Source organism: Mobula birostris, unplaced genomic scaffold (genome assembly GCF_030028105.1).
Source record: "Mobula birostris isolate sMobBir1 unplaced genomic scaffold, sMobBir1.hap1 scaffold_877, whole genome shotgun sequence".
Lineage (NCBI taxonomy): Eukaryota > Metazoa > Chordata > Chondrichthyes > Myliobatiformes > Myliobatidae > Mobula > Mobula birostris.
Genome location: NW_027278594.1, coordinates 1 through 132,500, shown reverse-complemented (window position 1 = coordinate 132,500; position 132,500 = coordinate 1). Strand labels below are relative to the sequence as shown.

Below are 132,500 nucleotides of genomic sequence, written 5' to 3'. Positions count from 1 at the left end.
ACTCAGGGAAAAGTGCCGGCCAAGTGCAAGTGCAAACTGCATTTGGGTCCAAGTCATCCTTGTCAAGGGCTCTTGTCACAGAAAGCTCAATGAACACAATCTCGTTCTTTTCTTCCCAGAGTTTATTTGTTTTTGGAATTTACGGTAATTTTGTCCGTTTTTTACTGAATTGCTACCATAAAATAACAAATTTTATATCAGGTAAGTTATTGATAATAAATCTCATTCTGTGTCTGGCCCAGTGAGGAATCTCTTTGTTGGATTTGGTTCCGGGGAAAGAGTTTGACCAAGTTATGCATCTGTCAGTGAGGAGCATCCAGTAACCAGCGATCATAATATCATAAAGGGTTTGAATGGCAATGGAAAGGGACAAGTCAAGTCAAGTCAATTTATTGTAACTTAACTATGTAGATGTATATAACATACAGTATATAACCATATAATGTATATAGAAATGAAACAATGATTCTCTGGACCAGGGTGTAAAGCGTAGAGGTACACATGTAACACCTGATAACTTATGAAGGTAGGGATAAATTCTACAGATGAATCATGCATGAATAACAAACCAAACTGTATAAAGTGAATATTGGAAGGTACGGAACAGATGAACCAGGGACACTTCAAATGCAATGTGGGACCACTCTAGGATTCAAATAGTCAGTTGAAGTAAGATTGATCCAGGTAAACTAGAAAGACAGCTGGGCTAAGAAACCCATGTGTGCATAATGGGAGGACTTTGCAGTGGAGATGTTTCACCTACAGTCTGGGTACATTCCTGTAGAGGGAAGGGAAACTAATGCCAGAGCTCCCTAATGCCAAAGGAGAAAGTCCATGCACCCCAGATCCCTCCATTCATTCACTATGTCCCTTCAAGCTCACATCATACCTTTTGAAATGTAACATGACTCTTTTCCCAGGATTAAATTTCATCCACAACCTCTCCATCCATTCCCCCGCCCTCTTATCAATTTCTTCACAATCCACACCATTCAGTTCTGTACAGACTGCAGATTGGGCCCCAGTGACCACGGACCACCTGTTAGATCTGGCCCAGTCCCTGCTTGTACCCATGGGGTTTGTCCCCCAGGTAGAGTACCACAGTCTATTCCCTCAGTGTCTCTGCCCCCAATGTCTCTGCCCACAGGCCACCATCAGGGTCCTTATCGCAGGGTATGTGCCCTCATGGTCAGTACCTCTCTTTATCAGTGCTACATCAGCTTCCATATCCAGCATATTATCCGTCGTCATTTCCATCAGCTGCCGTGGAATACCACCTCGTCACACCTTCTCCTCATACTTCACTTTCGGCTTCCTGTAGGGACCACTCCCTTTGTGACTCACTGGCCCACTCAACCCGTCCCTCTACAGGCGCCACAGGTGTCCCCATACCCTCTCTACCGCCACCATCTAGGGACCTGAACACCCATTCTAGGTGAATTTATATTCATCTTCACCACTTCCAAACTCCTCCACTGTTTTCAGTACCCCAGCCTGATTTACATCAGCGAGATCAAGGGGCAGCCATTTAGTTGTCTTGTGTCCTGTCCCCGCCAATGCCCTGACCTTTCACCTTATACAACCCATTGGTCTGTACATTCTACTTTCAGATTTCAGGTAATTAGCACCCTTTGTGTTCTCTCTAGCTTACTCCCCACCCCTTTATCCAGTTTGCTTCCCTCCCCAACACTCACTCTGACCCCACCTGCCCATTTGATAATAAATAGGTTTAAATACACCGATTTCCCCGAGGTTCTCCTCCCGTCTGTTCTGCCATCTGGATCCATCTGCCAATCAACCCTCTGGGTCTACCTATTACCCACAGAGTCTGTCTCTGAACTCCCTCGGCCCTCACCTGGTTCTACCCATCACCTGCCATCCCTGACCCCTCGCCTTCACCTCTCTGATCTGTTTCACAGCCCTGTACACTCAATCCCACGGCACTGACCATCACTCTAATTCTACAAATGATTCTCGCCGTACTGAATTTCTTTAGCAGGTTGTCTTTCTCCTTCTGTGTAATTTTCCCCGGGGTCTGGCCCCCAGGATCTGTGACATCAGGACCCTGCCTCTCCCTCCCGTTCCCATACTTTCAATTTGTGATTCCAAACTCCGCTCACTCCACCCTTCCCGGCAACTGATGACTCACACATCAGCTCTTTTTCTGATTGGACGGATGCGGATGTTTGTAATTTTATTTCCAAGCGACTTAAACTTCTAAGAACACTTCTGCCCAGAGACCAATGACGGTGAACAGAGGCAGATTATGACTGGGCTGCGCTATCTCGCGGACCAATCAGCGTGCAGTTCGGGGATGAACTTGCCGGACATCGCCCGGAGTCCGCAGACTTTGGGGAGCGCTGATCCGAGTGGTACTGGTATTGTGCTGTGCAGTGGCGGAGCACTTGGGAACTCGAAATAGTTCTGATAGAGAGGGAGTAATGATGCTGCGTCTACTCTTGCTGGCCCTCCTCTGTGGAGGGGTCTCCGCAGGTGAGTGAAGAGTCAATGGTCAGCGGGACATTCAGTGAGTGAGCGAACGGACACAGGGTCCCGTCCCCAGTCGAGGTGTGAGGGTCCCACGCCCCGCAGTCCGAGGACAGGGGCGATCGGTTTGGGAGTGTTGTGTGTTCTGAGCCCCTGCAGAAACTGCACACGGGAGGCGAGGTGCGGACAGATGGGTTAACACCTTCACTGACCTGGGCAGGAACCGGACAAGTGGACAGTGGGACCGGACAAGTGGACAGTGGGACACCAGATGGCTGGTTACACTGGGGTTTAGAGGATGGCGAGGGAAGAGCCAATTCAGTCCTGTAGATCCGTGCTGGAGTACTGCTTCCTCCCGACACGTTAATGTGAGGTAAGGGTGTGCACGGGCATTTACACAGGACAGAGAGAGGTTCGGACTGGGTGGTGGGAAGCAGGTTAAATGTGTTACAGTAGGGTAATGAGTTGAGGCATCTTCGTGTTGTGAAGGAGAGGTTATTAATCTGTTAACCAGACGGTCTATGTACTGGCCAGCGCTGACCACCCTATCAGAGACAGAGTTTTGTCCAATCCCTCCCTCCTCCCCACCCACTCATTTCCTCACTTTCCCAGTTCTGGACCTGAAACATTAACTATGGCGCTGCCTGGGCTGTTCAGAGTTTCCAGTTTAATGGTGCAGCCTATTTCGTGTCTTCCTTCCTCTCCCGGGGATGAAATCTTTGGAGTTTCCGTAGCTCTGTGTTTTTACACGATCGGGTTGCTAGCCTCGTGCCCAACCCTCCTCCTTTCCCATCCGGTCCCGGAACCGTCCGTGGCTGAGTTTTTCCGATTGAAGTGTCCAAATGTCTCTTTAATGTAGTGTTAGTATGTGATTGCACCACATCCCCGGCAGTGAGTTTCAGATATCAGACACCCTCCGTGTAAAAACACCAGATCACCGCCGGTAAAACTCCTTCCTCTCGCCTTAACATCTGACCCCGTGTTTTACCCCGATGATGGGGGAAGGAATTTGACGTTCTTCCGAACTGCACCTCTTACATATCGGGTCACCCCTTGGCCTCCCATAGCGTACTGAGCAGAAATGCTCACAGTACTCAGTGCAGACTCACCGCCGTTTTATGTAGTTCCATTATTGGGAGAATGAGATCTTCTTTACCCTCTCTGTCAAGGATAATCCGAAAATCATCTGTATATCAAGAACAAAGGGGTGATTGGGAAGAGCAGATGTCCCTGAAGGATCAGTGTGGCTGTATATAGGTGGAGCTGGAGGTCTCAAATAAATACTTCTCATCTCCACTTACTGGGGAGAAGGACATACCCAAGCTGGGGAATTCAGGAAAGACTACAGAGACATCCTGAAACATTTCAATATTACAAATGAGGTGTTGGTGTTCTTGAGGTGCATAAAAATGGATAAATCCATGGGTCTGAATGAGAGTATCCGAGGATATTATAGGAATGAAGGCAGAAATTGGTAGGGCCCTGGGAGATCAGTTTCTTCAATAGACAAGGGTATGGTACCAGAAGATTGGAAGATACCTGATGTCGTCCTTTCATGCAAGAAAGATTGCATGGGCAAGCTGGGGAATTACGAGCTGTTGAGCCTAATGTTAGTGCTGGAAAATGTACCAGATGGGATTCCGAGAAACTGGATCTACCTGTATTTGGAAAGGCAAGGGCTGTGAAACTGTTTCTCACGAATGTGATCAAAGTCTTTGGAGGGGGACCAAGAGGCTTGACAAGGGATGGGCCGTAGATGTTGCCAACATGGACTCAGGAAAGGCTTTTGATAATGTCCTACATGGTTGGCAGGTCCAGAAAGTGAGATCAGATGGGATCCAGGGTAAGCTAGCCAAATCGATACATACTTGGTCCAGTGGTAGATTGTGACAGTGGACAGTAGATTTTTCAGATTGGTGGTGTATTGCAGGCATCGGTTCTGGGACTCCTGTTGCTTGTTATTTGTGTTAATGATTTGGATGAGAATGTGGGTGGCGTGTTGGGAAGTTTGCAGGTGACAACAACACTGGTGGTGTAGTGGACAGTCAGTAATTTCTCTGAAGGTTAAAGAAAAACAAACTGCTGGAGGAACTTGGTAAGTGTAGAGGGAAATGGCAGTCAAAAGTTTGGGCCGAGGGCTTCCATCTGGAATGACCTAAGGTTGGAACAGCAAATGTATTTTAACTTGGAGGTAGGTCATTTTGGGACTTTAAACCAGGGAGAGATTTGCACTACATATGTAATTTACTGAGGACTGTGTAGCAGGAGTACAAATGCATTGTTCCCAGGTAGACATACAATTGTAACAAGGGTGGTTTCCAGGTTGGGTTTGAACCGGGGTTGTTATGGTGAAGTTCCATACCTTTAACCAGTGGACCTCCAGGAGAGACTTGGATCAAATGGAAGGAGTTAAAGGATGGAGTTGAACAAAGAATTGTCACTTGAGGTTTGGTTTGTAGAGAACCCAGTCTAGGACTTGAGAATTACTGCACACAGGGTAGGTAAACTCTAGACTGAGCAATGACAAATAAAACAGAGGGAACTTAACTAAAGAAACAGAACAAGGCATGGTGCACTGATAAATAAAATAAGATACATGTGAAAATACTGTAATCAATAATCAGGGGAGGAGCAGCATCAGAACTTGGAGGATTCTGGTGCCCCCTGGTGATCGGATTGAAGTATGACAGGTAGTGAATAAAGAGATTGGCCTAGTTGCCTTCATTGGTCATGCTACTGAGTCAAGACTTGAGATGTCATGTTACAGTTGTACAAAACATTGATGAGAGTACACTTGTAAATATTCTGTGCAGTTTTGGTCACATAGCTATAGGAAGGATGCAACTTTTTTTAGAAATGGTGTAGAAAAGATTCATGTGCGGTTACCAGAACAGGAAGGCTTGAGTTATACGGAGGATTTGGAGAGGCTGTGACTGTTTTCCATGGAGCGAAGGAGACTGAGGGGTGACTTTATTGTACATTGCAAATAAGAGATGTCACGGCACTGATCTGTGATACATCACTACTCACAGACTTCCAATCAGAAAAGCATCCTCCTACCTTCACCTTCTGCCTGCCATCACCCAGCCAGTTTGGACTCGTGTAGCCAGTTTCCTGGATCTCATGTGCCATGTTGTTCTGGTCCAGACCACCATGGAGTCCTTGGAAACTGCTGACTCAGGTTATATTGTCATCATTTCTCACCGTGCCTTCCTAGTCTTCTTGAAAAACCACCTGAAAAATATTAAAATTAGTGATGCAGGACTTCCTCCACACAGAGCCATGTTAATTATTCCTGATCAGCCTCTGACTTTATAAATTTGCATAATTCTTGTCCTTTTTTTTTTGTCTGGAGCTTCCCTGCTATTGATGTGAGACTGACTGCTTGTAGTTACCTGGACACCCCCTATTCTCCTTCTTGAACAAATGATAAATAATTATTCAGAACCACACCTGTAGTTCACAAAGATACAAGATCTTTGTCTCTGCCCCATCAATTTTATCTCTTGTCTCTCTCAATAACCCAGGTATATCCAATCAGGCCCCATGGACTCATCCACTGTCATGTTCTTGAAGAGATCTAACAGACTCTTTCTTTAAATCCCCAGCATTGTAGCATGTTGCACAATGATCGATTGGTGCTGGGTACTGTGATTGTGTATCGGTTCGTGTGATATTAATTACAGCTCAGAGTGTCAGAGTTTGGAGTTCAGTCCTAGTGTCCTCCCCATGGAATGCCTGGGTTTTCTCCGGGTGCTCTGGTTTCCTCCCACAGTCCAAAGACGTACTGGTTAGTGGGTCTCACAACTCGCTGGAGGAACTCAGCAGGTCGGGCAGCATCCATGAAAAAGATCGGTCGACGTTTCGGGCCGGAGCCCTTTCTCAGGACTGTAGGGGGAAGGGGCAGAGGCCCTATAAAGAAGGTGGGGGGAGGGTGGAAAGGAGAAGGCTGGTAGGTTCCAGGTGAAAAACCAGTAAGGGGAAAGATAAAGGGGTGGGGGGAGGGAGGCCGGGAGGGGATGGGCAGGAAAGGTGAAGAAGGAATAGGGGAAAACACAATGGGTAGTAGAAGGAGGCAGAACCATGAGGGAGGTGATAGGCAGCTGGGGGAGGGGACAGAGTGACATAGGGATAGGGGAAGGGAGTGGGGGGAATTACCAGAAGTTGGAGAATTCTATGTTCATACCAAGGGGCTGGAGACTACCTAGACGGTATATGAAGGGTTTTGACAGATTGGCCTTCATCAGTCAAGGCAATGAGTATGGAAGTTGATTTATTATTTGTGGGACATTAGTGCAGTTTCATTTGGGGTATTGTGATCTGTTTTGGTCAATTTGCTCAGGAAAGAAGCCATTAAGTTCTAATGCACCAGAAGTGAGTTATCAGCATGTTCCTCGGGCTGGAAGGACTGTGATGGAGAGTGGTTGTGCAGCTTGGGACTTCCGTCATTGGAGATGAGGAGAATGAGGGATGATCTTGTCAAAGTGTGTAATGAACAGGATAGAGAATTGGTGGATGCTGTGTACATGAATTTTCATAAGTCCTTTGACAAGGTACCTCACATGAGGCTGTTTAACGAGAGCCCATGGTATTGCAGGCAAGATATCACATGGATTGAGCATTGGCGGATCGGCAGGAGGCTAGGAGTGGGAATAAAAGGAGCCTTTCCTTATTGGCTACCGGTGCCTAGTGTTGTTCTGTAGGGGTTGGTGTTTGGACCACTTCTTGTTACATTGCATGTCAGTGATTTTGGTAATGGAATTGATGGCTTTGTGGCCAAGTTTGCAGACGATATGAAGATAGGTGAAGGGGCTGGTCGTGTTGAGGAAGAAGGGAGGCTGTAGAAGGACTTTGCTGAGGAGAATGGACAAAGAAGTGACAGATGGAATACAGAGTCGGGAAGTGTACGGTCATACACTTTGGTAGAAGGAATAAAAGCATAGACTATTTTCTAAATAGAGAGAAAATTCAAAAATCTGAGGTGGAATGAGACTTGGGAGTCCTTGTGCAGGATTCCCTAAAGGTTAATTTGCAGGTTGAGTCACTGGTGAGGAAGGCAACTGCAAAGTCGGTGTTCATTTCAAGAGAACCAGAACATAACAGCAAGGATGTAATGCTGAGCATTTATGAATCACAGAGGAGGTCTTATTTAGAGTTCTATGAGCAGTTTTACACCCCTTGTTTAAGAAAGGATGTATTGACATTGGAGAGGGTTCAGAGGAGGTTCACAAGAGTGATGAAATGGCAGAGCAGACTTGGGCCGAATTCTGCTCCTGTGTCTTATGGTGACATCTTGAGGGTTAATGCCCACAGTCTCTTTCCTGGGGTTGGGTAATCACGATCTGAGGGCAAAAGTTTAAGGTGGGAGTGAAGAGAAGTTGCCAAAGGGCAGCAACGTCCCCCAGTAGGTGGTTCATCTTTGCTGAAGGTGGTCCCAGGTGAAGTGGTTGAGGCAGGTACATTAACAACATTTAAAAGGCACTTTGATAGAAACATGGATGGAAAATTTCAATGTGAAAGAAGTAGTTTTGTGAACCATCTGGAGGATGTTGCCCCTGGTCGAGTTGTTCACTGACATCATCTTCTTTCGAGGGAGACGGAAAACGCTGATGAATGGGACACTTGGATAGGAGTTTTAGTTGGGCTGAAGGGCCTGTTTCTGAGATGTGTGACTCTCCGACTCCTCGGCCACACATATTCCGATTTCTACCCTCACTGGCACAGAGTAATTCACTACAACTCTAGATCCTGCTTTTTGTCTTCAGCCACACCCCCATAAATACTCTCTGCAGGACCACACCTCTCTGCCTATTTCTTTGGTACCAACACCTACCATGACCTCTGACTTTTCAACCTCCCCCTTCAGAACCTCTGTACCACTCTGACCCTTCCCTGACCCTGGCACCAGGGAGGCATCACACCTTCCTGGGCTCAGCATGAGGAGCACGTGTCTTTACCCCTCTGTAACGATTCCTCGACCACCAACACTCACCATGACTTTTCCCTCCCCTGCTGTGGGTCACAGCCAGCAGTGGTACCACAATCTCAGCAGTTGTTACCATTTCCCTATGAGAGATTATTCCCCCAGCAGTGTCCGATACCGTATACGTGTTTGAGATTATTCCCCCAGCAGTGTCCGATACGGTATACGTGTTTGAGATTATCCCCCCAGCAGCGTCCGATACCGTATACGTGTTTGAGATTATTCCCCCAACAGTGTCCGATATGGTATACGTGTTTGAGATTACTCCCCCAGCAGTGTCCGATATGGTATACGTGTTTGAGATTATTCCCCCAGCAGTGTCCGATACGGTATACGTGTTTGAGATTATTCCCCAGCAGAGTCCGATACGGTATACGTGTTTGAGATTATTCCCCCAGCAGTGTCCGATATGGTGTACGTGTTTGAGATTATTCCCCCAGCAGTGTCCGATATGGTTACGTGTTTGAGATTATTCCCCAGCAGTGTCCGATATGGTTACGTGTTTGAGATTATTCCCCAGCAGTGTCCGATATGGTATACGTGTTTGAGATTATTCCCCAGCAGTGTCCGATATGGTATACGTGTTTGAGATTATTCCCCAGCAGTGTCCAATATGGTTACGTGTTTGAGATTATTCCCCAGCAGTGTCCGATATGGTATACGTGTATGAGATTATTCCCCAGCAGTGTCCGATATGGTATACGTGTTTGAGATTATTCCCCAGCAGTGTCTGATATGGTATACGTGTTTGAGATTATTCCCCAGCAGTGTCCGATATGGTTACGTGTTTGAGATTATTCCCCAGCAGTGTCCGATATGGTATACGTGTATGAGATTATTCCCCAGCAGTGTCTGATATGGTATACGTGTTTGAGATTATTCGCCCAGCAGTGTCTGATATGGTATACGTGTTTGAGATTATTCGCCCAGCAGTGTCTGATATGGTATACGTGTTTGAGATTATTCCCCAGCAGTGTCCGATATGGATACGTGTTTGAGGTTATTCCCCCAGCAGTGTCCGATACGGTATACGTGTTTGAGATTATTCCCCAGCAGTGTCCGATACCGTATACGTGTTTGAGATTATTCCCCAGCAGTGTCCGATATGGTATACGTGTTTGAGATTATTCCCCAGCAGTGTCCGATATGGTATACGTGTATGAGATTATTCCCGAGCAGTGTCCGATACGGTATATGTGTTTGGCAGGGTAGTGACAACTGCGTGTCCCAGACACGAGCTGCCTGTCCTTACTGTCCTGTCTGGTGTCACCCACCTCCTCCTCCTGGACCTGTGATGTGGCCAGATCACTAAGTGGACTTTTTACTGCATTCTGTGCATCTAAAATGCCCCAGAGTCCAGCCAAGAGCTGTGGCTGGACACATGTCCTGCAGTGCTAGTTAGTGGTGAGTGGAAATGTCTCTATACTCGCACGTCCTGCAGGAGGGACAGACCAATGTCCTCAGCTCCCCCATCTCCATTCTGTGGAGAGAAAATAGTCACCTGAAAGAACAGGTGAGTGTTTGCTCCAGTTGTCACATCACAGTGCATCGAAACATCTGTGAAATGTGTCATTTGCATCAATGAACAACACAATCTGAGGATGTTTTGGGGGCAGCCTGCAAGTGTTACTTTGCTTCTCGTCAGTGTCCCCTCTGATTTGTAATGACCAGTGTGGTCAAAAACCTTGTGCTGGGCACGTTTTTGCCCTGTGACAATAACACTGAATTTTTCAGTGGAAGTAAACCTGAAGCTATTCTGAGGATAATAAATTCTGTTTGTTGTTCAAAGGAAATAAAATAATACACATCAGTGAGTTTTATTTCTCATATGCAATAGCCAGTTCTGAAATCGGCAGACAAATCATCGCAAACTCCAGGTTGTCAACACCATCCACATCAGAAACCGAAAAAGGAAATGTGATTGTGTACGATTGTGAAATATACTTAACATGCCAACAAGGTCGAGGGTGACAACCCTTTGTGCACAGTGTAAATTCTTTTGTGTGCGAGTAGCAAAATCAGACCTTGGAGGGATCAGTGCTTCTGGTGCCAACATAGCATGCCCAAACGTCTAACCCGTACAACTATGGCCTGTGTAGGAAACTGGAGCTCCTGGATGAAACCCAAACATTCATGGGGAGAATGGACAAACACCTTGCAGACGCAAACATGAGATTTTTTTTATGGGGGATATGCGTTTGAGGGCAGCATTGATGGTGGAGGAAGGGAAGCCCCTTTCTTTGAAAAAGGAGGACATGTCCCTCGTCCTTACAGAGTTTGGCTGGAATTGAACCCAGATCCTTGCCACTACAAGGTGCTATGCTAACCACTACATTACTGTGCAATCCCTTCACTAAAGGCCAAATGTTATCTCACAGAATGGCCTCTCCCTCTTTTCCTGCCCTTCCTATCGCTTTCCTCCACCAGTGATCCCACAAATTCCTCCTGTCCCACTGTTGCCTCTGGTTCTGTCGACTGAGCGACGTCCTGACCATCAATGGAGAATGTGTCGGACAGTTAGATCCTGTCTCTGCTTTGAATGTTCCCCTTGGGGTGAGGGGTCAGTCCTGATTCTCTGGTTTTAGGACTCTGATTCTCTCAGGGGGTTGGGGGTGATGCCCGGCATCTTGGGTCTCAGGGTGCTGGTTTCAGGTATAAGTTCTTCTCTAACTCTCCACTCCAATTCCAGGCTCTCACTCTCTCCGTTATTTCCATACGGCGGTGACCCCCGGGTTGGGAGTCCCTGAGTTCATTACGGTCGGGTATGTGGATGAGGAGCAGATCGTTTACTACGACAGCGAGTTGGGGAAGAAGGTGCCCCGTCAGCAGTGGATGGCGGAGAGTCAGGGAGACGACTACTGGAAACGGGAGACACAGATCTCTCAGGGATGGGAGCAGTGGTACAAGGCCAACATCCCAATCGTCATGAGCCGGTCCAACCAGAAGCGGGGTGAGTGGTGAACAATGTGGGGAACGGGGTGATGGGAGGGACCGGGTATGGAGGGTGTAATGGGGAGCAATGGTAGGGATTGTGGGGGGAACGGAGTGACTGGGGATTGTGGGGGGAACAGGGTGACTGGGGATTGTGGGGGAATGGGGTGACTGTGGGGATTGTGTGGGGGAGGGGTGACTGGGGTTTGTGTGGGGCAATGGGGTTTGTGGGAGAGATGGGGATAATTGTGGGGGTGATGGGGATAACTGGGGATGGTGGGGGGATGGGGTAACTGTAGGGATTGTGGGGGAATGGTATAACTGTGGGGATCATGGGGTGATGAGGTAAATGTGTGGAATGTGGGGGGATGGGGTAACTGTGGGAATTGTTGGGGGCTCTGGGTGACTGGGGAGTGTTGATTATTGTGGAAATTTGACCTTAGTAGGGTGAAAATAATTGACTGCAGTGTCTCGTTTCAGGATCTTTATTTTACTTGGGACCAAGGAGAGAGAGAGCTGGTCTCCACCAGCACCCGACTCTACTCTCCTGTTAGAATAGTGTCCTTTTGTACAGTTCAGTGTAGTAATGGCAGACTTATTATTATATATCCAATTATTGTATAGGAATATTACCACATTAACAATATGTTACCCTCCACTAATTAAAGTTAGAGTGAAAGGAGCAGTTACAAGTTAAACTATCTTGCAGAGCTCAGCACATTAGAATGGCCACCATTCTCCCCCAGGTGGGTTATAGTTGTGGAACTGCCCGCCCACCTGTTTTATTTTAGTCACTGATTTCTTTATGTAGTCTGCAATATTAGTGATGTTTTCCGATTTGTCTGGTATATATGTGCAACATCTCTGCCCTGCGATAGCGCAAGTCCCCCCTTTCTCGGCCAGCAGGGAATCCAGGGCCATTCTGTCCTGAGGAGCCACCTTTCTCAGGGCTATGGTCTCCGCCGTGACAGCCTCTGGAACCTGTCGGGTTGCATCTCGCCCCTCTGCTGTTGCCTTCGCCAGTTTCTCAGGGGCAGCGGCGATATTCATCAATTCTGTGGCCGTCTTCGTGGCCCCATAAGAGGGAACTGCTATCATCCAAAATGGCTCTGTTTCGGAGATTGCCGTCTTCTTGTTTCCGCTCTCCTCTTTTTCCCTTTTTTTGTGGGGGGTCTGTTAAAGAGGAGCACTTTCTAACCAGGGGTACTGCAAACCCAGGGTACCAGTCATTCTTTAGCCATGGGTAAACTCGCTCCCCACAGATCTAAATGGTGTTGTTTGGCAGAGGGGGAGGGGGGAGGTAGTACTACAGTGGCCAGTCCAATTACTTTCTTTTCTCGCACTTACTCCATCCTGCTTTCCATAGTCCATTCTCCATACACCAACAGTGTCTCCTCTCTGTCTCTATACCACCATTGGGGGGGGGGAGTGAGTGTGAAATGTCAGGGTAACATGGAATCCATTTAGCAGACTCGCTGGTCCCCTCAGTCCCATTCCCCGTTCCCCTGTGCCATCGCTGCCTCGCCGACAAGGTGTCCATCCTCCAGAGCTGCTGTCGGTGGTACCGCTGAGGGTAAAATTGTATCCCCACAACACAGGGCCTGCTCCTCCATCCAATTCCTGTAAGACCTCCCCTCTAGTTTTGGTGAAGGGTACAGTCACTCAGGGCATCTTCCCAGCTCCTCCGGTGTGTGCTGGTATCACCACACAGACACAACAGCTTGTATGGGTCGTGCTATTCACAGAATCCTATGCCAACCGGAGGAAGGTATTCTTGCATTCAACTCCGATTCCTGATTACGATGGTTAATAGCCCAGTGATTAACAGTGAGTGGGACCCCATGGTGGTGTGGCTCTGTTCACTCTGCTCGGCAGCTGAACGGGTGCTGTTCACTCCAGTCTGCTGTTCCTCTCCTTTCTCGTACTGCCGTTTGCCCCGAGTGGCTTGTATCCAGTCGGGTTTCCCTTCTGCCTTCACTGCGGTCCGAGTGACCCACCGGACTTGATGGGGTCCTCTCCACCTGGGAGAGAAAGATTCTCTTATCACAGCTCGAACATGTACCCAATCCCCTGGTTTGAAGAGGTGCACATTTCCTTCAGTCAGGGGAATCTGTGTGTCCCTCACTTGGCTGTGTATCTTTTCCACCTCGTGACACAGTGCTTGCGCATATTTTAGTGTTTTCCCATCGTTCCAGATCAGAGCCACTCTCTCCGGTGTCATCGGGGGGCTTCAGCCCCGTTGTCACTGGTCTACCCATGAATATTTCGTGTGGGGTGAACCCCGTACTCCTATTCTTCCGGTTTCGTAAAGCATACATTACCAGAGGCAAAGCCTCTGACCATTTAAGGTCATTCTGCTGACACACCCTGCCTGGTGCATTTCTTATTTCTCCATTTACCCTTTCCACCATTCCCGAGGATTGGGGTTGATAGGGGATATGTAACTTCCACTGAAATCCCAGGGCGACTTTCAGCCCTTGCACTAATCTGTTAGTAAAATGAGTTTCCCTGTCACTATTAATGCACAATGGAATCCCAAATCTTGGTAGGATTTCCTTCATTAGGGCGTTTACTACTGTCCTAACGTCATCCTTCCTGGCCGGGAATGCCTCCACCCACCGAGAGAACACATCTATTACCAACAATATATACTTGTGGCCTTTCTCCAGTGGCAAATGCACAAAGTCTATCTGTACGTTTTCAAACAGCATTTCTGGCTGGGGCAAATGATCATACTTTGCCGAAGTCTTCCCTTTATTGTTCTGCTGACATATCAAGCATGTTGGTGCTGCCCTTTCCACTGTGACAGTTATCCCAGGGGCTTACCATTGCTGACTAATCGCACGCTGCATCCCTGCCTTGCCCACGTGAGCCTGGCCATGGGCCAAGCAGGCCAGGGGTGGAAACAGGCTTCAGGGACAAACAACACGCCCGTCAGGGTGGCAGCTTTTGTCCACGCGCACTTTTCTTGTGGGGTGGCAAGATCGTGGGGTTGTCGTGATCTGTCGGTACTGATGGCAGTGAGGAGCTCTCCCTCTCCTGTTTCCACCCGGGGGTGTGGGTGGGTGGGGGTCTGTAATATCGACTGCTGCTGGAGCACCCCTGCTTCGCTGCTGTGTCAGTGAAATGATTCCCTTTGGAGACCCCGTCTCCTGCTGAGGTCTGTGCCTCACATTTAACTATGGCTCAGGCTGTGGCATCTGGATGGCCTCTAACAAGTTAATAACCGGTTGAGAATGTTTACTAGGTTTCCAGAGGAGGTGATGAATCCTCTGTTCTTCCAGAGCTGTTCAAAGTCATGGGCTGCTCCAAAGGTATAACGGGAATCGGTGTAAACGTTCGCAGTCTCGCCTGAGGCCGGAAGGTTCTGCTGCCTGTGCGGACGTTCCGTTTGGCGGGGCGTGAGCCTCTACAATCTGACGGGCAAAATGCCGTGTGGCGGCGGAATTGAGGGGCAGGGTCACGGCACGGGCTACCGACACGGCCCGGGGCTGATCAATGAATGGGGCTGCCACCGCTCGGAGGGAGGAGGCCATATTCCCCTCACTACAGCAGGTAGGGAGGCCGAGTAATAGGCCACTGGCCGCTTGCCACCCCTGTATTTTTGGCACAGGACTCCGGTAGTGAATCCTCACTTCTCGTTAATGTACAGTAGAAAAGGCTTGTCATAGTCAGGTCGGCCCAGGGCTGCCCCTCACGAAGGGCATCTTTTAGGGCTGTAAATGTCCATCCCTCTGGTCAGTCCACCGTAGAGTTACTCGCTGGTCCTGCAGGGTGGCCATCCGGAGTACAGCAGCCATTTCCCTCTCCTCCGGTATCCACTGTCGACAGTCCCCAACCATTCCCAGGAAGGAAAGAATTCCCTTCTCTGTCTTTGGTATCGGGATGTGCTGGACAGCCAATACACGGTCTTTTCCGAGTCCTCTCTTTCCCTCGGTCAGCTCGAACCCGAGACACTGCACAGTGTCCTGGCAACACTGTAACTTTTCCAGGGAAACCCGGTGTCCCCTGTCAGTCAGATGCTGTAACAGCTGAATTGTACCAGCTCGGCAGCGAGGGCCCGGGTCCGAAGCTGTCAGGGTATCGTCAGCATGTTGGATAAGGGTGGTGTGATCGGACAAGGGGCTCTCATCCAGGTCAGGCTTTACGGCCGCCGCACACACTGCTGGGCTTTCCGTGTATCCTTGAGCAATCGGGAACAAGTATACGGCTGGTTCTTGTAGGTGACAGCGAGTAGATACTGGCTGTCAGCAGGTGGAGGTGTAGAGAAAACCCCGAACATTAGTCTGTGACGGTGAAGGTACTGGCGGAGACGATTATAGAGGTGAGGATGATGTTGGTATTGGGGACCAGTGGGGCAATGGGAATAATGATCTTATTTACTGCTCTTGGGTCCTGCATGGATCGCTATTCGTTCTTCCTTCCTGGTTTTGGAATCGGAAGGATGGGGGTGATGCAGCCCCCCCTGTTACAGGAGGGACTGTGTTACAGTGCGATGCCTTCCTCTGCCTGAGCTGTCAGGCAATATTGTTTCACGCAGGGCAGGAGGGATCCCTTCTCAAGGGTCACCCGTTGTTCTGGTGTTGTGTGCACCATACCGACACGGTTCTTGTGTTGGGCCCACAGTCCCGTGTTAACACCGGTGAGAGCTTTCGGGTAGAGCAGGGGCCATGTCTGGGGCGGGCACTGTTGCTGGAATAATGCACTTAACATCATAGGTTTTACGGTAATCCTTCCTGTCTGCCTGTCAAAGATCTCGATGGTGAGCATAGCTGCACCCAGGATTAGAACAGAGATTGTATGAGCTGGGTGTGAAATTTGTGACAGATGGTGCACCATAGATCCAATGCGCTTTGGTTTAGCGAGGGGGGACAGTGCTAACAGCCACTGTGAGGTGGGGGTCTGCAGGTCTCCTGTGAGAGAGTCCCTCTGTTTTCTATCGGTCTCGCTGTTGGTTGTTTAGTTCTACTGCTATTCCCAGCCCTTTGGGGCTGAAGAACAGAAGGATCCCGGTCCCGGTTCTCAAGGTCTCCGTGTCTCCAACACAGGGGGCTGCCTGCTCATCGTAGGTGGGATCTGCGCCCTGCCCGTACAAAGCGGTGCAGTGAAGCATCTTGCTTTCCCAGCTGGTTTCCAGGAGCTATTGTAAATACTGTCCTTGCAAGTCAGAGGAATCCCTCAGGGCTGTGCATGGTTGTTGTACGAGGGGGGAATAAGGTTTGCAACCCAGTTGCCAGCAGTACGATACCGGAGTATCACAACAATCATTCACTCCTCCAGTGAGCTTTAACATCTGCGGGAGATCCACATAAATGCCATTAGGTCGACGTACAAATTCGCACCTAACTTACAGAGAGTCTGTCTGTCTAACAAGGGGAGGGGCTTGTCTTTAGAAATTATACAGGTATCAGTAACATCCACGTTATCTATTGTCAGCGAGGGAGGGGTCGAAAGGGTTTCTGTCATCGGGACGCTGGCTATCCCGATGGTGCTAATCGACTGTCCTTTCGCTTGCGTGTCCGCGGGGGTGGGGGGGGGGCACAGAAGACAGAGTAGCTCCATATCAATCAGACAAGACCCCTCACTATCTCCTGTTTTTACAACCATCATGGGCTCTTCTCTCATCCTTCTGGATAGTCTGATGGCTGCTGCCCGCACCACCGGTTCTCCGTGGCGCCCCTATTGCTGAGGCGAGGGATGAATAAAAGGGAAAGTGGGTGACTGTCGGTCCTCTGAAGCCCGGGGAGGGGGACGGCAAGGGGCGGGGGTGACAGTTCCGGGCCCACTGTCCCTTTTCCCGCAATTTCGGTATGTAGTTTGGCAATCTCGGGCCCAGTGCCACTTCTCACCACAACTACAGCATTGGTCGCTTGGGGAATCAGGGAGATTTCTTCGAAACCCCGAATTCCCTCCCCTTCCCCACCCCATCCCTGAGATGGGCACCCTTTGCTTTGGGAGTACTGGCCTACTGGCATTTTCCCTCTCTCGTCTGTTTCCTGAGAAAAGAGTCCCTTCCGATCCATATGTCCAAAGCAGATTCTGTAATTTATATCCTTGGGCTTGCAGCGGCCACATGCAGTTTAACAAAGTCTGGATGGCCAAGGGACCATTCCCCTCTTCAAGTGTCCCAACACTCTCTCCCCACTTCTGCTTAAACCTTGCTACGAAATCTGGAATCGTTTCACCCTTCCTCTGCGAGCACCGTGTCACCTCCCCTTTACCGCTATGTCTCCGTGCTCCCCCATTATAGCAGTTTTCCTCCATTCTCCAACCAGTGTGACATTGTCTCATTACTGGGCACCGTGTCATCCTGTCCCCAGTCCCCAGGGGCGAGTATTTAGCATCTGGATCAACCAGTTGTGGAAGGTGTTTGGTTTCTTTAAGGGGTCAGGCATCTCCGTGACCATGACACGTACTTCGGTTGGGGTCCTGGGTTTTAATACAGGGATGTCACCTATCGTGATATTTGGGGCCTGAATTGTGGGGTTTGTCCCCTCCTTTTCTTCTCTCTCTCCCTTCGTCCCCGTGTTCGCTGTCGAGTCCCGCGGCCTCCTGCATCACCTGTGGTGCTGCTCACTTCGGTCTCATCTCCGGCAGCCCTCGCGCCTCCCGGAGCCGTCACGGCCCCGTCCTCACAGAGTGGGGGCTGATACTGTGGCCGGGGGCCTGGCTGTCTCTGCCTCTGGCCTCGCCCATAGGGGGTGGCCATCTGTGTCAATTCCTCTGTGTCCCCCTCCGGGGGATCACTCAGGGTCGACCTGAGATACTGTCCCAGCGGCAGTTGGGAGGCGGGGGGATTATTCTTATGCGGTCCTTTATCTTTGCAAGGAGGCTCAGGGGGCCGGAGTCTCTTGGCTACCTCCTCCCTACCTCGGCCTTAGTGAAAGGCAAGATCGACCTACTAAATTGTTTAGTCACACGCATGCGCACTGGGGCAGAAAAGACCGGAAGTAAAACCCCGTAACCTGGAAACAACATCTCTTTACAAACAGCTTTCCGTGTGGGAGTATTGCTATATTACCATTATCTTAATTAGTGTCACTTACTTTTATAATGCTCACATTACAACACCTAGAATTCTATGTTTCATTATTTAATTTTATTTCAACATGAAAGATAAATGGATAAAAACTGGCTGTTGCACTCAGTGTGATGACGGGGGCCGAATACTTCAGCTTTTCGACCACACTTTGACTCAGACTCGCTATCACGGCCATATATCCTTTCTTCGAACATGCCTCCGTCGCCAACTTACTCCAGTTGGCTTTAGGATTCGTTTCCAAGCCTCTCAGTTTGGACCTTCTGAGGATCCCAGGTGCTCATATTTTATTGACTCTGCCTCTCGCCGCTTCTCCCGTCAAGCTCTGAAGGCGACTCTCTCCGCCATGAGGAGGTACTTGGTGTCTCTATCCCAGACCCTTCCACCCCTTCGGGACACTTTCTTCGTCGTCTGTAATGGTCCTACCCGTTATTTCATCCTCCGTCGGATTCACGCCTGCAATCGCCGCTTTTTTGACTTTGTCATGTTAGGCAAAGATCGCAAGATCCTATATCTGCGGACTCCAGAGCCTGCTGGCCATGAAACTAGCAGGCATGAACTTCAGATTGCGGCCCCTGCCACTGATCTCACTGGCTGCAACACCTCAGGGCATATTCAAAACCCAGACTCCAGCAACGACCATGGCCACCTTCACAGCGATTGTGCAACCACCAACTGCGACTCCAGCCTTGAACTCCAGGCCGGGTCTTTATGTACTGCTATTGTGACTCCCGTCTCCCCTTCCCCCACCACCACTCTGCAACTCCGTCTCCCTCAGATCCCACCATCAACTCCTGGGTACTCAGAGGCTCCATCTTCCTCTCACCCCAACCATCCCCTCTCCACTGACACCCCCAGCCTCCCCCCTCCCCCCTCTGATCCCAGCTCTCATCCATGCCGGGTCTTTACCATCCCCTCTGACCTTCAACCGTCGGAGGCAGAACGCTCTGTCCTCAGTAAGGGCCTCACCTTTGTCCCCCTTCACCCACACCTCAGCGAGTTCCACGTTCGCCATGATGCGGAACTCTTCTTTCTCAGTCTCCGAGCCTACTTCTTCGGCAAGGACTCTTCCACCCCCACCGATGACCCCTTCTCCCGTCTTCAACCCTCCTCTTCTTCATGGACACCCCGCTCTGGTCTTCTGCCTGCTCTGGATCTCTTTATCGCTAACTGCCAACGGGACATCAATCGTCTCGACTTCACCGCACCTTGTCCCCATTCCAACATCACTCCTTCGGAATGCTCTGCTCTCCACTCCCTCCGCACTAATCCTAACCTTATTATTAAACCCGCCGATAAGGGGGGTGCTGTTGTAGTCTGGCGTACTGACCTCTACCTTGCCGAGGCACAGCGACAACTCGCGGATACCTCCTCTTATTTACCCCTCGATCGTGACCCCACTGAGGAGCACCAGGCCATTGTCTCCCACACCATCACTGACTTTATCCGCTCAGGGGATCTCCCATCCACTGCTACCAACCTTATAGTTCCCAGACCCTGCACTTCCCGTTTCTACCTCCTACCCAAGATCCACAAACCTGCCTGTCCTGGCCGACCGATTGTCTCAGCTTGCTCCTGCCCCACCGAACTTGTTTCTGCATACCTCGACACGGTTTTATCACCCCTTGTTCAATCCCTTCCGACCTATGTTCGTGACACTTCTCACGCTCTTAAACTTTTCGATGATTTTAAGTTCCCTGGCCCCCACCGCTTTATTTTCACCATGGATGTCCAGTCCTTATATACTTCCATCCCCCATCAGGAAGGTCTCAAAGCTCTACACTTCTTTTTGGATTCCAGACCTAATCAGTTCCCCTCTACCACCACTCTGCTCCGTCTAGCGGAATTAATCCTTACTCTTAATAATTTCTCCTTTGGCTCCTCCCACCTCCTCCAAACTAAAGGTGTAGCTATGGGCACCCGTATGGGTCCTAGCTATGCCTGCCTTTTTGTTGGCTTTGTGGAACAATCTATGTTCCGTGCCTGTTCTGGTATCTGTCCCCCACTTTTCCTTCGCTACATCGATGACTGCATTGGCGCTGCTTCCTGCACGCATGCTGAGCTCATTGACTTTATTAACTTTGCCTCCAACTTTCACCCTGCCCTCAAGTTTACCTGGTCCATTTCCAACACCTCCCTCCCCTTTCTAGATCTTTCTGTCTCTCTCTCTGGAGACAGCTTATCCACTGATGTCTACTATAAGCCTACTGACTCTCACAGCTATCTGGACTATTCCTCCTCTCACCCTGTCTCTTGCAAAAATGCCATTCCCTTCTCGCAATTCCTCCGTCTCCGCTGCATCTGCTCTCAGGATGAGGCTTTTCATTCTAGGATGAGGGAGATGTCCTCCTTTTTTAAAGAAAGGGGCTTCCCTTCCTCCACTATCAACTCTGCTCTTAAACGCATCTCCCCCATTTCACGTACATCTACTCTCACTCCATCCTCCCGCCACCCCACTAGGAATAGGGTTCCCCTTGACCTCACCTACCACCCCACTAGCCTCCGGGTCCAACATATTATTCTCCGTAACTTCCGCCACCTCAAACGGGATCCCACAACTAAGCACATCTTTCCCTCTCCCCCCCTCTGCATTCCGCAGGGATTGCTCCCTACACAACTCCCTTGTCCATTCCCTCCCCATTCCTCCCTACTGATCTCCCTCCTGGCACTTATCCTTGTAAGCGGAACAAGTGCTACACATGCCCTTACACTTCCTCCCTTACCACCATTCAGGGCCCCAGACAGTCCTTCCAGGTGAGGCGACACTTCACCTATGAATCGGCTGGGGTGATATACTGCGTCCGGTGCTCCCGATGTGGCCTTTTATATATTGGCGAGACCCGACGCAGACTGGGAGACCGCTTTGCTGAACACCTACGCTCTGTCAGCCAGAGAAAGCAGGATCTCCCAGTGGCCACACATTTTAATTCCACATCCCATTCCCATTCTGACATGTCTATCCACGGCCTCCTCTACTGTAAAGATGAAGCCACGCTCAGGTTGGAGGAACAACACCTTATATTCCGTCTGGGTAGCCTCCAGCCTGATGGCATGAACATCGACTTCTCTAACTTCCGCTAATGCCCCACCTCCCCCTTGTACCCCATCTGTTACTTATTTTTATGCACACATTCTTCCTCTCACTCTCCTTTTTCTCCCCCTGTCCATCTGAATATACCTCTTGCCCATCCTCTGGGTTCCCCCCCCCCTTGTCTTTCTCCCCAGACCTCCTGTCCCATGATCCTCTCGTATCCCTTTTGCCTATCACCTGTCCAGCTCTTGCTCCATCCCTCCCCTCCTGTCTTCTCCTATCATTTTGGATCTCCCCCTCCCCCTCCAACTTTCAAATCTCTTACTCACTCTTCCTTCAGTTAGTCCTGACGAAGGGTCTCGGCCTGAAACGTCGACTGTACCTCTTCCTAGAGATGCTGCCTGGCCTGCTGCGTCCACCAGCAACTTTGATGTGTGTTGCTTGAATTTCTATTGGCTAGTCTGCCCTCATATTTCATCTTTTCCCTTATTGTTATTTTTAGTTGCTTTTTGTTGGATTTTAAAAGCTTCCCAATCACTTTTGCTACCTTATTTGCCCTCTCCTTGGCTTTATACAGTCCTTAACTTCCTTTGTCAGACACGGTTGCCTATCCCTGCCATTTGAGAACTTCTTCCTCTGTGGGACATATCCATTCTGTGCCTTGTGAACTATCCCCAGAAACTTCAGCCACCTCTGCTCTGCCATCATCGCCACCCGTATCCTTCTCCAACCCACCTGGGCAAGCTCCTCTCTCATGTCTTTGTAACTCCCGTTATTCCATTGTGATACTGATACATGTGATTTATGCTTCTCCTTCTCAAATTGCAGTATGAATTCAATCATATTATGATCACTGCCTCCTAAAGGCTCCTTTACGTTAAGCTCCCTAATAAGATCTGGGTTATGACACAACACCCAATCTAAGATAGCCTTTCCGCAACGCGGCTACGGAAAGCCGTTTGTAAAGAGAGGTTGCTTCCGGTTGCGGGGTTTTTACTTCCGGTCTTTTCTACCGCGGCGCATGGCGGGGGTAGCTACAGACATGCGCACTGGGCAGAAAGAACGGAACTAAAACCCCGCAACCCGGAAACAATCTGTCTTTACAAACAGCTTTCCGTAGGTGGAGTATTGCTCAGTTACCACGATCCGAGTCGGTATTACTTGTGTTTATAATGTTCACGTTGCAACAGCGTCCGTGTATCTATTTACTTTTCATTTATTTCGGGATCTACTGGGAAAGTCTGGAAGGTGTCGGGCTCGGTGCTGATGGCAGTGAGGAGCTCTCCCTCCCCGGGGGTGGGGGCTGTAATATCGGCTGCTGCTGCAGCAGCCCCGCTTCCCTTTGGAGAGCCCGTCTCCGGCCTCGCGTGTAACCGTGGCTCAGGCTGCGGCGTCTGGGTGGCCCGCAGCGGGTTAGTGGCCGGTGAGGGTCCGGAGGAGGGGATGAGTCTGTTCTTGGCGAGCTGTCCCGAGCCACGGCTATCCCGGGGAGGGGTGCAGGCGGCCTGCGCCCGGACGGTTCTGCTGCCTGCGCCGACGTGCCGTTCGGCGGGGCGGCCCCTACGGTCTGACGGGCCAAGTGCCGTGTGGCGGCGGAACTGAGGGGCAGGGGCAGGGTCACGGCCCGGGGCTGGCCAGCGCTCGGAGGGAGGAGGCCATTCCCCTCACTGCAGCAGCTGGGGAGGCCGCCGGCCGCCTGCCACCCCGGTATTGTTGGCACTCAATCCTCGCTGCTGCTTAACGGACAGCAGCAAAGGCTCCTCACGGTCAGGTAGGCCCAGCGCTGCGCCTGACGAACGGCATCGTTTGCGGCTGTAACGCCCGATGCCTCTGGCCGGTGACCGGCTGCTCCTGCAGGGTGGCCGTGGGGGTTACCGGGGCGCTGGGGTCACGGTGCGGGATCTCGGGGTGCGAGTGTGATTTCAGCCTCACTTCACAGATATGAACCCCCCCCCCCGCCCCGGGTTGTTGCAGGGAACGACACTCTCCAGCTGATGTACGGCTGTGAGCTCCGTGACGACGGGACCACCGCCGGGTTCATGCAGTTGGCCTGGGACGGGTCAGACTGGATCAGCTTCGACAAGGAGAACATGGTGTGGGTGACCCCTGTGCCCTGGGGTCAGATCACCAAGAACAAGTGGGACCAGAACACGGCCATGAACCAGGGTCTGAAGGGATACCTGGAGCAGGAGTGCACCGAGTGGCTGAAGAAATACGTCAAGGCCGGGGAGAGTCAGCTGAAACCCAGTGAGTGAGAGGGGGGGATGTGTGTCTGAGAGTGACCTCCCCCCCCGTCCACCCCCTCCCCCCCCGTCCACCCCCTCCCTCCCCGTCCACCCCCTCCCTCCCCGTCCACCCCCTCCCCCCCCGTCCACCCCCTCACCCCCCGTCCACCCCCCCTCCCCCCCGCCCATCCCCCTCCCCCCCGCCCATCCCCCTCCCCCCCTCGCCTACCCTCCGTCTCCTCTCTCCCCCCCTCGCCTCCCCTCCGTCTCCTCTCTCCCCCCCCTCGCCTCCCCTCCGTCTCCTCTCTCCCCCCCTCGCCTACCCTCCGTCTCCTCTCTCCCCCCCTCGCCTACCCTCCGTCTCCTCTCTCCCCCCCTCGCCTCCCCTCCGTCTCCTCTCTCCCCCCCTCGCCTCCCCTCCGTCTCCTCTCTCCCCCCTCGCCTCCCCTCCGTCTCCTCTCTCCCCCCCTCGCCTCCCCTCCGTCTCCTCTCTCCCCCCCCTCGCCTCCCCTCCGTCTCCTCTCTCCCCCCCTCGCCTCCCCTCCGTCTCCTCTCTCCCCCCCTCGCCTCCCCTCCGTCTCCTCTCTCCCCCCCCTCGCCTCCCCTCCGTCTCCTCTCTCCCCCCCCTCGCCTCCCCTCCGTCTCCTCTCTCCCCCCCCCTCGCCTCCCCTCCGTCTCCTCTCTCCCCCCCCTCGCCTCCCCTCCGTCTCCTCTCTCCCCCCCCTCGCCTCCCCTCCGTCTCCTCTCTCCCCCCCCTCGCCTCCCCTCCGTCTCCTCTCTCCCCCCCCTCGCCTCCCCTCCGTCTCCTCTCTCCCCCCCTCGCCTCCCTCCGTCTCCTCTCTCCCCCCCTCGCCTCCCCTCCGTCTCCTCTCTCCCCCCCCTCGCCTCCCCTCCGTCTCCTCTCTCCCCCCCCTCGCCTCCCCTCCGTCTCCTCTCTCCCCCCCCTCGCCTCCCCTCCGTCTCCTCTCTCCCCCCCCTCGCCTCCCCTCCGTCTCCTCTCTCCCCCCCCTCGCCTCCCCTCCGTCTCCTCTCTCCCCCCCCTCGCCTCCCCTCCGTCTCCTCTCTCCCCCCCCTCGCCTCCCTCCGTCTCCTCTCTCCCCCCCCTCGCCTCCCCTCCGTCTCCTCTCTCCCCCCCCTCGCCTCCCCTCCGTCTCCTCTCTCCCCCCCCTCGCCTCCCCTCCGTCTCCTCTCTCCCCCCCCTCGCCTCCCCTCCGTCTCCTCTCTCCCCCCCCTCGCCTCCCTCCGTCTCCTCTCTCCCCCCCCTCGCCTCCCCTCCGTCTCCTCTCTCCCCCCCCTCGCCTCCCCTCCGTCTCCTCTCTCCCCCCCCTCGCCTCCCCTCCGTCTCCTCTCTCCCCCCCCTCGCCTCCCCTCCGTCTCCTCTCTCCCCCCCTCGCCTCCCCTCCGTCTCCTCTCTCCCCCCCTCGCCTCCCCTCCGTCTCCTCTCTCCCCCCCCTCGCCTCCCCTCCGTCTCCTCTCTCCCCCCCCTCGCCTCCCCTCCGTCTCCTCTCTCCCCCCCCTCGCCTCCCCTCCGTCTCCTCTCTCCCCCCCCTCGCCTCCCCTCCGTCTCCTCTCTCCCCCCCCTCGCCTCCCCTCCGTCTCCTCTCTCCCCCCCCTCGCCTCCCCTCCGTCTCCTCTCTCCCCCCCTCGCCTCCCCTCCGTCTCCTCTCTCCCCCCCCTCGCCTCCCCTCCGTCTCCTCTCTCCCCCCCCTCGCCTCCCTCCGTCTCCTCTCTCCCCCCCCTCGCCTCCCCTCCGTCTCCTCTCTCCCCCCCCTCGCCTCCCCTCCGTCTCCTCTCTCCCCCCCCTCGCCTCCCCTCCGTCTCCTCTCTCCCCCCCCTCGCCTCCCCTCCGTCTCCTCTCTCCCCCCCTCGCCTCCCCTCCGTCTCCTCTCTCCCCCCCCTCGCCTCCCCTCCGTCTCCTCTCTCCCCCCCCTCGCCTCCCCTCCGTCTCCTCTCTCCCCCCCCTCGCCTCCCCTCCGTCTCCTCTCTCCCCCCCCTCGCCTCCCCTCCGTCTCCTCTCTCCCCCCCCTCGCCTCCCCTCCGTCTCCTCTCTCCCCCCCCTCGCCTCCCCTCCGTCTCCTCTCTCCCCCCCTCGCCTCCCCTCCGTCTCCTCTCTCCCCCCCTCGCCTCCCCTCCGTCTCCTCTCTCCCCCCCCTCGCCTCCCCTCCGTCTCCTCTCTCCCCCCCTCGCCTCCCCTCCGTCTCCTCTCTCCCCCCCTCGCCTCCCCTCCGTCTCCTCTTCCCCCCCCTCGCCTCCCCTCCGTCTCCTCTTCCCCCCCCTCGCCTCCCCTCCGTCTCCTCTCTCCCCCCCCTCGCCTCCCCTCCGTCTCCTCTCTCCCCCCCCTCGCCTCCCCTCCGTCTCCTCTCTCCCCCCCCTCGCCTCCCCTCCGTCTCCTCTCTCCCCCCCCTCGCCTCCCCTCCGTCTCCTCTCTCCCCCCCCTCGCCTCCCCTCCGTCTCCTCTCTCCCCCCCCTCGCCTCCCCTCCGTCTCCTCTCTCCCCCCCCTCGCCTCCCCTCCGTCTCCTCTCTCCCCCCCCTCGCCTCCCCTCCGTCTCCTCTCTCCCCCCCTCGCCTCCCCTCCGTCTCCTCTCTCCCCCCCCTCGCCTCCCTCCGTCTCCTCTCTCCCCCCCCCTCGCCTCCCCTCCGTCTCCTCTCTCCCCCCCCTCGCCTCCCCTCCGTCTCCTCTCTCCCCCCCCTCGCCTCCCCTCCGTCTCCTCTCTCCCCCCCCTCGCCTCCCCTCCGTCTCCTCTCTCCCCCCCCTCGCCTCCCCTCCGTCTCCTCTCTCCCCCCCCTCGCCTCCCCTCCGTCTCCTCTCTCCCCCCCCTCGCCTCCCCTCCGTCTCCTCTCTCCCCCCCCTCGCCTCCCCTCCGTCTCCTCTCTCCCCCCCCCTCGCCTCCCCTCCGTCTCCTCTCTCCCCCCCCCTCGCCTCCCCTCCGTCTCCTCTCTCCCCCCCCCTCGCCTCCCCTCCGTCTCCTCTCTCCCCCCCCTCGCCTCCTCTCTCCCCCCCCTCGCCTCCTCTCTCCCCCCCCTCGCCTCCTCTCTCCCCCCCCTCGCCTCCTCTCTCCCCCCCCTCGCCTCCTCTCTCCCCCCCCTCGCCTCCTCTCTCCCCCCCCTCGCCTCCTCTCTCCCCCCCTCGCCTCCTCTCTCCCCCCCCTCGCCTCCTCTCTCCCCCCCCTCGCCTCCTCTCTCCCCCCCCTCGCCTCCTCTCTCCCCCCCCTCGCCTCCTCTCTCCCCCCCTCGCCTCCTCTCTCCCCCCCCTCGCTCTCTCTCCCCCCCCTCGCCTCCTCTCTCCCCCCCCTCGCCTCCTCTCTCCCCCCCCTCGCCTCCTCTCTCCCCCCCCTCGCCTCCTCTCTCCCCCCCCTCGCCTCCTCTCTCCCCCCCCTCGCCTCCTCTCTCCCCCCCCTCGCCTCCTCTCTCCCCCCCCTCGCCTCCTCTCTCCCCCCCCCTCGCCTCCTCTCTCCCCCCCCTCGCCTCCTCTCTCCCCCCCCTCGCCTCCTCTCTCCCCCCCCTCGCCTCCTCTCTCCCCCCCCTCGCCTCCTCTCTCCCCCCCCTCGCCTCCTCTCTCCCCCCCCTCGCCTCCTCTCTCCCCCCCCTCGCCTCCTCTCTCCCCCCCCTCGCCTCCTCTCTCCCCCCCCTCGCCTCCTCTCTCCCCCCCCTCGCCTCCTCTCTCCCCCCCCTCGCCTCCTCTCTCCCCCCCCTCGCCTCCTCTCTCCCCCCCCTCGCCTCCTCTCTCCCCCCCCTCGCCTCCTCTCTCCCCCCCCTCGCCTCCTCTCTCCCCCCCCTCGCCTCCTCTCTCCCCCCCTCGCCTCCTCTCTCCCCCCCCTCGCCTCCTCTCTCCCCCCCCTCGCCTCCTCTCTCCCCCCCCTCGCCTCCTCTCTCCCCCCCCTCGCCTCCTCTCTCCCCCCCCTCGCCTCCTCTCTCCCCCCCCTCGCCTCCTCTCTCCCCCCCCTCGCCTCCTCTCTCCCCCCCCTCGCCTCCTCTCTCCCCCCCCTCGCCTCCTCTCTCCCCCCCCTCGCCTCCTCTCTCCCCCCCCTCGCCTCCTCTCTCCCCCCCCTCGCCTCCTCTCTCCCCCCCCTCGCCTCCTCTCTCCCCCCCCTCGCCTCCTCTCTCCCCCCCCTCGCCTCCTCTCTCCCCCCCCGCCTCCTCTCTCCCCCCCCTCGCCTCCCCTCCGTCTCCTCTCTCCCCCCCCCTCGCCTCCCCTCCGTCTCCTCTCTCCCCCCCCCTCGCCTCCCCTCCGTCTCCTCTCTCCCCCCCCTCGCCTCTCCTCCGTCTCCTCTCTCCCCCCCCTCGCCTCCCCTCCGTCTCCTCTCTCCCCCCCCCTCGCCTCCCCTCCGTCTCCTCTCTCCCCCCCCTCGCCTCCCCTCCGTCTCCTCTCTCCCCCCCCCTCGCCTCCCCTCCGTCTCCTCTCTCCCCCCCCTCGCCTCCTCTCCGTCTCCTCTCTCCCCCCCTCGCCTCCCCTCCGTCTCCACTCCCTCTCTGCCTTCACCCTCTCCTGTCACCCCACTCCACTTCTTGCTCCCATTCACTACCTTCTCTCTCTCCCCCCCCCCCCCAGATCCCCTGAAGTCTCATTCACCGCCTCGAAGGAAAATGGCCGCCACCTCTCCTGTGTGTCCACTGGCTTCTACCCTCAGTCCATCGACGTGACTATTCTGCGGGACGGCCGGATCCTGGAGGAGACCCATTCCCACGGGATCCTCCCCAATCACGACAGCACCTACCAGCTGACCAGGACGGTGCGGGTGGAGCCCACGGACACAGCAAAGTTCTCCTGTCGGGTGGAACACCGGGGTCTCCATGAGCCCCTCGTCCTGTTGCTGGGTAAGAAACACTCACTGGTGGGGCGGTACACGGGTATTGAGAGTGAGGGGGCTTGGCTGACCACAGGCCCAGGGCTGGGACACTGTTGACCTCTGGTCCAAGAGCACAGTGAGGGGTCACTGTTGACCTCAGGCCCAGGAGAGGACAGAGGGAGGAATCAATGATTCTCAGACAGGATGGTTGGTGGGATGGGAGAGTGTGGGTGGGGTTGGTGAAGGAGAATCGGGGTTGACACTGTCTCTGTCACTGATGTGACTGTTTCTCTGAATCACCAATAGATCCGAAGCCCAACTCCATCCCGATCTTGATCATCGCTATAGTTGTGGTCCTGGTGATCCTGGTGGTGGTCATCGCTGTTGGTGTTGCCTACAAAAAGAAAGGTAGGACAGAAGGGAGTTGGACTGTTCCCCTGGGGAAGGGGGCTTGGGAAGGGTGTATTCCTCAGCGAACCCCATCCCAGTACCCTTGCGTTTCTACACCCAAGGGTGCCCACATCCAACCCCACCATTCCCCACCACGTTTCCTCCTCCCATTATAACAGTTTCTTCCTCTTAACTGTCGGTAATGTGTCAACCTCGACCACCACCCCCAGCAGTGTTCCACTCACCCCCCTGACATTCACCCTCTGTACTTTCTTTCAATCAACCTCACAGGGATGTTCTTTGGTATTAGACGTTGCTTTCCTGCTTAAAGCCAAAGCTGTTGTCCATGTTATCTAAACCTCTGATCATCTTATAGAGTAACGGTCACAATTCCCCAGTTCGAGAGCCGTTGGGTCAGACTGCAAGGATTTAGTCCCTTCAACACGACCTGCCATTGCTGATCACATGCTTGCACACTCTGATCCCATTTCCTTGCCCTCTCTACCTTGGTGATTCAGATGCCTGTCTAGATCTATCTTCAATGTTGTGAGAGTCTGTCTTCACTGCTCCGTCAGTGTGTTTGATTCCAGCCATCTTCTGGGGCAGGGTGCGTGAAATATTCTTTCCTCTGGTCACTCCCAGTGATCTTGCTCCTCACTGACCGATTCTGATCTTGGACTCCTCTGCTCCAGGAAATCAGTTCCTCCTACCTGCCCCACCTGAGCCTCTCATTACCGTGTGCATCCATACCTGGTGGACCTGACCAGGGTCAGGGTCAGTATTAAAGTGGTCACTCCAAACCTCCCATTGACCACTCTGTCACACACCAGCTTTGTTCCGTCTCATGGCCTTACAATGAGTTCGGGCACCTGGTGATCCTGTTGGATGTGTCTCCTTTCACAGCTTGTGCCTTGAGTTCTGTTTGATTGGAATTCAGAGCTCACTGGGCAGGAGATGAATCTATCTGGTTATATTGCTGGGGATGTGGGACCATTCTCATTGACTGTCTCTGTGTCTTACAGCAGGCTGTTTTTCATCAGGGAACAAAGGCTACAATCCCACCAAAGTAAGTTCACTGTAAATCACAGCTGGGTGGTTATGTGACATTGTTCATGTTCGCTGGGTCTCATCAACAGAACAGGGGTTCTGTGCGTGTGTGTGTCTCTGTGTCTGTGTGTACAACACCTTTGTGCATGTCTCTGTCGGTGTGTGTGATTATCCGTATATACCTGTGTTTGTGCAGTGGTGTATTGTGTGCATGTGGCTGTCTTTGTTGCTCTGTGTCTGCACTGCATTGGTAGTAAATGCTTTCCTGCCTGTCCTTCCATTCACAGCTTCTGACAAAGGAGAATCCTCCTCCAACTCCTCTGCCATGGCCTGAGGTAGGAACCGTGTTGGGCTCTGGTCAATGCTGGGCTTCCCAGCTCTTGTCACTGGAGCTGGAGCTGGTCATTACAGCACAGTCTGGGCACTGAGAAACTCCGGTCCGGAACCAGAACTGTGAGATGGGCTGTAACCAGTCCCCACAGCACCTCACCCTGGGAATGGCCTCCTGCTCTGTTCCATTCCAGAGATCCAGTGCCCAGTTTTCATGGTTTGTCATTGGAATTGCTGCTTTCCCAGGGTTGCCCAGTGTTTTGAGGTGGGGGTGAGGGAGGGCTAGGGAGAGTTTGGGGTATGGGGGTGTTGTGGGTGATTTATGGTGGTGGGGGGAGATGGATTTTGTGGGATGTGTTACGGTTGTGATGTGGTGGGGAATGGGTTGAATGTATAGATTATGTTGTACTGTTTATTGGGAATTGGAATCACTGGACATTATTCCCAGTGTTGTGTGGGGGGTGGTTTTAGTCAGTTTCATTGTCAGTGTTGGAGAGGTTTACTGCTGATGCCTCACTCTATCACCATCTCTCCTCGCCTCTCTCCCCCTCTGCAGGAAATTCAGTTCCCAGCAGGATATTGATGAAGAAATCTATGGGAACAGAGTGTAATCCTGGGACTCTGGGTGATTAACGAGATATTCTCCGGGGAAAACTATGATTTATGCTTTGATCTTTGTGCTTGGGAATACTGATAATTTGCTGATTCACTGCAGGAGACGGACTGTAATGTTGCTTTTCAAAGAAAACTGAGTCACTTTAATGTGTTTGGGATGAAGTGAAGGGGCTTAGTGGGGAACAGCTCTGACCCACAGCTCAGTCCTGGTCAGCATCTGGAGACTCACAGTGGGATGAATAGCTTTACTCATTCAGTCAATTTGACTGTTGACCGAGAGTGGCTTCTGGCCCCTGTGGGATGGGAGGATGGCAGGTGCTGAAGTTAAAGTGAGACTTAAACCATGGGCTGTGGGAATGTTACAGGGAGACCTGGAAACGTGATTTAATGCTGATGTGGGGAGGGAGAGAGGGAGGGAAGGGTTCATTTGTGCTTCATTGTCAAGGCTTTTTAATACTGAATCCAAATAAAATCGATGTTTACTCTATCTCCCTGTCTGGCAGTGTTTGTGGTGGTGGGAACATTGGGATTTGAAGGATGCAGCCACTAGGACTCTGGACAAAGTGGGAATGATGTGGATTATGGATTTAAGGAGAATCTACATTTGTGGGAGGGTGTGGGAGAAGACATGAGGAGTGGTTTCTGTTGAGGCAACAGTGACCAGGGAGAGATCTGGCAAGGCCCAGTAAAACGGTGTCTGGTACAGTAGTGACTATGTTTTTGAGATGCTCCCAGTTACCTTCTGCAAAGTTGGAAGCCAAGGATTTATGTAATCGCACCATCATACAGAATAAGGTTTACTATCAGTGACAATGTTGTGAAATTTGTTGTTTTGTGGCTCCATCCAGACTGTGCTCTGTTCCTGCTGCTGCCATCAGGAAGAAGGTACAGGAGCCTCAGGACTCTCACCACCAGGTTTAGTAACGGTTATCACCCCTCAACCTTCAGGCTCTTTAACCAGAGGTGGTAACCAACAGGTTTTCATAAGACCATTAAACTTTGGAACAAAATTAGGCCATTTGGCCCATCAACTCTGCTCTGCCTTTAGATCATGGCTGATCTCTTTTTCTTCTCCTCAGCCCCACTCCCCAGCCTTCTCCCCATAACCTTTGATGCCGTGTCCAATCAAAAATCTGTCCAGTCTTCCTTAAATACACCCAATGACCTGGTCTCCACAGCTGCCTGTGGTAATGAATTCCACAAATTCACCAACCTCTGGCTAAAGAAATCTCTGTATCTCTGTTTTAATGGGCACCCCTCTATCCTGAGGCTGTGCCCTCTTGTCCTACACTCCCCCACCATGGGAAACATCCTTCCACACTACTCTGTCTAGGCTTTTCTTTTTTTTTGGCGTGTGCCTGCGTGCGTGCGGGTCTATGCGTGTGCGTGTATGTGTCCGTGATGATGGATTTTTCATGATTTTTTTCCAAGGTGCAGAGCGAGAGAGAGAGAGAGACTGTGGAGCGCCACTCCTCACACAGACATTTTCACAGTATTTTCCGTTTGTTTTACGTGGTCTCGACACTCGACCCAGCACGGATGGAAAACATGCTCGGGGGTGGACCTGACTAGTTTCGAACTCGGGAGCCTCCACTCCCAGGTCCGGCACTGATGTCATTGTGCCACCAGCTGGCCCCTATCTAGGCTTTTCAACAAGATTTCAATGAGGTCCCCCCTCATCCTTCTAAATTGCAGCGAGTACAGACCCAGTGCTATCAAACACCTGACCCCAAGGCCACTTATATTCCAAGCCCCAAGATGGGAATCAGGTACCTATGATTAACTCAACCAAAACAAGGGACAGCTGGAAGCTGGCTCGGGTTCAGAGCTACAACCTGCATTGTTCTATGATTTCTGCCCCCCAGCCTTGTGTATTTGTTCCTTTCAACTCTCAATGGTTCAGACTAGTCAAACTAGGTGACCCAGACACTGAGTCTAATGAGATTGCAAATTGCTTCTTCGGTAGGCCTGGCACTTTACACTGAGAATTGTTTTAGGTTTAGCAGGTCAATACCTGAAGCTCCTTGTGTCCACACTCAATTGCTCTGATTAGATTATCCCAGAGCAAGAATCAGTTCAGAGTCCACAAATGGGGAGGTGACAGGGTGGGGGGGGGGGGGTCGTGGGGGAGACTGCAAGGACAATCTCACAAACTGGGCGTCTCCATCCCACTGTCCTTCAAGTTCAACATTTTCTTCCATATTACAAACTCACCATGGCCAAGACTAGATCCTCAAAAATGTTAACCAAGGATTTAAAAGTTGCTGGCCCTCTCCATCTCTGATTCCCTGATGAGTACTGGCTCATAGACCACAGTTTCCTCCTCCTGAAACCAATAAGCAGCTCCTTGGTCTCGCTGACACTGAGTGAGAAGTTGTTACTGTGGCACCACTCAGGCAGATTTTAATCTCCCTCTAATCTGCTGATTTGCCGCCACCTTTGATTTGGCCAATGGCAATGGTGGTGTCAGCATATTTAAATATAGTTTTGGAGCTTTGCTTAGCCTCAAAGTCATCAGTATAAAGCGAGTAGAGCAGGGGCTAGGCACACGGCCTTGTGGAGCACCTGTGCGGATGGAGACTGTGGAGGGGATGTTGTTGCAAATCCCAACTGACTGGAGTCTGCAAGTGAGGAAGTGGAGGGTCCAATTACACAAAGAGATATTGAGGTGAAGGTCTTGAAACTTATTCATTATGGAATGATATGAAGTGAAGAATTTGAATTAGGGGATTGATTTGCAGGGGAGAATTAGAAAGAGAGGAAAAAGGAACTGGAATAGTGCAGGAGCAGAGACAGGTTTATTTGATGGAATTGAGTTAATTTCAGAGTCAGTATGAACACCAGAGAAAAGGAGAAACGTGGGGAGGAAGGTAAACAGATGCATACGGAAGTCAGTGTCAGGATTGATGTACTGCTGTGATTGTAGAACAGCATTTGGCATTAGATAAGAGTTTTAAATAGATGGAGAAGCTGCAGGCACAACTGAGAGGAGTCGGATGTGTATTTTGGGTGAGGACATGTGGTGGTGATGTTATAGATTGAGGTGATTTGGCAATTGAGGCTACACACTACAACAATGAGCATGTTTGGAGGAATGGTTCAAAGCCCTCTGGACCTCTCCATTAGGAGGCAGAGTTTTCAGCCCCAGAAACCCCAGCAGTCCCCAGTGGTGCCTGCCTTAATGGAGAGAGTTCAGGGAACACTGCAGCCAGGGGATCTGCCTCTTATGATGTAGACTGATTAAGTGTTACAGGTGCAACTATACCAAAGCATGAGCTGAGAAATGATCATGGAGAACTTTTCCAGTATATTTGGCAGCGCAGGGCAAAACATGGTATCAATGAAGGGCAGGAGTTAAGATTAACCCTTTATGTCTAACTTCAGCACTACATTCATCTGGAGCTGGAACAAGGCCAGGGAACTCAGGGTGATATTAGATGCAGGGATTAATGAGGGTGACCTGGTGGAGGCTCTACATAAGTGGTAAATAGTGAAAAGAGGAGCTCTTGTGAAGTTTTTTTTTTAAGTATTTACTGTCCTATTTTGGATAAACAGATTTTAAGTCGAGAGCAAAGTAGTAACTGGCTTAGGACCCTAGTATTGCAGTGTTAAGAAGCATTCTGGAGTTATGTGAATATAACAGATATTAATTCAAACAACCAGATTTCAGTTCTTATTTTAAATATAAATAAGTTCAGGAAGCTTGCAATTAGTTTTCAGTGTTTATTATAAATTGTAAGCAGTAAATTGAACTTAAAAGCCCACAGACTAAGAAATATGGTTTGCAAAATGGTGAACATGAGGCTTTAGCATAAGCATGAGCCAAATGTTAAGACAATGGGGTTGTGTTAATTGGCCTGCACCAATCCAGGCAACATGGGCTAAGTTACCATTGTGACCATTGTGACTGAGTTCAAGCTGACAGACCAGATAGATGTTGTCACTTAGCATATAAAACATGGTCACAGGTAAAGGCTGTTGTGTATTTAATATTTCAATAATATTTGAGTGATCTTGTGTATATATATATTGTTTGAATAAGCATTCTTGATTTTTAAATAATTACGGGTTGTATGTAAAAATACTTTAATTGCATGTGTCATCACACTACCATGTGATACATTTGCGCCTTGCTAAAAGTAAACTTAAAATTAGACACACATTTTGGATTCCTGTCTCTTCCTTTGAACTAGTTTAATGTTTTGAAGTTGCAAGACATAATTTTGGTGACGAGATATGTTTAAAATGAACCTGAGATGGCTACTGACCCACTCAAGCACAGCAGGACATTCACACCAAAAAAAACGTGCACAGCAAGCAATGGTTAAGTTCAAATGTTTTCTTCAGAAGGAAAGACATAATTGAGTTGATTACACAACAGATAATTGGTTCATGTATACTGAGCTATTGGAAAAAGCCAATGAAATAGCCAATGAGAAGTGAGTGCCAATTTTGCTAAGTACATTGGGTTTAAAGCCATACAGTTTGCTTCAAGGTTTGACTGCTCCAACCAAACTTGTAGAAGTTAGCTTTGTTGATATTGTGAAAGTAACCAACACCATTGTTGGTTGCCGAATGCTTTAGCTTTCATAAGTGGAATCAAAAGGAAGGGGAATCCATTTCAGCCTACATGGCTGAATTGAAGAGATTGCCTGAGCATTGTCAGTTCGGTAATGGGCTTAATGATACAGTAAGAGATTGCTTAGTTTGTGGAATCTTACAAGAAATCATTTAAAACAGCTCAGCTGAAGCACAGTGTATATTTAAAAGAGCAGTGGAAATCATTGTTTCAATGGAACCCACAGACGGAGACACATTTGAGTTGCAGTCAGGAATGAAAGTGAGTGTGAATAAAATTGCAGCGTCTCAACAGAAAACAGCCTGGCCAAACAAATTGTGTTACTGTTTGGTTCCCATTCACCAAAAAAAAAAAATGCAGGTCCAAATGTGAAACTTGCAGGCCACATACAAAGAACATGTCTGCAGACAAAAATAACTGGACTGCACCGGGAAGAGAAAAAGCTAAAAAGGCAAGTTGCAGTTTCTAAAAGAGCACTAATCTACACGGTGTTGATGAAAAATCTGATAATGATGTGAGTGACCCAGGACTGTACCCTTGAGATCTACAATGTGAAATTTAACAACAGACAAGCAATATGGCTGATCTAGAAGTGAACGGCAGATTAATTAAAATGGAATTGGACACTAGCTCAGCTGTTTTAGTTATTCCACAAAATGAGTTTAAATGGCATTTCAAAGATACTAAACTAAAGCCTGAAGATGCCCAAGTGAGAATTTTTACTGGAGAAAAGATGACTCCTGTGGAAATGTCATAACAGTGAGATACAGCAACCAACAAGCCAGATTAAGCTTGTATGTGGTAAAAACAGGAGGACCAGCAATGTGGGGGCATGATTGGTTGACACAACTCAACTTGATTGGAGATTCATCAACAATTTGCATGACACATTCCCTGCAATGAAGCCGTATGAAAACAAATTAAGAAAGGTATTGTACGATGCCACAACTGTCTCAATGCTGAACACCATGAACCGTTGTCCAACAGAGGACAAACAGGTGTTGCTGCAAACCTCTGCGCTTCTCTTTGCAAAACATATGGGACCGAGGAAGGACCATACTGCTTAGAGAAAGCTTGAAAATGATGAAAGCATTGGTCCAACCATAATAGGTTTTGTAGAAAACATATTTTAGAAAACTTCTGATATGTTAATCAGGTAGTTACTTGCAAAATGTGGCTTGGTTTTAAGCTGGAAGAGAGTTCAAGGAGCTTCAGTAAAGTTGCAAGCGTTCAGCTTTTGTGAGTATAAAGAACCAGAATCTACTCTGTGTGCATTAAGGTTATTCCATGAACTTCAATGGGGGAGACAAAAGCTGCTTTTAAAAGTAGATGCAAAGACCAAGGCCCAGCTGGATGAATGGAAGGCCAAAAGAAAAGGGGTCAATAGAGATACGAAACAGAGAATTCGTCAGATGATATTGTGGATGAGGAAGTGAAGAGGAGAGATCAGATAGTAAAGGCAGCAATAAAAGGGTTAATAAGAGAATACTCCAGTGAACAAAATGCACCTTCCCAAGCTGAAGGTGCTCAAACTAGAAGAGCAAAAAGGAGGGAAGAGATGGAGAGAAAGAATATGAACAAAAAAGAGAAAGGTGTGAAAGAGAGAAGGAACGTGAGAAAGAAAAAGAAAGGGATCAAAGAAGATCCAGAGAGAGAGAAAAAGAAGAATGGTGACCAAAACTGTCAGAACCGCTTCCTGGAGCCTCAGAGTGAACTCCTACAACCACCATGGAGGAGGCCCTGGATCCTGTGATTGCTTTCACAGCCACAAGTCTCACTGGCCAGGCTTGTCAGGAAAGATGCTATCCCACAAGAGGAAGGAATCCTTCAAAGCTATTAAATCTTTAGGCTGGAATGGAACAGTTTAAAATTTATTTACTATGTTGTTGATGTCTGTTTAGAAGTTGTATTTTATACTATACTGTGTATATAGTTGAGATGCGTTCTATGTTGAGTTAAAGTGTATATCTAAGCAGGAAGAAGTTCTGTGTATTTAATATTACAATAACATTTGAGTGATCTTGTATATATATTGTTTGATTAAACATTCTTCCTTAGTTAAATAATTCATTGTGAGTTATATGTAAAAATACATGAATTGCATACATCATCACACTACCACGTGATATATACTCACCTCAAGATAGAAACATAGAAAATAGGTGCAGGAGTAGGCCATTTGGCCTTTCGAGTCTGCACCGCCATTCAGTATGATCATGGCTGATCATCCAACTCAGAACCCTGTACCTGCCTTCCCTCCATACCCCCGATCCCTTTAGCCACAAGGGCCATATCTAACTCCCTCTTAAATATAGCCAATGAACTGGCCTCAACTGTTTCCTGTGGCAAAGAATTCCACAGATTCACCACTCTCTGTGTGAAGAACTTTTTCCTAATCTCGGTCCTAAAAGACTTCCCCTTTATCCTTAAACTGTGACCCCTCGTTCTGGACTTCCCCAACATCGGGAACAATCTTCCTGCATCTAGCCTGTCCAATCCCTTTAGAATTTTGTATGTTTCAACAAGATCCCCCCTCAATCTTCTAAATTCCAGCAAGTATAAGCCTAGTCGATCCAGTCTTTCATCATATGAAAGTCCTGCCATCCCAGGAATCAATCTGGTGAACCTTCTTTGTAGTCCCTCTATGGCAAGGATGTCTTTCCTCAGATTAGGGGACCAAAACTGCACACAATGCTCCAGGTGTAGTCTCACCAAGGCCTTGTACAACTGCAGTAGTACCTCCCTGCTCCTGTACTCGAATCCTCTTGCTATGAATGCCAACATACCATTCGCCTTTTTCACCGCCTGCTGTACCTGCATGCCCACTTTCAATGACTGGTGTATAATGACACCCAGGTCTCGTTGCACCTCCCCTTTTCCTAATCGGCCACCATTCACATAATAATCTGTTTTCCTGTTCTTGCTACCAAAGTGGATGACCTCACATTTATCCACATTAAATTGCATCTGCCATGAATTTGCCCACTCACCTAACCTATCCAAGTCACCCTGCATCCTCTTAGCATCCTCCTCACAGCTAACACTGCCGCCCAGCTTCGTGTCATCCGCAAACTTGGAGATGCTGCATTTAATTCCCTCATCTAAGTCATTAATATATATGGTAAACAACTGGGGTCCCAGCACTGAGCCTTGCAGTACCCCACTAGTCACTGCCTGCCATTCTGAAAAGGTACCATTTATTCCCACTCCTGGCTTCCTCTCCGCTAACCAATTCTCTATCCACAACAATACCATACCCCCAATACCGTGTGCTTTAAGTTTGCACACTAATCTCCTGTGTGGGACCTTGTCAAAAACCTTTTGAAAATCCAAATATACCACATCTACTGGTTCTCTCCTATCCACTCTACTAATTACATCTTCAAAAAATTCTATGAGATTTGTCAGACATGATTTTCCTTTCACAAAGCCATGCTGACTTTGTCCGATGATTTCACTGCTTTCCAAATGTGCTGTTATCACATCTTTGATAACTGACTCTAGCATTTTCCCCACCACCGATGTCAGGCTAACTCCCTGGTTTCTGTCTCACTCCTTTTTTAAAAAGTGGGGTTATATTAGCCACCCTCCAATCCTCAGGAACTAATCCAGAATCTAAAGAGTTTTAAAAAATTATCACTAATGCATCCACTATCTCTTGGGCTACTTCCTTAAGCACTCTGGGATGCAGACCATCTGGCCCTGGGGATTTATCTGCCTTTAATCCCTTCAATTTACCTAACACCACTTCCCTACTAACATGTATTTCCCTCAGTTCCTCCATCTCACTAGACCCTCGGTCCCCTACTATTTCCGGAAGATTATTTATGTCCTCCTTAGTGAAGACAGAACCAAAGTAGTTATTCAATTGGTCTGCCATGTCCTTGTTCCCCATAATCAATTCACCTGTTTCTGACTGTAAGGGACCTACATTTGTTTTAACCAATCTTTTTCTTTTCACATATCTATAAAAGCTTTTACAGTCAGTTTTTATGTTCCCTGCCAGTTTTCTCTCATAATCTTTTTTCCCTTTCCTAATTAAGCCCTTTGCCCTCCTCTGCTGGACTCCGAATTTCTCCCAGTCCTCAGGTGTGCTGCTTTTTCTGGCTAATTTGTATGTTTCTTCTTTGGAATTGATACTATCCCTAATTTCCCTTGTCAGCCACGGGTGCACTACCTTCCTTGATTTATTCTTTTGCTAAACTGAGATGAACAATTGTTGTAGTTCATCCATGCGATCTTTAAATGCTTGCCATTGCATATCCACCATCAACCCTTTAGGTATCATTTGCCAGTCTATCTTACCTAATTCATGTCTCATACCTTCAAAGTTACCCTTCTTTAAGTTCAGAACTTTTGTTTCTGAGTTAACTATGTCGCTCTGTCACAAAGATCAGCACTCTAACGCTGTCCACTCTGATGATTTCCACATTCCTTTAACTTGCTCTTGCTAATCAATCCCAAATGTCAATTGCTCAAATCTTTATTCACACTGCTGCGGCTTGCTGCTGCCTTTTTCTACTCTGTCAGTGGACCCGAGTGAAATCTCCTCCTCTCAATCTTCTGATATCGGGATTAGTCACTGCTCTAAGCTCAATTTTGGTCACTGATCAAAGCTCTATTTTGATGAAAGATTTATAAACAGCCCATGAATGTTGTGGCAAAACCATGCCCTCCCACCGAAGTAAGGGGACTGAGCTTGTTTCTGGGTTTGCTATTGTAGAGACCACATAGACGGCTTCTCTGGTTATGGAACTCTTGGAAAAAGTTGTTCTGTGATATTGGAAACCAGAACACATAAAGGCAGTATCAGATCTTAAAACTACCCCAACACCTTCTGATCCATTCTCTTTCGAGGTTGCTGTCACCAGTAACACAGTATCAGCTTTGTTACACAGGAGGCACGTGAGTGGTGTATGCATCTTGAACGCTTACTCCAGCAGAACACGCATATACGATAAATGAACTTCATCTGCTCGCAGTCCTTTGGGAGGTTAGCCATTTCATGTTTAGTCAAAGGCAAAGTCAAAATAAATTTATTTTTGAAGTCTATACACCACCTTGAGATTCAACTTCTTGCAGGCGTCCACAGTAAAACAAATAAACACAACGGAATTCATGAAACACTACAAAGACTGACGAACAACCAATGTTCAAAAGAAGACAAATTGGGCAAATAAAAAAATCACACTGAGAAAATGAGTTGTAATGCCCTTAAAAGTGAATCTGTTGGCTGTGGGATCAGTTCAGAGTTGTGGTGAGTGAGGTTATCGGCACCATTTCAGGAGCCTGGTGGTGGTGGGGTAATACCTGTTGCTGAACCTGGTGGTGTGGGACCGGAGGCTTCTGTACCTCCTGCCTGATGGTAGGAACGAGAAGAGGGTCTTAATCTCTCTCCATTTTAACAGAGCATTCCCAAATTCAGCCGATGCTGGATGGGTGTACTAAGTATGGGACAGTCAGTCAAAGTCGTATAGCTCAGTGGACATTGCTATTGCAGGTCACGTTATCATGGATAAAAGGTTAAAGACTAGAACTATGCTCACTGACAACCTAACCCATCAAAGAGAACCCCACAGGTGTCAGGTGACCGTAGCACAGGAATGGGAGGGGCCAATCATTCCCATCTTAAATTCAGGGAAGAGGAATAGAGTCATGCAACCAGAAAGCTCCTCTGTAAGGATCATCTTCAGTTCAGAATGGAAAGAGGCTTACAGGACGTGGTATGTATGTAGAGGGCAAGGAAGGAGCAGAGCCGGACAGGGTCACAGTCAAGTCGCCTGAGACAACGAGTAGACAGGAGGCAGAGCTTGCTTCAGCAGCTCCTGTTGTTAGCGTGCCAACAAGTATCCTTTGGAAGCGATAGCATGTACTGTAGGTTTGTAATAGCCTGAATGAATAGCTACCATTATGGAAAGCCAGAGGGTTTGTTTCAGTAGATTATAAACTTTTACCGTCAGCACCCTTTTTGAAGTATACAGACATCCCACCCTGCAAAAACTCATTTCAGGGAGGTGGCACCATCAATTTGCGGGAGACTTCCGGGAGAGGTGGGATGTCTGCAACAGAGTAGCTCCTTAGCAGCTGGCCAGCCAGTTTAAATAACGTTACCTATGCTAATGAATGAATGACACCCGTTAAACTCACCTCAGCATGTCTTTTACAGTCTTAACCCACCATGGGCAATAGAAAAGTCACTGTTGCAAACAGTGCAGCGAGCAACACTGTCATTATTTTTGACCCCTATTAGGCAGGGGTACACTTTAGTGTAGTCTGGGGTGACGTACGGTTTATATTTTCTTTTTTTGGAACACTCTGCCATGGCGTGCTCTCGCTTTCTCTCTCTCGCTCGCGTGCTCTCGCTCTCTCTCTCTCCCTCTTGCGCTCTCTCGCTCTCAAAAAAATTGATTTCCGTGATATTGTATATAATTTGCGGGCATCAGGGAGCCACTATTAATATGCGGGAGACTCCTGGAACTTCCGGGAGAGGTGGGATATCTGAGTATATATTTGAGAATAGAGAAAAAAACATGGAATGAAGAAATTATGAATTGAGATAATGAGGAAATGGGAAGGAATAATGCTTTAGGCAAGCCCTCTTGTGACATCCATAAGATTGAATGAGTACTTTTCCAGCCAAACATGTCTTCCACCGTTCTCTACTGTCAAGTTCTCAAAACATGGCTGTGGACTGATTCTCAAAACATTCTCACATCCATGGTACATGGAGCTTAGAAAAATAGAGGGCTATAGGTAACCCTAGGTAATTTCTAAAGTAAGTTCATGTTTGGCACAGCATTGTGGGCTGAAGGGCCTGTATTGTGCTGTAGGTTTTCTATGTTTCTATCTCAGACTAACACCATTTTGTCTTACAAACTTTCATTTTGTGTTACACATCTTAGCATATACCAAGGAGGAGTCAAATTTAATTCTTTCCTTACAGATGGAAGTTTAGATGCTTGTTTGCAAAGTGCCATTCCAAGTCTCTTTTTAGAATCAGAATCAGGTTTAATATCTTTGGTGTATATCATGAAATTTGTTGTTTTGTTGCAGCGGTACATTGCAATACATAATAAAAATAACTAAAGTCAATATTATTACAATAAATATACATATATAAATTTTGAAGCAAATAAGTACAGTAATACAAAAAGAGAGTAAATAAAGAACAATATAGTGAGATAGTGTACATGGGTTCATGTCTGTTTAGAAATCTGATGACGGATGGGAAGCAGCTGTATATTTTCAGGCTCCTGCACCTCCTCCTTGATGGTAGCAATGAGAAGAGGGCAGGTCCTGGGTGATGGGGTCCTTAATGATGGGTACTGACATTTTGAGGCATCGCCTTTTGAAAATGTCAACGATGCTGGGGAAACTCGTGCCCATGACGGAGCTGACTGAGTTTGCAATTTCCTGCAGCTTTTTCTGATCCTGTGCAGTGGCCCCTCCATACCAGACAGTGATGCAAACACTTAGAATGCTCTCTACAGTACATCTGTAGTAATTTCTGAGTGTCTTTGGTGACATGTTAATTCTCCTCAAACTCCTAATGAATACAGCCACTGTCGTGCCTTCTTTGTAATTGCATCAATATGTTGGGCACAGGGTAGATTTCAGAGATGTTGACACACAGAAACTTGCTCACCTCTTCCATTGCTGGTCCTTTGATGACGACTGGTGTGCAATCTCCTGACCTCCCTCCCTGAAGTCCACAATCAATTCTTTGGTCTTACTGATGTTGAGTGCAAGGTGGTTGTTGTGATACCACTCAAGCAGGTAACCTATCTCGCTCCTGTATGTCTCTTCGTCGACAATTCTGCCTACGATAGTTGTGTTATGTCATTGACAAATTTATAGATGGCATTTGAGCTGTGCCTAGCCACACAGTTGTGGGTGTAGAGAGAGAAGAGTGGTGGGCTAAGTGTGCATCATTGAGATGTGCCACTGTTGATTGTCAGTGAGAAAGAGATGTTAACACCCAGGAACTGGAAACTCTCCCCCTTTTCCACTGCCGACTGTGGTCTCCTAAATGAGGAAGTCAAGGATCCTGTTGTAGAGGGATGTACAGAGGTCCAGGTTTTGGGGCTTTTTGATCAGAACTGAGGGTATGATGTGTTGAATGCTGAGCAGTAATCAATAAACAGCATTGTCCAGGTGATTCAAGGCCGAGCGGAGAGCCAGTGAGATTGTATCCGCTGTAGTCCAATTGTGGCAATAGGCAAATTGCAGTGGGTCTGGGTGTTCAGGCAGGAGTTGATTCTGGCCGTGAGCAACCTCCCAGCACTTCATCACAGTCGATGACTCTGACACTGGACAGTATGTTTTGCAACCTCAATTATGTGAAGTGTTTGTGAACTAGCTTTGCTCAGAGATAGCTGGAACAAAGCAATGAAAAGTGTACATAATGAGGCTGCTGCTGATAATCTGCTAAACTACAGACAATTTCCAAACAACTTCATAAGGACTGATGAAAGGTCTCTGTCCAAAATGTTGACTGTTTACTCTTTTCATAGAGGCTGCCTGACCTGCTGAGTTCCTCCAGCACGTGTTGCTTTGGATTTCCATTATCTGCAGACTGCCTCATGTTTGTGGAGGCCAGGTCACTGGGTATATTTAAAGTGGAAGTTGATAGGTTTTTGATTAGTCAGGGTGTCAAAGGTTATGGGGAGAAGACAAGAGAATGGGGTTGAGGGGGATAATATATCAGTCTTGATGGAATGACATAGCAGACTCAATGGGCCAAATGTCCTAATTCCGCTCCTATCTTCTGGTCTTAATGAACAATTTTAAATCTTGAACATCTTCATTCTTTACCAGCGATCTCCCCATTTCACTTTAAATCCTGATGTAGCATTTTGACCTGAAACATTGACAATCTTCGCTATCCTTTTAGAACTTTTCCCAGGGCTCGAGCTATCATGAGCAGTCGTTTATTTGGAGGTGGGTAAGTGAGTGCAAGATTTACAATGTGAGTTCAGAATCTTTCTGTGTGATTGCGATATTGCAGATTATTAGGCACTAGGAAAGGCCTATAAAAAGGAGTTAGGTTTCAAAAGAGCAGCCATTATGGGAGTGGAGAGTGATAGAGTGGAGAGCTTGAGACTTTGGCTCAAGATGCTTCAGTGAGGAGAGGTGGAGGCTAAAGTATGTTTCCGGTAAGTTTTTTTCTTTTGTATCTATCAGGCCTAGCTAGACTAGTGAGAATAGATCGAGGCTAGGTGGTGTTCGAAGTTCAAAGTAAATTTATTATCAAAGTACATATATGTCACCATATACAACCCTGAGATTCGCTTTCTAGTGGGCATACTCATTAAAGTGTATTCTTCATGTCAAACATGGGACTTTCAGAACTCCCACTTGTTATAAACTGTGTTAGGGAACTAGAGCTGCACCTGGAAGACTTTCAGCTCCTACAGGAGAATGAGGAGGTGATAGATCGGAGCTACAGGGTGGTAGTTGCAGGTGACCGTCAGGAAAGGGGGAGGGAATAGGCAGGTAGTGCAGAGTATCCCTGTGGCTGTTTCCCTCAATAATAAGTTGGGGGGAGGTGAGCTAGTGAAAGCTGCAGTGACCCGTTCTCTGTCACTGAGTGCGGCTCTGTGACTCAGAAGGGAAGGAGGGAGAAGAGAAATGCAGTAGTGATGGGAACTGAATAGTTAGAGAAGCAGACAGGAGATTATGTGGATGTGAAAGAGATATCAGGTGGTATTTTGTCTCCCAGGTGCCAGGGTCCAGAATGTCTCAGATCATGTCCACACTATTCTAAAGGTGAAGGGTGAGCAGCCAGAAGCTGTGGTACATATTGGTATCTATGATACAGGTCGGAAAGTGAATGAGTTTCTGCAGAGAGCATATAGGGAGATAGGTTGGAAGCTGAAAAGCAGGGCCTCAAGGGTAGTAATCTCTGGCTGCTGCCTGTGCCACGCACCAGTGAGGGCAAGAATAGGGAGATTCGGCAGATGAAAGTGTGGCTGAGGAATCGGTGCAGGGGACAGGTTTCAGATTTGTGGATCATTGGGATCTATTCTGGTGAAACTATGACCTGTACAACAAGGATGGGTCACACCTGAACTTGAGGGGACCAATATCCTTGCAGGCAATAGACAAGTAATATGGCTTACACCAGAAGTGAACGGTAAATTAATTAAAATGGAATTGGGCACTGGCTCAGCTGTTTCAGTTATTCCACAATGCAATGGAATTATAGAGAAGTGAGTCTTACTCAGTGATAGCCAAATCATTGGAGAAGATTATTAGAGAAAGATCTACAAACATTTGGAGAAGTATTGTCTGATGGATAGTCAGCCTGGCGTTTTGAAGGGTTCATGGTCTGAGTGAGTAATGTACAAAGAGAAATGTACAAAGTGGCCCTGATATTTGTGTCAAAACAATAAAGTCCAAGTTTTTCATTAATTAAGATTAATTTAATGATTTGCCTAACCTAAGTCAGTTTTCTACAGATTATTAACTTGACCCATATTCATTTAAAGTGTCATATGCATGAACCTGTCAAAATGTCTTTTAAATGTTCAAATTGAGTCCCACACTCAACATCCACAAAACGAAAGCTCTCTGCTGTTATCAGTCGTCTTGTATATGAAAACCACTCCACCTTTGTTCCCTCTCTTCCCCCTCCCCTCTCTCCCTCACTCTCTCTCCCTCACTCTCTCTCTCTCTTCATTGTTCTTGTGACATTTAATAAATGATCATAAGCAATGTGTTTTATACCTTCTTCTTGACTTCCCAGGAACCTCGGAACCAAATCATTAGGATCCAAAATACTTTATTAAACACAAACAACATCATATGTACATTAGTCTAAATTACATTCAAGACCACCCGACTGCCTGAGTAGATACCAGCAGGTCATCTCGCTGTTCACGACTCCACCTCCGTTTCCACCAGCCCCTCCTCCGATTGCTCACTCCCTGCATCCGGGCTGTGCACCTGGAGCAGCCGGTGGTAGCTGCTGCCCTTCTCCTGCAGCTGCTGGGGCGTCCCCTCCTCTACCACCTTCCCCCCCTCCAGCACCACGATCCGATCGGCTCTCTCTATCGAACTCGGCCGGTGTGCGATTACCAGCACGGCACGCCCCTCAGCTCGACTGTACACCGACTGGTGGACCTGCGGTGACAGAGAGACGGGTTAGAGGCGGGGAGCGGAGGAGAAAGGGGGGAAGAGTAGAGGCCGGGAGGGGGCAGGGAGAGAGCTGGGGAGAGGAGTGTGAGAGTGGCAGGAAGGAAGGTACGGGGAGAGTGGGGCATAGAGAGAGGCATGGGGATAGTCTGGAGGGACAGTGGGGTGGGGAGAGAGTGACAGAGGGAAGGAGTGACATGAGGAAGAAAAGGAGTAGTCAGAGAATGGCGAGAGAGTGAGGCAGGCGGTGAGAGAGAGAATGAGGTATGCAGGGTGGTGAAAGTGACAATGGTCTCAGTGTGTACAGGATGAACAGACCACCATGTACACAAAGTGGGCAGGGATTAGAGAGACAGGATGGGAAAGAAAGTCAGGAGAGAGAGCAATGGAGATAAGGAAACAAAAGCAGATGCTGGAAATCCAGAACCACACACACAAAATGCTGAAGGAACTCAGCAGGTCAGGCAGCATCTGTGGAAATGATGTTACACACTGTCCTTACACATCTGGAGAAGAAGGATGCTTACGTGAGAGTGCTGTTCTTGGATTACAGTTCAGCATTCAACACCATAATTCCCTCCAGACTCGACAGGAAGCTCAGAGACCTCGGCCTTCACCCTGCCTTGTGCAGCTGGATCCTGGACTTCCTGTCAGATCGCCGGCAGGTGATAAGAGTGGGTTCCCTCACCTCTGCCCCTCTGACCCTCAACACAGGAGCCCCTCTGGGCTGTGTACTAAGCCCCCTCCTTTACTCTCTGTATATCCATGATTGTGTCGTCACCCACAGCTCCAATCTGCTAATTAAATTTGCTGATGACTCTACATTGACTGGCCTAATCTCAAATAATAACAAGGTAGCCTACAGGGAAGTCATCACATTGACACAGTGCATCAAGAAAACAACCTCTCCCTCAATGTAGCAAAAACAAAGGAGCTGGTTGTGGATTACAGGAGGAATGGAGATGGGCTAACCCCTATTGACATCAGAGGATCTGGGGTTGAGAGGGTGAATGGCTTTAGGTTCCTCAGCATAAACATCACCCAGGATCTCACGTGGTCTGTACATACTGACTGTGTGGTGAAAAGAGCACAACAGCGCCTCTTCCACCTCAGACGGTTGAGGAAGTTTGGTATGGGTCCCCAAATCCTAAGAACTTTCTACAGAGGCACAATTGAGAGCATCCTGACTGGCTGCATCACTGCCTGGTATGGGAACTGTACCTCCCTCAATCGCAGGACTCTGCAGAGAGTGGTGTGGACAGCCCAGCGCATCTGTACACAAGAAATAGGAGCAGGAGTAGGCCATCCAGCCCATCGAGCCTACCCCACCATTCAATAAGAACATGGCTGATCTGTCCGTAAATTCAGCTCCATCTACCTGCCTTTTCCCCATAACCCTTAATTCCCTTACTATGTAAAAATCTATCTAAATGTATCTTAAATATATTTAGTGAAGAAGCCTCAACTGCTTCCCTGGGCAGAGAATTCCACAGATTCACCACTCTCTGGGAAAAACAGTTTCTCCTCATCTCTGTCCTAAATCTTCTCCCCTCAATCTTGAGGCAATGTCCCCTAGTTCTAGTCTCAGCTACCAATGGAAACAACTTTCCTACTTTTATCTTATCTATCCCTGGATCCCGTGTCTTCTGACTTTCTGAATAAGCCTACCGTGTGGAACCTTATCAAATGCCTTACTAAAATCCATAAAGATCACATCCACTGCACTACAATCACTCTGCAAGAACTCTATCAGGCTTGTTAGACATGATCTGCCCTTCACAAAGCCATGCTGACTGTCCCTGATCAGACCATGATTCTCTAAATGCCCATAGATCCTATCTCTAAGAATCTTTTCCAGCAGCTTTCCCACCACAGACGTAAGGCTCACTAGTCTATAATTACCCGGACTATCCCTACTACCTTTTTCTGAACAATTCTTCAGAATTCTTCTGAACTCCAGAGAGTATAGTCCCAGGCGACTCAATCTCTCCTCAAAGGTTAACCCCTTCATCTCTGGAATCAACCCGGTGAACCTCCTCTGCACTGCCTCCAAAGCCAGTATATCCTTCCTCATGAATGGAGACCAGAACTGCACACACTACTCCAGGTGCGTCCTCAACAGTACCCTGTATAGTTGCAGCATGACCTTCCTGCTCTTGAATTCAATCCCTCCAGCAGCGAAAGCCAACATTCCACTTGCCTCCTTGATAACCTGTTGTACCTGCAAGCCAACTTCTTGCGATTCATGAACAAGCACTCCCAAGTCATGCTGCAATCTTTCACCATTTAAATAATAATCTGCTCTTTTATTATTCCTTCCAAAGTGGATGATTTCACATTTACCAACGTTATATTCCATCTGCCAGACCTTGGCCCACTCACTTAACCTATCTATATCCCTCTGCAGACTCTCCACATACTCTGTACAATTTGCTTTTCCACTCAGTTTAGTGTCATCAGCAAATTTTGCTACGCTACGCTCAGTCCCCTCTCCCAAGTCATCAATGTAAATGGTAAACAGCTGCGGGCCCAGCACCAACCCCTGTGGCACCCCACTCACCACAGACTGCCCACCGGAGAAACACCCATTTATACCAACTTCCTGCCTTCTATAGGTTAACCAATCCACTACCCATGCCAATACATGTCCTCCGACTCCATGCATCCGTATCTTATTTATAAGTCTCTTGTGTGGCACCTTATCGAACGCCTTCTGGAAATCTAAGTATACAACATCCACCCGCCCCCCCCCATCCACTGCACTCATTATGCCCTCAAAGAACTCCAGTACGTTTGTCAAACAGGACCTGCCCCTTCTGAATCCATGCTGCGTCTGTCTATGGAACCCCTCCTTTCTAAATGTCATGCTATTTTTTCCTTAATGACAGCTTCAAACATTTTCCCTGACTACAGATGTTAAGCTAACTGGCCTATAGTTGTCTGTCTTTTGCCTACATCCTTTTTAAAAAGTGGTGTGACATTTGCTGTCTTCCATTCTGCAGGGACCTGCCCAGAGTCTAGAGAGTTTTGGTAAATGATCACCATCACGTCAACCATAACCTCCGCCAATTCCCTCAGCACCCTGGGATGCATCCCATCAGGACCAGGGGACTTACCTACCTTCAGGCCCTCTAGTTTCCTCATCACTATCTCGTTAGTGACAGTGATTTTATCGAGGTCCTCACCTCCCATTTTGTCCATAACATCACTCTTTGGAATATTAGATGTGTCCTCCACCGTGAAGACCGATACAAAATAGTTGTTCAATGCCTCAGCCATTTCCTTATCACCCAATATCAATTTCCCCTTCTCATCTTCCAAAGGACCTACGTTGACTTTAGCCACCCTCTTCTGCCTTATATATTTATAAAAACTTTTGCTATCTGTTTTTATATTTTGTGCTAATTTACTTTTAAGTAATACTTAATTTGCTCTATCTTCCCTTTCCTTATTTCTTGTTTAGTGTTTCTTTGTTGCTTTTTAAAGTTTTCCCAATCCTCCAGTCTCCTACTACTCTTTGCGACTTTTGCACGAGCTTTTAATTTGATACTATCTCTTATTTCCTTAGGCTGACTCTCCCCACACTTACTGTCCTTACTTTTGAATGGAATATACTTTTGTTGAACGCTGTGAAAAATCTCTTTGAAAGTATTCCACTATTCCTCAGCTGTCCTACCAAATAGCCTGTGCTCCCGATCTACATTAGCCAACTTCTTCCTCATCCTGTTGTAGTCTCGCTTGTTCAAGCATAATACACTAGTTTTAGATCTAACTTATTCATCCTCCATCCATATGTGAAATTCAATCATACTATGATCACTCTTTCCAAGAGGATCCCTGACTATAAAATTGTTAATCTTTCCTATCTCATTGCACAGGACTAGATCTAAGATAGCGTTTTCCCCTGTAGGTTCACTAACATGCTGCTCAAGAAAGCCATCACGGATGCATTCTATGAAGTCCTCCTCAAGATTTCCTTGACCAACCTGATTCACCCAATCTATGTGGAAGTTAGAATCTCCCATGACAACTGCCGTTCCGTCCTTACAAACCTCAGTTATTTCTTGATTAATCACCTCTGCCACTGCAATATTTTTATTAGATGGACTCACACCAGTGATTTTTTTCCTTTAATATTCTTAATCTCTACCCAGATGAACTCAACATTCTGCTCTGTAGATCTTATATCATCTCTCACAATCACCCTGATCTCATCCTTAATTAAGAGTGCCACCTCACCTCCTTTGCCTTCCTGCCTATCTTTCCACATTACCTGATACCCTTGGATATTTAATTCCCAGTCATCTCCACCTTTCAACCAGGTTTCTGTAATGGCCACTAAATCATATGCCTTGTTACTGATCTGTGCCACAAGTTCACTAACCTTGTTTCTAAAAGTACGGGCATTTAGATCAAGTGCCCTTAGACGCATTGTCCTTTTAGAGTCTAGTGACCTATGTGATTTTTGCTTTTTACTTTTATGCGCTCTACTCTTATTTTTTTCTTCACTAACTCCAGCTTTAGTCTCTGCATCACTTTCCTCTTCTGTAGATGTGAACTTCCCACTACTCAGGACGTTTACAAAGACAGGTGTGTAAAAGGGCCTGAGGGATCACTGGGGACCCGAGTCACCACAACCACAAACTGTTCCAGCTGCTACCACCTGGAAAACGGTACCACAGCATAAAGGCCAGGACCAACAGGCTCTGGGACAGCTTCTGCCACCAGGACATCAGACTGATTAATTCAGGCTGACACAATTCTATTTCTACGCTACATTGACCGTCCTATTGTACATACTACTTTTCACAAATCACTATAAATTGCACATTGCACATTTAGATGGAGACATAGTGTGAAGATTTTTACTCCTCATGTATGTGAAGCATATAAGTAATAAAGTCATTTCAATTCAGTCCGAGACCCTTCTTGGAAAATGCCAGAATAATTCTCATAAGTAGCTCAGATTCACAATCCATGGCACTGGACAGAGTGACCGTGGTACTGACTGGGAGTCGGGGTGGGGGTCCAGTACTGACTGGGAGTCGGGGTGGGGGTCTGGTACTGACTGGGAGTCGGGGTGGGGGTCCGGTACTGACTGGTAGTCGGGGTGGGGATCCGGTACTGACTGGGAGTCAGGGTGGGGGTCCGGTACTGACTGGGAGTCAGGGTGGGATCCGTGGTACTGACTGGTAGTCGGGGTGGGGATCCGGTACTGACTGGGAGTCGGGGTGGAGGTCCATGGTATTGACTGGGAGTTGGGGTGGGATCCGTGGTATTGACTGGGAGTCGGGGTGGGGGTCCGGTACTGACGGGGAGACGGGGTGGGGGTCTGGTACTGACGGGGAGACAGGGTGGGGGTCTGTGGTACTGATGGGGTGTCGGGGTGGGGGTCCAGTACTGATGGGGAGTTAGGGTGGGGGTTTGTGGTATTGACTGGGAGTCCGGGTGGGGGTCCGGTACTGACTGGGAGTCGGGGTGGGGATCCGGTACTGACTGGTAGTCGGGGTGGGGATCCGGTACTGACTGGGAGTCAGGGTGGGATCCGTGGTACTGACTGGTAGTCGGGGTGGGGATCCGGTACTGACTGGGAGTCGGGGTGGAGGTCCATGGTATTGACTGGGAGTTGGGGTGGGATCCGTGGTATTGACTGGGAGTCGGGGTGGGGGTCCGGTACTGACGGGGAGACGGGGTGGGGGTCTGTGGTACTGATGGGGTGTCGGGGTGGGGGTCCAGTACTGATGGGGAGTTGGGGTGGGGGTTTGTGGTATTGACTGGGAGTCGGGGTGGGGGTCCGGTACTGACTGGGAGTCGGGGTGAGGGTCCAGTACTGACGGGGAGTCGAGGTGGGGATCGGGTACTGACTGAGAGTAGGGTTGGGGGTCCAGTACTGACTGGGAGTCGGGGTGGGGGTCCGGTACTGACTGGGAGTCGGGGTGGGGGTCCGGTACTGACTGGGAGTCGGGGTGGGGTTCCAGTACTGATAGGGAGTTGGGGTGGGGGTTCGTGGTATTGACTGGGAATCGGGGTGGGGGTCTGGTACTGACGGGGAGTCGGGGTGGGGGTCCGGTACTGACTGGGAGTCGGGGTGGGGGTCCGGTACTGACTTGGAGTCGGGGTGGGGTTACACAGTACTGACTGGGAGTCGGGGTGGGGGTCCGGTACTGACTGGGAGTCGGGGTGGGGGTCTGGTACTGATGGGGAGTCGGGGTGGGGGTCCGGTACTGACGGGGAGTCGGGGTGAGGGTCCGTGGTACTGACGGGGAGTCGGGGTGGGGGTCCGGTACTGACTGGAAGTCGGGTGGGGGGGTCCAGTACTGACTGGGAGTCGGGGTGGGGGTCTGGTATTGACTGGGAGTCGGGGTGAGGGTCCGGTACTGACGTGGAGTCGGGGTGGGGGTCCGGTACTGACGGGGAGACGGGGTGAGGGTCTGGTACTGACGGGGAGACGGGGTGGGGGTCCGGTACTGACGGGGAGTTGGGGTGGGGGTCCGGTACTGACGGGGAGTCGGGATGGGGGTCCGGTACTGTCTGGGAGTCGGGGTGGGGGTCCGGTACTGTCTGGGAGTCGGGGTGAGGGTCCGGTACTGACGGGGAGTCGGGGTGGGGGTCCGGTACTGACGGGGAGACGGGGTGAGGGTCCGGTACTGACGGGGAGTCGGGGTGGGGGTCCGGTACTGACTGGGAGTCAGGGTGGGATCCGTGGTACTGACTGGTAGTCGGGGTGGGGATCCGGTACTGACTGGGAGTCGGGGTGGAGGTCCATGGTATTGACTGGGAGTTGGGGTGGGATCCGTGGTATTGACTGGGAGTCGGGGTGGGGGTCCGGTACTGACGGGGGGACGGGGTGGGGGTCTGTGGTACTGATGGGGAGTTGTGGTGGGGGTCCGGTACTGATGGGGAGTTGGGGTGAGGGTCCGGTACGGACTGGGGGTCCGGTACTGACAGGGAGTCGGGGTGGGGGTCCAGTACTGACGGGGAGTTGTGGTGGGGGTCCGGTACTCATGGGGAGTTGGGGTGAATGTCCGGTACTGACTGGGAGTCGGGGTGAGGGTCTGGTACTGACAGGGAGTTGGGGTGGGGGTCCGGTACTGACTGGGAGTCGGGGTGGGAGTCCGGTACTGACTGGGAGTCGGGGTGGGGGTGCGGTACTGACTGGGAGTCGGGGTGGGAGTCCGGTACTGACTGGGAGTCGGGGTGGGGGTGCGGTACTGATGGGGCGTTGGGGTGGGGGTCCGGTACTGATGGGGAGTTGCGGTGAGGGTCTGGTACTGACTGCGAGTTGAAGTGGGGGCCCGGTACTGACGGGGAGTCCGGGTGGGGGTCTGGTACTGACTAGGAGTTGGGGTGGGGGTCCACAGTACTGACTGGGAGTCGGGGTGGGGGTCCGGTACTGATGGGTAGTTGGGGTGGGGGTCTGCAGTACTGACTGGGAGTCTGGGTGGGGGTCCGGTACTGACGGGGAGTCGGGGTGGGGGTCCGGTACTGATGGGGAGTTGGGGTGAGGGTCCGGTACTGACTGGGAGTTGGGGTGGGGGTCCGGTACTGACGGGGAGTTGGGGTGGGGGTCCGCGGTACTCACCAGGTGCTCGGTCTCATTGTCCAGGCAGCTTGTTGCATCGTCCAGAATGAGGACCTGAGGGTCTCGAATCAGAGCTCGGGCAATGGCCACTCGCTGCTTCTGTCCCCCCGAGAGTTGTCCCCCCTTCTCACCGGCGTCTGTGAACAGAGAGGGAGAGTGTGGTCATGGGGACGTGGGGACTGGGAATTGCTTGATCAGAGCTTCCACCACATTGTACTGGGTGAGGGATCAGTAACACCCACAGCAAAGAACTTCCTGAAATACAAACCGTTCCTTGTCCTCATCTTCTTCCGCCCCAGTGGTTATCACAGTGTGTCAACCCAGTGGTGTTATCGCAGTGTGTGGTCACAGTGTGTGGTCACAGTATGTTGTCGCAGTGTGTTGTCGCAGTGTGTTGTCACAGTGTGTTGTCACAGTGGATTTTTACTCCTCATGTATGTGAAGCATATAAGTAATAAAGTCATTTCAATTCAGTCCGAGACCCTTCTTGGAAAATGCCAGAATAATTCTCATAAGTAGCTCAGATTCACAATGTGTGTTGTCACAGTGTGTCAGTGTGTTGTCACAGTGTGTCAGTGTGTTGTCGCAGTGTGTTGTCACAGTGTGTTGTCACAGTGTGTCAGTGTGTTGTCACAGTGTGTTGTCACAGTGTGTCAGTGTGTTGTCACAGTGTGTTGTCACAGTGTGTTGTCACAGTGTGTCAGTGTGTTGTCACAGTGTGTTGTCACAGTATGTTGTCACAGTGTGTCAGTGTGTTGTCACAGTGTGTCGTCACAGTGTGTCAGTGTGTTGTCACAGTGTGTTGTCACAGTGTGTCGTCACAGTGTGTCGTCACAGTGTGTCGTCGCAGTGTGTTGTCACAGCGTGTCAGTGTGTCGTCACAGTGTGTCAGTGTGTTGTCACAGTGTGTTGTCACAGTGTGTCAGTGTGTCGTCACAGTGTGTTGTCACAGTGTGTTGTCACAGTGCGTCAGTGTGTTGTCACAGTGTGTCGTCACAGTGTGTCGTCACAGTGTGTTGTCACAGTGTGTTGTCACAGTGTGTCAGTGTGTTGTCACAGTGTGTTGTCACAGTGTGTCAGTGTGTTGTCACAGTGTGTCAGTGTGTCAGTGTGTTGTCACAGTGTCAGTGTGTTGTCACAGTGTGTCAGTGTGTTGTCGCAGTGTGTTGTCACAGTGTGGTCACAGTGTGTTGTCACAGTGTGTCAGTGTGTTGTCACAGTGTGTTGTCACAGTGTGTCAGTGTGTTGTCACAGTGTGTTGTCACAGTGTGTCAGTGTGTTGTCACAGTGTGTTGTCACAGTGTGTCAGTGTGTTGTCACAGTGTGTTGTCACAGTGTGTCAGTGTGTTGTCACAGTGTGTTGTCACAGTGTGTCGTCACAGTGTGTCAGTGTGTTGTCACAGTGTGTTGTCACAGTGTGTTGTCACAGTGTGTCGTCACAGTGTGTCGTCGCAGTGTGTTGTCACAGCGTGTCAGTGTGTCGTCACAGTGTGTCAGTGTGTTGTCACAGTGTGTTGTCACAGTGTGTCAGTGTGTCGTCACAGTGTGTTGTCACAGTGTGTCAGTGTGTTGTCACAGTGTGTTGTCACAGTGTTGTCGTCACAGTGTGTCAGTGTGCTGTCACAGTGTGTTGTCACAGTGTGTTGTCACAGTGTTGTCGTCACAGTGTGTTGTCACAGTGAGTTGTCACAGTGTGTCGTCGCAGTGTGTCGTCGCAGTGTGTTGTCACAGTGTGTTGTCACAGTGTTGTTGTCACAGTGTGTCATCGCAGTGTGTTGTCACAGTGTGTTGTCACAGTGTGTCAGTGTGTTGTCACAGTGTGTCAGTGTGTTGTCACACTGTGTTGTAACAGTGTGTCGTCACAGTGTGTCAGTGTGTTGTCACAGTGTGTTCTCACAGTGTTGTCGTCACAGTGTGTCGTCGCAGTGTGTTGTCACAGTGTGTCAGTGTGTTGTCACAGTGTGTCAGTGTGTCGTCACAGTGTGTTGTCACAGTGTGTCAGTGTGTTGTGACAGTGTGTCAGTGTGTTGTCACAGTGTGTTGTCACAGTGTGTCAGTGTGTTGTCAGTGTGTTGTCGCAGTGTGTTGTCACAGCGTGTTGTCACAGTGTGTCAATGTGTAGTCACAGTGTGTTGTCACAGTGTGTTGTCACAGTGTTGTCGTCACAGTGTGTCAGTGTGTCGTCGCAGTGTGTTGTCACAGTGTGTTGTCACAGTGTGTCAGTGTGTCATCACAGTGTGTTGTCACAGTGTGTCGTCACAGTGTGTTGTTAGTGTTGTCGCAGTGTGTTGTCGCAGTGTTGTCACAGTGCGTTGTCACAGTGTGTCAGTGTGTTGTCACAGTGTGTTGTCACAGTGTGTTGTCACAGCGTGTCAGTGTGTTGTCACAGTGTGTCAGTGTGTTGTCACAGTGTGTTGTCACAGTGTCGTCACAGTGTGTTCTCACAGTGTTGTCACAGTGTCTCAGTGTGTCATCACAGTGTTGTCACAGCGTGTCAGTGTGTTGTCACAGTGTGTCAGTGTGTTGTCACAGTGTTTTGTCACAGTGTGTTGTCACAGTGTGTTGTCACAGTGTGTCGTCGCAGTGTGTTGTCACAGTGCGTTGTCACAGTGTGTTGTCACAGTGTGTCAGTGTGTTGTCACAGTGTGTTGTCACAGTGTGTTGTCACAGTGTGTCAGTGTGTTGTCAGTGTGTCGTCGCAGTGTGTTGTCACAGTGTGTCAGTGTGTTGTCACAGTGTGTTGTCACAGTGTGTCAGTGTGTCGTCACAGTGTGTTGTCACAGTGTGTTGTCACAGTGTGTCAGTGTGTTGTCGCAGTGTGTTGTCACAGTGTGTTGTCACAGTGTGTCGTCGCAGTGTTGTCGCAGTGTGTCGTCACACTGTGTTGTCACAGTGTGTTGTCGCAGTGTGTTGTCACAGTGTGTTGTCACAGTGTGTCAGTGTGTTGTCACAGTGTGTTGTCACAGTGTGTCAGTGTGTCGTCACAGAGTGTTGTCACAGTGTGTTGTCACAGTGTGTCAGTGTGTCGTCACAGAGTGTTGTCACAGTGTGTCGTCACAGTGTTGTCACAGTGTGTCAGTGTGTCGTCACAGTGTGTTGTCACAGTGTGTCAGTGTGTTGTCACAGTGTGTCAGTGTGTTGTCACAGTGTCGTCACAGTGTGTTGTCACAGTGTTGTCACAGTGTCTCAGTGTGTCATCACAGTGTTGTCACAGCGTGTCAGTGTGTTGTCACAGTGTGTCAGTGTGTTGTCACAGTGTTTTGTCACAGTGTGTTGTCACAGTGTGTTGTCACAGTGTGTTGTCACAGTGTGTCGTCGCAGTGTGTCGTCACAGTGTGTTGTCACAGTGTGTTGTCACAGTGTGTCAGTGTGTTGTCACAGTGTGTTGTCACAGTGTGTTGTCACAGTGTGTCAGTGTGTTGTCAGTGTGTCGTCGCAGTGTGTTGTCACAGTGTGTCAGTGTGTTGTCACAGTGTGTCAGTGTGTTGTCACAGTGTGTTGTCACAGTGTGTCAGTGTGCTGTCACAGTGTGTCGTCACAGTGCGTTGTCACAGTGTGTTGTCACAGTGTGTCAGTGTGTTGTCAGTGTGTTGTCACAGTGTGTTGCAACAGTGTGTCGTCACAGTGTGTCGTCGCAGTGTGTCAGTGTGTTGTCGCAGTGTGTTGTCACAGTGTGTTGTCACAGTGTGTCGTCGCAGTGTGTTGTCGCAGTGTGTCGTCACAGTGTGTTGTCGCAGTCTGTTGTCACAGTGTGTTGTCACAGTGTGTCAGTATGCTGTCACAATGTGTTGTCACAGTGTGTTGTCACAGTGTGTTGTCACAGTGTGTCAGTGTGTCGTCACAGAGTGTTGTCACAGTGTGTTGTCACAGTGTGTCAGTGTGTCGTCACAGAGTGTTGTCACAGTGTGTCGTCACAGTGTTGTCACAGTGTGTCGTCACAGTGTTGTCACAGTGTGTCAGTGTGTCGTCACAGTGTGTTGTCACAGTGTGTCAGTGTGTTGTCAGTGTGTTGTCACAGTGTGTCAGTGTGTTGTCTCAGTGTGTCACAGTGTTGTCACAGTGTCGTCACAGTGTGTTGTCAGTGTGTCAGTGTGTTGTCACAATGTGTTGTCACAGTGTGTCAGTGTGTTGTCACAGTGTGTTGTCACAGTGAGTCGTCGCAGTGTGTTGTCACAGTGTGTTGTCACAGTGTGTCAGTGTGTCGTCACAGAGTGTTGTCACAGTGTGTTGTCACAGTGTGTCAGTGTGTCGTCACAGAGTGTTGTCACAGTGTGTCGTCACAGTGTTGTCACAGTGTGTTGTCACAGTGTGTCAGTGTGTTGTCAGTGTGTTGTCACAGTGTGTCAGTGTGTTGTCACAGTGTGTTGTCACGGTGTGTTGTCACAGTGTGTCAGTGTGTTGTCACAGTGTGTCAGTGTGTTGACGCAGTGTGTTCTCACAGTGTGTCGTCACAGTGTGTTGTCAGTGTGTCGTCACAGTGACGTCACAGTGTGTCAGTGTGTCGTCACAGTGTGTTGTCACAGTGTGTTGTCACAGTGTGTTGTCACAGTGTGTCAGTGTGTTGTCACAGTGTGTCAGTGTGTTGTCACAGTGTGTTGTCACAGTGTGTCGTCACAGTGTGTCAGTGTGTTGTCACAGTGTTGTCACAGTGTGTTGTCGCAGTGTGTTGTCACAGTGTGTCAGTGTGTAGTCACAGTGTGTTGTCACAGTGTGTCAGTGTGTTGTGACAGTGTGTTGTCGCAGTGTGTCGTCGCAGTGTGTCGTCGCAGTGTGTCGTCGCAGTGTGTCGTCACAGTGTGTTGTTAGTGTTGTCACAGTGTGTCGTCACAGTGTGTTGTCACAGTGTGTTGTCACAGTGTGTTGTCACAGTGTGTCAGTGTGTTGTCACAGTGTGTTGTCACAGTGTGTTGTCAGTGTGTTGTCACAGTGTGTCGTAGCAGTGTGTTGTCACAGTGTGTCAGTGTGTTGTCACAGTGTGTTGTCGCAGTGTGTTGTCAGTGTGTCAGTGTGTTGTCACAGTGTGTCAGTGTGTCGTCACAGTGTGTTGTCACAGTGTGTTGTCACAGTGTGTTGTTAGTGTTGTCACAGTGTGTTGTCGCAATGTATTGTCACAGTGTCGTCACAGTGTTGTCACAGTGTGTTGTCACAATGTGTTGTCACAGTGTCGTCACAGTGTTGTCACAGTGAGTCGTCGCAGTGTGTTGTCACAGTGTGTCAGTGTGTTGTCACAGTGTGTTGTCACAGTGTGTTGTCACAGTGTGTCAGTGTGTTGTCACAGTGTGTCGTCAGTGTGTTGTCAGAGTGTGTTGTCGCAGTGTGTTGTCGCAGTGTTGTGACAGTGTGTTGTCACAGTGTGTTGTCACAGTGTGTTGTCGCAGTGTTGTGACAGTGTGTCAGTGTGTCAGTGTGTTGTCACAGTGTGTCGTCACAGTGTGCTGTCACAGTGTGTTGTCGCAGAGTGTTGTCGCAGTGTTGTGACAGTGTGTTGTCACAGTGTGTTGTCACAGTGTGTCAGTGTGTCGTCACAGTGTTGTAACAGTGTGTCAGTGTGTTGTCTCAGTGTGTCACAGTGTTGTCACAGTGTCGTCACAGTGTGTTGTCAGTGTGTCAGTGTGTTGTCACAGTGTGTTGTCACAGTGTGTCAGAGTGTTGTCGCAGTGTGTCGTCGCAGTGTGTCAGTGTGTTGTCGCAGTGTGTTGTCACAGTGTGTCAGTGTGTTGTCACAGTGTGTTGTCGCAGTGTTGTGACAGTGTATTGTCACAGTGTGTCATCACAGTGTGTTGTCGCAGTGTTGTGACAGTGTGTCAGTGTGTCAGTGTGTTGTCACAGTGTGTCGTCACAGTGTGTTGTCGCAGTGTGTTGTCGCAGTGTTGTGACAGTGTGTTGTCACAGTGTGTTGTCACAGTGCGTCAGTGTGTCGTCACAGTGTTGTCACAGTGTGTCAGTGTGTTGTCTCAGTGTGTCACAGTGTGTCACAGTGTGTCGTCACAGTGTTGTCACAGTGTCGTCACAGTGTGTTGTCAGTGTGTCAGTGTGTTGTCGCAGTGTGTTGTCGCAGTGTGTTGTCACAGTGTGTTGTCACAGTGTGTCGTCGCAGTGTGTTGTCACAGTGTGTTGTCACAGTGTGTTGTCACAGTGTGTCAATGTGTCGTCACAGAGTGTTGTCACAGTGTGTCAGTGTGTCGTCACAGAGTGTTGTCACAGTGTGTCGTCACAGTGTGTTGTCACAGTGTGTCAGTGTGTTGTCACAGTGTATCAGTGTGTCGTCACAGTGTGTCGTCACAGTGTGTTGTCACAGTGTGTTGTCACAGTGTGTTGTCACAGTGTGTTGTCACAGTGTGTCAGTGTGTTGTCACAGTGTGTTGTCGCAATGTGTTGTCACAGTGTGTCAGTGTGTTGTCACAGTGTGTTGTCACAGTGTGTCGTCACAGTGTGTCAGTGTGTCGTCACAGTGTGTTGTCACAGTGTGTCAGCGTGTTGTCACAGTGTGTTGTCACAGTGTGTTGTCGCAGTGTGTTGTCACAGTGTGTCAGTGTGTTGTCACAGTGTTGTCACAGTGTGTTGTCACAGTGTGTCAGTGTGTTGTCACAGTGTGTCAGTGTGTAGTCACAGTGTGTTGTCACAGTGTGTCAGTGTGTTGTGACAGTGTGTTGTCACAGTGTGTCAGTGTGTTGTGACAGTGTGTTGTCGCAGTGTGTTATCACAGTGTGTTGTCGCAGTGTGTTGTCGCAGTGTGTTGTCACAGTGTGTCACAGTGACGTCACAGTGTTGTCACAGTGTGTTGTCACAGTGTGTCAGTGTGTTGTCGCAGTGTGTTGTCACAGTGTGTTGTCACAGTGTGTCAGTGTGTTGTCGCAGTGTTGTCACAGTGTGTTGTCACAGTGTGTCGTCGCAGTGTGTTGTCTCAGTGTGTCGTCACAGTGTGTTGTCACAGTGTGTCAGTGTGTTGTCAGTGTGTTGTCACAGTGTGTTGTCACAGTGTGTCAGTGTGTTCTCACAGTGTGTTGTCACAGTGTGTCAGTGTGTTGTCACAGTGTGTTGTCACAGTGTGTCAGTGTGTTGTCAGTGTGTTGTCACAGTGTGTCAGTGTGTTGTCACAGTGTGTTGTCGCAGTGTGTCGTCACAGTGTGTCAGTGTGTTGTCACAGTGTGTTGTCACAGTGTGTTGTCACAGTGTGTCAGTGTGTTGTCACAGTGTGTCAGTGTGTTGTCACAGTGTGTTGTCACAGTGTGTTGTCACAGTGTGTTGTCGCAGTGTGTTGTCACAGTGTGTTGTCGCAGTGTGTCAGTGTGTTGTCACAGTGTGTTGTCACAGTGTGTTGTCGCAGTGTGTTGTCACAGTGTGTTGTCGCAGTGTGTTGTCACAGTGTGTCAGTGTGTCGTCGCAGTGTGTTGTCACAGTGTGTCGTCACAGTGTGTCAGTGTGTTGTCACAGTGTGTTGTCACAGTGTGTCGTCACAGTGTGTCAGTGTGTTGTCACAGTGTGTCGTCACAGTGTGTTGTCACAGTGTGTCAGTGTGTTGTCACAGTGTGTTGTGACAGTGTGTTGTCACAGTGTGTTGTCACAGTGTGTTGTTACAGTGTGTCGTCACAGTGTGTCAGTGTGTTGTCACAGTGTGTCGTCACAGTGTGTCGTCACAGTGTCAGTGTGTTGTCACAGTGTGTTGTCACAGTGTGTTGTCACAGTGTGTCAGTGTGTTGTTAGTGTTGTCACAGTGTGTCAGTGTGTTGTCACAGTGTGTTGTCGCAGTGTGTCGTCACAGTGTGTCAGTGTGTTGTCACAGTGTGTTGTCACAGTGTGTCAGTGTGTTGTTAGTGTTGTCACAGTGTGTCAGTGTGTTGTCACAGTGTGTTGTCACAGTGTGTTGTCGCAGTGTGTCGTCACAGTGTGTCAGTGTGTTGTCACAGTGTGTTGTCACAGTGTGTCAGTGTGTTGTCACAGTGTGTTGTCACAGTGTGTCAGTGTGTTGTCACAGTGTGTCGTCACAGTGTGTCAGTGTGTTGTCACAGTGTGTTGTCACTGTGTTGTCACAGTGTGTCAGTGTGTCGTCACAGTGTGTTGTCACAGTGTGTCAGTGTGTTGTCACAGTGTGACAGTGTGTTGTCACAGTGTGTCAGTGTGTCGTCGCAGTGTATCGTCACAGTGTGTTGTCACAGTGTTGTCACAGTGTGTCAGTGTGTTGTCACAGTGTGTTGTCACAGTGTGTCAGTGTGTTGTCACAGTGTGTCAGTGTGTCGTCACAGTGTGTTGTCACAGTGTGTCAGTGTGTTGTCACAGTGTGTCAGTGTGTTGTCACAGTGTTGTCACAGTGTGTTGTCACAGTGTGTCAGTGTGTTGTCACAGTGTGTTGTCAGTGTGTTGTCACAGTGTGTCGTAGCAGTGTGTTGTCACAGTGTGTTGTCACAGTGTGTTGTCGCAGTGTTGTCACAGTGTGTCAGTGTGTTGTCACAGTGTGTCAGTGTGTCGTCACAGTGTGTTGTCACAGTGTGTTGTTAGTGTTGTCACAGTGTGTTGAACGCAATGTGTTGTCACAGTGTCGTCACATTGTTGTCAGTGTGTTGTCGCAATGTGTTGTCACACAGTGTTGTCACAGTGAGTCGTCGCAGTTTGTCACAGTGTGTCAGTGTGTTGTCACAGTGTTGTCACAGTGTTGTCACAGTGTGTCAGTGTGTTGTCACAGTGTGTCGTCAGTGTGTTGTCAGAGTGTGTTGTCGCAGTGTGTTGTCGCAGTGTTGTGACAGTGTGTTGTCACAGTGTGTCGTCACAGTGTGTTGTCGCAGTGTTGTGACAGTGTGTCAGTGTGTCAGTGTGTTGTCACAGTGTGTCGTCACAGTGTGTTGTCACAGTGTGTTGTCGCAGTGTGTTGTCGCAGTGTTGTGACAGTGTGTTGTCACAGTGTGTCAGTGTGTCGTCACAGTGTTGTCACAGTGTGTCAGTGTGTTGTCTCAGTGTGTCACAGTGTTGTCACAGTGTCGTCACAGTGTGTTGTCAGTGTGTCAGTCTGTTGTCACAGTGTGTTGTCACAGTGTGTCAGAGTGTTGTCGCAGTGTGTTGTCGCAGAGTGTCAGTGTGTTGTCGCAGTGTGTTGTCACAGTGTGTCAGTGTGTTGTCACAGTGTGTTGTCGCAGTGTTGTGACAGTGTGTTGTCACAGTGTGTCGTCACAGTGTGTTGTCGCAGTGTTGTGACAGTGTGTCAGTGTGTCAGTGTGTTGTCACAGTGTGTCGTCACAGTGTTGTCACAGTGTGTTGTCGCAGTGTGTTGTCGCAGTGTTGTGACAGTGTGTTGTCACAGTGTGTTGTCACAGTGTGTCAGTGTGTCGTCACAGTGTTGTCACAGTGTGTCAGCGTGTTGTCTCAGTGTGTCACAGTGTGTCACAGTGTGTCGTCACAGTGTTGTCACAGTGTCGTCACAGTGTGTTGTCAGTGTGTCAGTGTGTTGTCACAGTGTGTTGTCACAGTGTGTTGTCACAGTGTGTTGTCGCAGTGTGTCGTCGCAGTGTGTTGTCACAGTGTGTTGTCACAGTGTGTTGTCACAGTGTGTCAATGTGTCGTCACAGAGTGTTGTCACAGTGTGTCAGTGTGTTGTCACAGTGTGTTGTCACAGTGTGTTGTCACAGTGTGTCAGTGTGTCGTCACAGAGTGTTGTCACAGTGTGTCAGTGTGTTGTCACAGTGTGTCAGTGTGTCGTCACAGTGTGTTGTCACAGTGTGTCGTCACAGTGTTGTCACAGTGTCAGTGTGTTGTCACAGTGTGTTGTCACAGTGTGTTGTCACAGTGTGTCAGTGTGTTGTCACAGTGTGTTGTCGCAATGTGTTGTCACAGTGTGTCAGTGTGTTGTCACAGTGTGTCAGTGTGTCGTCACAGTGTGTTGTCACAGTGTGTTGTCACAGTGTGTCAGTGTGTTGTCACAGTGTGTTGTCGCAATGTGTTGTCACAGTGTGTCAGTGTGTTGTCACAGTGTGTCAGTGTGTCGTCACAGTGTGTTGTCACAGTGTGTTGTCACAGTGTGTCAGTGTGTTGTCAGTGTGTTGTCGCAATGTGTTGTCACAGTGTGTCAGTGTGTTGTCACAGTGTGTTGTCAAAATGTGTCGTCACAGTGTGTCAGTGTGTTGTCACAGTGTGTTGTCGCAGTGTGTTGTCACAGTGTGTCAGTGTGTCGTCACAGTGTGTCAGTGTGTCGTCACAGTGTGTTGTCACAGTGTGTCAGCGTGTTGTCACAGTGTGTTGTCACAGTGTGTTGTCGCAATGTGTCAGTGTGTTGTCACAGTGTTGTCACAGTGTGTTGTCACAGTGTGTTGTCACAGTGTGTCGTCGCAGTGTGTTGTCGCAGTGTGTTGTCGCAGTGTGTTGTCGCAGTGTGTTGTTAGTGTTGTCACAGTGTGTTGTCACAGTGTGTTGTCACAGTGTGTCGTCACAGTGTGTCAGTGTGTTGTCACAGTGTGTCGTCACAGTGTGTTGTCACAGTGTGTTGTCACAGTGTGTTGTCAGTGTGTTGTCACAGTGTGTCGTAGCAGTGTGTTGTCACAGTGTGTTGTCGCAGTGTTGTCACAGTGTGTCAGTGTGTTGTCACAGTGTGTCAGTGTGTCGTCACAGTGTGTTGTCACAGTGTGTTGTTAGTGTTGTCACAGTGTCGTCACAGTGTTGTCACAGTGTGTTGTCGCAATGTGTTGTCACACAGTGTTGTCACAGTGAGTCGTCGCAGTGTGTTGTCACAGTGTGTCAGTGTGTTGTCACAGTGTGTTGTCACAGTGTGTTGTCACAGTGTGTCAGTGTGTTGTCACAGTGTGTCGTCAGTGTGTTGTCAGAGTGTGTTGTCGCAGTGTGTTGTCGCAGTGTTGTGACAGTGTGTTGTCACAGTGTGTCGTCACAGTGTGTTGTCGCAGTGTTGTGACAGTGTGTCAGTGTGTTGTCACAGTGTGTCGTCACAGTGTGTTGTCACAGTGTGTTGTCGCAGTGTGTTGTCGCAGTGTTGTGACAGTGTGTTGTCACAGTGTGTCAGTGTGTCGTCACAGTGTTGTCACAGTGTGTCAGTGTGTTGTCTCAGTGTGCCACAGTGTCGTCACAGTGTGTTGTCAGTGTGTCAGTGTGTTGTCACAGTGTGTTGTCACAGTGTGTCAGAGTGTTGTCGCAGTGTGTCGTCGCAGTGTGTCAGTGTGTTGTCGCAGTGTGTTGTCACAGTGTGTCAGTGTGTTGTCACAGTGTGTTGTCGCAGTGTTGTGACAGTGTGTTGTCATAGTGCGTCGTCACAGTGTGTTGTCGCAGTGTTGTGACAGTGTGTCAGTGTGTCAGTGTGTTGTCACAGTGTGTCGTCACAGTGTTGTCACAGTGTGTTGTCGCAGTGTGTTGTCGCAGTGTTGTGACAGTGTGTTGTCACAGTGTGTTGTCACAGTGTGTCAGTGTGTCGTCACAGTGTTGTCACAGTGTGTCAGTGTGTTGTCTCAGTGTGTCACAGTGTGTCACAGTGTGTCGTCACAGTGTTGTCACAGTGTCGTCACAGTGTGTTGTCAGTGTGTCAGTGTGTTGTCACAGTGTGTTGTCGCAGTGTGTTGTCACAGTGTGTCGTCACAGTGTGTCGTCGCAGTGTGTTGTCACAGTGTGTTGTCACAGTGTGTTGTCACAGTGTGTCAATGTGTCGTCACAGAGTGTTGTCACAGTGTGTCAGTGTGTTGTCACAGTGTGTTGTCACAGTGTGTTGTCACAGTGTGTCAGTGTGTCGTCACAGAGTGTTGTCACAGTGTGTCGTCACAGTGTTGTCACAGTGTGTTGTCGCAGTGTGTTGTCGCAGTGTTGTGACAGTGTGTTGTCACAGTGTGTTGTCACAGTGTGTCAGTGTGTCGTCACAGTGTTGTCACAGTGTGTCAGTGTGTTGTCTCAGTGTGTCACAGTGTGTCACAGTGTGTCGTCACAGTGTTGTCACAGTGTCGTCACAGTGTGTTGTCAGTGTGTCAGTGTGTTGTCACAGTGTGTTGTCGCAGTGTGTTGTCACAGTGTGTTGTCACAGTGTGTTGTCACAGTGTGTCAATGTGTCGTCACAGAGTGTTGTCACAGTGTGTCAGTGTGTTGTCACAGTGTGTTGTCACAGTGTGTTGTCACAGTGTGTCAGTGTGTCGTCACAGAGTGTTGTCACAGTGTGTCGTCACTGTGTGTTGTCACAGTGTGTCAGTGTGTTGTCACAGTGTGTCAGTGTGTCGTCACAGTGTGTTGTCACAGTGTGTCGTCACAGTGTTGTCACAGTGTCAGTGTGTTGTCACAGTGTGTTGTCACAGTGTGTTGTCACAGTGTGTCAGTGTGTTGTCACAGTGTGTTGTCGCAATGTGTTGTCACAGTGTGTCAGTGTGTTGTCACAGTGTGTCAGTGTGTCGTCACAGTGTGTTGTCACAGTGTGTTGTCACAGTGTGTCAGTGTGTTGTCAGTGTGTTGTCGCAATGTGTTGTCACAGTGTGTCACTGTGTTGTCACAGTGTGTTGTCAAAATGTGTCGTCACAGTGTGTCAGTGTGTTGTCACAGTGTGTTGTCACAGTGTGTCAGTGTGTCGTCACAGTGTGTCAGTGTGTTGTCACAGTGTGTTGTCGCAGTGTGTTGTCACAGTGTCAGTGTGTTGTCACAGTGTGTTGTCACAGTGTGTCGTCACAGTGTGTCAGTGTGTTGTCACAGTGTGTTGTCACAGTGTGTCAGTGTGTCGTCACAGTGTGTCGTCACAGTGTTGTCACAGTGTGTCAGTGTTGTTACAGTGTCAGTGTGTTGTCACAGTGTGTTGTCACAGTGTGTCAGTGTGTTGTCACAGTGTGTCAGTGTGTTGTCGCAGTGTGTCGTCACAGTGTGTCAGTGTGTTGTCACAGTGTGTTGTCAGTGTGTTGTCACAGTGTGTTGTCACAGTGTGTCGTCACAGTGTGTTGTCACAGTGTGTCGTCACAGTGTGTTGTCACAGTGCGTTGTCGCAGTGTGTTTTCACAGTGTGTTGTCACAGTGTGTCGTCAGTGTGTCGTCACAGTGTGTCGTCACAGTGTGTCGTCACAGTGTGTTGTCACAGTGTGTCAGTGTGTTGTCAGTGTGTCAGTGTGTTGTCACAGTGTGTCATCACAGTGTGTCAGTGTGTTGTCGCAGTGTTGTCACAGTGCGTTGTCACAGTGTGTTGTCACAGTGTGTTGTCACAGTGTGTCAGTGTGTTGTCACAGTGTGTTGTCGCAGTGTGTTGTGGCAGTGTGTTGTCACAGTGTTGTCACAGTGTGTTGTCACAGTGTGTTGTCACAGTGTGTCAGTGTGTTGTCGCAGTGTGTCAGTGTGTTGTCACTGTGTTGTCACAGTGTGTTGTCACAGTTTGTCGTCAGTGTGTTGTCACAGTGTGTTGTCACAGTGTGTCGTCAGTGTGTCGTCACAGTGTGTTGTCACAGTGTGTCAGTGTGTTGTCACAATGTGTTGTCACAGTGTGTTGTCACAGTGTGTTGTCACAGTTTGTCGTCAGTGTGTTGTCACAGTGTGTCAGTGTGTTGTCACAGTGTGTTGTCACAGTGTCAGTGTGTTGTCACAGTGTGTTGTCGCAGTGTGTTGTCACAGTGTGTTGTCACAGTGTGTCAGTGTGTTGTCACAGTGTGTCGTCAGTGTGTTGTCAGAGTGTGTTGTCGCAGTGTGTTGTCGCAGTGTTGTCACAGTGTGTTGTCACAGTGTTGTCGTCACAGTGTGTCGTCACAGTCTGTCGTCACAGTGTGTTGTCACAGTGTGTCAGTGTGTTGTTACAGTGTGTCAGTGTGTTGTCACAGTGTGTTGTCACAGTGTGTTGTCACAGTGTGTCAGTGTGTTGTCACAGTGTGTCAGTGTGTTGTCGCAGTGTGTCGTCACAGTGTGTCAGTGTGTTGTCACAGTGTGTTGTCAGTGTGTTGTCACAGTGTGTTGTCACAGTGTGTCGTCACAGTGTGTTGTCGCAGTGTGTCGTCACAGTGTGTTGTCGCAGTGTGTTTTCACAGTGTGTTGTCACAGTGTGTCGTCAGTGTGTCGTCACAGTGTGTCGTCACAGTGTGTTGTCACAGTGTGTCAGTGTGTTGTCAGTGTGTCAGTGTGTTGTCACAGTGTGACATCACAGTGTGTCAGTGTGTTGTCGCAGTGTTGTCACAGTGTGTTGTCACAGTGTGTTGTCACAGTGTGTCAGTGTGTTGTCACAGTGTGTCAGTGTGTTGTCACAGTGTGTTGTCACAGTGTGTTGTCGCAGTGTGTTGTCACAGTGTTGTCACAGTGTGTTGTCACAGTGTGTTGTCACAGTGTGTTGTCACAGTGTGTCAGTGTGTTGTCGCAGTGTGTCAGTGTGTTGTCACTGTGTTGTCACAGTGTGTTGTCACAGTTTGTCGTCAGTGTGTTGTCATAGTGTGTTGTCACAGTGTGTCGTCAGTGTGTCGTCACAGTGTGTTGTCACAGTGTGTCGTCACAGTGTGTTGTCACAGTGTGTCAGTGTGTTGTCACAATGTGTTGTCACAGTGTGTTATCACAGTGTGTTGTCACAGTTTGTCGTCAGTGTGTTGTCACAGTGTGTCAGTGTGTTGTCACAGTGTGTCAGTGTGTTGTCACAGTGTGTTGTCACAGTGTGTTGTCACAGTGTTGTCGTCACAGTGTGTTGTTAGTGTCGTCACAGTGTGTTGTCACAGTGTGTCAGTGTGTTGTCACAGTGTGTTGTCACAGTGTGTTGTCACAGTGTGTTGTCGCAGTGTGTCGTCACAGTGTGTCGTCGCAGTGTGTCGTCACAGTGTGTCGTCACAGTGTGTCGTCACAGTGTGTCGTCACAGTGTGTCAGTGTGTTGTCACAGTGTGTTGTCACAGTGTGTTGTCACAGTGTGTCAGTGTGTTGTCGCAGTGTGTTGTGACAGTGTGTTGTCACAGTGTGCTGTCACAGTGTGTCAGTGTGTTGTCACAGTGTGTTGTCACAGTGTCAGTGTGTTGTCACAGTGTGTCAGTGTGTTGTCACAGTGTGTTGTCACAGTGTGTCAGTGTGTTGTAACAGTGTGTTGTCACAGTGTGTCAGTGTGTCGTCACAGTGTGTCGTCGCAGTGTGTCGTCGCAGTGTGTCGTCGCAGTGTGTCGTCGCAGTGTGTCGTCGCAGTGTGTCGTCGCAGTGTGTTGTCACAGTGTGTCAGTGTGTCGTCACAGTGTGTCAGTGTGTCGTCACAGTGTCAGTGTGTTGTCACAGTGTGTCAGTGTGTCGTCACAGTGTGTTGTCACAGTGTGTTGTCACAGTGTGTCAGTGTGTCGTCACAGTGTCAGTGTGTTGTCACACTGTGTTGTCAGTGTGTCGTCACAGTGTGTTGTCACAGTGTGTTGTCACAGTGTGTTGTCACAGTGTGTCAGTGTGTTGTCGCAGTGTGTTGTCACAGTGTGTCGTCACAGTGTGTCATCACAGTGTGTTGTCACAGTGTGTCAGTGCGTTGTCACAGTGTGTTGTCACAGTGTGTCATCGCAGTGTGTTGTCGCAGTGTGTCAGTGTGTTGTCACAGTGTGTTGTCACAGTGTGTCAGTGTGTCGTCACAGTGTGTCAGTGTGTCGTCACAGTGTTGTCACAGTGTGTTGTCACAGTGTGTCAGTGTGTTGTCACAGTGTGTCATCGCAGTGTGTTGTCGCAGTGTGTCGTCGCAGTGTGTTGTCACAGTGTGTCGTCGCAGTGTGTTGTCACAGTGTGTCGTCGCAGTGTGTTGTCACAGTGTGTTGTCACAGTGTGTCAGTGTGTCGTCGCAGTGTGTCGTCGCAGTGTGTCGTCGCAGTGTGTCGTCACAGTGTGTCAGTGTGTCGTCGCAGTGTGTCGTCGCAGTGTGTCGTCGCAGTGTGTCGTCGCAGTGTGTCGTCGCAGTGTGTTGTCACAGTGTGTCAGTGTGTCGTCACAGTGTGTCAGTGTGTCGTCACAGTGTGTCAGTGTGTCGTCACAGTGTGTCAGTGTGTTGTCACAGTGTGTCAGTGTGTCGTCACAGTGTGTTGTCACAGTGTGTTGTCACAGTGTGTCAGTGTGTCGTCACAGTGTCAGTGTGTTGTCACACTGTGTTGTCAGTGTGTCGTCACAGTGTGTTGTCACAGTGTGTTGTCACAGTGTGTTGTCACAGTGTGTCAGTGTGTTGTCGCAGTGTGTTGTCACAGTGTGTCGTCACAGTGTGTCATCACAGTGTGTTGTCACAGTGTGTCAGTGCGTTGTCACAGTGTGTTGTCACAGTGTGTCATCGCAGTGTGTTGTCGCAGTGTGTCAGTGTGTTGTCACAGTGTGTTGTCACAGTGTGTCAGTGTGTCGTCACAGTGTGTCAGTGTGTCGTCACAGTGTGTTGTCACAGTGTGTTGTCACAGTGTGTCAGTGTGTTGTCACAGTGTGTCATCGCAGTGTGTTGTCGCAGTGTGTCGTCGCAGTGTGTTGTCACAGTGTGTCGTCGCAGTGTGTTGTCACAGTGTGTCGTCGCAGTGTGTTGTCACAGTGTGTCGTCGCAGTGTGTTGTCACAGTGTGTTGTCACAGTGTGTCAGTGTGTCGTCGCAGTGTGTCGTCGCAGTGTGTCGTCGCAGTGTGTCGTCGCAGTGTGTCGTCACAGTGTGTCAGTGTGTCGTCGCAGTGTGTCGTCGCAGTGTGTCGTCGCAGTGTGTCGTCGCAGTGTGTCGTCGCAGTGTGTTGTCGCAGTGTGTTGTCACAGTGTGTCAGTGTGTCGTCACAGTGTGTCAGTGTGTCGTCACAGTGTGTCAGTGTGTTGTCACAGTGTGTCAGTGTGTCGTCACAGTGTGTTGTCACAGTGTGTTGTCACAGTGTGTCAGTGTGTCGTCACAGTGTGTTGTCACAGTGTGTCGTCACAGTGTGTCATCACAGTGTGTTGTCACGGTGTGTCAGTGTGTTGTCACAGTGTGTTGTCACAGTGTGTCATCGCAGTGTGTTGTCGCAGTATGTCAGTGTGTTGTCGCAGTGTGTTGTCACAGTGTGTTGTCACAGTGTGTTGTCACAGTGTGTTGTCACAGTGTGTCAGTGTGTTGTCACAGTGTGTCAGTGTGTTGTCGCAGTGTGTTGTCACAGTGTGTTGTCGCAGTGTGTTGTCAGTGTGTCAGTGTGTTATCACAGTGTGTTGTCACAGTGTGTCGTCACAGTGTGTTGTCACAGTGTCAGTGTGTTGTCACAGTGTGTTGTCACAGTGTGTCAGTGTGTTGTCACAGTGTGTTGTCGCAGTGTGTCGTCGCAGTGTGTTGTCACAGTGTGTTGTCACAGTGTGTCAGTGTGTTGTCGCAGTGTGTCGTCACAGTGTATTGTCACAGTGTTGTCACAGTGTGTTGTCACAGTGTGTTGTCACAGTGTGTCAGTGTGTTGTCAGTGTGTTGTCCCAGTGTGTCGTCACAGAGTGTCGTCGCAGTGTGTCGTCGCAGTGTGTCGTCACAGTGTGTCAGTGTGTTGTCACAGTGTGTTGTCACAGTGTGTCAGTGTGTTGTCACAGTGTGTTGTCGCAGTGTGTTGTCGCAGTGTGTTGTCACAGTGTGTTGTCACAGTGTGTTGTCACAGTGTGTTGTCTCAGTGTGTTGTCACAGTGTGTTGTCACAGTGTGTCAGTGTGTTGTCACAGTGTGTTGTCACAGTGTGTCAGTGTGTTGTCACAGTGTGTCAGTGTGTTGTCACAGTGTGTTGTCACAGTGTGTCAATGTGTTGTCACAGTGTGTCGTCACAGTGTGTTGTTAGTGTTGTCACAGTGTGCTGTCGCAGTGTGTTGTCACAGTGTGTTGTCACAGTGTGTCAGTGTGTTGTCACAGTGTGTCGTCAGTGTGTTGTCAGAGTGTGTTGTCGCAGTGTGTTGTCGCAGTGTGTTGTCACAGTGTGTTGTCACAGTGTTGTCGTCACAGTGTGTCGTCACAGTGTGTCGTCACAGTGTGTCGTCACAGTGTGTTGTCACAGTGTGTCAGTGTGTTGTTACAGTGTGTCAGTGTGTTGTCACAGTGTGTTGTCACAGTGTGTCAGTGTGTTGTCACAGTGTGTCAGTGTGTTGTCGCAGTGTGTCGTCACAGTGTGTCAGTGTGTTGTCACAGTGTGTTGTCAGTGTGTTGTCACCGTGTGTTGTCACAGTGTGTCGTCACAGTGTGTTGTCACAGTGTGTCGTCACAGTGTGTTGTCACAGTGTGCTGTCGCAGTGTGTTTTCACAGTGTGTTGTCACAGTGTGTCGTCAGTGTGTCGTCACAGTGTGTCGTCACAGTGTGTTGTCACAGTGTGTCAGTGTGTTGTCAGTGTGTCAGTGTGTTGTCACAGTGTGTCATCACAGTGTGTCAGTGTGTTGTCGCAGTGTTGTCACAGTGTGCTGTCACAGTGTGTTGTCACAGTGTGTTGTCACAGTGTGTCAGTGTGTTGTCACAGTGTGTCAGTGTGTTGTCACAGTGTGTTGTCGCAGTGTGTTGTCGCAGTGTGTTGTCACAGTGTTGTCACAGTGTGTTGTCACAGTGTGTTGTCACAGTGTGTTGTCACAGTGTGTCAGTGTGTTGTCGCAGTGTGTCAGTGTGTTGTCACTGTGTTGTCACAGTGTGTTGTCACAGTTTGTCGTCAGTGTGTTGTCACAGTGTGTTGTCACAGTGTGTCGTCAGTGTGTCGTCACAGTGTGTTGTCACAGTGTGTCGTCACAGTGTGTTGTCACAGTGTGTCAGTGTGTTGTCACAATGTGTTGTCACAGTGTGTTGTCACAGTGTGTTGTCACAGTTTGTCGTCAGTGTGTTGTCACAGTGTGTCAGTGTGTTGTCACAGTGTGTTGTCACAGTGTCAGTGTGTTGTCACAGTGTGTTGTCGCAGTGTGTTGTCACAGTGTGTTGTCACAGTGTGTCAGTGTGTTGTCACAGTGTGGCGTCAGTGTGTTGTCAGAGTGTGTTGTCGCAGTGTGTTGTCGCAGTGTTGTCACAGTGTGTTGTCACAGTGTTGTCGTCACAGTGTGTCGTCACAGTGTGTCGTCACAGTGTGTTGTCACAGTGTGTCAGTGTGTTGTTACAGTGTGTCAGTGTGTTGTCACAGTGTGTTGTCACAGTGTGTTGTCACAGTGTGTCAGTGTGTTGTCACAGTGTGTCAGTGTGTTGTCGCAGTGTGTCGTCACAGTGTGTCAGTGTGTTGTCACAGTGTGTTGTCAGTGTGTTGTCACAGTGTGTTGTCACAGTGTGTCGTCACAGTGTGTTGTCGCAGTGTGTTGTCACAGTGTGTTGTCGCAGTGTGTTTTCACAGTGTGTTGTCACAGTGTGTCGTCAGTGTGTCGTCACAGTGTGTCGTCACAGTGTGTTGTCACAGTGTGTCAGTGTGTTGTCAGTGTGTCAGTGTGTTGTCACAGTGTGACATCACAGTGTGTCAGTGTGTTGTCGCAGTGTTGTCACAGTGTGTCAGTGTGTTGTCACAGTGTGTCAGTGTGTTGTCACAGTGTGTTGTCACAGTGTGTTGTCGCAGTGTGTTGTCACAGTGTTGTCACAGTGTGTTGTCACAGTGTGTTGTCACAGTGTGTTGTCACAGTGTGTCAGTGTGTTGTCGCAGTGTGTCAGTGTGTTGTCACTGTGTTGTCACAGTGTGTTGTCACAGTTTGTCGTCAGTGTGTTGTCATAGTGTGTTGTCACAGTGTGTCGTCAGTGTGTCGTCACAGTGTGTTGTCACAGTGTGTCGTCACAGTGTGTTGTCACAGTGTGTCAGTGTGTTGTCACAATGTGTTGTCACAGTGTGTTGTCACAGTGTGTTGTCACAGTTTGTCGTCAGTGTGTTGTCACAGTGTGTCAGTGTGTTGTCACAGTGTGTCAGTGTGTTGTCACAGTGTGTTGTCACAGTGTGTTGTCACAGTGTTGTCGTCACAGTGTGTTGTTAGTGTCGTCACAGTGTGTTGTCACAGTGTGTCAGTGTGTTGTCACAGTGTGTCGTCACAGTGTGTTGTCACAGTGTGTTGTCGCAGTGTGTCGTCACAGTGTGTCGTCGCAGTGTGTCGTCACAGTGTGTCGTCACAGTGTGTCGTCACAGTGTGTTGTCACAGTGTGTCAGTGTGTTGTCACAGTGTGTTGTCACAGTGTGTTGTCACAGTGTGTCAGTGTGTTGTCGCAGTGTGTTGTGACAGTGTGTTGTCACAGTGTGTTGTCACAGTGTGTCAGTGTGTTGTCACAGTGTGTTGTCACAGTGTCAGTGTGTTGTCACAGTGTGTCAGTGTTGTCACAGTGTGTTGTCACAGTGTGTCAGTGTGTTGTCACAGTGTGTTGTCACAGTGTGTCAGTGTGTCGTCACAGTGTGTCGTCGCAGTGTGTCGTCGCAGTGTGTCGTCGCAGTGTGTCGTCACAGTGTGTCAGTGTGTTGTCACAGTGTGTCAGTGTGTCGTCACAGTGTGTTGTCACAGTGTGTTGTCACAGTGTGTCAGTGTGTCGTCACAGTGTCAGTGTGTTGTCACACTGTGTTGTCAGTGTGTCGTCACAGTGTGTTGTCACAGTGTGTTGTCACAGTGTGTTGTCACAGTGTGTCAGTGTGTTGTCGCAGTGTGTTGTCACAGTGTGTCGTCACAGTGTGTCATCACAGTGTGTTGTCACAGTGTGTCAGTGCGTTGTCACAGTGTGTTGTCACAGTGTGTCATCGCAGTGTGTTGTCGCAGTGTGTCAGTGTGTTGTCACAGTGTGTTGTCACAGTGTGTTGTCACAGTGTGTCAGTGTGTCGTCACAGTGTGTCAGTGTGTCGTCACAGTGTGTTGTCACAGTGTGTTGTCACAGTGTGTCAGTGTGTTGTCACAGTGTGTCAGTGTGTTGTCACAGTGTGTCAGTGTGTTGTCACAGTGTGTCATCGCAGTGTGTTGTCGCAGTGTGTCGTCGCAGTGTGTCGTCACAGTGTGTCGTCGCAGTGTGTCGTCGCAGTGTGTCGTCGCAGTGTGTCGTCGCAGTGTGTCGTCGCAGTGTGTCGTCGCAGTGTGTCAGTGTGTCGTCGCAGTGTGTCGTCGCAGTGTGTCGTCGCAGTGTGTCGTCGCAGTGTGTCGTCACAGTGTGTCAGTGTGTCGTCGCAGTGTGTCGTCGCAGTGTGTCGTCGCAGTGTGTTGTCGCAGTGTGTTGTCACAGTGTGTCAGTGTGTCGTCACAGTGTGTCAGTGTGTCGTCACAGTGTGTCAGTGTGTCGTCACAGTGTGTCAGTGTGTCGTCACAGTGTGTTGTCACAGTGTGTTGTCACAGTGTGTCGTCACAGTGTGTCAGTGTGTCGTCACAGTGTGTTGTCACAGTGTGTTGTCACAGTGTGTCAGTGTGTTGTCGCAGTGTGTTGTCACAGTGTGTCGTCACAGTGTGTCATCACAGTGTGTCGTCACAGTGTGTCATCACAGTGTGTTGTCACAGTGTGTCAGTGTGTTGTCACAGTGTGTTGTCACAGTGTGTCATCGCAGTGTGTTGTCGCAGTGTGTCAGTGTGTTGTCACAGTGTGTTGTCACAGTGTGTCAGTGTGTCGTCACAGTGTGTTGTCACAGTGTGTCAGTGTGTTGTCACAGTGTGTCAGTGTGTTGTCACAGTGTGTCATCGCAGTGTGTTGTCGCAGTGTGTCGTCGCAGTGTGTTGTCGCAGTGTGTCGTCGCAGTGTGTTGTCGCAGTGTGTAGTCACAGTGTGTCGTCACAGTGTGTCGTCACAGTGTGTCGTCACAGTGTGTCGTCACAGTGTGTTGTCACAGTGTGTCGTCACAGTGTGTTGTCACAGTGTGTTGTCACAGTGTGTTGTCACAGTGTGTCGTCACAGTGTGTCAGTGTGTTGTCACAGTGTGTCGTCACAGTGTGTTGTCAAAGTGTGTTGTCACAGTGTGTCAGTGTGTCATCGCAGTGTGTTGTCACAGTATGTCAGTGTCTTGTCACAGTGTGTCAGTGTGTTGTCACAGTGTGTTGTCACAGTGTGTCAGTGTGTTGTCACAGTGTGTTGTCACAGTGTGTCAGTGTGTTGTCGCAGTGTGTCAGTGTGTTGTCGCAGTGTGTTGTCACAGTGTGTTGTCACAGTGTGTCAGTGTGTTGTCACAGTGTGTCAGTGTGTTGTCGCAGTGTGTTGTCAGTGTGTTGTCGCAGTGTGTTGTCAGTGTGTCAGTGTGTTATCACAGTGTGTTGTCACAGTGTGTCGTCACAGTGTGTTGTCACAGTGTGTAAGTGTGTTGTCACAGTGTGTTGTCACAGTGTGTCAGTGTGTTGTCACAGTGTGTTGTCACAGTATGTTGTCACAGTGTGTTGTCGCAGTGTGTCGTCGCAGTGTGTTGTCACAGTGTGTTGTCACAGTGTATCAGTGTGTTGTCGCAGTGTGTCGTCACAGTGTGTTGTCACAGTGTTGTCACAGTGTGTTGTCACAGTGTGTTGTCACAGTGTGTCAGTGTGTTGTCACAGTGTGTTGTCACAGTGTGTCAGTGTGTTGTCAGTGTGTTGTCACAGTGTGTCAGTGTGTTGTCACAGTGTGTTGTCACAGTGTTGTCACAGTGTGTCATCGCAGTGTGTCGTCGCAGTGTGTTGTCACAGTGTGTTGTCACAGTGTGTTGTCACAGTGTGTCAGTGTGTTGTCACAGTGTGTTGTCGCAGTGTGTTGTCACAGTGTGTCAGTGTGTTGTCAGTGTTGTCACAGTGTGTTGTCGCAGTGTGTCAGTGTGTTGTCACAGTGTGTTGTCACAGTGTGTCGTCACAGTGTGTTGTCGCAGTGTGTTGTCACAGTGTGTTGTCACAGTGTGTTGTCACAGTGTCAGTGTGTTGTCACAGTGTTGTCACAGTGTGTTGTCAGTGTGTTGTCACAGTGTGTCAGTGTGTTGTCAGTGTGTTGTCACAGTGTGTCAGTGTGTTGTCACAGTGTGCCAGTGTGTTGTCACAGTGTGTTGTCGCAGTGTTGTCACAGTGTGTCATCGCAGTGTGTTGTCGCAGTGTGTTATCACAGTGTGTCATCGCAGTGTGTTGTCACAGTGTGTTGTCACAGTGTTATCACAGTGTGTTGTCACAGTGTGTCAGTGTGTCGTCACAGAGTGTTGTCACAGTGTGTTGTCACAGTGTGTTGTCACAGTGTGTTGTCACAGTGTGTCGTCGCAGTGTGTTGTCACAGTGTGTTGTCACAGTGTGTCAGTGTGTTGTCGCAGTGTGTCAGTGTGTTGTCACAGTGTGCTGTCACAGTGTGTCGTCACAGTGTGTTGTCACAGTGTGTCGTCGCAGTGTGTTGTCACAGTGTGTTGTCACAGTGTGTCAGTGTGTTGTCGCAGTGTGTCAGTGTGTTGTCGCAGTGTGTTGTCACACTGTGTTGTCGCAGTGTGTTGTCGCAGTGTGTTGTCACAGTGTCATCACAGTGTCGTCACAGTGTTGTCACAGTGTGTTGTCACAGTGTGTCAGTGTGTTGTCGCAGTGTGTTGTCACAGTGTGTTGTCACAGTGTGTCAGTGTGTTGTCGCAGTGTGTTGTCACAGTGTGTCAGTGTGTTGTCACAGTGTGTTGTCACAATGTGTCAGTGTGTTGTCACAGTGTGTTGTCACAGTGTGTCGTCGCAGTGTGTCAGTGTGTTGTCACAGTGTTGTCACAGTGTGTTGTCACAGTGTGTCAGTGTGTTGTCAGTGTGTTGTCACAGTGTGTCAGTGTGTTGTCGCAGTGTTGTCACAGTGTGTTGTCACAGTGTGTTGTCACAGTGTGTCAGTGTGTTGTCACAGTGTGTCAGTGTGTTGTCACAGTGTGTTGTCACAGTGTGTTGTCGCAGTGTGTTGTCACAGTGTTGTCACAGTGTGTTGTCACAGTGTGTTGTCACAGTGTGTCAGTGTGTTGTCGCAGTGTGTCAGTGTGTTGTCACTGTGTTGTCACAGTGTGTTGTCACAGTTTGTCGTCAGTGTGTTGTCACAGTGTGTCGTCAGTGTGTCGTCACAGTGTGTTGTCAGAGTGTGTCGTCACAGTGTTGTCACAGTGTGTCAGTGTGTTGTCACAATGTGTTGTCACAGTGTGTTGTCACAGTGTGTTGTCACAGTTTGTCGTCAGTGTGTTGTCACAGTGTGTCAGTGTGTTGTCACAGTGTGTTGTCACAGTGTGTCAGTGTGTTGTCACAGTGTGTTGTCACAGTGTGTTGTCACAGTGTGTTGTCACAGTGTTGTCGTCACAGTGTGTTGTCACAGTGTGTTGTCACAGTGTGTCGTCACAGTGTGTAGTCACAGTGTGTCAGTGTGTTGTCGCAGTGTGTTGTCACAGTGTGTCAGTGTGTTGTCACAGTGTGTCGTCACAGTGTGTTGTCACAGTGTGTCAGTGTGTTGTCACAGTGTGTCAGTGTGTTGTCGCAGTGTGTTGTCACAGTGTGTCAGAGTGTTGTCACAGTGTGTCAGTGTGTTGTCACAGTGTGTTGTCACAGTGTGTTGTCACAGTGTGTCAGTGTGTCGTCAGTGTGTTGTCAGAGTGTGTTGTCGCAGTGTGTTGTCGCAGTGTGTTGTCGCAGTGTTGTGACAGTGTGTTGTCACAGTGTGTAGTCACAGTGTGTTGTCACAGTGTGTCGTCACAGTGTGTTGTTAGTGTTGTCGCAGTGTGTCAGTGTGTTGTCACAGTGTGTCAGTGTGTCGTCAGTGTGTTGTCGCAGTGTTGTCACAGTGTGTTGTCACAGTGTGTTGTCACAGTGTGTCAGTGTGTTGTCACAGTCTGTCGTCAGTGTGTTGTCAGAGTGTGTTGTCACAGTGTGTTGTCACAGTGTGTCAGTGTGCTGTCACAGTGTGTTGTCACAGTGTGTCAGTGTGTTGTCACAGTGTGTTGTCACAGTGTGTCGTCACAGTGTGTTGTCACAGTGTGTCAGTGTGTTGTCACAGTGTGTTGTCACAGTGTGTCAGTGTGTTGTCACAGTGTGTTGTCACAGTGTGTTGTCACAGTGTGTCAGTGTGTTGTCACAGTGTGTTGTCACAGTGTATTGTCACAGTGTTGTCGTCACAGTGTGTTGTTAGTGTCGTCACAGTGTGTTGTCACAGTGTGTCAGTGTGTTGTCACAGTGTGTTGTCACAGTGTGTCAGTGTGTTGTCACAGTGTGTTGTCACAGTGTGTTGTCGCAGTGTGTTGTCACAGTGTGTCGTCGCAGTGTGTCGTCACAGTGTGTCGTCACAGTGTGTCGTCACAGTGTGTTGTCACAGTGTGTCAGTGTGTTGTCGCAGTGTGTTGTGACAGTGTTGTCACAGTGTGTTGTCACAGTGTGTCAGTGTGTTGTCACAGTGTGTTGTCACAGAGTCAGTGTGTTGTCACAGTGTGTCAGTGTGTTGTCACAGTGTGTTGTCACAGTGTGTCAGTGTGTCGTCGCAGTGTGTCGTCGCAGTGTGTCGTCGCAGTGTGTCGTCGCAGTGTGTTGTCACAGTGTGTCAGTGTGTCGTCACAGTGTGTCAGTGTGTCGTCACAGTGTGTCAGTGTGTTGTCACAGTGTGTCAGTGTGTCGTCACAGTGTGTTGTCACAGTGTGTTGTCACAGTGTGTCAGTGTGTCGTCACAGTGTCAGTGTGTTGTCACACTGTGTTGTCAGTGTGTCGTCACAGTGTGTTGTCACAGTGTGTTGTCACAGTGTGTTGTCACAGTGTGTCAGTGTGTTGTCGCAGTGTGTTGTCACAGTGTGTCGTCACAGTGTGTCATCACAGTGTGTTGTCACAGTGTGTCAGTGTGTTGTCACAGTGTGTTGTCACAGTGTGTCATCGCAGTGTGTTGTCGCAGTGTGTCAGTGTGTTGTCACAGTGTGTTGTCACAGTGTGTTGTCACAGTGTGTCAGTGTGTCGTCACAGTGTGTTGTCACAGTGTGTTGTCACAGTGTGTCAGTGTGTTGTCACAGTGTGTCGTCGCAGTGTGTTGTCGCAGTGTCGTCGCAGTGTGTCGTCACAGTGTGTAGTCGCAGTGTGTCGTCACAGTGTGTCGTCACAGTGTATTGTCACAGTGTGTCGTCACAGTGTGTTGTCACAGTGTGTTGTCACAGTGTGTCAGTGTGTCGTCGCAGTGTGTCGTCGCAGTGTGTCGTCGCAGTGTGTCGTCACAGTGTGTCAGTGTGTCGTCGCAGTGTGTCGTCGCAGTGTGTCGTCGCAGTGTGTCGTCGCAGTGTGTCGTCGCAGTGTGTTGTCGCAGTGTGTTGTCACAGTGTGTCAGTGTGTCGTCACAGTGTGTCAGTGTGTCGTCACAGTGTGTCAGTGTGTTGTCACAGTGTGTCAGTTTGTCGTCACAGTGTGTTGTCACAGTGTGTTGTCACAGTGTGTCAGTGTGTCGTCGCAGTGTGTTGTCGCAGTGTGTCGTCGCAGTGTGTTGTCACAGTGTGTCGTCGCAGTGTGTTCTCACAGTGTGTCGTCACAGTGTGTCGTCACAGTGTGTCGTCACAGTGTGTCGTCACAGTGTGTCAGTGTGTCGTCGCAGTGTGTCGTCGCAGTGTGTCGTCGCAGTGTGTCGTCGCAGTGTGTCGTCAGTGTGTCAGTGTGTCGTCGCAGTGTGTCGTCGCAGTGTGTCGTCGCAGTGTGTCGTCGCAGTGTGTTGTCACAGTGTGTCAGTGTGTCGACACAGTGTGTCAGTGTGTCGTCACAGTGTGTCAGTGTGTTGTCACAGTGTGTCAGTGTGTCGTCACAGTGTGTTGTCACAGTGTGCTGTCACAGTGTGTCAGTGTGTCGTCACAGTGTGTCGTCACAGTGTGTCGTCACAGTGTGTCATCACAGTGTGTTGTCACAGTGTGTCAGTGTGTCGTCACAGTGTGTTGTCACAGTGTGTTGTCACAGTGTGTCATCGCAGTGTGTTGTCGCAGTGTGTCAGTGTGTTGTCACAGTGTGTTGTCACAGTGTGTCAGTGTGTCGTCACAGTGTGTTGTCACAGTGTGTTGTCACAGTGTGTCAGTGTGTTGTCACAGTGTGTCATCGCAGTGTGTTGTCGCAGTGTGTCGTCGCAGTGTGTTGTCACAGTGTGTCGTCGCAGTGTGTTGTCACAGTGTGTTGTCACAGTGTGTCAGTGTGTCGTCGCAGTGTGTCGTTGCAGTGTGTCGTCGCAGTGTGTCGTCGCAGTGTGTCGTCGCAGTGTGTTGTCGCAGTGTGTCAGTGTGTCGTCACAGTGTGTCAGTGTGTCGTCACAGTGTGTCAGTGTGTTGTCACAGTGTGTCAGTGTGTCGTCACAGTGTGTTGTCACAGTGTGTTGTCACAGTGTGTCAGTGTGTCGTCACAGTGTCAGTGTGTTGTCACACTGTGTTGTCAGTGTGTCGTCACAGTGTGTTGTCACAGTGTGTTGTCACAGTGTGTCAGTGTGTTGTCGCAGTGTGTTGTCACAGTGTGTCGTCACAGTGTGTCATCACAGTGTGTTGTCACAGTGTGTCAGTGTGTTGTCACAGTGTGTTGTCACAGTGTGTCATCGCAGTGTGTTGTCGCAGTGTGTCAGTGTGTTGTCACAGTGTGTTGTCACAGTGTGTTGTCACAGTGTGTCAGTGTGTCGTCACAGTGTGTTGTCACAGTGTGTCAGTGTGTTGTCACAGTGTGTCAGTGTGTTGTCACAGTGTGTCATCGCAGTGTGTTGTCGCAGTGTGTCGTCGCAGTGTGTTGTCGCAGTGTGTCGTCGCAGTGTGTCGTCGCAGTGTGTCGTCGCAGTGTGTTGTCGCAGTGTGTCGTCGCAGTGTGTTGTCACAGTGTGTCGTCACAGTGTGTCAGTGTGTTGTCACAGTGTGTCGTCACAGTGTGTTGTCACAGTGTGTTGTCACAGTGTGTTGTCACAGTGTGTCGTCACAGTGTGTCAGTGTGTTGTCACAGTGTGTCGTCACAGTGTGTTGTCAAAGTGTGTTGTCACAGTGTGTCAGTGTGTCATCGCAGTGTGTTGTCACAGTGTGTCAGTGTCTTGTCACAGTGTGTCAGTGTGTTGTCACAGTGTGTCAGTGTGTTGTCACAGTGTGTTGTCACAGTGTGTCAGTGTGTTGTCGCAGTGTGTCAGTGTGTTGTCGCAGTGTGTTGTCACAGTGTGTTGTCGCAGTGTGTCAGTGTGTTGTCACAGTGTGTCAGTGTGTTGTCGCAGTGTGTTGTCACAGTGTGTTGTCGCAGTGTGTTGTCAGTGTGTCAGTGTGTTATCACAGTGTGTTGTCACAGTGTGTCGTCACAGTGTGTTGTCACAGTGTGTCAGTGTGTTGTCACAGTGTGTCAGTGTGTTGTCACAGTATGTTGTCACAGTGTGTTGTCAGTGTGTTGTCGCAGTGTGTCGTCGCAGTGTGTTGTCACAGTGTGTTGTCACAGTGTGTCAGTGTGTTGTCGCAGTGTGTCGTCGCAGTGTGTCGTCACAGTGTGTTGTCACAGTGTTGTCACAGTGTGTTGTCACAGTGTGTTGTCACAGTGTGTCAGTGTGTTGTCAGTGTGTTGTCACAGTGTGTCAGTGTGTTGTCACAGTGTGTTGTCACAGTGTGTCAGTGTGTTGTCACAGTGTGTTGTCGCAGTGTTGTCACAGTGTGTCATCGCAGTGTGTCAACGCAGTGTGTTGTCACAGTGTGTTGTCACAGTGTGTTGTCACAGTGTGTCAGTGTGTTGTCACAGTGTGTCAGTGTGTTGTCACAGTGTGTTGTCGCAGTGTGTTGTCACAGTGTGTCGTCACAGTGTGTCAGTGTGTTGTCAGTGTTGTCACAGTGTGTTGTCGCAGTGTGTCAGTGTGTTGTCACAGTGTGTTGTCACAGTGTGTCGTCACAGTGTGTTGTCGCAGTGTGTTGTCACAGTGTGTTGTCACAGTGTGTTGTCACAGTGTCAGTGTGTTGTCACAGTGTTGTCACAGTGTTGTCAGTGTGTTGTCACAGTGTGTCAGTGTGTTGTCAGTGTGTTGTCACAGTGTGTCAGTGTGTTGTCACAGTGTGCCAGTGTGTTGTCACAGTGTGTTGTCGCAGTGCTGTCACAGTGTGTCATCGCAGTGTGTTGTCGCAGTGTGTTATCACAGTGTGTCATCGCAGTGTGTTGTCACAGTGTGTTGTCACAGTGTTATCACAGTGTGTTGTCACAGTGTGTTGTCACAGTGTGTCAGTGTGTCGTCACAGAGTGTTGTCACAGTGTGTTGTCACAGTGTGTTGTCACAGTGTGTCGTCGCAGTGTGTTGTCACAGTGTGTTGTCACAGTGTGTCAGTGTGTTGTCGCAGTGTGTCAGTGTGTTGTCACAGTGTGCTGTCACAGTGGGTCGTCACAGTGTGTTGTCACAGTGTGTCGTCGCAGTGTGTTGTCACAGTGTGTTGTCACAGTGTGTCAGTGTGTTGTCGCAGTGTGTCAGTGTGTTGTCGCAGTGTGTTGTCACAGTGTGTTGTCGCAGTGTGTTGTCGCAGTGTGTTGTCACAGTGTCATCACAGTGTCGTCACAGTGTTGTCACAGTGTGTTGTCACAGTGTGTCAGTGTGTTGTCGCAGTGTGTTGTCACAGTGTGTTGTCACAGTGTGTCAGTGTGTTGTCGCAGTGTGTTGTCACAGTGTGTCAGTGTGTTGTCACAGTGTGTTGTCACAATGTGTCAGTGTGTTGTCACAGTGTGTTGTCACAGTGTCGTCGCAGTGTGTCAGTGTGTTGTCACAGTGTGTCAGTGTGTTGTCACAGTGTTGTCAGAGTGTGTTGTCACAGTGTGTCAGTGTGTTGTCAGTGTGTTGTCACAGTGTGTCAGTGTGTTGTCACAGTGGGTCAGTGTGTTGTCACAGTGTGTTGTCACAGTGTGTCGTCACAGTGTGTCGTCACAGTGTGTCGTCGCAGTGTGTTGTCACAGTGTGTTGTCACAGTGTGTTGTCACAGTGTTGTCACAGTGTGTCAGTGTGTTGTCGCAGTGTGTCAGTGTGTTGTCGCAGTGTGTTGTCACAGTGTGTTGTCGCAGTGTGTTGTCGCAGTGTGTCAGTGTGTTTTCACAGTGTGTCGTCACAGTGTCGTCACAGTGTTGTCACAGTGTGTTGTCACAGTGTGTCAGTGTGTTGTCGCAGTCTGTTGTCACAGTGTGTCAGTGTGTTGTCACAGTGTTGTCACAGTGTGTTGTCACAGTGTGTCAGTGTGTTGTCAGTGTGTTGTCACAGTGTGTCAGTGTGTTGTCACAGTGTGTTGTCACAGTGTGTTGTCGCAGTGTGTCAGTGTGTTGTCGCAGTGTGTTGTCACAGTATGTTGTCGCAGTGTTGTCGCAGTGTGTTGTCACAGTGTCGTCACAGTGTTGTCACAGTGTGTCAGTGTGTTGTCGCAGTGTGTTGTCACAGTGTGTCAGTGTGTTGTCACAGTGTTGTCACAGTGTGTTGTCAGTGTGTCAGTGTGTTGTCAGTGTGTTGTCACAGTGTGTCAGTGTTGTTACAGTGTGTTGTCACAGTGTGTCAGTGTGTTGTCACAGTGTGTTGTCACAGTGTGTCGTCACAGTGTGTCGTCACAGTGTGTCGTCACAGTGTGTCGTCACAGTGTGTCGTCGCACTGTGTTGTCACAGTGTGTTGTCACAGTGTGTCAGTGTGTTGTCGCAGTGTGTCAGTGTGTTGTCGCAGTGTGTTGTCGCAGTGTGTTGTCGCAGTGTGTTGTCGCAGTGTGTTGTCACAGTGTCGTCACAGTGTTGTCACAGTGTGTTGTCACAGTGTGTCAGTGTGTTGTCGCAGTGTGTTGTCACAGTGTGTCAGTGTGTTGTCACAGTGTGTTGTCACAGTGTGTTGTCACAGTGTGTCAGTGTGTTGTCAGTGTGTTGTCACAGTGTGTCAGTGTGTTGTCACAGTGTGTTGTCACAGTGTGTCAGTGTGTTGTCACAGTGTGTCAGTGTGTTGTCACAGTGTGTTGTCGCAGTGTGTCAGTGTGTTGTCGCAGTGTGTTGTCGCAGTGTGTTGTCACAGTGTCGTCACAGTGTCGTCACAGTGTGTTGTCACAGTGTGTCAGTGTGTTGTCGCAGTGTGTTGTCACAGTGTTGTCACAGTGTGTTGTCACAGTGTGTTGTCACAGTGTGTCAGTGTGTTGTCAGTGTGTTGTCACAGTGTGTCAGTGTGTTGTCACAGTGTGTCAGTGTGTTGTCACAGTGTGTCGTCACAGTGTGTCAGTGTGTCGTCACAGTGTGTCGTCACAGTGTGTCAGTGTGTCGTCACAGTGTGTCAGTGTGTTGTCACAGTGTGTCAGTGTGTTGTCAGTGTTGTCACAGTGTGTTGTCACAGTGTGTCAGTGTGTTGTCAGTGTGTTGTGTCAGTGTGTTGTCACAGTGTGTCAGTGTGTTGTCACAGTGTTGTCAGTGTGTTGTCACAGTGTGTTGTCACAGTGCGTCAGTGTGTTGTCACAGTGTGTTGTCACAGTGTGTCAGTGTGTTGTCACAGTGTGTTGTCACAGTGTGTTGTCAGTGTGTTGTCACAGTGTGTTGTCACAGTGTGTCGTCGCAGTGTGTTGTCACAGTGTGTTGTCACAGTGTGTCGTCACAGTGTGTCGTCGCAGTGTGTTGTCACAGTGTGTTGTCACAGTGTGTTGACACAGTGTGTCATCGCAGTGTGTCGTCACAGTGTGTCATCACAGTGTGTTGTCACAGTGTGTCAGTGTGTTGTCACAGTGTGTTGTCACAGTGTGTCGTCGCAGTGTGTTGTCGCAGTGTGTCAGTGTGTTGTCACAGTGTGTTGTCACAGTGTGTCAGTGTGTCGTCACAGTGTGTTGTCACAGTGTGTCAGTGTGTTGTCACAGTGTGTCAGTGTGTTGTCACAGTGTGTCATCGCAGTGTGTTGTCGCAGTGTGTCGTCGCAGTGTGTTGTCACAGTGTGTCGTCGCAGTGTGTCGTCACAGTGTGTCGTCGCAGTGTGTCGTCACAGTGTGTCGTCACAGTGTGTCGTCACAGTGTGTCGTCACAGTGTGTCGTCACAGTGTGTTGTCACAGTGTGTCAGTGTGTCGTCGCAGTGTGTCGTCGCAGTGTGTCGTCGCAGTGTGTCGTCGCAGTGTGTCGTCGCAGTGTGTCGTCACAGTGTGTCAGTGTGTCGTCGCAGTGTGTCGTCGCAGTGTGTCGTCGCAGTGTGTCGTCGCAGTGTGTTGTCGCAGTGTGTTGTCACAGTGTGTCAGTGTGTCGTCACAGTGTGTCAGTGTGTCGTCACAGTGTGTCAGTGTGTTGTCACAGTGTGTCAGTGTGTCGTCACAGTGTGTTGTCACAGTGTGTCAGTGTGTCATCGCAGTGTGTTGTCGCAGTGTGTCGTCGCAGTGTGTTGTCACAGTGTGTCGTCGCAGTGTGTCGTCACAGTGTGTCGTCGCAGTGTGTCGTCACAGTGTGTCGTCGCAGTGTGTCGTCACAGTGTGTTGTCACAGTGTGTCAGTGTGTCGTCGCAGTATGTCGTCGCAGTGTCTCGTCGCAGTGTGTCGTCGCAGTGTGTCGTCGCAGTGTGTCGTCGCAGTGTGTCGTCGCAGTGTGTTGTCGCAGTGTGTTGTCACAGTGTGTCAGTGTGTCGTCACAGTGTGTCAGTGTGTCGTCACAGTGTGTTGTCACAGTGTGTCGTCACAGTGTGTCAGTGTGTCGTCACAGTGTGTTGTCACAGTGTGTCGTCACAGTGTGTCATCACAGTGTGTTGTCACAGTGTGTCAGTGTGTTGTCACAGTGTGTTGTCACAGTGTGTCATCGCAGTGTGTTGTCGCAGTGTGTCAGTGTGTTGTCACAGTGTGTTGTCACAGTGTGTCAGTGTGTCGTCACAGTGTGTTGTCACAGTGTGTTGTCACAGTGTGTCAGTGTGTTGTCACAGTGTGTCGTCGCAGTGTGTTGTCGCAGTGTGTCGTCGCAGTGTGTTGTCGCAGTGTGTCGTCGCAGTGTGTTGTCACAGTGTGTCAGTGTGTCGTCACAGTGTGTCAGTGTGTCGTCACAGTGTGTCAGTGTGTTGTCACAGTGTGTCAGTGTGTCGTCACAGTGTGTTGTCACAGTGTGTTGTCACAGTGTGTCAGTGTGTCGTCACAGTGTCAGTGTGTTGTCACACTGTGTTGTCAGTGTGTCGTCACAGTGTGTTGTCACAGTGTGTTGTCACAGTGTGTTGTCACAGTGTGTCAGTGTGTTGTCACAGTGTGTTGTCACAGTGTGTCGTCACAGTGTGTCATCACAGTGTGTTGTCACAGTGTGTCAGTGTGTTGTCACAGTGTGTTGTCACAGTGTGTCATCGCAGTGTGTCGTCGCAGTGTGTTGTCGCAGTGTGTCAGTGTTGTCACAGTGTGTTGTCAAAGTGTGTTGTCACAGTGTGTCAGTGTGTCGTCACAGTGTGTTGTCACAGTGTGTCAGTGTGTTGTCACAGTGTGTCAGTGTGTTGTCACAGTGTGTCATCGCAGTGTGTTGTCGCAGTGTGTCGTCGCAGTGTGTTGTCGCAGTGTGTCGTCGCAGTGTGTTGTCGCAGTGTGTCGTCGCAGTGTGTCAGTGTGTTGTCACAGTGTGTCGTCACAGTGTGTTGTCACAGTGTGTTGTCACAGTGTGTTGTCACAGTGTGTCGTCACAGTGTGTCAGTGTGTTGTCACAGTGTGTCGTCACAGTGTGTTGTCAAAGTGTGTTGTCACAGTGTGTCAGTGTGTCATCGCAGTGTGTTGTCACAGTGTGTCAGTGTCTTGTCACAGTGTGTCAGTGTGTTGTCACAGTGTGTTGTCACAGTGTGTCAGTGTGTTGTCGCAGTGTGTCAGTGTGTTGTCGCAGTGTGTTGTCACAGTGTGTTGTCGCAGTGTGTCAGTGTGTTGTCACAGTATGTCAGTGTGTTGTCGCAGTGTGTTGTCACAGTGTGTTGTCGCAGTGTGTTGTCAGTGTGTCAGTGTGTTATCACAGTGTGTTGTCACAGTGTGTCGTCACAGTGTGTTGTCACAGTGTGTTGTCGCAGTGTGTCGTCGCAGTGTGTTGTCACAGTGTGTTGTCACAGTGTGTCAGTGTGTTGTCGCAGTGTGTCGTCACAGTGTGTTGTCACAGTGTTGTCACAGTGTGTTGTCACAGTGTGTCAGTCTGTTGTCAGTGTGTTGTCACAGTGTGTCAGTGTGTTGTCACAGTGTGTTGTCACAGTGTGTCAGTGTGTTGTCACAGTGTGTTGTCGCAGTGTTGTCACAGTGTGTCATCGCAGTGTGTCGTCGCAGTGTGTCGTCACAGTGTGTTGTCACAGTGTGTTGTCACAGTGTGTTGTCACAGTGTGTCAGTGTGTTGTCACAGTGTGTTGTCGCAGTGTGTTGTCACAGTGTGTTGTCGCAGTGTGTCAGTGTGTTGTCACAGTGTGTCGTCACAGTGTGTTGTCGCAGTGTGTTGTCACAGTGTGTTGTCACAGTGTGTTGTCACAGTGTCAGTGTGTTGTCACAGTGTTGTCACAGTGTGTTGTCAGTGTGTTGTCACAGTGTGTCAGTGTGTTGTCAGTGTGTTGTCACAGTGTGTCAGTGTGTTGTCACAGTGTGCCAGTGTGTTGTCACAGTGTGTTGTCGCAGTGTTGTCACAGTGTGTCATCGCAGTGTGTTGTCGCAGTGTGTTATCACAGTGTGTCATCGCAGTGTGTTGTCACAGTGTTATCACAGTGTGTTGTCACAGTGTGTTGTCACAGTGTGTCAGTGTGTCGTCACAGAGTGTTGTCACAGTGTGTTGTCACAGTGTGTTGTCACAGTGTGTTGTCACAGTGTGTCGTCGCAGTGTGTTGTTACAGTGTGTTGTCACAGTGTGTCAGTGTGTTGTCGCAGTGTGTCAGTGTGTTGTCACAGTGTGCTGTCACAGTGTGTCGTCACAGTGTGTTGTCACAGTGTGTCGTCGCAGTGTGTTGTCACAGTGTGTTGTCACATTGTGTCAGTGTGTTGTCGCAGTGTGTCAGTGTGTTGTCGCAGTGTGTTGTCACAGTGTGTTGTCGCAGTGTGTTGTCGCAGTGTGTTGTCACAGTGTCATCACAGTGTCGTCACAGTGTTGTCACAGTGTGTTGTCACAGTGTGTCAGTGTGTTATCGCAGTGTGTTGTCACAGTGTGTTGTCACAGTGTGTCAGTGTGTAGTCGCAGTGTGTTGTCACAGTGTGTCAGTGTGTTGTCACAGTGTGTTGTCACAATGTGTCAGTGTGTTGTCACAGTGTGTTGTCACAGTGTCGTCGCAGTGTGTCAGTGTGTTGTCACAGTGTGTCAGTGTGTTGTCACAGTGTTGTCAGAGTGTGTTGTCACAGTGTGTCAGTGTGTTGTCAGTGTGTTGTCACAGTGTGTCAGTGTGTTGTCACAGTGTGTTGTCACAGTGGGTCAGTGTGTTTTCACAGTGTGTCGTCACAGTGTGTCGTCACAGTGTGTCGTCACAGTGTGTCGTCGCAGTGTGTTGTCACAGTGTGTTGTCACAGTGTGTTGTCACAGTGTTGTCACAGTGTGTCAGTGTGTTGTCGCAGTGTGTCAGTGTGTTGTCGCAGTGTGTTGTCACAGTGTGTTGTCGCAGTGTGTTGTCGCAGTGTGTCAGTGTGTTGTCACAGTGTGTCGTCACAGTGTTGTCACAGTGTGTTGTCACAGTGTGTCAGTGTGTTGTCGCAGTGTGTTGTCACAGTGTGTCAGTGTGTTGTCACAGTGTTGTCACAGTGTGTTGTCACAGTGTGTCAGTGTGTTGTCACAGTGTGTTGTCACAGTGTGTCAGTGTGTTGTCACAGTGTGTTGTCACAGTGTGTCAGTGTGTTGTCACAGTGTGTTGTCGCAGTGTGTCAGTGTGTTGTCGCAGTGTGTTGTCACAGTATGTTGTCGCAGTGTTGTCGCAGTGTGTTGTCACAGTGTCGTCACAGTGTTGTCACAGTGTGTCAGTGTGTTGTCGCAGTGTGTTGTCACAGTGTGTCAGTGTGTTGTCACAGTGTTGTCACAGTGTGTTGTCAGTGTGTCAGTGTGTTGTCACAGTGTGTCAGTGTGTTGTTACAGTGTGTTGTCACAGTGTGTCAGTGTGTTGTCACAGTGTGTCGTCACAGTGTGTCGTCACAGTGTGTCGTCACAGTGTGTCGTCACAGTGTGTCGTCAGTGTGTCGTCGCAGTGTGTCGTCGCAGTGTGTCGTCACAGTGTGTTGTCACAGTGTGTCAGTGTGTTGTCGCAGTGTGTCAGTGTGTTGTCGCAGTGTGTTGTCGCAGTGTGTTGTCGCAGTGTGTTGTCGCAGTGTGTTGTCACAGTGTCGTCACAGTGTTGTCACAGTGTGTTGTCACAGTGTGTCAGTGTGTTGTCGCAGTGTGTTGTCACAGTGTGTCAGTGTGTTGTCACAGTGTGTTGTCACAGTGTGTCAGTGTGTTGTCACAGTGTGTCAGTGTGTTGTCACAGTGTGTTGTCGCAGTGTGTCAGTGTGTTGTCGCAGTGTGTTGTCACAGTGTGTTGTCGCAGTGTGTTGTCACAGTGTCGTCACAGTGTGTTGTCACAGTGTGTCAGTGTGTTGTCGCAGTGTGTTGTCACAGTGTTGTCACAGTGTGTTGTCACAGTGTGTTGTCACAGTGTGTCAGTGTGTTGTCAGTGTGTTGTCACAGTGTGTCAGTGTGTTGTCACAGTGTGTCGTCACAGTGTGTCAGTGTGTCGTCACAGTGTGTCGTCACAGTGTGTCAGTGTGTCGTCACAGTGTGTCGTCACAGTGTGTCAGTGTGTTGTCACAGTGTGTCAGTGTGTTGTCACAGTGTTGTCACAGTGTGTTGTCACAGTGTGTTGTCACAGTGTGTCAGTGTGTTGTCAGTGTGTTGTCACAGTGTGTCAGTGTGTTGTGTCAGTGTGTTGTCACAGTGTGTCAGTGTGTTGTCACAGTGTTGTCACAGTGTGTTGTCACAGTGTGTTGTCACAGTGTGTCAGTGTGTTGTCACAGTGTGTTGTCACAGTGTGTCAGTGTGTTGTCACAGTGTGTTGTCACAGTGTGTTGTCAGTGTGTTGTCACAGTGTGTTGTCAGTGTGTCGTCGCAGTGTGTTGTCACAGTGTGTTGTCACAGTGTGTCGTCACAGTGTGTCGTCGCAGTGTGTTGTCACAGTGTGTCGTCACAGTGTGTTGTCACAGTGTGTCATCGCAGTGTGTCGTCACAGTGTGTTGTCACAGTGTGTCGTCACAGTGTGTTGTCACAGTGTGTCAGTGTGTTGTCACAGTGTGTTGTCACAGTGTGTCGTCACAGTGTGTCAGTGTGTTGTCACAGTGTGTCACAGTGTTGTCACAGTGTGTCATCGCAGTGTGTTGTCACAGTGTGTTGTCACAGTGTGTCGTCACAGTGTTGTCACAGTGAGTCGTCGCAGTGTGTTGTCACAGTGTGTCAGTGTGTCGTCACAGTGTGTTGTCACAGTGTGTCATCACAGTGAGTCGTCGCAGTGTGTTGTCACAGTGTGTCAGTGTGTCGTCACAGTGTGTTGTCACAGTGTGTTGTCACAGTGTGTTGTCACAGTGTGTTGTCACAGTGTGTCAGTGTGTCACAGTGTGTCGTCACAGTGTGTTGTCACAGTGTGTTGTCTCAGTGTGTCAGTGTGTTGTCACAGTGTGTTGTCACAGTGTGTCAGTGTGTTGTCACAGTGTGTTGTCGCAGTGTTGTCACAGTGTGTCATCGCAGTGTGTCGTCACAGTGTGTCGTCACAGTGTTGTCACAGTGAGTCGTCGCAGTGTGTTGTCACAGTGTGTTGTCACAGTGTGTCGTCACAGTGTGTTGTCACAGTGTTGTCACAGTGTGTTGTCGCAGTGTGTCGTCACAGTGTGTCGTCACAGTGTGTTGTCACAGTGTTGTCACAGTGTGTCAGTGTGTTGTCGCAGTGTGTTGTCACAGTGTGTCATCGCAGTGTGTCGTCAGTGTGTCGTCACAGTGTTGTCACAGTGAGTCGTCGCAGTGTGTTGTCACAGTGTGTTGTCACAGTGTGTCGTCACAGTGTGTCAGTGTGTTGTCGCAGTGTGTTGTCACAGTGTGTTGTCGCAGTGTGTTGTCGCAGTGTGTTGTCACAGTGTCGTCACAGTGTTGTCACAGTGTGTCGTCACAGTGTGTCGTCACAGTGTTGTCACAGTGTGTTGTCACAGTGTGTCAGTGTGTTGTCGCAGTGTGTTGTCACAGTGTGTCAGTGTGTTGTCACAGTGTTGTCACAGTGTGTTGTCACAGTGTGTTGTCACAGTGTGTAGTGTGTTGTCACAGTGTGTCAGTGTGTTGTCACAGTGTGTAGTGTGTTGTCACAGTGTGTCAGTGTGTTGTCACAGTGTGTCGTCACAGTGTGTCGTCACAGTGTGTCGTCACAGTGTGTCAGTGTGTTGTCACAGTGTGTTGTCACAGTGTGTTGTCACAGTGTGTTGTCAGTGTGTTGTCACAGTGTGTCAGTGTGTTGTCACAGTGTGTTGTCACAGTGTGTTGTCACAGTGTGTCAGTGTGTTGTCACAGTGTGTTGTCACAGTGTGTTGTCACAGTGTGTTGTCACAGTGTGTCAGTGTGTTGTCACAGTGTGTCGTCACAGTGTGTTGTCACAGTGTGTTGTTAGTGTTGTCACAGTGTGTTCTCACAGTGTGTCGTCACAGTGTGTCAGTGTGTTGTCACAGTGTGTTGTCACAGTGTGTCGTCACAGTGTGTTGTCACAGTGTGTTGTCGCAGTGTGTTGTCACAGTGTGTCAGTGTGTTGTCACAGTGTGTTGTCACAGTGTGTTGTCACAGTGTGTTGTCACAGTGTGTCAGTGTGTCAGTGTGTTGTCACAGTGTTGTCAGTGTGTTGTCACAGTGTGTCAGTGTGTTGTCACAGTGTTGTCACAGTGTGTTGTCACAGTGTGTTGTCACAGTGTGTCAGTGTGTTGTCAGTGTGTTGTCACAGTGTGTCAGTGTGTTGTGTCAGTGTGTTGTCACAGTGTGTCAGTGTGTTGTCACAGTGTTGTCACAGTGTGTTGTCACAGTGTGTTGTCACAGTGTGTCAGTGTGTTGTCACAGTGTGTTGTCACAGTGTGTCAGTGTGTTGTCACAGTGTGTTGTCACAGTGTGTTGTCAGTGTGTTGTCACAGTGTGTTGTCAGTGTGTCGTCGCAGTGTGTTGTCACAGTGTGTTGTCACAGTGTGTCGTCACAGTGTGTCGTCGCAGTGTGTTGTCACAGTGTGTTGTCACAGTGTGTTGTCACAGTGTGTCATCGCAGTGTGTCGTCACAGTGTGTTGTCACAGTGTGTCGTCACAGTGTGTTGTCACAGTGTGTCAGTGTGTTGTCACAGTGTGTTGTCACAGTGTGTCGTCACAGTGTGTCAGTGTGTTGTCACAGTGTGTCACAGTGTTGTCACAGTGTGTCATCGCAGTGTGTTGTCACAGTGTGTTGTCACAGTGTGTCGTCACAGTGTTGTCACAGTGAGTCGTCGCAGTGTGTTGTCACAGTGTGTCAGTGTGTCGTCACAGTGTGTTGTCACAGTGTGTCATCACAGTGAGTCGTCGCAGTGTGTTGTCACAGTGTGTCAGTGTGTCGTCACAGTGTGTTGTCACAGTGTGTTGTCACAGTGTGTTGTCACAGTGTGTCAGTGTGTCACAGTGTGTCGTCACAGTGTGTTGTCACAGTGTGTTGTCTCAGTGTGTCAGTGTGTTGTCACAGTGTGTTGTCACAGTGTGTCAGTGTGTTGTCACAGTGTGTTGTCGCAGTGTTGTCACAGTGTGTCATCGCATTGTGTCGTCACAGTGTGTCGTCACAGTGTTGTCACAGTGAGTCGTCGCAGTGTGTTGTCACAGTGTGTTGTCACAGTGTGTCGTCACAGTGTGTTGTCACAGTGTTGTCACAGTGTGTTGTCACAGTGTGTTGTCGCAGTGTGTCGTCACAGTGTGTCGTCACAGTGTGTTGTCACAGTGTTGTCACAGTGTGTCAGTGTGTTGTCGCAGTGTGTTGTCACAGTGTGTCATCGCAGTGTGTCGTCAGTGTGTCGTCACAGTGTTGTCACAGTGAGTCGTCGCAGTGTGTTGTCACAGTGTGTTGTCACAGTGTGTCGTCACAGTGTGTCAGTGTGTTGTCGCAGTGTGTTGTCACAGTGTGTTGTCGCAGTGTGTTGTCGCAGTGTGTTGTCACAGTGTCGTCACAGTGTTGTCACAGTGTGTCGTCACAGTGTGTCGTCACAGTGTTGTCACAGTGTGTTGTCACAGTGTGTCAGTGTGTTGTCGCAGTGTGTTGTCACAGTGTGTCAGTGTGTTGTCACAGTGTTGTCACAGTGTGTTGTCACAGTGTGTTGTCACAGTGTGTAGTGTGTTGTCACAGTGTGTCAGTGTGTTGTCACAGTGTGTAGTGTGTTGTCACAGTGTGTCAGTGTGTTGTCACAGTGTGTCGTCACAGTGTGTCGTCACAGTGTGTCAGTGTGTTGTCACAGTGTGTTGTCACAGTGTGTTGTCACAGTGTGTTGTCAGTGTGTTGTCACAGTGTGTCAGTGTGTTGTCACAGTGTGTTGTCACAGTGTGTTGTCACAGTGTGTCAGTGTGTTGTCACAGTGTGTTGTCACAGTGTGTTGTCACAGTGTGTTGTCACAGTGTGTCAGTGTGTTGTCACAGTGTGTCGTCACAGTGTGTTGTCACAGTGTGTTGTTAGTGTTGTCACAGTGTGTCGTCACAGTGTGTCAGTGTGTTGTCACAGTGTGTTGTCACAGTGTGTCGTCACAGTGTGTTGTCACAGTGTGTTGTCGCAGTGTGTTGTCACAGTGTGTCAGTGTGTTGTCACAGTGTGTTGTCACAGTGTGTTGTCACAGTGTGTCAGTGTGTCAGTGTGTTGTCACAGTGTTGTCAGTGTGTTGTCACAGTGTGTCAGTGTGTTGTCACAGTGTGTCAGTGTGTCGTCACAGTGTGTTGTGTCAGTGTTGTCACAGTGTGTTGTCACAGTGTGTCAGTGTGTTGTCACAGTGTGTAGTCACAGTGTGTCAGTGTGTTGTCACAGTGTGTTGTCACAGTGTGTCAGTGTGTTGTCACAGTGTGTTGTCACAGTGTGTTGTCACAGTGTGTCAGTGTGTCGTCACAGTGTTGTCACAGTGTGTTGTCACAGTGTGTCAGTGTGTCGTCACAGTGTGTCAGTGTGTTGTCACAGTGAGTCGTCGCAGTGTGTTGTCACAGTGTGTTGTCACAGTGTGTTGTCACAGTGTGTCATCGCAGTGTGTCGTCACAGTGTGTCGTCACAGTGAGTTGTCACAGTGTGTCAGTGTGTTGTCGCAGTGTGTTGTCACAGTGTGTTGTCACAGTGTGTTGTCACAGTGTTGTCGTCACAGTGTGTCGTCACAGTGTGTCGTCACAGTGTGTCGTCACAGTGTGTCAGTGTGTTGTCACAGTGTGTTGTCACAGTGTGTCAGTGTGTTGTCACAGTGTTGTCACAGTGTGTCAGTGTGTTGTCACAGTGTGTCAGTGTTGTCACAGTGTTGTCGTCACAGTGTGTCGTCACAGTGTGTCGTCACAGTGTGTCGTCACAGTGTGTCAGTGTGTCGTCACAGTGTGTTGTGTCAGTGTTGTCACAGTGTGTTGTCACAGTGTGTCAGTGTGTTGTCACAGTGTGTTGTCACAGTGTGTCAGTGTGTTGTCACAGTGTGTTGTCACAGTGTGTCAGTGTGTTGTCACAGTGTGTTGTCACAGTGTGTCAGTGTGTCGTCACAGTGTTGTCACAGTGTGTTGTCACAGTGTGTCAGTGTGTCGTCACAGTGTGTCAGTGTGTTGTCACAGTGAGTCGTCGCAGTGTGTTGTCACAGTGTGTTGTCACAGTGTGTTGTCACAGTGTGTCATCGCAGTGTGTCGTCACAGTGTCGTCACAGTGAGTTGTCACAGTGTGTTGTCGCAGTGTGTTGTCACAGTGTGTTGTCACAGTGTGTTGTCACAGTGTTGTCGTCACAGTGTGTCGTCACAGTGTGTCGTCACAGTGTGTCGTCACAGTGTGTCAGTGTGTTGTCACAGTGTGTTGTCACAGTGTGTCAGTGTGTTGTCACAGTGTTGTCGTCACAGTGTGTCGTCACAGTGTGTCGTCACAGTGTGTTGTCACAGTGTGTCAGTGTGTTGTCACAGTGTGTCATCACAGTGTGTCGTTGCAGTGTGTTGTCACAGTGTTGTCACAGTGTGTCGTCGCAGTGTGTCAGTGTGTTGTTAGTGTCGTCGCAGCTACTTCGTCCCCCACATTCATCCTTCTATTAGCCTGAGCTCAACGCCCCCCCCCCCCAGCTGCACTCTCTCCAACGCAGAACATCAACTCTTCTCACTCCCTCTTCGATCCTCCTCATTCACATTCACACTCCCTCAGCAACCTTCACTTCCTGCTCATCCTGGCTCACTCCTCAACCCTACTCCCCCAGGCTCACTCAGCTTCGCACTCACTCCCTCACCTACAACCATTCTTCTTCTGTCTCACGACACACCTCCTTTCTTCTCCCTCTCCATGTCTTCATTCTCAGTCTCTCCTTTTCATTCCCCTCTCTCCCCCCAATTTCTCACTCTGCCCTCCCTCCTCACTCCATTCCGTACTCCTCTCCCCACTCTCTCCTCTCACTTCCCCTCTCTCCCCCTCAGGGATAAAAAACCCACTATGGGAATCATATATCAGCCTCCAAATAGTAACTAAGATGTGGGGTTGAGATTGCAAAGGGAGCTGGAAAGGGCATGGAATAAGGGTAATGACACAACTGATATGATTTTAATATGAAAGTGGATTGGGAAAGTCGGGAAGGTAATGGATCTCAGGAGAGGGGGTTTGTAGAATGCCTACAGGATGGCTTTTTGGAGCAGTTTGCCCAGAAGCCCACCAGGGGACCGGCTGTTTTGGACTGGTGCTGTGTAACGAACCTGAGGCGATTAGGGAGCTGGAGGTAAAGGAACCTCTTGGAAGTAGTGATCATAATATGATTGAGTTCAGTTTCAAATTGGAAAAGGAGAAGCTGGTATCAGGTGTATCGATATTTCAGTGGAACAGGGGAAATTACAGTGGTATGAGAGAGGAACTGGCCCAAGTTGATTGGAAAAGTAAGCTGGATGGAGGGACAGCAGAGCAGAATTGGATGAAATTCCTACAAGAAATAAGGAAAATGCAGGAAAAATATATTCCAAGAAAAAAGAAAATCATGAATGGAAAAATGGCACAAATGTGGCTAACGAGAGAGGTTAAGGCAAAAATAAAAGCAAAAGAAACGGCGTACAAGGAAGCAAAAATTAGTGGGAAAAATGAGGACTGGAAGACCTTTAAAACCTTACAGAAAGAAACTAAGAAAGTCATTAGGAAAGAAAAGATGAATTATGAAAGGAAGTTGGCGATTAACATAAAAAAGGATACTAAGACCTTTTTTTAAATATATGAAGAGTAAAAGAGTGACAAGGGTAGATGTGGGAGCGATTGAAAATGATGCTGGAGTAATTATAATGGATAACAAAGAGATGGCGGAGGAACTGAATGAGTATTTTGCATCAGTCTTCATAGTGGAAGACATGAGCAATATACCTGATAGCCAGAGGTACCAGGGAATAGAATTAGGTACAGTCAGGGTAACTAGAGGGAAAGTGCTTGGGAAGCTAAGTGGACTAAGAATAGATAAGTCTCCCGGTCCGGATGAGGTGCACCCAAGGGTTCTGAAGCAGGTGGCTTTGGAGATTGTGGAAGTATTGGAAATGATCTTTCAGGAATCAATAGACTCTGGCATGGTTCCGGAGGACTGGAAGGTCACAAATGTAGTTCCGCTATTTAAGAAAGGAAGGAGGCAGCAAAAAGAAAATTACAGACCGATTAGTCTGACATCGGTGGTTGGAAAGATATTGGAGTCAATCCTCAAGGATGAGGTTATGAAATACCTCCAGGTGCGTGACAAGATAGGCCAAAGCCAGCATGGTTTCATGAAGGGAAGATCCTGCCTTACCAACCTATTGGAATTTTTTGAGGTAATCTCAAATAAGATTGATAAGGGAGAGGCTGTGGATGTTGTGTATTTGGATTTTCAAAAGGCCTTCGATACGGTGCCGCATAAGAGGCTGTTTAATAAGATGAGAGCCCATGGAATTACAGGAAAGATATTGGAATGGGTGGAGCATTGGCTGATAGGCAGAAAGCAAAGGGATCCTATTCTGATTGGTTGCCGGTTACTAGTGGTGTTCCGCAGGGGTCGGTGTTGGGGCCGCTTCTTTTTACAATGATTTAGATTATGGATTAAATGGTTTTGTGGCCAAGTTTGTGGATGACACCAAGATAGGTGGAGGAGCAGGAAATGTTGAAGAAACAGAAAGGTTGCAGAGAGACTTGGTCAGTTTAGGAGAGTGGGCAAAGAAATGGCAGATGAGATACAACGTTGACAAATGTACGGTTGTACATTTCGGAAGAAGAAATAATCGGGCAGATTATTATTTAGATGGGGAGAAAATACAAAAATCAGAAGTGCAAAGGGACTTGGGGGTCCTCGTGCAGGATACCCTAAAGGTTAACCACCAGGTTGGATTGGCGGTAAGGAAAGCAAATGCTATGTTGGCATTCATTTCAAGAGGAATAGTGTACAAGAGTGAGGAGGTGTTGATGAGGCTCTATGGGGCATTAGTGAGACCTCATTTGGAATACTGTGTGCAGTTTTGGGCCCCCTATCTTAGAAAGGATGTACTGATGTTGGAGAGAGTTCAGAGAAGATTTACGAGGATGATTCCTGGAATGCAGGGGCTAACATATGAGAAGCGTCTGTCGGCTCTTGGACTGTATTCATTAGAGTATAGAAGAATGGGAGGGGATCTCATAGAAACGTTTCGTATGTTGAAAGGATTGGACAGAGTAGATGTGGAAAGGTTGTTTCCCTTGGTGGGTGAGTCCAGGACAAGAGGCCATAATCTTAGAATTAGAGGGTACCCAGTTAAAACAGAGATGAGGAGAAATTTTTTTAGCCAGAGGGTCGTGGATTTGTGGAATTCGTTGCCACATATGGCCCTGGAGGCCCGATCACTGAGGGTGTTTAAGGAGGAGATTGACAGGTATCTAATTAGTCAGGTTATCAAGGGATATGGGGAAAAAGCCGGAAATTGGAACTAGATGGGTGAATAGTTTAGCTCATGGGGGAACTGCGGAGCAGACTCGATGGGCCGAATGGCCTACTTCTGCTCCTTTGTCTTGTGATCTTGTGAACTGTAATGTGGGACTTCAATGTGCAAGGGGATTGGAAAAATCAGGTTGGTGTCAGATTGTAAGAGAGGGAATTTGTTGAATGCCTATCAGATGGCTTTTTAGAGCAGTTTGTGCTTGAGCCTACTCCGGGAAGGGCTATCTTAGATTGGGTGTTGTGTAATACTACAGATCTTATTAGGAGGTTTAAAGGAACCTTAGGAGACAGTGGTCATAATATGATTGAAGACATACAGCAATTTGAGAGGGAGAAGCATAAGTAACATGTATCAGTATCACAATGGAATAAAAGGAATTAGAGAGGCATGAAAGAGGATCTTGCCCAGGTGGAATGGAGGGACATACTGGCAGGGATAACGGCAGAGCAGAAGTGGCTGAAGTTTCTGGGAATAGTTCACAAGACGCAGGATGGATATGTCCCACAAGTTGTTCTCAAATGGCAGGAGTAGGCGACCGTGGCTGACAAGGGAAGTTAAGGACTGCATAAAAGCCAAGGAAAGGGCATATAAGGTAGCAAATTACACAGATTTAGCACTCTCTGACTAAAGTAATTTCTCAGTATCTCAGTTTTAAAAGGACGTCCTTCAATACTGAAGTTGTGTCCTCCTGTCCTAGACTCCCCTACCACGGGAAATAACTTTGTCATATCTAATCTGTTCAGGCCTTTTAACATTTGGAACGTTTCTACGAGATGCCCCCAATTCGCCCGAACTCAGGGAATACAGCCCAAGAGCTGCCAGATGTTCCTCATACGGTAACCCTTTCATTCCTGGAATCATTCTCATGAATCTTCTCTGAACCCTCTCCAGTATATCAGTATATCCTTTCAGTATGTCAGTATATCCTTTCCGAAATAAGGAGCCCAAAACTTCACACAATACCCCAAGTGTGGTTTCACAAGTGCCTTATAGAGCCACAACATCACATCCCTGCTCTTATATTCTATACCTCTAGAAATGAATGCCAACATTGCATTCACCTTCTGCACCACCGACTGAATCTGGAGGTTAACCTTTAGGGTATCCTGCACAATGACTCCCAAGTCCCTTTACATCTCTGCATTTTGAATTCTCTCCCCATCTAAATAATAGTTCGCTCGTTTATTTCTTCCACCAAAGTGCATGACCATACACTTTCCAACATTGTATTTCATTTGCTACTTCTTTACCCATTCCCCTAAACTATTTAAGTCTCTCTGCAGGCTCTCTGTTTCTTCAACACTACCCACTCCTCAATCTATCTTTGTATCACCGGCAAATTTAGCCACAAATCCATTAATTCCATAGTCCAATTCATTGACAACATTGTAAAAAGCAGTGGTCCCAACACTGACCCCTGTGGAACTCCACTGGTAACCGGCAGCCAGCCAGAATAGAAGATAGAATAGTGGAGCAGACTCGATGGGCTGAATGGCCTAATTCTGCTCCTATGTCTTATGGTCTAAATCTCATTCCACCCTCTCTTCCACTTTCTTCTCACTCCTAGCCCCTCTCTCTCAGTCCTCTCTTGCCTCCCTCCCCTTCAAACCTCAACCCTCTCTCCCCTCTCTCCACTCCCCCTACCTGTGCTGTACCCGTCCCTCAGCGCTGTGATGAACTGGTGTGCACGGGCATCTCTTGCTGCGTTGGCGACACGTTCAGCGTTGACATCCTCCAGTCCGTAGGCGATGTTCTCCTCCACCGACCGAGCAAACAGCACCGGCTCTTGGCTCACCAGGGCCACCTGGACAAGGTTGTCAGTGAAACCAGGCAGAGGGGGAGAGCCAGGTGGGGGGTTTAGAGGGTACAGAGAGTGCGAGGGAGAACAGTACAGAACATTTGTGTCAACTACGATGCCAATTTAACATAAACCCGACTGCCTGAATATGATCTACATCGTTCCCCCTCACCAACCCCATCACGTGCCTGACTAAATGACTTTTCAACAATGTGATTGTATTGGGCTGAGTGTTCCAAGCACCTACACTGTGTAATGAAAATCCTGCCCCACAAACCCCCTTCATATGTTCACCCCCTACCCTAAACCTCCGCCTTGTAGAAAGGATCAGGTTCCAGTCTGGCACATTGACCATTGCTATTCCAGTGCACGTACTGAAATAACGTAGAGCTCATGTATCAGACACCTCATACTTTCCCTGTGTCTGAGCCCCTGCTCCTTGACCTGGGTCCCAGAACCCATTCCCCTCCAATGCACCCCCTCACACTGTCTTCATTATCGATTCTCCCTTTTCAATGGCCCAAGACCAGACCCACCCCTCTGTTAACCTTCCCACCGCCCTGTGTATGACCCCTTCCTCCTTCACTGTAACCCCCTCTCCACCCTGAGGGTGATTCCCCACATCAATCCGTGTTTGACCCCACTCACCATCTCGTCTATACCCCCCCCCTCCCCACCTTGCTGGGGTAATGCTTGTGCTCGTACTCCTCGATGGGAATCCCGTCCAGCAGGAGGGACACACAGGTGGTGGCACCCCATGGCTCTCTGAACCCCTCACTGTCCCATGTATGGAGCTCTCTCACCAGCCCCTGTGTAACCCCCCCACCTTACCTTCCCGTGGTAATGCTTGTGCTCGTACTCCTCGATGGGAATCCCATCCAGCAGGATCTGTCCCGACTGGGGCTGATAGAAACGTTGCAGGAGGGACACACAGGTGGTCTTCCCTGCAGCCGAGGCCCCCACCAGGGCCGTCACCTCCCCACTCCGCACCTCAAAGGACACGTTCTGCAAAAATAACATCTGGCCTCATTACTGGGGTCTGGCCTTCACTCACATCACCCCGGTACGGAATTCAGGAACGGGAGTGAGGAGAGGGGAAAGGAAAAGGAGGGAGGTGGATGGGGAGGGAAGTCAGTGTGGGAGGTGGAGAGAGAATGGATGGTGAGGGGGGTAGTGGGGGAGAGGTCAGTGTGGGGGGGGTTATGTGAAAAGGAGGGGTGAGGAGAAGAGGAAGATAGGAGGTATAGGAATTGGAAAGAGGATCCAACATACACAGAACACTGGGCGAACACCTGTGCAGAGGTAGCCGTGAGGGGGGTGGTGGAGGGTCCACATGCGGGGGGTGCGTGCACAGGGAGGCGTGCGCAGAGGGACAGTTTGCGTAGAGTAAACTGCGTGCTCGATGAGCTGTGTACCGGTTGACAGCTGAGCAGGGTGGTTGTCACGGCTGCAGGGTGCTGGGGGAAGACTGGCAGTGTGTATCTGCCCTTTACAGGTTTTTTGGGGAATTAGTAAGAACACCCTGCGGGTGAGTGAAGCCACTGGTTTACAGCAGTGAGGGTGGAATTGTGCTGGTGGTGAACACTGGGCTTTGCACTGTGGCTGATTGCTCCTGGAGGATTTACAATGGATCCACACTTCCATTATTATTAAAGATTCAGAGGGTCAGTGGTTGAATATCTTCCCTGACACAGGGTTGAGCGAACCTCAGAGATCAGGGAACTGCGGGCAAAGGAGGACTGGCAGAGGGGAGGAATGGAGACCAGGGCAGACCAGCTGAGGTCACACTGAATGGCAGGACAGGCTGAAAGAGCTGAGTGGCTTTCTCATGTTCTAGTATTCTTCTGTAACTCACTAACCTTCCTCTGAAAACTTCTCCCCCCAACTATGCCACCAGAATTAATGTCAGCAATAAACCCAGATGTTCTCTGTCCCTCCCTCAGTGCAAACTGAAGGCCACTGAAGATCTACTGGTCACTGATATTGAGTGGACACAGGCTAACCTCACTCTCTGACCAATTCCTCACCCAGGCTGCGACCTCTATCACAACTGCTCACTGGCTGTAAACCTTCCTGTCCACGTGGACAACTCCTGATTTGCCTCGTTTCGGTGAAGTACCCTGTTTGCAGTGTGGAATGAGGCACATTACTCACTCACTGTAAACCTTCCTGTCCACGTGGATGTCCTGATTTGCCTCGTTTCGGTGAAGTACCCTGTTTGCAGTGTGGAATGAGGCACATTACTCACTCACTGTAAACCTTCCTGTCCACGTGGATGTCCTGATTTGTCTCGTTTCGGTGAAGTATCCTGTATGCAGTGTGGAATGAGGCACCTTACCTTCAACACCGGAAGATCTGGCTGCTTGAGGTAGGCAAATGTCACATTCCTGAACTCAATGTGTGCCTTCAGCTTTGTTGGCCTGAGGGTCCCCACAGGGGGCATGACAGGCCTACGATCCATGTACTCAAAGACCTTCTCCGAGGCCCCAACAGCTTTCTTCACATGAGGGTAGACGTGGAGTAGGGCCTGTAGTGAGACACAACAGAGTTTACTGCAACCCACACTGCTGGAGACAGGTTAACAATCAGAGACTTCAATAAACACAGCAAAGACGGGGACAACTCTAAACAAGATCACCTCGACTCCCACCCCACTCAGCCATCGATGCAAGTATCAAACAGTCAATATCTGAGGACTGTTGGCTGGTGTCCAGTTGTTGGATTGTGACACTAGTTACCAAAATCAAAACTGTTTATTGTCAGTCTTCAGTACGTGAGTGTAAAGGAGAATGAAGTGATTCTTACTCCAGATCCGATGTAGCATAAAAAACACAATAAATATACATAAAAAGGCAATCCTATGTCACTATGTACAAGGAACTGTATGTGTGGCTGTACATACAAAAAATTAGGTGATAGATGGAGGTATTGATCAGCCTGACAGCTTGGGGTAAGCAACTGTTCTGAATCCAATGATCCAGGTGTGGATGCTGCATAACCTCTTTGCATATAAGAGTGGGACAAACAGGTCATAAACAGGGTGAGTGAGATATTGCTGGTCTTTGTCAGGCACCTTTCTGTATACACACCCTTGATGGCAGCGAGGCTGGTGCAGGTGAAGCACTGGGCAGTTTTAACCACTTGTCGAAGAGCCCTCCTTTGTGCTGCAGTACAGTTTCTGTACCACACAGTGATGCACTATATTAGAATACCCTCCACCAGGCATTTGTAGACAGTTGTCTGTATCGGAGTGCATGGACCAGCTCTCTTCACCATCCTCAGAAAGCAGAGATGTTGGTGACTGTGGAGGATGTTGGTAATTGTGGAGGTGTTGGTGACTGTGGAGGTGTTGGTGACAGTGGAGGTGTTGGAGACAGTAGAGGTGTTGGTGACTGCGGAGGTGTTGGTCAGTGGAGATGTTGGTGACTGTGGAGGGTGTTGGTGACTGTGGAGATGTTGGTGACTGTGGAGGTGTTGGTGACTGTGGAGGTGTTGGTGACTGTGGAGGTGTTGGTCAGTAGAGGGTGTTGGTGACTGTGGAGATGTTGGTGACTGTGGAGGTGTTGGTGACTGTGGAGGATGTTGGTGACTGTGGAGGGTGTTGGTGACTGTGGAGGTGTTGGTGACTGTGGAGGTGTTGGTGACTGTGGAGGGTGTTGGTGACTGTGGAGGTGTTGGTGACTGTGGGGGTGTTGGAGATTGTGGAGGTGTTGGTGACTGTGGAGGGTGTTGGTGACTGTGGAGGTGTTGGTGACTGTGGAGGGTGTTGGTGACTGTGGAGGTGTTGGTGACTGTGGAGATGTTGGTCAGTAGAGGGTGTTGGTGACTGTGGAGATGTTGGTGACTGTGGAGGTGTTGGTGACTGTGGAGGATGTTGGTGACTGTGGAGGATGTTGGTGACTGTGGAGATGTTGGTGACTGTGGAGGTGTTGGTGACTGTGGAGGGATGTTGGTGACTGTGGAGATGTTGGTGAGTGTGGAGCATGTTGGTGACAGTGGAGGATGTTGGTGAGTGTGGAGCATGTTGCTGACAGTGGAGGATGTTGGTGACAGTGGAGGTGTTGGTGACTGTGGAGATGTTGGTGACTGTGGAGGTGTTGGTGACTGTGGAGGGTGTTGGTGACTGTCGAGGTGTTGGTGACTGTGGAGATGTTTGTGACTGTGGAGGTGTTGGTGACTGTGGAGGTGTTGGTGACTGTGGAGGATGTTGGAGACTGTGGAGGTGTTGGTGACTGTGGAGGATGTTGGTGACTGTGGAGATGTTGGTGACTGTGGAGATGTTGGTGACTGTGGAGGTGCTGGTGACTGTGGAGGTGTTGGTGACTGTGGAGGATGTTGGTGACTGTGGAGGTGTTGGTGACTGTGGAGAGGTTGGAGACTGTGGAGGATGTTGGTGACTGTGGAGGGTGTTGGTGACTGTGGAGATGTTGGTGTCTGTGGAGGAAGTTGGTGACTGTGGAGGTGTTGGTGACTGTGGAGATGTTGGTGACTGTGGAGGATGTTGGTGACTGTGGAGGATGTTGGTGACTGTGGAGAATGTTGGTGACAGTGGAGGTGTTGGTGACTGTGGAGATGTTGGTGACTGTGGAGGTGTTGGTGACTGTGGAGGGTGTTGGTGACTGTCGAGGTGTTGGTGACTGTGGAGGTGTTGGAGACAGTAGAGGTGTTGGTGACTGCGGAGGTGTTGGTCAGTGGAGATGTTGGTGACTGTGGAGGGTGTTGGTGACTGTGGAGATGTTGGTGACTGTGGAGGTGTTGGTGACTGTGGAGATGTTGGTCAGTAGAGGGTGTTGGTGACTGTGGAGGATGTTGGTGACAGTGGAGATGTTGGTGACTGTGGAGGATGTTGGTGACTGTGGAGGTATTGGTGACTGTGGAGATGTTGGTGACTGTGGAAGTGTTGGTGACTGTGGAGGGATGTTGGTGACTGTGGAGATGTTGGTGACTGTGGAGGTGTTGGTGACTGTGGAGGGTGTTGGTGACAGTCGAGGATGTTGGTGACAGTGGAGGTGTTGGTGACTGTGGAGATGTTGGTGACTGTGGAGGTGTTGGTGACTGTGGAGGGTGTTGGTGACTGTCGAGGTGTTGGTGACTGTGGAGATGTTTGTGACTGTGGAGGTGTTGGTGACTGTGGAGGTGTTGGTGACTGTGGAGGTGTTGGTGACTGTGGAGGATGTTGGTGACTGTGGAGGTGTTGGTGACTGTGGAGGTGTTGGTGACTGTGGAGGATGTTGGTGACTGTGGAGATGTTGGTGACTGTGGAGATGTTGGTCAGTGGAGGGTGTTGGTGACTGTGGAGCTGTTGGTGACTGTGGAGATGTTGGTCAGTAGAGGGTGTTGGTGACTGTGGAGGATGTTGGGGACAGTGGAGATGTTGGTGACTGTGGAGGATGTTGGTGACTGTGGAGGTGTTGGTGACTGTGGAGGTGTTGGTGACTGTGGAGGATGTTGGTGACTGTGGAGGTGTTGGTGACTGTGGAGATGTTGGTCAGTAGAGGGTGTTGGTGACTGTGGAGGATGTTGGGGACAGTGGAGATGTTGGTGACTGTGGAGGTGTTGGTGACTGTGGAGGTGTTGGTGACTGTGGAGGTGTTGGTGACTGTGGAGGTGTTGGTGACTGTGGAGGTATTGGTGACTGTGGAGATGTTGGTGACTGTGGAGGTGTTGGTGACTGTGGAGGGATGTTGGTGACTGTGGAGATGTTGGTGAGTGTGGAGGATGTTGGTGACTGTGGAGGTATTGGTGACTGTGGAGATGTTGGTGACTGTGGAGGTGTTGGTGACTGTGGAGGGATGTTGGTGACTGTGGAGGTGTTGGTGACTGTGGAGATGTTGGTGACAGTGGAGGATGTTGGTGACAGTGGAGGTGTTGGTGAGTGTGGAGCATGTTGGTGACAGTGGAGGGTGTTGGTGACTGTGGAGGTGTTGGAGACTGTGGAGGGTGTTGGATACTGTGGAGGTGTTGGTGACTGTGGAGGATGTTGGTGAGTGGAGGTGTTGGTGACTGTGGAGGGTATTGGTGACTGTGGAGATGTTAGTGACTGTGGAGATGTTGGTCAGTGGAGATGTTAGTGACTGTGGAGATGTTGGTGTCTGTGGAGGAAGTTGGTGACTGTGGAGGTGTTGGTGACTGTGGAGGATGTTGGTGACTGTGGAGGATGTTGGTGACTGTGGAGATGTTGGTGACTGTGGAGGTGTTGGTGACTGGAGATGTTGGTGACTGTGGAGATGTTGGTGACTGCGGGGGATGTTGGTGACTGGAGGTGTTGGTGACTGTGGAGATGTTGGTGACTGTGGAAGTGTTGGTGACTGTGGAGGGATGTTGGTGACTGTGGAGATGTTGGTGACTGTGGAGGTGTTGGTGACTGTGGAGGGTGTTGGTGACAGTGGAGGATGTTGGTGACAGTGGAGGTGTTGGTGACTGTGGAGATGTTGGTGACTGTGGAGGTGTTGGTGACCGTGGAGGGTGTTGGTGACTGTCGAGGTGTTGGTGACTGTGGAGATGTTTGTGACTGTGGAGGTGTTGGTGACTGTGGAGGTGTTGGTGACTGTGGAGGATGTTGGTGACTGTGGAGGTGTTGGTGACTGTGGAGGTGTTGGTGACTGTGGAGGATGTTGGTGACTGTGGAGATGTTGGTGACTGTGGAGATGTTGGTCAGTGGAGGGTGTTGGTGACTGTGGAGCTGTTGGTGACTGTGGAGATGTTGGTCAGTAGAGGGTGTTGGTGACTGTGGAGGATGTTGGGGACAGTGGAGATGTTGGTGACTGTGGAGGATGTTGGTGACTGTGGAGGTATTGGTGACTGTGGAGATGTTGGTGACTGTGGAGGTGTTGGTGACTGTGGAGGGATGTTGGTGACTGTGGAGATGTTGGTGAGTGTGGAGCATGTTGCTGACAGTGGAGGATGTTGGTGACAGTGGAGGTGTTGGTGACTGTGGAGATGTTGGTGACTGTGGAGGTGTTGGTGACTGTGGAGGGTGTTGGTGACTGTCGAGGTGTTGGTGACTGTGGAGATGTTTGTGACTGTGGAGGTGTTGGTGACTGTGGAGGTGTTGGTGACTGTGGAGGATGTTGGAGACTGTGGAAGTGTTGGTGACTGTGGAGGGATGTTGGTGACTGTGGAGATGTTGGTGACTGTGGAGGTGTTGGTGACTGTGGAGGATGTTGGTGACTGTGGAGGATGTTGGTGACTGTGGAGATGTTGGTGACTGTGGAGATGTTGGTGACTGTGGAAGTGTTGGTGACTGTGGAGGTGTTGGTGACTGTGGAGGATGTTGGTGACTGTGGAGGATGTTGGTGACTGTGGAGAATGTTGGTGACAGTGGAGGTGTTGGTGACTGGAGATGTTGGTGACTGTGGAGATGTTGGTGACTGTGGAGGTGTTGGTGACTGTGGAGGGTGTTGGTGACTGTCGAGGTGTTGGTGACTGTGGAGATGTTTGTGACTGTGGAGGTGTTGGTGACTGTGGAGGTGTTGGTGACTGTGGAGGATGTTGGTGACTGTGGAGGGTTGGTGACTGTGGAGATGTTGGTGACTGTGGAGGTGTTGGTGACTGTGGAGGATGTTGGTGACTGTGGAGATGTTGGTGACTGTGGAGATGTTGGTCAGTGGAGGGTGTTGGTGACTGTGGAGCTGTTGGTGACTGTGGAGATGTTGGTGACTGTGGAGGATGTTGGTGACCGTGGAGGTAATGGTGACTGTGGAGATGTTGGTGACTGTGGAGGTGTTGGTGACTGTGGAGGGATGTTGGTGACTGTGGAGATGTTGGTGAGTGTGGAGCATGTTGGTGACAGTGGAGGATGTTGGTGACAGTGGAGGTGTTGGTGACTGTGGAAATGTTGGTGACTGTGGAGGTGTTGGTGACTGTGGAGGGTGTTGGTGACTGTCGAGGTGTTGGTGACTGTGGAGATGTTTGTGACTGTGGAGGTGTTGGTGACTGTGGAGGATGTTGGTGACTGTGGAGGTGTTGGTGATTGTGGAGGTGTTGGTGACTGTGGAGGATGTTGGTGACTGTGGAGATGTTGGTGACTGTGGAGGATGTTGGAGACTGTGGAGGTGTTGGTGACTGTGGAGGTGTTGGTGACTGTGGAGGATGTTGGTGACTGTGGAGATGTTGGTGACTGTGGAGGTGTTGGTGACTGTGGAGGTGTTGGTGACTGTGGAGGATGTTGGTGACAGTGGAGGTGTTGGTGACTGTGGAGGGTGTTGGTGACTGTGGAGGTGTTGAGGACTGTGGAGGGTGTTGGATACTGTGGAGGTGTTGGTGACTGTGGAGGATGTTGGTGAGTGGAGGTGTTGGTGACTGTGGAGGGTATTGGTGACTGTGGAGATGTTGGTGTCTGTGGAGGAAGTTGGTGACTGTGGAGGTGTTGGTGACTGTGGAGATGTTGGTGACTGTGGAGGTGTTGGTGACTGTGGAGGGTGTTGGTGACTGTCGAGGTGTTGGTGACTGTGGAGATGTTTGTGACTGTGGAGGTGTTGGTGACTGTGGAGGTGTTGGTGACTGTGGAGGATGTTGGTGACTGTGGAGGTGTTGGTGACTGCGGAGGTGTTGGTGACTATGGAGGTGTTGGTGACTGTGGAGAGGTTGGTGACTGTGGAGGATGTTGGAGACTGTGGAGGTGTTGGTGACTGTGGAGATGCTGGTGACTGTAGACGATGTTGTTGACTGTGGAGGTGTTGTTGACTGTGGAGGTGTTGGTGACTGTGGAGGATGTTGGTGACTGTGGAGGTGTTGGTGACTGTGGAGAATATTGGTGACTGTGGAGAATATTGTTGATTGTGGAGATGTTTCTGACTGTGGAGGTGTTGGTGACTGTGGAGGTGTTGGTGACTGTGGAGGTGTTGGTTACTGTGGAGGGATGTTGGTGACTGTGGAGATGTTGGTGACTGTGGAGGTGTTGGTGACTGTGGAGATGTTGGTGACTGTGGAGGTGTTGGTGACTGTGGAGGGTGTTGGTGACTGTCGAGGTGTTGGTGACTGTGGAGATGTTTGTGACTGTGGAGGTATTGGTGACTGTGGAGGATGTTGGTGACTGTGGAGGTGTTGGTGACTGTGGAGGATGTTGGTGACTGTGGAGATGTTGGTGACTGTGGAGGTGTTGGTGACTGTGGAGATGTTGGTCAGTGGAGGGTGTTGGTGACTGTGGAGGATGTTGGTGACTGTGGAGGTGTTGGTGACTGTGGAGATGTTGGTCAGTAGAGGGTGTTGGTGACTGTGGAATATGTTGGTGACAGTGGAGATGTTGGTGACTGTGGAGGATGTTGGTGACTGTGGAGGTATTGGTGACTGTGGAGATGTTGGTGACTGTGGAGGTGTTGGTGACTGTGGAGGATGCTGGTGACTGTGGAGGTATTGGTGACTGTGGAGGGTGTTGGTGACTGTGGAGGTGTTGGTGTCTGCGGAGGTGTTAGTGACTGTGGAGATGTTGGTCAGTGGAGATGTTGGAGACTGTGGAGGGTGTTGGAGACTGTGGAGGTGTTGGTGACTGTGGAGGATGTTGGTGAGTGGAGGTGTTGGTGACTGTGGAGGGTATTGGTGACTGTGGAGATGTTGGTGTCTGTGGAGGGTGTTGGTGACTGTGGAGATGTTTGTGACTGTGGAGGTGTTGGTGACTGTGGAGGATGTTGGTGACTGTGGAGGGTGTTGGTGACTGTGGAGATGTTGGTGACTGTGGAGGTGTTGGTGACTGTGGAGGATGTTGGTGACTGTGGAGATGTTGGTGACTGTGGAGATGTTGGTCAGTAGAGGGTGTTGGTGACTGTGGAGGATGTTGGTGACTGTGGAGATGTTGGTCAGTGGAGGGTGTTGGTGACTGTGGAGGTGTTGGTGACTGCGGAGGTGTTGGTGACTATGGAGGTGTTGGTGACTATGGAGGTGTTGGTGACTGTGGAGAGGTTGGTGACTGTGGAGGATGTTGGAGACTGTGGAGGTGTTGGTGACTGTGGAGATGCTGGTGACTGTAGAGGATGTTGTTGACTGTGGATGTGTTGGTGACTGTGGAGGTGTTGGTGACTGTGGAGGATGTTGGTGACTGGAGGTGTTGGTGACTGTGGAGAATATTGGTGACTGTGGAGAATATTGGTGATTGTGGAGATGTTTCTGACTGTGGAGGTGTTGGTGACTGTGGAGGTGTTGTTGACTGTGGAGGGATGTTGGTGACTGTGGAGATGTTGGTGACTGTGGAGGTGTTGGTGACTGTTGAGATGTTGGTGACTGTGGAGGTGTTGGTGACTGTGGAGGGTGTTGGTGACTGTCGAGGTGTTGGTGACTGTGGAGATGTTTGTGACTGTGGAGGTGTTGGTGACTGTGGAGGTATTGGTGACTGTGGAGGATGTTGGTGACTGTGGAGGTGTTGGTGACTGTGGAGGATGTTGGTGACTGTGGAGATGTTGGTCAGTGGAGGGTGTTGGTGACTGTGGAGGATGTTGGTGACTGTGGAGGTGTTGGTGACTGTGGAGGTGTTGGTCAGTAGAGGGTGTTGGTGACTGTGGAGGATGTTGGTGACAGTGGAGATGTTGGTGACTGTGGAGGATGTTGGTGACTGTGGAGGTATTGGTGACTGTGGAGATGTTGGTGACTGTGGAGGTGTTGGTGACTGTGGAGGATGCTGGTGACTGTGGAGGTATTGGTGACTGTGGAGGGTGTTGGTGACTGTGGAGGTGTTGGTGTCTGCGGAGGTGTTAGTGACTGTGGAGATGTTGGTCAGTGGAGATGTTGGTGACTGTGGAGGGTGTTGGTGACTGTGGAGATGTTGGTGACTGTGGAGGTGTTGGTGACTGTGGAGGTGTTGGAGACTGTGGAGGGTGTTGGTGACTGTGGAGATGTTGGTGACTGTGGAGGTGTTGGTGACTGTGGAGGATGTTGGTGACTGTGGAGATGTTGGTGACTGTGGAGATGTTGGTCAGTGGAGGGTGTTGGTGACTGTGGAGGATGTTGGTGACTGTGGAGGTGTTGGTGACTGTGGAGATGTTCGTCAGTAGAGGGTGTTGGTGACTGTGGAGGATGTTGGTGACAGTGGAGATGTTGGTGACTGTGGAGGATGTTGGTGACTGTGGAGGTATTGGTGACTGTGGAGATGTTGGTGACTGTGGAGGTATTGGTGACTGTGGAGGGTGTTGGTGACTGTGGAGGTGTTGGTGTCTGCGGAGGTGTTAGTGACTGTGGAGATGTTGGTCAGTGGAGATGTTGGTGACAGTGGAGATGTTGGTGACTGTGGAGGGTGTTGGTGACTGTGGAGATGTTGGTGACTGTGGAGGTGTTGGTGACTGTGGAGGTGTTGGAGACTGTGGAGGGTGTTGGAGACTATGGAGGTGTTGGTGACTGTGGAGGATGTTGGTGAGTGGAGGTGTTGGTGACTGTGGAGGGTATTGGTGACTGTGGAGATGTTGGTGTCTGTGGAGGGTGTTGGTGACTGTGGAGATGTTTGTGACTGTGGAGGTGTTGGTGACTGTGGAGGATGTTGGTGACTGTGGAGGGTGTTGGTGACTGTGGAGATGTTGGTGACTGTGGAGGTGTTGGTGACTGTGGAGGATGTTGGTGACTGTGGAGATGTTGGTGACTGTGGAGATGTTGGTCAGTGGAGGGTGTTGGTGACTGTGGAGGATGTTGGTGACTGTGGAGGTGTTGGTGACTGTGGAGATGTTGGTCAGTAGAGGGTGTTGGTGACTGTGGAGGATGTTGGTGACAGTGGAGGTATTGGTGACTGTGGAGATGTTGGTGACTGTGGAGGTGTTGGTGACTGTGGAGGATGCTGGTGACTGTGGAGGTATTGGTGACTGTGGAGGGTGTTGGTGACTGTGGAGGTGTTGGTGTCTGCGGAGGTGTTAGTGACTGTGGAGATGTTGGTCAGTGGAGATGTTGGTGACTGTGGAGGGTGTTGGTGACTGTGGAGATGTTGGTGACTGTGGAGGTGTTGGTGACTGTGGAGGATGTTGGTGACTGTGGAGGTATTGGTGACTGTGGAGATGTTGGTGACTGTGGAGGTGTTGGTGACTGTGGAGGATGCTGGTGACTGTGGAGGTATTGGTGACTGTGGAGGGTGTTGGTGACTGTGGAGGTGTTGGTGTCTGCGGAGGTGTTAGTGACTGTGGAGATGTTGGTCAGTGGAGATGTTGGTGACTGTGGAGGGTGTTGGTGACTGTGGAGATGTTGGTGACTGTGGAGGTGTTGGTGACTGTGGAGGTGTTGGAGACTGTGGAGGGTGTTGGTGACTGTGGAGATGTTGGTGACTGTGGAGGTGTTGGTGACTGTGGAGGATGTTGGTGACTGTGGAGATGTTGGTGACTGTGGAGATGTTGGTCAGTGGAGGGTGTTGGTGACTGTGGAGGATGTTGGTGACTGTGGAGGTGTTGGTGACTGTGGAGATGTTCGTCAGTAGAGGGTGTTGGTGACTGTGGAGGATGTTGGTGACAGTGGAGATGTTGGTGACTGTGGAGGATGTTGGTGACTGTGGAGGTATTGGTGACTGTGGAGATGTTGGTGACTGTGGAGGTATTGGTGACTGTGGAGGGTGTTGGTGACTGTGGAGGTGTTGGTGTCTGCGGAGGTGTTAGTGACTGTGGAGATGTTGGTCAGTGGAGATGTTGGTGACAGTGGAGATGTTGGTGACTGTGGAGGGTGTTGGTGACTGTGGAGATGTTGGTGACTGTGGAGGTGTTGGTGACTGTGGAGGTGTTGGAGACTGTGGAGGGTGTTGGAGACTATGGAGGTGTTGGTGACTGTGGAGGATGTTGGTGAGTGGAGGTGTTGGTGACTGTGGAGGGTATTGGTGACTGTGGAGATGTTGGTGTCTGTGGAGGGTGTTGGTGACTGTGGAGATGTTTGTGACTGTGGAGGTGTTGGTGACTGTGGAGGATGTTGGTGACTGTGGAGGGTGTTGGTGACTGTGGAGATGTTGGTGACTGTGGAGGTGTTGGTGACTGTGGAGGATGTTGGTGACTGTGGAGATGTTGGTGACTGTGGAGATGTTGGTCAGTGGAGGGTGTTGGTGACTGTGGAGGATGTTGGTGACTGTGGAGGTGTTGGTGACTGTGGAGATGTTGGTCAGTAGAGGGTGTTGGTGATTGTGGAGGATGTTGGTGACAGTGGAGGTATTGGTGACTGTGGAGATGTTGGTGACTGTGGAGGTGTTGGTGACTGTGGAGGATGTTGGTGACTGTGGAGATGTTGGTGACTGTGGAGGTGTTGGTGACTGTGGAGGTATTGGTGACTGTGGAGGGTGTTGGTGACTGTGGAGGTGTTGGTGTCTGCGGAGGTGTTAGTGACTGTGGAGATGTTGGTCAGTGGAGATGTTGGTGACTGTGGAGGGTGTTGGTGACTGTGGAGATGTTGGTGACTGTGGAGGTGTTGGTGACTGTGGAGGATGTTGGTGACTGTGGAGGTATTGGTGACTGTGGAGATGTTGGTGACTGTGGAGGTGTTGGTGACTGTGGAGGATGCTGGTGACTGTGGAGGTATTGGTGACTGTGGAGGGTGTTGGTGACTGCGGAGGTGTTGGTGTCTGCGGAGGTGTTAGTGACTGTGGAGATGTTGGTCAGTGGAGATGTTGGTGACTGTGGAGGGTGTTGGTGACTGTGGAGATGTTGGTGACTGTGGAGATGTTGGTGACTGTGGAGGTGTTGGTGACTGTGGAGATGTTGGTGACTGTGGAGGTGTTGGTGACTGTGGAGGTGTTGGTGACTGTGGAGGTGTTGGTGACTGTGGAGATGTTGGTGACCGTAGAGGTGTTGGTGACCGTGGAGGATGTTGGTGACTGTAGAGGATGTTGTTGACTGTGGAGGTGTTGGTGACAGTGGAGGGTGTTGGTGACTGTGGAGATGTTGGTGACTGTGGAGATGTTGGAAACTGTGGAGGTGTTAGTGACTGTGGAGGTGTTGGTGACTGTGGAGGGTGTTGGTGACTGTGGAGGTGTTGGTGACTGTGGAGGTGTTGGTGACAGTGGAGGATGTTGGTGACAGTGGAGGATGTTGGTGACAGTGGAGCTGTTGGTGACTGTGGAGGTGTTGGTGACTGTGGAGGTGTTGGTGACTGTGGAGGATGTTGGTGACTGTGGAGGATGTTGGTGACTGTGGAGGTGTTGGTGACTGTGGAGATGTTGGTCAGTAGAGGGTGTTGGTGACTGTGGAGGATGTTGGTGACAGTGGAGATGTTGGTGACTGTGGAGGATGTTGGTGACTGTGGAGGTATTGGTGACTGTGGAGATGTTGGTGACTGTGGAGGTGTTGGTGACTGTGGAGGGATGTTGGTGACTGTGGAGATGTTGGTGACTGTGAAGGTGTTGGTGACTGTTGAGGTGTTGGTGCTGTGGAGATGCTGGTGACTGTGGAGATGCTGGTGACTGTGGAGGTGTTGGTGACTGTGGACATGTTGGTGACTGTGGAGGTGCTGGTGACTGTGGAGGTGTTGGTGACTGTGGAGGTGTTGGTGACTGTGGAGGATGTTGGTGACTGTGGAGATGTTGGTGACTGTGGAGGTGTTGGTGACTGTGGAGGTGTTGGTGTCTGTGGAGGTGTTGGTGACTGTGGAGATGCTGGTGACTGTGGACATGTTGGTGACTGTGGAGGTGTGGGTGACTGTGGAGGTGTTGGTGACTGTGGAGGGTGTTGGTGACTGTGGAGATGCTGGTGACTGTGGAGGTGTTGGTGTCTGTGGAGGTGTTGGTGACTGTGGAGGGTGTTGGTGACTGTGGAGGTGTTGGTGACTGTGGAGGTGTTGGTGTCTGTGGAGGTGTTGGTGACTGTGGAGATGCTGGTGACTGTGGACATGTTGGTGACTGTGGAGGTGTTGGTGACTGTGGAGGTGTTGGTGACTGTGGAGGATGTTGGTGACTGTGGAGGATGTTGGTGACTGTGGAGGTGTTGGTGACTGTGGAGGGTGTTGGTGACTGTGGAGGGTATTGGTGACTGTGGAGATGTTGGTGACTGTGGAGGTGTTGGTGACTGTGGAGATGTTGGTGACTGTGGAGGATGTTGGTGACAGTGGAGGTGTTGGTGACTGTGGAAGTGTTGGTGACTGTGGAGGGTGTTGGTGACTGTGGAGGTGTTGGAGACTGTGGAGGGTGTTGGAGACTGTGGAGGTGTTGGTGACTGTGGAGGATGTTGGTGAGTGGAGGTGTTGGTGACTGTGGAGGGTATTGGTGACTGTGGAGATGTTGGTGTCTGTGGAGGGTGTTGGTGACTGTGGAGATGTTTGTGACTGTGGAGGTGTTGGTGACTGTGGAGGATGTTGGTGACTGTGGAGGGTGTTGGTGACTGTGGAGATGTTGGTGACTGTGGAGGTGTTGGTGACTGTGGAGGATGTTGGTGACTGTGGAGGATGTTGGTGACCGTGGAGTATGTTGGTGACTGTGGAGGTGTTGGTGACCGTGGAGTATGTTGGTGACTGTGGAGGTGTTGGTGACTGTGGAGATGTTGGTGACTGTGGAGATGTTGGTGACTGTGGACATGTTAGTGACTGTGGAGATGTTGGTGACTGTGGAGGTGTTGGTCACTGGAGGATGTTGGTGACTGTGCAGGTGTTGGAGACTGTGGAGATGTTGGTGACTGTGGAGGTGTTGGTGACTGTGGAGGTGTTGGTGACTGTGGAGAATGTGTTTTGGACCCATGAGAGGTTGTGTGGGATGTGCTCTCCCAGGAGATTGAGACTGCTCGTAGTTTCCACTGCTTTGCCAGTGATGTGAGGAGGGGTGTGAGTGGTGCAGGTTCTCCTGAAGTGAAAAACCATCTTTGTGTTAGGGGAAACTTAGGGGAATTAAGGGTTATGGGGAAAAGGCAGGTAGATGGAGCTGAGTTTACGGACAGATCAGCCGTGATCTAATTGAATGGCCGGGCAGGCTCGATGGGCCGGGTGGCCTACTCCTGCTCCTGTTTCTTGTGTCACTGATAATGAGGAAGTTGTTATTTGCCTGGCGCCAGACCCTGAGCTCCCCCACCTCCTCTCATCGTAGTCACAGAATCACACAATACAGAGACAGGCTTCAGTCTGTGCCCATCGTCAGCCGCCATTTACACCAGTCGTGTTCCTGGCCACATTCCCAGCAACTTTCTCCGGATTAATTATGTACGGCACGATCTGCCTGGATGGCATTCAAACTAAAGCTTTTCACTGCACCTTGGTACACGTGACAATAGAACCAAGTCCAATGGCCCCCCTATCCCTCACCAACACACTGGGGAGGGGGGGAATTACCTCCCAGCGATTGGGATATGAGAGGAAATGGGCACCCAAGGAGAACCCACACAGTCGCCGGGAGAACATGCAAACTCCACGCAGACAGCATCAAACTCGGGTCTCTGATGCAGGCCCGGACACTGATCCGTGGTCGTTAGACAAAAGGTGAAGCACACAAGAAGCATCTGGTGCTGAGATCCAGGTGTCTAAATGACAGGAAGATTATTTGATTGACTGCTGTCTGGTCGCTGGGATGTTTAGCTGTCTGGGTCCGAGGAGGGCGGGTGTCTGGCCGTCTGGGATAAGGAACTGACTGTGTCCCTGCTGCTCACCTCAATGGCCGAGGTAAACTGCAGTTGATAGAGGATGAAGGAGACAAGACCACCGCTCGTCACACTGCCGTCTGTCACGAGCGAGCCCCCGTAGAACAAGATGCTGACCTTCAGTAACAGGCCGGAGAGCTGCAAAGGAAGAGGCAGTGTCCCATGAGAAAATGGCAATAACCCCCAGAGACAGAAACCCTTCCAGATATCCACCCCAGACACAGACATCCACCCTGACAGGCAGACACTCACCCCAGAGACAGATAACAATCCCAGACATCCACCCCAGACACAGAGGAATCTGCCGAAGAGAGACACCCAACAGAGGCAGACCACCCACAACAAATAGTGCTGCTCCCTCCAGACATACATACCTAAAAGACAGATACCCACCCAGAGAGAGAGATACTCACTACAGGCGGAACCCTCGAAAGACCCCCTCAACACAGACAGAATTGCCCCCACTCCCAAGACAGACAGAAACTCACACTCCCTTGAGAGACACTCAGCCAATCCTGAGAGACATCCAGCCACCGAGAGACAAACAGCATCCCCTGGGAGACAGAACCCTCACACCAGCAAACAGCATCCCCTGGGAGACAGACCCCTCACACCAGCAAGAGCAGACACACCAGAGAGACTGGAAAGTCCTCCATGAAGCAGACGTACATCCTAGACGGCCAGACACTACCACACCCCATTCACTACTTCCATTCAGGCAGCACCATGACCTGAGTTTCTAGGCTGGTCTCTCTTCACCAAGAGATCCAGGAGTAGAAACCTCAGCCCCTTTTAGCCCAAGGACCCACCCTCACCTCCTCAGTGTGAAGGTCACCCACTCGTCTTCCTCCATCTCATCATCCACTGTCTCCACCAGCAAACCATCTGACTCTATCCCCTCTCCTCACACTGTTACAGTCAGACCCCTTCCCCACCCAGTCACTGAGACCCTCCCCTGGGTGGAGAGAAGGAGTGACAACTGCCCTCCCAGGGGTATTGGCCTGGTTCCCGTGGGGGAAGGGAGAGAACGAGGCCTACACTGTTGGTCCACATGTAGATGGCGTAGAACAAGGCCTCCCTCTTGTTCAGCTGGAAGGTGTCGTTCAATCGCTCTCCGTATCGTCGGCACTCTCCATCCTCGTTGGCGAAGCTGCGCACTGTCTTCATGGAGGAGAACGTCTCCATCGCCACGTCATTGGCTTTGGCCAGAGACGCCTGAACGTCAGCCGACAGGTTCTGTCATACAGAAATATCTCACAGTCAGGGAGAGCTGGGGCTGGTCAGAGCCTGGCAGAGGGAGAGTCAGTACCAGGGAGAACCCAGAACAGGAAGTCCCAGTGTCAGGGTGGTCCAGCACAGCAAGATCCCAGTGTCAGGGTGGTCCGGCACAGCAAGATCCCAGTGTCAGGGTGGTCCGGCACAGCAAGATCCCAGTGTCAGGGTGGTCCGGCACAGCAAGATCACACTGTCAGTGAGGACCTGTCACAGGAAGTCCCATGGTCAGGGAAGACCTGGTCAGCGAGATCCTAGTGTCAGAGAGGGCCTGGCACAGCAAGATCCCAGTGTCAGAGAGGACCTGTCACAGCAAGATCCCAGTGTCAGGGAAGCCTGGCACAGCAAGATCCCAGCATCAGGGTGGTCCAGCACAACAAGATCCCAAGGCCAAGGAGAATGAGCACATGGAGAGTCCAGGGTCAGGGAGTAGTCAGATGTGGTGCAGCCTCACAAGAGGAGTCCAGAGTCCAGGGTTGGAGAGGTCTCTACAATAAACCTGGGCAGGCAGGACCAGCTTTGTGAGGGTCAGTCAGTATCAGTGGGGGTGGGGGGGGAGGCTGCTTTCCACATAATGTTCCTTCAATGTCTTCTTGCTGCCCAACCCGATCAGTGTTTCCAGCCACTTCAGCTTTTATTTCACCCTCCAGCATCTGCAGGTCTATGTTCCCACCGGGGAATTCTTAATTACTTGTGTGATACCTTGTCTCCAAAGGGTCAAATTACAAAGAGAGATCCCGCTAAATAGGTGTAGAGTGGTGTTCTAGACTCATCCCACAGGGAGTAGAGTGGTATTTCGGACTGATCCTACAGGGAGTAGAGTGGTGTTCTAGACTGATCCTACAGGGAGTAGAGTGGTGTTCTAGACTGATCCTACAGGGAGTAGAGTGGTGTTCTAGACTGATCCTACAGGAAATAGAGTGGTGCTCTAGGCAGATCCCACAGGGAGTAGAGTGGTGTTCCAGACTGATCCTACAGGGAGGAGAGTGGTGTTCCAGACTAATCCTACAGGGAGTAGAGTGGTGTTCTAGACTGATCCTACAGGGAGGAGAGTGGTGTTCTAGACTGATCCTACAGGGAGTAGACTGGTGTTCCAGACTGATCCTACAGGGAGTAGACTGGTGTTCCAGACTGATCCTACAGGGAGTAGAGTGGTGTTCTAGACTAATTCTACAGGGAAGAGAGTGGTGTTCTAGACTGCTCCTACGGGGAGGGGATGTTCCAGGGAGGAGAGTGGTGTTCCAGACTGATCCTACAGGGAGTAGAGTGATGTTCTAGACTGATCCTACAGGGAGTAGAGTGGTGTTCCACACTCATCTCACAGGGAGTAAGTCATGTTGTAGGTCGTATCGTTGGCTCACAGCCTCCAGAGACCCAGGTTTAGTTCCAGCCTCTGGTGCTGTCTGTCATTCTCCCTGTGACCACGTGAGATTCCCTGCTGCTCCAGTTTCTCCCCATTTCTAAACTCCTGCCGTGATTACAAGGACATCCTCAGCCCTACACATCTCCAGATGAATTGAGATCCTCACTCTCCCACTCTCTCCTTAAAGCATCCAAGGATTAAGGAATGGCAAATGCCTCACTGGACTGGGGATTGGAAATGGTTGGGGGAATGTGGACTGGCCAGTGGGAGGAAGTCCATTGGGAATGCTGGATGGAAATAGAGGATCGTGAGATCAGGGAAGGGTATGACAACGTTCTGGGGGAGGTTGATCTCAACAATGATTCATTGTTGGGGCTCTCAAAGGACATTAAACTGGTCAAGTCCCCAGGGCTGATGGGAATTAAGATGACTGATGAGAAAGATCTTTGTATCCTCTCCAGCGACATCAGAGACCCCAGACAATGGAGAACAGCCAATGTTGTTCTTTTGTTTAAGAAGGGCAAAAGAGACAAAGCAGGACATTGTGGGCTGTGGGGTTTACATCTGTGAAAGGAAACTTATTGGAGATAATTCTTAGTGAAAGGATCTACTCTCTTTAGACAAAGCAAAAATGTTGCATGGCTTTGCGCAGGGATGGTCATATTTTACAAACAATTACGTTTTCAGAGATGATAAAGATGAGAGAAACATAGAAAACCTACAGCACAATACAGACCCTTCGACCCACAAAGCTGTGCCAAACATGTCTTTAACTTAGAAATTACCTAGGGTTACCCATAGCCCTCTATGTTTCTAAGCTCCATGTACCTGTCCAGGAGTCTCTTAAAAGACCCTATTGCATCTGCCTCCACCACCGTTGCCGGCAGCCCATTCCACGCACTCACCACTCTGAGTAAAAAACTTACCCCTGACGTCTCCTCTGTACCTACTCCCAAGCACCTTAGAACTGTGCCCTCTCGTGTTAGCCATTTTAGCCCTGGGAAAAGGCCTCTGACTATCCACATGATCAATTCCTCTCATCATCTTATACACCTCTATCAGGTCACCTCTCATCCTCTGTCGCTCCAAGGAGGAAAGGCCAAATTCACAAAACCTATTCTCATAAGGCATGCTCCCCAATCCAGGCAACATCCTTGTAAATCTCCTCTGCACCCTTTCTATGGTGTCCACATCCTTCCTGTAGTGAGGCGACCAGAACTGAGCACAGTACTCCAAATGGATTTTAGCAAGGCATTTGATAAGGTACCCCATGCAAGGCTTATTGAGAAAGTAAGGAGGCATGGGATCCAAGGGGACATTGCTTTGTGGATCCAGAACTGGCTTGCCCACAAAAGGCAAAGAGTGGTTGTAGACAGGTCATATTCTGCATGGAGGTCGGTGACCAGTGGTGTGCCTCAGGGATCTGTTCTGGGACCCCTACTCTTCGTGATTTTTATAAATGACCTGGATGAGGAAGTGGAGGGATGGGTTAGTAAATTTGCTGATGATACAAAGGTTGGAGGTGTTGTGGATAATGTGGAGGGGTGTCAGAGGTTACAGTGGGACATTGATAGGATGCAAAACTGGGCTGAGAAATGGCAGATGGAGTTCAACCCAGAAAACTGTGAAGTGGTTCATTTTGGTAGGTCAAATATGACGGCAGAATATAGTATTAATGGTCAGACTCTTGGCAGTGTGGAGGGTCAGAGGGATCTTGTTGTCCGAGTCCATAGGACACTCAAAGCTGCTGTGCAGGTTGACTCTGTGGTTAAGATGGCACACGGTGCATTGGCCTTCGTCAACCGTGGGATCGGGTTTAAGAGCCGAGAGGTTATGTTACAGCTCTAAAGGACCCTGGTCAGACCACACTTGGAGTACTGTGCTCAGTTCTGGTTGCCTCACTACAGGAAGGATGTGGAAGCCATAGAAATGGTGCAGGGGAGATTTACAAGGATGTTGCCTGGATTGGGGAGCATGCCTTATGAGAATAGCTTGAGTGAACTTGGCCTTTTCTCCTTGGAGCGACGGAGGATGAGAGGTGACCCGATAGAGGTGTATAAGATGATGAGAGGCATTGATCGTGTGGATAGTCAGAGGCTTTTCCACAGGGCTGAAATGGCTAGCATGAGAGGACATAGTTTTAAGGTACTTAGAAGCAGGTACAGAGGAAATATCAGGGGATAAGTTTTTTTTACACAGAGAGTGGTGAGTGCGCGGAAAGGGCTGCCGGTGGCGATGGTGGAGGTGGAAACAGTAGGGTCTTTTAAGAGACTCCTGGAACGGTACATGGAGCTTAGAAACATAGAGGGCTATGGGTAAAACCTAGGTAGTTCTAAGGTATGGACATGTTCAGCATAGCTTTGTGGGCCAAAGTGCCTGTATTGTACTGTATGTTTTCTATGTTTCTAAGTGGGGTCTGACCAGGGTCCTATATAGCTGTAACATTACCTCTCGGCTTTTAAAAGCAACCCCACGATTGATGAAGGCCAATGCACCGAATGCCTTCTTAACCACAGAGTCAACCTGCACAGCAGCTTTGAGTGTCCTCTGGACTCGGACCCCAAGATCCCTCTGATCCTCTACACTGCCAAGTCTTACCATTAATACTATATTCTGCCATCATATTTGACCTACCAAAATGAACCACCTCACACTTATCTGGGTTGAACTCTACCTGCCACTTCTCAGCCCAGTTTTGCATCCTATCAATGTCCTGCTGTAACCTCTGAGAGCCCTCCACACTATCCACAACACACCCAACCTTTGTGTCATCAGCAAATTTACTAACCCATCCCTCCACTTCCTCATCCAGGTTATTTATAAAAATCACGAAGAGTAGGGGTCCCAGAACAGATCCCTGAGGCACACCACTGGTCACCGACCTTCATGCAGAATACGACCCGTCTACAACCACTCTTTGCCTTCTGTGGGCAAGCCAGTTCTGGATCCACAAAGCAATGTCCCCTTGGATCCCATGCCTCCTTACTTTCTCAATAAACCTTGCATGGAGTACCTTATCAAATGCCTTGCTGAAATCCATATACATCTACTGCTCTTCCTTCATCAATGTGTTTAGTCACATCCTCAAAAAATTCAATCAGGCTCGTAAGGCACGACCTGCCCTTGACAAAGCCATGTTGACTATTCCTAATCATATTATGCCTCTCCATATGTTCATAAATCTTTCCCCTCAGGATCTTTTCCATCAAATTACCAACCACTGAAATAAGACTCACTGGGCTATCTCTACTCCCTTTCTTGAATAAGGGAACAATATCCGCAACTGTCCAATCCTCTGAGACCTCTCCCATCTCCAATGATGAAGCAAAAATCATCGCCAGAGGCTCAGCAATCTCCTCCCTTGCCTCCCACAGTAGCCTGGGGTACATCTCGTCCAGTCCTGGTGACTTATCCAACGATGTTTTCCAAAAGCTCCAGCACATCCTCTTTCTTAATATCTGCATGCTCAAGCTTTTCAGTCTGCTGCAAGTCATCCCTACAATCACCAAGATCCTTTTCCGTGGTGAATAATGGAGCAATGTATTCATTAAGAACCTCTGCTATCTCCTCCAGTTCCATACACACTTTTCCACTGTCACACTTGATTGGTCCTATTCTGTCACATCTTATCCTCTTGCTCTTCGCATACTTGTAGAATACCTTGGGGTTTTCCTTAATCCCGACTCACCAAGGCCTTCTCATGGCCCCTTCCATTCTTAAGCTCCTCCCTGCTAGCCTTATAATCTTCTCGATCTCTATCATTGCCTATCATTATCATATATATAGTATATTTGGATGAAAATGTGTAACTGGGCTGATTAATGAGTTTGGAGATGACACAAAAGTTGGTGGAGTTGTGGATAGCGAGGAAGGTTGTCAAAGGATTCAGCAGGATATGGATCCCTTGGAAATATTGACAGAGAAATGGCAGATGGAGTTTAATCGAAGTACGCGGTGTTGCACTTTGAGAGGGAAGTACACAGTGAATGGCCGGACCCTTGACAGCACTGATACACGGAGGAATCCTGGGTCCACGTCCATAGCTCCCCGAAAAGTGGCAAAGCAAGTGGATAGACACACAGCATATTCTCTTCCTCAGTCAGGATGTTGAGTATAACAGTCAGTAAGTTGTGTTACAGCTACATGAAACTCTGCTTAGGCCACATTTGGATTATTGTGCGCAGTCTGGTCACTGCTTTACAGTGCAGGCTTTGGAGAAGGTGCTGAAAAGGTTCAGCAGGACTTTCCCTTGACTAGAAAGTATTAGCTACAAGGAAAGGTTGGACAAGCTTTGATTGCCATCCCTAGACTACCAGAGGCTGAGTATATTTAGTTATGAGAAGCACAGATAGGGTAGTTTCACCCCCCACCCCCCCAGGATGGATATGTCAAATAATAAGGGCATAGGTTTACAGTGAGGGGGGGGGAATTCAAAGAACGTTTACAAGGCAAGGTTATTTCTACAGAGAATGGTAGGTGCCTAGAATGCACTACCAGGGGAAGTGCTGATAGTGGATATGATAGCAATGTTTAAGAGGCATTACGATACATTCACAAGATGGATATAGAGCATACAGGCAGATGGGATTAGCTTAACTTGGCATCATGGTCAGCAGACTTGTGGGCCGAAAGGCCGGCTGGTCCCTGTGCTGTAGTGTTCTGTGTGATATGGTTGAGGAGACTGACGCTGGACAATGTGGGACAGGAATAAGGATCAGGGGTGGGAAAGAACCGATGGGTTGAAATGCAATGATAAACCTACCTGGTAGAAATGGGCGAAGAACTCAGGGACGATGATGATGAATGGAATCAACGCCAGGGTGAAGAGGGATAGTTTGAAGGACAGGCTGAGCATGAAGGCCAGGAGACACATGACTCTCATCAGGTACCACATCAGCAGGCTCAGCTGTTCTGACAGCGAGTCGCTCATCGTGTTCGTGTCTGTGGTGATGCGGGATGTGATATCACCTGGCAATAGAGACAGAGATTTCATCAAAACTGTAACAACAGGAGATCTCTTGGGGTTCTGAAACCCTCTCTACACAAGAGATTTCCTGGGGTTCTGTGTCCCAATTTCTACAGGAGATCTCATGGGTTCCTGGATCTTACACTCTACAGGAGACTCATGGGGTCCTGGGTCCCATAGTCTACAGGAGATCTCATGGGTTCCTGGATCTTACACTCTACAGGAGATCTCATGGGTTCCGGGATCCCACATTCTTCAGGAGATCTCATGGGGTCCTCGGTTCCACAGTCTACAGGAGATCTCATGAGATCCTGGGTCCCACAGTCTACAGGAGATCTCATGAGATCCTGGGTCCCACAGTCTACAGGAGATCTCATGGGGTTGTGGTTCCAATTTCTACAAGTGTTCTCATGGGGTCCTGGGTTCCACACTCTACAGGAGATCTCATGAGATCCTAGGTCCCATGGTCTACAGATCTCATGAGATCATGGGTCCCACACTCTACAGGAGATCTCATGAGATCCTGGGTCTTATAGCCTACAGGAGATCTCATGAGATCCTGGGTCCCACAGTCTACAGGAGATCTCATGGGTTCCTGGGTCCCACACTCTACAGGAGATCTCATGGGGTCCCGGGTCCCACACTCTACAGATCTCATGGGATCCTGGGTCTCACAGTCTACTGGAGATCTCATGGGATTCTGAGCCCCTCTCTCTTCCGGGGTTTTGGATCACTCACTCAACAGTAAGAGAATTCCTGGGGTCTGGGATCCTGACATCCTGACACTCTTCTAACAGGAGATCCCTGGGTCCGGGGTTCTGAGCCTCTCCCTCTACAGAGGGACATTTCCTGGGTCTACAGCCCTGGACCCCTCATTCTACGACACATCTCCTGGATTCTAGATCCTGGGTTCGAAACCCATCTCTCTAGAACAGATCTCCCCAGGCCTGTATCCTATGTACCGGGGTCCCGGACAGGTCTGTATATAAATCCTGATCTAACCCACATCCTCACTGTCTCAAGAACTCAGAGTAAACATGGAGAAATGATTCTTTTCCCACATGATCAGCTTCCAGTATAATCTGTCAGAAACGCTGGCAACATCTGGACAGTGAAGATACATACATCAGGATGCTCTTCACTGACTACAGCTCGGTATTCAATAGTATCATTCCCGCAAAACTTAACACAACAGATTTTGCAGACACTGGTAATCCAAAGCAACATGGACAAAATGTTGGAGGAACTCAGCAGATCAGGCAGCATCTACAGAAATGATGTCGACGTTTCCAGCCTTCAGGACGGAAAAGGAAGGGGGAAGATGACAGAATGAAAAGGTGGAGGCGGGGGAGGATAGCTATCAGGTGACACGTGAAGCCAAGTGGGCAAGAAAGATAAAGGGCTGGAGAGGAAGGAATCTGAAAGGAGAGAATGGACCATAGGAGAAAGGGAAGGAGGAGTGGACCCAGGGGGAGGTCAAAGTTAGGTGAGAAGAGGTAGAAGAATATTACTACCTGGGGTGGGGGGAGAGGAAGGAACTTATTTTTACTGGAAGGAGAAATTCATATTCACGCCATCAGGTTGGAGGCTACCCAGATGGAATACAAGGTGCTGCTCCTCCACCTGAGGGTGATCTCATCTTGGCACAAGAGAAGGCTGTGGGCTCCAGGGAAATAGAATTAAAATGTTTGGCCACCAGGAAGTTCCTCTTTTGGTGGATGGAGCAGGGGTGCTCGACGAAGTTGTCCTCCAATTTACGATGGGTGAGGTTGTATTATATCAGGAGCACCAGACACAATAGATCACCCCAGCAGATTTGCAAGTGAAGTGTTGCCTCACCTGTAAGGACGGTTTGGGGCCCTGAATGGAGGTGAGGGAAGAGGTAAATGGGCAGGTGTAGCACTTTGGTCACGCAGAAATAAGTGCAAGGAGGAAGATTAATGGGGAGGGATGAATGGAGAAGGAATGATCCCCACTGAAAGCAGAGAGAGTGAGTGAGGTAAAGATTTGTTTGGTGGTAGGATCCCTTTGGAGGTGGCCGAAGTTGTGGAGAATGATGTGTTGGATGCGGTGGCTCACGGGATGCTAGGGAAGGACAAGAGGAACTCTACCACTGTTAGGGAGATGGGGTGAGCGGAGACCTTCAGGGAATGGAAGAAATGCGGATGAGGACAGCATCAAACGTGGAGGAAGGAAAACCCTTGACTTTGAAGAAGGAGGGCATCTGTGATGCCCTGGAAAGGAAAGCCTCATCCTGGGGACAAATGCAGTGGAGACAAAGGAACTGAGAAAAGGGAATGGTGCTTTCACAGGAGACAGGGTGGGAAGAGTTGTAGTCAAGATAACCCTGGGAATTGGTAATTTATAAAAGACATCAGTCAACACTTCGCCTCCAGAGATCGAGAAAGGTGAGGGAGGTGTCAGAAACTAACCCACAAGCTTCAAGACCTTCACCTCAATCCTTCCTTGTGTAACAGGATCCTCGATTTTCTCATCTGCAGACCCCAGTCAGTTCGGATTGGCAAAAACATCTCCTGCACAATCTCCATCATCACAGGTGCACCACAGGGCTGTGTGCTTAGCCCCTGATCTACTCACTTTATAATTATGACTGTGAGGTTAAGCACAACTTCAATGCCGTATTCAAATTTGCTGATGACACCACTGTCACTGGCTGAATCAAAGGTGGTGATCAGTCAGCTTACAGGAGGTTGAAAATCTGGCTGAGTAGTGCCACAACAATAACCTCTCACTCAATGTCAGCAGGACCAAAGAACTGATTATTGACTTCAGGAGGAGGAAGCTGCAGGTCCATGAGCCAGTCCTCATCGGGGGATCAGAGGTGGAGAGGGTCAGAAACTTTAAATTCCTCAGCGTTATCATTTCAGAGGACCTGTCCTGGGCCCAGTGTGTAAGTGCCATTACGAAGGAAGTACAGCAGCACCTCGACTTCCTTAGAATTTTGCGAGGATTTGGCATGACATCTAAAACTATGACAAACTTCTAGACATGTGTGTTGGAGAGTATATTGACGAGTTGCAACATGGCCTGGTATGGAAACACCGATACCCTTGAATGGAAAAGCCAACAAAAAGTAGTGAATACACCCTGTTCCTCCCGGATAAAGCCCTCCCCACCATGGATCACATCTACATGGGAGTGTTGTCACAGGAAAGCAGCTTCCATCATCAGGGACCCCCACCACCCAGGCCATGCTCTCTTCTCAATGCTGTCATCAGGATGAAGGTACAGGAGCCTCAGGACCCACACCACCAGGTTCAGAAATAATTACTAAACCTCAACCATCAGGCTCCTGAACCAGAGGGTCTAACTTCACTCATCTGCACTCACTCCATCACTGAACTGTTCCCCCAAACTATGGACTCTCTTTCAAGGACTCTTCATCTCATGTTCTTGATATTTATTGCTTATTTATTTACTATTATTTTATTTTTTTCCATTTTGTATATGGACAATTTGTTGTCTTTTGCATATTGACTGTCCGTCCTGTTGGGGCGATCTTTCACTGATTCTATTGTGATTTTTGTATTTACTGGAATGTCTGCAAAAAAATGAACCTCAGATTGTGTATCGTAACATATATGTTCTTTGAACTTTGATTCAATTACCCGATTAATCAGTCAGAGGTTTGGAAAATCAATCCTGATATCAGAGTTTATGTCCTACCGGAGGTTTAGGATTTTAACTCAGTGAACATCCAGGAACAGCTAATGATAATCACAAAAATACCACATTTTTGCAATTGCTTCAGGATTAAATACACCATTTGGGTTAAAGGCACTCCAGACCTAAACAATGTGGTTGATGTAAATGCCTAAGCATATCTCTTGCATAGTCCAAATTTTTTAATATTTCCATCTTGTCTGTTCCACAGTTTTTCATATTCTGGTTTTATCTTGATTCCCTACCACTCCGTCTCACAACCCACCTGTCTGTCTGTCTGTCTCTCTCGTGCTCCCTTCCACACTCACTCACTCTCTCCCCACCGCTCCCTCCCACACTCCCTCTCTCTCCCTATCACATTTCCACTGTCACACACAACTACTGTAAACAGTATCTTTCCTCTTCTGTAATCCCCACACTGACGAGCCTGTTGTCTCAATTCCCCGCTCTGCCTGTCACCCTCTCTCAGATGACCGACAGTATTTCAGTGGAATTTCTCCTCCCTCTCCGACTCACTCTGTCCCTTTACACCCTGCTGCCACTGGGAATGATGGTGCACTGTACCTGTGTGCTGAGTGTCGAAGAATGCGATCTCCTGGTGCACGACAGATCTGAACACGGAGCCCTGAATCCTGGTGTGAATCCCCGTCATTGTAGCGTTGTAGATACAGTCGCAAATACACTCTGAAACAGCACTGTGTACAAAGGAGCAGAGCTCAGTGGGTGACTGACAATTGTGGGACAGGGGTCACTGGGGTTACTGGGGTTACAGACACTGTGGGACAGGGGTCACTGGGGTTACAGACACTGGACAGGAGCAGGGGTCACTGGGGTTACAGACACTGTGGGACAGGGGTCACTGGGGTTACAGACACTGTGGACAGGAGCAGGGGTCATTGGGGTTACAGACACTGTGGGACAGGGGTCACTGGGGTTACAGACACTGTGGGACAGGAGGAGAGGTCACTGGGGTTACAGACACTGTGGACAGGAGCAGGGGTCACTGGGGTTACAGACACTGTGGGACAGGGGTCACTGAGATTACAGACACTGGACAGGAGCAGGGGTCACTGGGGTTACAGACACTGGACAGAAGCAGGGGTCACTGGGGTTGCAGACACTGTGGGACAGGGGTCACTGGAGTTACAGACACTGTGGACAGGAGCAGGGGTCACTGGGGTTACAGACACTGTGGGACAGGAGCAGGGGTCACTGGGGTTACAGACACTGGACAGGAGGAGAGGTCACTGGGGTTACAGACACTGGACAGGAGCAGGGGTCACTGGGGTTACAGACACTGGACAGGAGGAGAGGTCACTGGGGTTACAGACACTGGACAGGAGCAGGGGTCACTGGGGTTACAGACACTGTGGACAGGAGCAGGAGTCACTGGGGTTACAGACTGGACAGGAGCAGGGGTCACTGGGGTTACAGACTGGACAGGAGCAGGGGTCACTGGGGTTACAGACACTGGACAGGAGCAGGGGTCACTGGGGTTACAGACACTGTGGACAGGAGCAGGGGTCACTGGGGTTACAGACACTGGACAGGAGCAGGGGTTACTGGGGTTACAGACACTGTGGGACAGGAGGAGAGGTCACTGGGGTTACAGACACTGTGGACAGGAGGAGGGGTCACTGGGGTTACAGACACTGGACAGGAGCAGGGGTCACTGGGGTTACAGACACTGTGGACAGGAGCAGGGGTCACTGGGGTTACAGACACTGTGGGACAGGGATCACTGGGGTTACAGACACTGTGGGACAGGAGCAGGAGTCACTGGTTACTGACATTGGACAGGAGCAGGGGATCACTGGTGTTACAGATACTGGATATGAGCAGGGGTCACTGGGGTTACAGTGTCCGTGTGATCGGAATTATTGGGCTGTGTCCTGTAACGTACTGGGCATTCACTGTCAAAGTGAGGACAACAGACCCCCATCCCCCCTAGGTAGGATGCCGTTAATCCTCTGCTCCTTGCTCACGCTGGTACCTGCCAATGGTGAAGGCCGCCATCGCCAAGATAGTGCTGGAGAAAGCCGATGGATTGTCCTTGTTCATCACCCAGTCAGTCATCCGGCCGGAGTAGTACGGAATGGCCATCTCCCCTGGGAATACAGTGACTGGTTAGTGTTCCGAGTGACCCCACTCCCTCCCTTTAGAGCAGAGATAAGCTATCTCCCCTGGGAATAATAACTGGTCAGAGCTGTCCAAGAGACCTCATCCACCACCTCCTCCACCCCCAAAGAATCTGAGGTGCAGAATCCAGTAGTCGGGACTGGGGGTGTAGTAATGACCAGTCAGAGCAGAACGACACATCCCTCCCAAGACTAAGAACACCAGTCTCACAGACACTGAGGGGGCTGAACCCCCAAGACAGATACAACACCTCTCTAGAAGTCACACAGTAACCCCAACATCAGAGACCAACACACCACTCACCTCCACCACCCACCGAGACCACATTCCCCCCCCCCCATCCGGCAGATTGGGTCCAAAGGTCTGCTTGTGTTCTCAGACACGGGTGGGTTGGGACGAGGAGTTGTCCATGAACTCACAACGATGAAATGGGGAGGTTAAGGTTTGAAGGGGTTCCGAACCAGTGAATTCACGGCTGGAAACCATAGGCGAAGATGGAAATAAAGTTCCAGCCGATCGGGGGGGGGTGGGGGCAGACAGTCAGGAGAGAGAGGGGTACGCAGTGGCGAGAGGTGACAGTGGGTGGGGGCGAGTGAATATGTTGGGAGAGAGATGACAGATGGGAGAAGTGATAGACATTGGGCTGATGGGGAGAGTGATAGGGGGAGGTCATGGGGTAGTGCGATGAGAAGCAGTGATGGGGTGGGGGAGGATGTGATGGGGGAGAGTGACTGGGGGAGTGATGAGGGGAGAGTGATGGGGCAGTGACGGGGGGGAGTGACGGGGAGAGTGACTGGGGGAGAGTGATTGGGGGAGAGTGATTGGGGGAGAGTGATCGGGGGGAGAGTGACGGGGGGGAGAGTGACGGGGGGGAGGTTATGGGGGAGAGGTTATGGGATGGTGTGATAGGAAGCAGTGATGGGGTGGGGGGAGGTGACGGTGCAGGCGGGGGGTTGAGGTTATGGGGTTGGGGGAGATGGGGAAGAGCACCATGATGGTTATAAAGATGATGAGCTCACCGGCTGATGCATCACCAATGAAGGGGTCAATGAGGTCAGTCCAAGGGGTCAGAGGTGATGACACTGGATATGGTTCTCATAGGGGTATGGTGGCTGTGGGATGGGGAGTGGTCCCTGGAACTAGTGTTCCAGAGGGAACAAGGGAGCAGATGGGAGGTTCATCTCTGAGGCAGCAGTGGAAGGGACAAAGCAGGTGCCCCAGGACCCCACCATGACCCGACAGCAGAGCTCCCCTCCAACCCTGCACTCACCTTGGGGGGGCAGTGGACCTGCTGACATCGGCAGAGCAAAGTGGGGGTGGGGATGGTCAGAGGACAGAGGGGCAAGGAGTGAACAGCACTGGGAAGAGGATAATTCGAGTGACGGAATCACAGCCGACTCTTCACCCCAGTACTCTGGGGAGCCAACTGCTCAAACATTACAGATACCCGTCCTTCAAAACACAGAGGCTCCACTGACTAAGTCCCTGCAGGACCCCAGCCAACAGCCCACCCCCTTCACCCTGGCAGCCCCCCCCTAATGCTAACTCCTCCCATCCCTATCCCTGCCCTCTACTCATCTCCAAACCCCTCACTGCTATACTCCGCTGAAAAAAATCTTTGCTCTCTTGATTGGGAATGAATAAATAGAGGGCACAGATTTAAGGTGAGATTTAATAGGAACGAGGGGCAAGTTTTTCTGCACAAGGATTGCTGAATGAGATTTCAGAGGACGTAATTGTAACAGGTACAATAACAACTTGAACATGTACACGGATAGGAAAGGTTTAGAGGGACATGGGCCGGGTAAATAAGACTAGCATAGATAGGAATCTGGATCAGCATGGTACAGATGGGCTGAAAGGCCTGTTTTCATGCTGTACGACCCCATGACCTGCTGCTGTCACCCACTACACAGCTTA

The 132,500-nt window shown here is 50.2% G+C and overlaps 2 protein-coding genes across 3 annotated transcripts; one reads left to right on the top strand and one right to left on the bottom strand.

Moving 5' to 3' along the window:
* The first annotated feature begins 2,331 nt into the window (after positions 1–2,331).
* LOC140193792 (class I histocompatibility antigen, F10 alpha chain-like) lies at positions 2,332–31,353 on the top strand. Its single transcript, XM_072250961.1, has 7 exons — positions 2,332–2,493; positions 11,160–11,420; positions 23,446–23,722; positions 28,247–28,512; positions 28,791–28,892; positions 29,897–30,256; positions 30,808–31,353. The coding sequence occupies exons 1-6, from the start codon at positions 2,442–2,444 to the stop codon at positions 29,953–29,955; spliced, it is 1,017 nt and encodes a 338-aa protein (XP_072107062.1). The 5' UTR covers positions 2,332–2,441; the 3' UTR covers positions 29,956–30,256; positions 30,808–31,353.
* A 14,858-nt stretch (positions 31,354–46,211) lies between these two features.
* On the bottom strand, positions 46,212–130,546 carry LOC140193793 (antigen peptide transporter 1-like). Of its 2 annotated transcripts, XM_072250962.1 has the most exons (10): positions 130,435–130,546; positions 129,006–129,136; positions 124,554–124,759; positions 118,195–118,392; positions 117,166–117,294; positions 103,002–103,190; positions 101,495–101,668; positions 100,510–100,669; positions 54,164–54,300; positions 46,212–46,569 (listed from the first exon to the last, which is right to left on the bottom strand). In XM_072250962.1, exons 1-10 carry the CDS (start codon positions 130,542–130,544, stop codon positions 46,324–46,326), a joined length of 1,680 nt encoding a protein of 559 aa, XP_072107063.1. In that variant the 5' UTR covers positions 130,545–130,546; the 3' UTR covers positions 46,212–46,323. The 2 variants fall into 2 exon arrangements, with proteins under 2 accessions (XP_072107063.1, XP_072107064.1); XM_072250963.1 differs by lacking the exon at positions 118,195–118,392.
* Positions 130,547–132,500: the final 1,954 nt, after the last annotated feature.

Bases quoted from the DNA above. Each gene is read 5' to 3' on its own strand.
- LOC140193792 (XM_072250961.1), top strand. From the start codon at position 2,442: ATGATGCTGCGTCTACTCTTGCTGGCCCTCCTCTGTGGAGGGGTCTCC. The intron at 23,723-28,246 runs GTGAGAGGGGGG...CCCCCCCCCCAG, and splicing joins AGTCAGCTGAAACCCAGTGA to ATCCCCTGAAGTCTCATTCA. The intron at 28,893-29,896 runs GTAGGACAGAAG...TGTGTCTTACAG, and splicing joins TGTTGCCTACAAAAAGAAAG to CAGGCTGTTTTTCATCAGGG.
- LOC140193793 (XM_072250962.1), bottom strand. From the start codon at position 130,544: ATGGCCATTCCGTACTACTCCGGCCGGATGACTGACTGGGTGATGAAC. The intron at 100,670-101,494 runs GTAAGGTGGGGG...AACCTTGTCCAG, and splicing joins ACAAGCATTACCACGGGAAG to GTGGCCCTGGTGAGCCAAGA. The intron at 46,570-54,163 runs GTGAGTACCGCG...CTGTCACCGCAG, and splicing joins ACAATGAGACCGAGCACCTG to GTCCACCAGTCGGTGTACAG.